The following is a 144,179-nucleotide window of genomic DNA, read 5'->3' on the forward strand; positions in this document are numbered from 1 at the left end:
CCTAATATAATCTCATCTTAATTTTTAAGACAGTTTTAATGAAAAATATAAGTAAATAAAGTTAAAACCCTGAATTAACAGTATTACAAAATACTGGTGACATCTTCTTTTTATTGGTAATGACTCAATTGACGATTCAGAAAATTCTCCCCAAAAAGATAAAATACCATAGGAAGGAAGCAATTCTCTTCTCCAAGATGCAAGAGCAATTATGCTTCTATTGAGTTAAGTCAATCTCTGTAGATGCTGAACTGTAATTTGGCCCGTGAATTGTTGTGAAATCTGTCTGTTGACTTCAGCAAAAGCAGGCCATTTCAGAACAGAAAGGTCCAGATCTAATAAAAAGGTGATTCATGGCTGAACTTTGCCAAGAAGAAAAAAAAAGAAACAAAGTCACCAAAAAAATCTGGCAAAAGAAAGCACAGCCTTGTAAAAATTCTCAGTTGGACAGTGTCTAAGGAGCCTTTGAACTTGACCTTCACTACAGTCTGTCTTGTGTTACTGAAGAACTGCTGCCACCTTATGGAGACCTGAAAGATCTCATTTGGACACATTGATTCTGCAATAACATTTTCATCTTCTTCTGTTTTATTAAAAAAAACTAAAACGAACACAATGACAACATGACTTTCCTTATAAAAGACATATTCTTCCTGATATAAATTATCCTTTAAAATAACTAAATCAAACATTACATAGTCCCTCATTAATAAGTACCCTCTTTGTGTTTTATGCATCAGTTAAAATAAAGTTTAAAATAACTAATCAATATCTTGATAACCATAGTATTATGTTGCACACACATATGAGAGGAATAAAATATAATCTTGTTTTAAGTGATCTAGATACACCTCTGTCAAACTCCGTGGGCCAAACACGACTGTATAGACAAATAAGCTGACATGACAGGCTACAATTCTTCCCGGAGCACACGCTTTACAAAGCTAGTAGCTAAATTTCAAAATTTGGAGAAGAATAAAATTAAAATTGATTTTTATGTTCTTGGTCCATCATCTTACTCACAGTATCCTTACAGAGTCAAATTTCCTTATTTTCTGTGTTGTTGTCTCTCAAATTTCAAGTTCTATTTAAAACCATGTGATGTTAGCATTAGAAATAGGAGCTGAAATATAATGATAAATTCATGTCCAAGGAGCTTTATATCTTATTGATAGAACAAATCGACGTGACTTTCTCTGAAGAAATGCCACATTGTGGGTGGTGTTTCACAAAAAAATGACTTCTAGATATAAGGTGTAAATTTTACAAATAATATCCTTTACTGGAGATTGAAATGAGATTTTTAATAGCTGCACCTTGGTCATTTGGAATTAGGTGGATTTAGACATTTCCACATCCTTCTCTTCGAATGCCTCAGACGTGTGCTATCCCCTCATCAAATTTGTACATGAAAGTGAAGTTTTGGCAATTTTGTTCACCTACCTTTGAATCCACCTAAACTCTGTACACTGTTTGGGCTCCCGCACAAATTTTAGTAAAGTTTGAAAACAAATTGGAATTCCTAATTTTCTATTTTGCATGTCCTTTAAATTTTTCAAAGGTTGGAAGAAAAAAAAATCTATGAATACAGTCTTTTTTGAATTGTGTTACCAATGCTAATTTATGTAGAAATTTAAGAAATCTCCAAAAATAAGCTACACAATCTATATGTATGTAAGTACACATAACGCACGAATGGTAGGACTTCAATGGTTCTTCATCATATTATTCTTCATAATATATCTATATTACCTATACTATTTTATAAAGATAAAAGTGGTATTAAAATAAAATAAAAGCAAAAGAAGACATTGTTGCAATATCATCAAATTAAGCAAAATTCATGACCCAAGCTAATTAAGCAAAAAAGAGAGCATTATGTAATAAGTTAACACAATAAAGAATATATACATTGTGTTTCTTCACAAACTAAATAACATAAAGTTCAAACTTTCAGAGCAACTAGTTCAAATCATCTATCATTATATCTTTAATACAACTGTTTCAGAATTTGTCAATCCAAATACACAAAATGTTATAGATGTTAATGATACATGCTTTGTTTTAGATGTATCTGTGTAAAAGTTTATTCTCTATAATACGAATCGTTTCTCATATCTATGAAGTAGTTTTAAAAAAATCAAGATCTCAACTCTGTCACTTATTGACTGTGTGACCTTGGGAAAGTTTCTTAATCTTTCTGAGTTTCCATTTCCTTCTGTGTACAATAAAAACTGTCACACCTATTCACTGGATTATTGTAAAAGTTCAATGACTAATGAGTAAAAGACTAGCGTAGAAACTGATACACAATAGTAAATAATAGTGTTCTTTCTATAATCATATTTTTTCTTGATCTTTACCTTCTTTACCAACTTTAATACTAAATACTTTTTGCTCCATTTTTACATCACTGCTCTCCAATACTCAGGAAAATTTTAGATCCCTATGCTGGGCTAACCCAACATACTACAGCATCATTAAATCTCAAAGTGAGTCAGGTTGAGCAGCATGCCAGATGAACTGCTCCTGCCCTTGGCTGTCCTATGTTACCCAAAAATAAATCTAAAACAAGTGATGATAAAGTATAAACAAACCAACCAAAAAAATCATCAAATTAAATTCTTGGCCATGAAAACATTAATGGACACCAAAACATAGAGAGATTTATGTTTCATATCTTGCAACTGCAATTGAATTATAAAGCAGAAGTTTACAAAAAGAAAAATAACTTTACAGGGGAATAAAGTCCCTACAATATGAAATTAAGACACACTCTTCAAAAGAGGTTCTACCCAAAGATGAAATTAAAACTGTTACTACAACTAAAAAGGATACAAGATATAAAACTAGAGTAGATTGCAGTGGCATGAGTCTGTAGTCCCAGTACTTGGGAGGCTGACACAGGAAGATCATGTAAGCCCAGGAGTTCAAGGCCAACCTGCGTAACATAGCAAGAATGATCTTAAAAAACAACAACAAAAATAAAAACTGTGTGTATGTATGTAGCATACATAAAATGTCACTTTTATAAATTAACACATAAATTTAATGCAGTTTCTTTAAGAATTCTTTAGGACTTTTCTTTGTACCTGAACAGAATGATAGCCATAAAAGATTATTAAAAACTATTGAGAACTTGCTTTATAAATATACTATAAATTAAAATGGTCATGATTTTGGCATAGGGCTATGTTAGTGAATCAGAATAGATTCTAGAAACAGATTCAACTCTGTATAGGAATGTATACTTTGATTGAAGAAATACCCAGCATCCATCTAGCCCTGGGCCTCTTCCCTTATTACCAAGCATTATCAAGCATATATACATAGCTATAATCTTAACCCACCTCTCCCCAATCTCAAGGTCAAGCATCTCTCTGACATTGCTTGTCTTTCCAGTTCACTTGCCTTGGTATACCCATACCAAAATATTTCAACTAAGAACACCTGTTCTTTGATTCTACCTCTCCTCTACTTCTGTCAACAACTTTTTGTTGACCTCACTTCCCTCTTTATTCAGTTCAGACTCCATAATAAATCATTGTAATATTGTCCCTTGCATTTTTGTTTTCAAATAACTGATGCATCTATTTCCCACTTTACTCCCTTAGAAAAAATCCCAGCCCTGATAAAATTCAACTTCCCACTCACTCAGTGGCCATCACTGAACATACTGAGAAAAGTATAGAAACAGATTAGCCTCCATTTTTTACTGCAAATTTCAATCTTTGCACTGCTTCTTAATTCTACTATGTTTCCCAAATAAAAATTTCTTTCCTATTTTTAGATGATTATTCCCCATCTTCTCTTTCCTGAAACCCTCTCCACTAATTACTTTAATGATGACTTTTTAAAAACATGCATAACACAGAAGCAACTGGAAGAGAAATCTGCCACACTCCTACCCCAAACCTTCATGCCTGTCCACACCTGTGCTCATGTGTTCTTTCACACAGGGCTGCACGCTCTTCTATGAAAAACTACCATCTTCACTCAAGCAGTGGATTTCATCCTTTCTCACCTATTCAAGAACTTTGTTCCTACAAGTTTGCCTGCTCATAACTATTTTCTTACGTTCAAGAAGAGCATTCATTCTGTAACATCTATCCAACCTCTTCCTGGACTCCCTCCTTCTATAATTTCGTTCCAGCAAGGAATCCACTCTCTCTACTTCCACTTTCTCCTTTCCCAATTGTTCTTTAACAACTTCCACCAGGCCCTCATCTCGTCACACCTTTAAAAGCTGCCAAGATCACTCACCCGACCTTTAGATTACCAAATCCAAATGGGAATTTTCTGTCCTTATGTGTCTTGACTCGCAAAAGAATCTAGAAGGCATCTAAAAGCATTTTACCCTCAAGGGCAGCACAGGTTTTGGAGCCAGATGACTGCTCTTGAATCAGCTGTGAATACACAGGCAAGTTCTTTTATCTCCCAGTGCCACAAGTTTCTGCATTTGTGACGATGATACTATTCTAACACTATGTTAAGGGGTTTGGGAAGATTCCATAATTTAATATGTATAAAGTACTTTGGAAATGCCTGGCAAACCATTAGCACTCAGTAATTTCTGAGTATAGTTGGCTATAATTGCTATTGATGGTTCCCTTCTTGAAGTCTTTCCTTCTATTGACTTTCATGATAACATACACTCCTGATTTTTCTGGCAATTCCTCAGTCTCCTTTGCTGAATTCTCCTAGTCTCTAGTAAAAGGTGGTCAGGTTTATTGCTTACCATTTTCTCCTGATTTACACTTTCTTCCTTAGTGATCTATGTATTGCATTTGTGTACTGATCATTCTGTCATGTATATATATAAACACATATATACACAAATCATATATATATATATATAAATTTCTAGCTCTCTTCTCTCCTGAACCCTAGACTTGTATCCAAATTTTATTCAAAATTTCCATTTGTATATCAAAGGCAACTCAAATTTAAGTTCAAATTAATTTTCCTCTCAAGATCTGTTTCTATTTCCCACCTTATAATGGAGTGTCATTACCCTGTTATTAATGCTAAACCCCCAGAAGTCATCCTTTGAGTCCTCTCTTCTTATCTGTTTCTCCATCCAATCGATTAGAAAGTTTTATTGTATCCATTTTTAGAAAATTGTTATGCATCGTTTAATGACAGGGATACATTCTGAGAAATGTGTCATTAAGTGATTTTGTTGGTGTGCAAACATCATGGAGTGTGCTTACACAACCTAAGATGGTAATGTTATCCCTAGGCAATATAATCTTATAGGACCACAGTCACATAAGTGGCTCATTATTGACTGAATTGTTATTATGTGGTACATGACTGCAAATCTTGGATCTGATTACTTCTTACTACCTAATCTACCAGCATCCCTTCTTTAGAACTTTGTAAAATATCTTTACAGAACTATTATGCCACTGAGAATAGCAACCGTCTAACCTATATTTTCTAGATTCCTTTATAGTTAGGAGGCCAGGTGATCACATTGCAGTCAGTGAAATAAACAGGAACAAGAGTATTATGTAAATCTTTAAGAAGTTTCCCTAAAGGGAGCTGGCCCTGAGTATACTCGTTTGTATACTCCTTCCTGCTGCCTGGAATATGGATATGATAAATAGAGCTATTTTCCTCTAGCCAGTTTAAACCATGAGGTAGTTTTGAGGATGGAAACCTTAAGGAGGGATATGGTCAATATGGCCACCACCAATAGTCTTGAATGATCGTTTTTGGGCTTCTTGTGTGTAAGAAAACCTTTTAAACAACTATTATCTTGAATTTTGTTATATAGAGTAGAACCTATCCTAAGTAATACAACTCCTCTTATTTTAAGCTTGTCACTGGCATCCTATCACACTTATCATGAAATTCAAACTTCAGTCAGGTCTACAAGGTCCTATGTGGTCCCACGTTCACTCATGGTCCATAAACATGGCCTTGTTATTCTCTGAGCTCACTAAGCTGGATATGCTCAGGCCCTTTCACATTTGTTAGTCCCTTTGCCAGGAATGCTCTTATCCCAGATTTATGTGTAGCAGGATCTTTTCTTGTTACTAAGGTCTCAGTTCTAACATTACTTGCTTAGAGAGGACTTGATTGAGGCCGACTGCACTTTTTATCCACTTACTGTGGTCATTTCTTCTAGTTCTACTTGTTATTTCAAAATCATGCAATTTATTTAAGTTTTCCACTCTACTAAACTACATGAGGGCATTGTCTTTGATTTATTTACCCCTCTATTTCTAGGACCTAGAACAGTGTCTAGGAAACAGGAAATATGGAATAAATCTTTGCTAAATAAATCAATAAATTATGGCATTTAATTATAGGAAAAAATGGTTTATTTTAATAGATGGTGTTGGTGCATGTTGCTATCAGCTGGAAGAAAATAAACATTATAAAAACACCATAAATAAATTTCAGACAGATTACATACCGTGAAATGTGAAGACAAAAGGAAGCAAACAAAACTGAAATAGCAGGAGAAAACTTAAAAGAATATTTGCATAAATTGAGATGGGATTGTCTTCACAAATAAAAGAGAAATTCAGAAACCATAAAAGGAGAGATGACTAGCTTTGAGCACACAAAAATGAAATAATTAAAAAACAAATGACTACTCTTGACTTGGAAGGGTATACCCAAACACACATTGGTTCTTACACTTTTTCAAGAATGTGTTAAAATATATTAAAGGGGAATTGAAGAACAAATTATAATAGTATAGTCCTTGAAAAATATCATATTGAGATATTTCTGTAGATTTATGCTGAATGAAAAAAAATGGATTAGAAGAGAAAAAGGAAATCTAGAATCACAGTTGGAAACAGTCAACAGTAGCCAATCTGTTTGGGGGTTGCCAAGGAAGCCCTGGTCAGTGAAAAGAGAACCAAACATAATGTTCAAGGGAAGGTTTTGATAACAGGAATGTCATATATCTTGATAGTGATAGTGCTTACACAGTGTACACATTTACTAAAACTCATAAAATGTCTTAAATGGGTGCATTTTATGTAAAATACACCTCAATATTTTGAGAATTGCCTTAGGAACCTATCCTCTGTAGATTCAGGAACAATACATAAGATCATTCACTGTAGCTTAATTTATAATTTAAAAATATTAGAAGCATTATAGGCACCTATTTAAATAAGTTGAACAATCCAGTTTATTTTTCAAGGCAGTTTGTGCAGCCATAAGGAAGAACTCTATGAAATGATGATTTATAGAGTGACTTTTCAGGATACATTCTAAAGTAAAAAAGGAAGATTCAAAAAAGTATATATAGAATGCTACCTTCTGTGAAAAAGTGGGCTGGGGGAAGTTGAATTTTTGCAAAAAGAAACACAGGAAGAAAGGAAGGATAAACCAGAACCTAGTGTTAATGACTCCATCTGGGAAGGATGAGAGAACAGGATGAAATACAGAGGGATGGGAACATGACTTCACCTATATACCTTTTCATACAAAATCTAGTCTTAACCATATCTTTTAATTTTTCAAAAGATTAAAGGATGAAAAGTAACCTTATAATTGAATACAAGCAGAAACAAATCAACTTATATCACACTGATAATAAAACCACACAGAAAAATAATTTATTCAAGTAATGTGAACATCTGACTACATATCCATATTTATAGATAACACCTAAAGACAAAAAGAAAGCAAATTTTTATATTTCATTAGGATTGTGGTAGGTAGTTTCTTGGAACTATAACACTGAAACCATTCCTAAGTGATTTAATCATGCTTCTGTTAATGAACAGTGAACTGTGCTAGAGGTTAAGTATAAGCAGACATGTTTATAAACATACATGATTATGACTCTTATATGGTATGATAAAAATTTATTACTGTTGTTTTAGAGGAAACTTTGGTTGTGCGCTTATCCTTAAAACAGATATGAGCCAGGTGTGGTGGCACACACCTGTAATCCCAGTAGCTCAGGAGGCTGAGGCAGGATGATCCTGAGTTGGAAGCCAGCCTCAGCAACTTGGTGAGGCCCCAGCAACTCAGTGAGACCCTGTCTCTAAATAGAAAAGGGCTGGGGATGTGGCTCAGTGTTTGTGTGCCCCTGAGTTCAATCCCTGGTACCAAAAAAAGAAAAAAAAGGTATGAGTGTTACACACAGGAATATTTAATTAGCTTAAAATTCCTAGTGAAAAAAATATGCCTAAGGGAACACAAATCCAAATATGATGTCTTGTGACCAGGCACCTATACTACTTTGTGACATAGCAAGCTTAATACTTCGAGCTCCTTTTACACATGTTGATTTCACTGTGCTGAGGCACACCAGATGTTGTGTAGTTGCAGGGGAAGCCTGTTGTCAATATTCAGGTCTTCACCAAGAAGGGAGCCTGTTAAGTATTCCCAACAGGTATCTCATTTGCAATTACCTACTCCATCTCTTTACAAATCACTCCTGATTTGACTTGTTGTCTAAAAGTGACAAAAAAAAAACCAAACAAACAAAAAAAAACTGTCAGAAAGACCACAAATTGCTTGCAAAGAAATCAACCAAAACACCATACATATAATGCATACACACACACATACACCAAATAAGGAACTTACTCAGAAAAAAATAAATTTTTGTGGTATTGTTCTGGGACCCATTTGCACTCTATCGCTGGGTACATCCCCCAGTCCTTTTTTTATTTTTTAATTTTAAAAGTGTCTCACTAATCTGCCAAGGCTGGCCTTGAACTTAAGATCCTCTTACCTTAGCCTTCTTAGTTGCTGGGATTATAGGTGTGCACTACCAGTACCAGTAGAAAAATAATTTACAAATTATTTTTAACTGCAATATGTCCAGTTTTGCTCCAGGAAAAATTTGATCCTAGCAAGGCAATAAAGCATTGTTTTCCTATGTGAATTACAAAAATGGACTCAAGACAGAACAGAAAAGCTAAGACCAAAAGACCAATAACCAAGGTAGGTAATAATTTGCCTCTAGTTGAGAGATACTGTGTTTTATGCTTCCTATTGTATTTAATGCTCACAAGAAGCGTGTGATGATTTTGAGACCATTATTATGCTCAGTTTCACTATGAAGAAGCTGAAATCCAAAAAGTTAAAAGGTTAATCAAGCTGGGCTGGGCCATGAGCCCAATTTTATTCCAAAAGGCCACACTATTATGTTCCACTGACTTCTGTGAAACTTGCAATAAACCATTATTTAAACTCATTTTTAAAAATTACACTTTCCAGCATATAGAAAAAGACAGAAATCTTACCAATTTTAAGGATCTAGTCAAACATCGAGTTGGTAACAATAAAAACACTGTGGTTCAGTTTCCCACTGACACGTGAGAAGAAAACCACAAGGGAGAGTCTGGCATGCTAGGAGGACCTGAGGCCCTATTGGCCTAGGAGTTGCACATTTGAGTCTCCTCTATTCAAAGCTGAGCTTTGTATCAGTTGTTTCATAGGAGGTTTCCTCCAAATGCTTGTCAGAGTCCGGCTTCAAAATAATATTAAATTTTTATATGCCTATAATTTCCTCTGCATAAAAATATAAACATTCAAAAACTACCAGTGTTTTTTATTTTTATTTTTTTTTTTGTATTTTACTTAGAAAACTAAAGAAACCCTACTTTAAATAAAGTACGCATGAATCTGGAGACTATAATGCTAAGTGAAAAAAGTCCCAAAACTAAAGGTCAAATGTTTTCTCTGATATGTGGAAGCTCATCCACAATAAGGGTGGGGAGGGGAAGAACAGAAGTTTAGTAGATTAGACAAAGGGGAATAAGGGATGGAAGGGGGAATAAGAAAAGGAAAGACAGTGGAATGAATCTGACACAATTTTCCTATGTACATATATGAATACACCATGGTCAATCTCACCATCATGTACATCTGCAAGAAGGGGGTCCTAATTAGAATAAGATATATTCCATGCGTGTGTAACTATATCAAAATGGATTCTACTGTCAGGTATAAATAAAATGATCCAATTAAAAATGAATAAAGGGTTGGGAATATAGCTCAGTTGGTAGAATGCTGGCCTCGCAAGCACAAGGCCCTGGGTTCAATCTCCAACACTGCAAACAAAATAAATAAAAAATAAAAGCATGTAGGTTTTCATAAAGTTTAACTTCTGCCCTAACATTCTTGTGGCATAACCGATAGATAACATAATTCCAAGTAGCAAATAGTGTTGGGCAGAAAAATAAAATAGGATAAAAACATCAGAGTGTCAGAGGGTATGTGGGAGTGTGGTGTGAAAAAAAGACCACCCTACAGGGCACTAACTCAGAGACCTGAGTGGTATGCAATATTACCCTTGCTTGTACCTGGGAGGCACATCTGAATGGCAGAAAGCACAGGGTGTCCACAAGGAGGGAAAAACCCTGGGATAAAAGTTCTAGAGTCCATGGTAGAAGAGGAAAGGCCATGGTAGAGGGGTCAGGCAGACCTCATAGCCATGGGAGGGCTTTCTTTTACTCAACTTTACAAAGTCAGTGAATGATTCTGAACAAGAGGAGGACCTGATTTAAGAATGCTCTAGTGACTTCCTTCCTTCCTTAGATTACAAAAGATGACTGTACATTTTGGATATTACTTCTTTCATTCCTGTAACTTTATGTGTCTTTTCCCAAGCAGCTATTTTCTTTCCAAAAAGACCTCTGATTCTGTCACCAAACACCATCAAAAGAAACTCATATTTCTGACTGGACTATCACAGTTTCAGCTTCAGTACATCTTTAGATGAAATGGACTTTTTTATAGTTAATTGTGCAATATTGATGCTTTAAAATTAAACCTTTTATTTTAGTTATGCCAATACAAACTTTTTCTAAGTTTTCCCCATATTATCATCAGTGTTTACAATCTTTATCAAACACTCATATGAATGTATTTGATTAGGGTGTTATTGGGAGTTACTTACTTTAACTGGGCATGTAAAATTACGTGCTTTCAAATTAAAGTGCTGCAAATTTATAACTTTTTAACATTAATATTTAAAGAATCATTTTTTAATGTAAAAAAAAAATAAATCAAATACCCAGTTAAAGAAACTGATGAGGTGGCTGGATAGACCTAGAAAAGTCAATAGCTTTTATTAGCGACAACTCCATAGGTTCTGAAATTTAAAAAAACATATGTTCTATTCACTGATGAAAAAAATTCCTAGGAATAACTTTTATAAAGATGCAGAACTTTTGTGAAGAAAACTATAAAATATTATAAAAAGTATAAAATCTGAACCATACAAAAATGTTTCATGTATCCTAATGGCAAGTCTTGTCATTAAATTATTGGTTTTCTCAGATAAACGCAGACTATCAGGTGATTTCAGTTTGAATGCTAATCTTTAAAAACTGATTAAAATCATTACGCTTTTGTTTTTTAAAAACTTTTTAGTATGCAATGTTTCAAACAAATTCTAAGACAAGTCATGGGTGAATATGTGATACATATTAATAAGACTAATATCTATAACACATTTTAGAAAAAACCTCTTTCGTATGAATATCATTTTAAAAAGGGACCATCAATAGGAAAAAAATGAGCACAGATAATCTATAAAATTTATATGTAAAACAAAAATGCCTTATAAGTGACTAAACTTCATAAGGACATTATTAACAACTTTGCTTTATCAGGCCCCTACAGCAGTCTGACAGTGAATGACTTGTGGAGCCATTCTAAAAATGTTATGTAAAGCACAAAACAAAATACACAGAATTAAAGAAAACCAATTATACTGAAATACATGACTTTTCAAAGTTAAGATCTCTTAAAATAGAAGGACAAAGTATAATACACAGTTATGGGAATTTCATTTAGAGAAAAGTAATGTTTCACCTCAGTGAGAAAAGGAAGGCTTATTTAATGTATGGTACTGGCACAACCAACTACCCACATGTGGAAGAATGAGATGGCTCCTTAACTTGTGCTACACACCAACATGAATTCCAAATTACTACAAATATGAGAAAAAAAAGGCTAAAGAGACTGTTTGCATAATCTAAGGGTTGCAGAATCCATATGATATAAAATATATGTATTTTAAATCACAGAGGAAACAGGACAAAACACATTTTTTAAAAAACAGCCAGTTTAGGACAATTTTGCTTATAAGATACACATAAGAATTAATATCTGTACTATTTCAAAAACACATAGCTGATAAAAATTACAAAACACTGAACAGAAAAGCTATCAAAGGATATGAATGATCATTTTAAAAAAGATAACTCCAAATGGATTACAAATGTGAAAAAGTACTCTTTAGAAAATGCAAACTAAAATAGCATTTGTGTTTCACAAAATGTATCTTATAAATATCAAGGTAGCAAAAATTAAAATGTGAATACCTTTTGAGGCTGATGGGGATTGTAGGGAAAACAATGTCACATATTGTGAGAATGTAGATTGTTAACAGATTTTTGAAAAGCTATCAGCAAAATATATCAAATTTTAAAAATAACATGTTCTTTAACCCATGAATCCAAATCTTAGATCTAATAAAAATGTATGTGTACAAGAATATTTACTCTAGTGATACCTGCAGTGGTAGAAAAATGGAAATAGAATAATAACCATTACTAGTGGGATAGTTGAATAAACTGTGGTAGGTATATATCATGCAATATTAATATTGTACAACCACTGAAATGAATGTTACATGTACATAATAAGCTGGCCTGTAGGAATTTTCATATTCTATTGTCAGGAAGAAAAACAACATGCAGAGATGAATATACAGAAGATCTCATTTTTACAATGTTCTTAAAATATAAACAGATTTTAACTTATAAAAAATAAAGCTATATGTGTATGTACATTTATGCATGATTATACAGAGGCATGGAAAAATGCAGAGGGTACATAAACTGACACCTTGGCAAGGAGCGGGGTGAGAGGGAATGCTTGGGAGACTGTCAAGGTTTAGATGTGAGGTGTCCCCCAAAAGCTCAGGTTGAGACAATGTAAGAAGGTTCAGAGAAATGATTGGGTTGTGATAGTCTTAAACCAATAAGTGAATTAATCCCGACAGGGATTACCTGAGTGGTAACTGAAGTGGCAGGGTGTGGCAGGAAGGCAAGAATTGGGGCGTGACTTTTGGATATATATTTGTATCTGCCAAGTGGAGACCTCTCTCTGTTGCTTTCTGATCATCATGTAGTTGGTTCTCTCTGCCACACTCTTCTGCTATGATGTCCTGCCTCACCTTGAGCCCCAAGGAATAGAGTTGAACCTCTATGTCATAACCTCTAGGTCATAACCTCTGAAACTGTGAGCCCTCAAACTTTTCCTCCTCTACAGTTGTTCTGGTCAGGTCTAAAAGTCATAGCAGCAAAAAAGCTGACTAAAACAGAGACATAGAAATTAAACAACAGAACACAAGACCTTAAAAATCAACTGGCCTTAAAACAATGTATGAAGTTAACTAACAGTTTTCTATGTACATATCCATAAAGAAATATATGGAAGTAATCTCACAGAAATGTTAGTAAGTACTTAAGAGTAGTGGCTTTTCGAGTGATCTACTTTTTTCTTCCTAATGCATAGATACATCAGCAAATTGAACCCAATGTACAAAGAACACCTAACAATAAGAAAAACACATGTACTTACATAGTATACATTTAGTTGTCAAAAAAAATCTACATCTAACTGGCTTAAACAAAAAAGTAATTTATTGGCTCACATAAGTCAATGTCCAGAAATATATCTCACTCCACATCTAGGGGTTCCAGATTGCATCAGGGCTCCAACTTCGATGTCCTCTTATTTTCTTGGTATTCCTTCAGGTCAGCTTATTAGAAAAACTAGCTGCAGCAAGAAATGTACTCATCACAGCATACTTTCTGCAAGAAGGTCACTTCAATATCTGAGGAAGCCAAAGCAAATATCTTCTTGCATCTCAATAGTCGGATCAGGGTCAGGTATCTATCCCTAAACCATTTACTACTGGGGAGGGCAACACTGCTTAAAAGGTAACTGGGCCAGTCAAACTAGACAGATAAGCATGTAACAGTGCCATCCAAACCACATATACATGATGTGGAAGGGGTTATCCAAACAAACAGCAGGTTGTGTGGTATTGATGAGAGAAGAAAGTAGATGCTGATAGGTAACCACAACACACATGAACAAGGAATTCAAGTAATCCAAGTATCCAATAAGATATTACAAGGGCTCAATCTCACCAGTAATCAAAGAAATGCAAACAAAACTACATAATTTATTACTTCTCAACTATAAGAGACATCAGAGACAATAAAGAGGCAAAACAGACACACTACTGTTCCAATGTGTTTGTGCATACATTGAAATGTGTGTGCACATATGCACATGTGCATGTATGTATATATGAAACAGCTTTACCTAAGAGGCATGTAAGCCAACTTTACACAAAAACACTACTGATTCTTAAATATGAAACAATAAGCTAGCAATGAAAATATTAAAATTTAAACCCCACAAAAGAAGTTGACTACCTTTTTGTCCTCCAACCTGTTTGATGTTTCCACTAAAAAACCAAAGATTTCTGAGGAATTCTTTACTCCTTATTACCAAGTTTGACTTCATCTATCTATGTGACTAGTTCTTATATTCTCTTCTTTCAACATCTTAGACAAAACCTGGGATGAAGTCTATAGTTGACTATTCATAGAAGAGTTGAAGTCAGAACCAAAAAAAGGTCTTCTGAAAACTGCATGTTTTTATCTCTGTAACTAGGAAAAATACATGGACAAAAAACTTTCTAATATTTATTAGCAAATTGGACCCCATGGGATAGACATATAATGCTTGAATAACTGAAATCTTTAATCTATAATACTTACAGGATTATTGTCCTAGGTCACTTGAAAAACACAGAAAAGAACACCTATCCATACCTAAAAAATACTGTGGATATGAAGTAATTCTGTGCTATCCCACAAGTAAAATAAGTAATGGTGTAAGAACTGCCTTATGAGCCAATCTCACACTTAGAGAATTATGTGTATGTCTTGAGTATGCAAACTACAATACATCAAAATGAAGTCTAATTACACTACACTCAACTAGAAAGGTCAATGAAGTGTGAGTTTATAGATGGATATTAAGTGCTTGAAATAAAACCATCCCAGATTTTGACTTTAAGCAAAAGACTGTTTCCAAACTTAATTGCTTTCTTTCATGTCCAATTATAAATACCAAGGTAAGGTGTCATAGTCCCCTAACATTTTACCTTTAGTAAATCAGGGGTGAGAGACCATATACTCCACTACCTAAATATTTAGGTTAAATGACTTATGGGGTAGCTTTACATCAATGGGATTTATTCTATAGCCAATAAATTTGAAATACTTCACACATAACCAAAGAAAATGATAAAGAAATAGGGGAACTCCTTTAAGTTGGCTATTGTTAAAACAAAGAGCTAGCAACTAGCCATTACAAAAGGAGTAATCAATAAGAGTATGTGGTGAAAAGTGAACAAGCCTTGGAATTCAACTTGCTCAATGATTAGCTATCTGACCTCTGGGAAATAATCTAATATGCCTGTTCCATTATCTTATTCATTAAAATGGACATAACAGGAATACCAATCTCTTAAAGTTGCTGTAAGGTTGTAAACAATTCAGCACTTAGAATAGCACATACCATCAAGGAAGCTTTCAATAAGTGTTAACTATTACTCATAAATTGAAAAGTTAATTTGTTTAGGTCTATGTTAGTATTCCTAGAACTCAAAATACTATATTCTAATTGTTATACTTTATACCATCTGCAAAAAGCTCTTTAAGTCTACTTCAAATTATTATGAAAAGAATCAACAAAATCCTCGGGCTGTAGATATGCCTGATTTTAGATATTATAACTATCTCCTTTGCAAAATCTCCACTACAAAACACTATGCTTACAACACAAAATAGCAAAATGAAAGTCACATAAATAAGAGAATTTGAATAGCACTATATTCAAATGTTCCTCAGCTAATGGGAGTAAAAGGGAAATGTATAAGTTCTGTACAAATGCATCTAGGGAAAGCAGGCTATATTTATTCAAAAACTACAAAAGATTACAATATAAATCTATCAAACAAAATTAATTTTTTAAAGTTATATGAGTGACTCATATGTAACCAAATTCTGAGCAAATCAAGACAACAATCCAATGCACAGAAAGATTATTATGTCACTCAAGGAGCAAAACATAACACACAGAAAAGTTTTGTCAATACAGACTACATAAATACACAAATCTAAAGTTTAATGTAACATGAACAAATCATAAGTACACAGTTAACTACCTTCTTTCTAACATTATAGAAGTAAATGTTTTATATTTAGTGAAATATACAGAATGTATAAAATCTTTAATCACATGTAATGTAGACTAACAAGTGTAAACCAAGTAGAAAGTGAGGTTTTCACATGTGAGAATGTACATTTCAGAAAGAACCCAACTTGAAGTAAATTCATTAACACATATTGCAAAGGTCCACAAAAATGTTTATCATTTATAATTGTACAGAGAATAAATTGCTAAGAAATTAGTATTAGAATCTTACTGAGGGGTATTGTAGTGACTACCCTTAAAGTACATATTATTTGGGGGCTTAAAATAGCAGAGATCAATGTAAATTAAATAACATATGGATGGAAAAAAACATACAATGTACAATACCAGAAGGTTAGAAAACTGAATACTGTGGAAAAGATATACTACTGTGTACAAGTTGGTTTTAATAAACTATTGGTTACTTGTTATAATAAATCATGGGGATTTTCATTGCAATACCATTTTCCCACACAGGTCAGAATCTGGAAGCAGTATGCCTTTCTCAAATTGTCTTTTCTTTTTTTCCTTTTCCACCCCTCAAAGCACAGAAATAGGTTTTTGAATATCAATTAGCTACTTATGGAGGCCATAAGATGTAGATATTCATAAACATTACATAAGCTAAAACCTGGACCAATTCTACCAACATTTATGAAAAAAGATGGTTTTAAAAGTGGTCAGTACTAAAGGAGTTATGATAAACACTATTTATGTCCTTCTGAAGCCCCAGTGAGGGAAACCTTACTGCCATTCTGCCAAATGCAACATAACTAAAAGCACTGCACAAAGGATTATTAATCCAATGTACATAACAGAGGATTAAAAACAACTGAGCTAATCAATGAAGTAAATTAGGAAGTAATATCAAACTTCTTTAATGTATTGGTACTATTTTAGAAGCATCATCAGAATAAACAGATTTAATTATGAATTGACCTGGGCTACATTCTGTACTGATAATTTTGCTTAGTACTATAAGAATCTCAAACATCCTAGAAAAGCTGTGAAATCATGCTCTCTGTTATTCCTCAAAGGAAATTAAACAGGTTTGTTGATACCTGTATACCTCCCATGGTTCTAGAAGTTCTATCTACATAACCAAGTAATTCAGTAATTGACAGGAATATTTAAGCAGGAAAGAAAAACAAAGAAAGGAAAACAAAACAAAAAAGCAGCAGACCCTATATCAACATATACTAGATAGATGGATGTTTAAAAAAATTACATGATAAATGTAAATCATAAAATCAAATGTACTCATAAAGATACACCTATTTTATGTTACATATAAAACTGTAGATTGCAAACTGTGCATGCGTACCATAACATTTTACCTGGGAAAGCCGATGAGTAGGATTTCTTGCAAATATTTTACTGCCATGATACAAAACAATTATGTGCAAACTGCAAGGTGCCTAAAATAGCAGTTAGAGTTTATATACAGAAAGATGTCACTATCTGATCAAATATGCAAGAGATAGAATTTCCCAGAGTTTATAACACAGAACAATAACCACCACAGGCTCCTCCTCCATGGCTTTCTTCCATGTGTGACAATTTGACTCCTTTATTCTGGTTCTCACTTTCCCATAGTCCAGGTGTCTGAATGATCTTTTCAACAAGTTCTTCAAAGGCACATTGTACACCATCACAGGTTTTTGCACTTGCCTCTGAAATTCAAGGAAAAAGGTCGTAATATATCCTTTCTGTCCATATTCCCATGTTTTTCTGGAAAACTCTTATGGCATAAGTATCAGCCTATAATATATTGAGAGTTGAATAAGCAATTTCTCCTCATAGGTTTAATATTAGTGAATTTCAACTCTAAAATTAAGCTACTTAAATTGTATCCATAAGAATATAGGCATATAAGCCCAGAATTCTGTGACTGAATTATAACTTGTAAAGCCCTACTCAAATATTGTGTCCAAGTTTTTTCCTTAGTTTTTCAGTGAACTCTTAAAATGAACCCTAAAGCAGATATTATTCCAATTTTAAAATAAGGAAATTTGTCCCCTGAGTTTAACAATTTCCCTGATGATTCTGTGCATGCAACCAAACAGCTACACGTGCCTACATAAAATGACATACAACCATGAACATTGGTCCCATTTTATTTATGCTCACCAAACTCAAGTGGGCACTTACCTTACCTTTCTCACTGTCTTGAAAAGTGACTAATTTTATTCCTTTTTCTTACTACTCTTCTATCTCAGCTGATGATCTAGCTGAGAACTCAGGGCCTTGTACATGCTAAGTGTATACTCTTACCAGTGGGCTATGCCCTGAGTCCCTCATCATCTAGCTTCATACTGAGGAAAAACAATCTGGCAAAAAGTATTTGATAATTCCACTAATAAATAAATTTACCAAACTAACTACATTTGTATCTTTATTTACTGCCTTCACTCCCTTTACAATGGATGAACCTGCTCCTACCTAAATCCCCTTTACTAGCTCATGAAATCCCATTCTTTCTCATGTAGTGAAGGATCATGCTCTCCCTCTTCTCTAACATACCTAACACCCTAAAGTCTGCAAAATTATTTGCCATAAAAAAACAAATGAGGACTCCCATAGCACAAGAAATAAAAGCAAGAATCAATAACTGGGATAGATTCAAACTAAAAAGCTTTCTCTCAGCAAAGGAAACTATCAGCAATGTGAAGAAAGAGCCTACAGAGTGGGAGAATATCTTTGCCAATCATACTTCAGATACAGCACTAATCTCCAGAATCTATAAAGAACTCAAAAAACTCTACTCCAAGAAGTCAAATAATCCAGTCGACAAATGGGCTAAGGAAATGAATAGACACTTCACAGAAGAAGATCTACAAGCAATCAACAAACATATGGAAAAATGTTCAACATCTCTAGTAATAAGAGAAATGCAAATCAAAACCACCCTAAGATTCCATCTCACCCCAATTAGAATGGTGATTATCAAGAATATGAGCAACAACAGGTGTTGGCGAGGATGTGGGGAGAAAGGTACACTCATACACTGCTGGTGGGGCTGCAAATTAGTGCAGCCACTCTGGAAAGCAGTGTGGAGATTCCTTGGAAAACTTGGAATGGACCCACCATTTGACCCAGCTATTCCACTCCTTGGCCTATACCCAAAGGACTTAAAATCAGCATACTACAGAGATACAGCCACATCAATGTTCATAGCTGCTCAATTCACAATAGCCAGACTGTGGAACCAACCTAGATGCCCTTCAATTGATGAGTGGATAAAGAAACTGTGTTATATATATATACAATGGAATATTACTCAGCCATAAAGAATGATAAAATTATGGCATTTGCAGGCAAATGGATGAAATTGGAGAACATCATGCTAAGTGAGATAAGCCAATCTCAAAAAGCCAAAGGACGAATGATATCGCTAATAAGTGGAGGATGACACATAATGGGGGGGAGGGAAGGGTTAGTGTTAGGGTTGGAGTTAGGGTTAGGGAGGGGGGCAAGTATGGAGGAAGGAAGCACTGTATAGAGGGAAAAGAGGGGTGGGAGGGGTGGGGGGAAGGGAAAAAATAACAATGAATCAACATTACTCTATGTAAATTTATGATTACACAAATGGTATGCCTTTACACCATGTACAAACAGAGAAACAACATGTATCCCATTTGTTTATAATAAAATAAAAAACAAAAAAAAACTATTCCTTCAAAAAAAAAAAAACATAAATGAATTTTCCATATAACCTACACATTCTTCCCGCAACTATCCAGTTTCTCTAGTCTCTTAGGAAATTGTTTAAGCAAAGTTATCTAGAGAAGCAGCTTCCACTTTTTAATCTCATATTATTTTCTTCAAATGATAGCAGTCCTCCCTTATCTAAGGGGACTAAAGTACCAAGACACCCCTATATATGTTTTTTTTCTGTGTGTGTATACCTACGATAAAAGTTTAATTTATAAATGAGGCACAGTAAGAGATTAGCAATGAATAATAAAATAGAATATAACAATATAGTGTGATAAAAGGCATTTGAAATTTTGCACTGTAAATTTCTAAAATCTTATATTTAATATGTTTAGACCAAGGTTGACCATGGTTTACTGAAATGTGAAAATAGGGGATTACTATTCCCTAATTAGGCTCTTGTTCCCCACTGTTACAGTTTGGATGTGAGGTGTCCCCTAAAAGCTCACATGTGAGACAGTGCAAGAAAGTTCAGAGGAGAAATGATTGGATTGTAAGAGTCTTAACCAAATCAGTGATTTAATCCCCTGATAGGGATTAACTGAGTAGTAAGTGAAGTGGTAGTGTGTGGCTGCAGGAGGTGGGAATTGGGGTATGGCTTTGGGTATATATTTCTATGTGGCAAGTGGAGACCTCTCTCTGCTTCCTGATCACAATGTGAGCTGTTTCCCTCTGTCACACACTCTGCCATCATGTTCAATCTCACCTTGAGCCCCAAGAACTGGAACCTGCTGTATACCATGAGCCCTTAAATAAACCTTTCCTCCTTTATGATTGTTCTGGTCAGGTCCTTTAGTCACAGCAGTGAAAATGCTGACTAAAACACCTACCAGGTCCATTAAAAGCATTCTTTTCAAACTCACCAACACCCTTTGTATTGTCAAATCTAACGTCCTATCTTTGACATCTTTCAGCACTTCTAATCACTTACTCATTCTTTAAATACTGTTTACTTGACTTCCAGGACAATAAACATTCCTGGTAATCCTATCTTACTGCTATGTCATTTACAACATTACTTGCTAGCACCTTTTTCTGCTAACTTCTAATTGTTAGAGTGCTTCAAGATTCAAACTTCAGAACTTTTAACCCATATTCTTGAAATGATCGCCCTAATTAGAAGACATTAAACGCAATTTAAATGCCAATGACTAACACATCCACTGGTTATCTGACAAAATACCTTTTTATGTCTAAGCAAAATTCTTGACTTCCTGCTTCTCTGCCCCAACCTGCTCTTTTCTCAATCTACCACATCCCAATTTATGGCAGTATAATCCACCTACTTTCTTATGCCAAAAACATGGACTTGTCTTTGACACTTTTTTCCTTATCTTCCACACCCAATATAGATGTACATTCCTGTCAGTTTTACCTTCAAAGTATTTCCCAGAACTACCAACTTTCCATCCCCCATTATTGCTATGTAGTCCAAGTTACCAGTATTTGTCTGGGCCAATGTAAAAGCAGAACAAGACTCTTGCTTCTGCTTCTCATAGACTATGGTCTACAAAAATAAATTTTAAAAAGAGCATCAGACTCCACGCTTTCTACCATACTTGAAATAAAATCAATCTCTTTACCACAACCCATGATGTACAACATGACCTTTTTAGCCTTATGTGATCACTATCATTGGCCTTCTTCCTCCCCAACATATGCTATACTCTATTCCACAAACTTTATTCCTGTTCCTTAAATACATTAAACTGGTTCTGGACTCAGGAAATATTTGCTCTTCTCTTAGCTGGAGATGACCTCCTCTAAAACTCACATAATGAATTTCTGCTCAAACAACAATATCTCAAAATTTTTTTACTATTTGATCCCTGCCCTAGTCCTTCTATCTGCCCTAACCATGTTTTCTTTGCTTCATTGCACTACTTATCTATTTAAACCTGGTTTTCCTACCAGAATGCAGACTCCACGAGGGCAGTAAGTTTGTTTTGTTCACTGTTACATCCTCCATATTTAATAAATACTGACTAAACTAATGAATGAGGGACATACTGCAAGTAAGGAGTAAAGGTAGTACTCAATTTTTTTTTCCTGAAAAACCTTATACTTTCTACTTATACCACCCTGCTTCTATCTATATATGCTGTTCCCAAATTCCACCTGAAAATTCCTAGTAGCTTCTAACACCATGGGATAATCAAATCAGTAATTGCTAAAGCTGCTTTTGTACCGAAATCACCTTAAGTACTTTTAATAAAATGCCTTTGGTTTTGTGATAAGGGACAGGGACGTGCATTTTAAAATCTCCCCAGGTGATTCTGATGTAGCTGTCACTTTTTAAGATGAGGGGTTGGTAAACTTTATCTGTAAGGGTACAGATAGTAAATATTTTATGGTTTGTGGGCTATATGGTCTCTGTGGTAACTACTGAACTCTGCCATATACAATCTACATAGACAATATGTTAATGAAAGGGCATGGCTATGTTTATTACAAATGAGAGAGCCAGATTTGATCCGTCCTATAATTGGCCACACTCTGCTATACTATGTTCCTCAAATATTAATATGCATATGAACCATCTAAAAATCTTGTTAAAATAAAAATCTCATTAAAATGCAGATTCTAATCCAAAAAATCTGGGGCAGGGTCTGAGATGAAGCATTTCTAACAAGCTCCTAGGTGGTGTTAATACTGAGTGCACATGGACCAGGAAGACGCAACTTTAGTAATGGGTGATAGGCTGAACTGAATTCATTAGGGTTTTAGAGAAAAGATTCAACTGTGTTCTATACAATTTCACATAATGTGATCCTATTTTACTTTATAGAAAGAATCTCATTCTATTGTGAGATTTTTTGTAGCATCATCAACTATAAACTAAATAATACATTTTGTGGTTCATAAGCAAATAAACTTAGCAAAAAACCCACTTTAAGTTTCCTCATTAATCAAAGTATTGATATTCACTCACATACTTACCGATAAATAACATGGAATGCTTTCGTGCAAATTTCAGGCCTTCATTTCTATCAACTTCACGATTTTCCTAAAAGATAAATGCTAAAATTAAGAAAAGCTGCTGAAATGTAGAACCAAAATGCCAAGTATCTGCCTTCTTACCTTATCAATTTTATTTCCAACTAGCATGTTTACTATGTCATTTCTTGTACAGTATGTTTCCAATTCATTTAACCAATTATCCAATTTAACAAAGGTGTCTCTTCTTGTGACATCATAAACTGAAATAAAAGCAGAGTCATTTATTAAATAAGCATTAAAAATAAGAGGCAATGACATATTTTTTATATGTAGCTATAAGCTGACATTACTATATAGGCAAATTTGTATTTTGTTAAGCCTTTAATGCTTAATGAGTGTCTAGTGTCTACTGACCTACATGGAAAAAGTAAGTGTTAAAAAAAATAAATCAAGAGAAGATAGAAAAATTAAACAGGCCAATAAATAACACATAATAAGATACAAGCAGTATTAAAAAGTCTTCCAACAAAGAAAAGCTCAGAACCAGATTCTCAGCTGAATTCTGCCAAATCTTTAAAGAAAAACTAATGCCAATATTCCTCAAATTATTCCATGAAGCCAGTATCACACTCATACCAAAACCAGATAAGGACACATCAAGGAAAGAAAACTACAAACCAATATCCCAATGAACTTAGATGCAAAAATACTTAGTAAAATATTAGCAAATCATGTTTAATAACATATTAAGAAGATTATATACCATGACCATGTTGGTTTTATTCCAGAGATGCAAGGATAGTTTAATATATGCAAATCAATAAATATAATTCATCACATTAACAGAATTAGGGACAAATATCAACTAGTAATTTCAATACATGCAAAGAAGGCCTTGGACAAAATTCAGCACCTATTCATGTTAGAAATACTGAAGAAACTAGGGGTAGAAGGAACCTACCTCAACAGCATAAAGGCTATATGTGAAAAACCCAAAGCCAACCTCATAGTAAATGGGGAAAAACTGAAAGCATTCCCTTTAAAATCTGGGACAAAACAAGGATGTCAACTTTTACCTCTCCTATTTAATATAATACGAGAAATTCTACCAAGAGCAATTAGGCAAGAGAAGGGAATAAAAGGGATAATAGGAAAAGAAGAAATCAAATTATCACTGTTTGCAGATGATAAGACTCTATACCTTGAAGATCAAAAAATTCCACCAAAAGACTGCTAGAGCTAATAAACAATATTGGCAACAGGTTACAAACTCAATATACAAAAATCAATAGCTTTCCTATATACCAACAACAAATTTGCTGAGAAAGAAATCTGGAAAACAACTCCATTCACGATAGCTTCAAAAAATAAAAACAACATAAAACTCCCAAGACCCTAGAAATAAATCTAACAAAGGTGGTGAAAAACCTCTACAATGAAAACTACAGTACACTGAAAAAAGAAACTGAAGAAGACCCAAGAAGATGGAAAGACCTCCCATGTTCATGGATGGACAGAATTAATATTGTTAAAATGACCATACTTCCAAAAGCAACATACAGATTCAATGTAATTCCTATCAAAATACCAATGACATTCTTCACAGAACTAGAAAAAACTGTCCTAAAATTCATTTGGAAGAACAAAAGATCCAGACTAGCCAAAGCAATTTTAAGCCAAAAAGCAATGCCAGAGGCATCACAATACCTGACTTCAAATTATACTACAAAGCGGTAATAAAAACTATAGTAATAAAAACTGCACGGTACTTGCATGAAAACAGACACACAGACCAATGGTACAGAATATAAGTCACACAGACAAACTCACACAGGTATATAGTCATCTGATCCTTGACAAAGATTCCAAAAACATACATAGTGGAAAAGATAGCCTTTTTAACAAATGGTTCCAGCCAACTGGTTATCCACATGTAGAAGAATGAAACTAGACCCATATCTCTCACCATGAACAAAAATCAACTCAAAGTGGATCAAAGACCTAGGAAATAGAACAGAAACTATGCAACTCCTAGAATAAAATGTAGGGTTAACACTCCAATTTTTAGGGATAGACAAAAACTTTCTCAACAGAATCCCTAAAACTCAGGAAATAATGCCTAGAGTTAATAAATAGGATTGCATCAAATTTAAAAGCTTCTGCACAGCAAAGGAAACAATTAGGAATGTGAAGAGACAACCTATAGAATGAGAGAAAATCTTTGCTAGCTACTCTTCTGACAGAGGATTAATATCTACAACACATAAAGAGCTCAAAAAGCTTCACACCAAAAATAAATAAATAAATAAATAGACAAATGAATTAAAAAGACAATTCTCAAAAGAAGAAATACAAATGGCCAACAAATACATGAAAAAATGCTCAATATCATTATCAATTAAGGAAACTGATAATCAAAACTACAATGAGATTTCATTTCACACCAGTCAGAATGGCAGTTATCAAGGATGTGAACAAAAATAAATGCTGGAGATGATGTACAGGAAAAGAAAGACTTTCACACTTTTGGTGGGATTGTAAATTTGTACAACCACATGGAAATCAGTCTGGAGGTTTCTCAAAAGATTAGGCAAGGAACCACCATATGAGCCAGCTATACCATTTCTCAGTATTTACCTTGAAGAATTAGTCATCTTACTACAGTGATATAGGCATATCCATGTTTACAGCAGCACAATTCACAATAGTCAAATTATGGAACCAGTCTAGGTGTCTATCACCAGATGAACGAATACATAAAATATGGTATATATACACAAAGGAATTTTATCTAGCCATAAAGAAAAAAGAAATCATGGTATTTGCAGGAAAATGAATGGAGCTAGAAACCATCATGTTAAGAGAAATAAGTCAAGGATCTTTATGTTTTCTCTCCTATGTGAAAGCTAGAAAGAAAAAAAGAAAATAAAGATGGGGGTGGATCGAAGGGACATCAGTTGAGGAAAGTGACCAAGGGGTGGAAGGTGAGAAGTGCTGGCGAGTGATACTGGTCAAATTATATTTATACTGTGTGCATGTACAAATATGTAACAATAAACATCAATATACACAACTACAATAACACCAATAAAAATGTAGAAAAATATTCAACACACATCTCAGTCTTATTAAAACACATGTTGTTACAGAAATGAAATTATATCTGATGTGATAACGGAAAGCTAATTACAGCAAAACAAAAGCTATTCCCATTCATAATGATACAAGAGATATTTCTAAATACCAAAGAGTGTTTAAATTCAAATCCTGGAAAAATATAAAAAATATTTTATATAAGTTAAAAAGCCTATGACCCTATTAATTTCTTAAATGGGCCAAATATTGCAACTTTGAAAAAATTACAGTATAGTAAGTAGATGGGATCTTAAATGTCTTCCTCTTTTACTACTGTCATCATATATCATCTTACATCATAGTAAGAAGCTTATTAATTGTTTTCTAAAATTACATGTTGAACCAAAATGGTAACAGTCACTATCAAGTCATGATGTAAAAAAAATCTCCCTATGATCAATCAATATTCTATTTTATAGTTTCCCAGAAATATTGAGAAAACTTTTCAACTAACAGCACTTTTCAACAAATTACACTGAAAGTCCACATTTGTTTTTCAAATGTTTGATTATGGATTCATAGTGTTCATTCAGTGCTTTGTGCTACTTTTTATTTATAAAGAGAACTGATAAAACAGATTCTATTAAGCAACAAATACTCTTCTTCCTTTGAAGACTGAAGAAAATATTAATTTAATGATGAATAAAATTTTTGGTAATACTCCAAGACAGGACCACATATATGTGTTTTCAGTTATGTCCTCATCAACATGTGCTTTTAAACCAAAGGAAATAATGTTATCTTTACTTTTTCATTGCCGCACAATGGACTAAACAAAATTTTTAAAGTTTTAATATTAATTAATATTAAATAAAGTTAGTAGAACTTCAAATTACCTAAAAATGGTCCAAGAGAAAAATAAAACCTTTTTAAACTTCCCAGAATAGGAAAATTAGAAATTTTAGTGAATAATATTTTTAAACATTAAAGTAAAGTAAAAACTTACCTAATATAACACCCTGTGCACCTCTATAATAGCTGGGAGTTAATGTTCTAAACCTCTCTTGACCAGCAGTATCCTAAAAGTGAAAATCAATCATTATTAAATAAAACAAACTATAAATAAAAGACCTTCAACATACTTTGTAAGAGTATAAAATCAAATGTCATTATTAAAAATAATATCAATGTAGAAGCTCATTAAAAACCTGGAATTTAAATAAGTTGTATTTTTTTACAGCTATTACATAAAATAAATATTGATTCATCTCTAGAAAAATAGAACCAAGCAAAATTTTTTTCGCTATTTGGGGTTTAAAATTTTTATCACACATGAAACCCATTTCACTGAAAACCATAATTCTCAATCCAGTTGTGTAATCTTTTCTGAGAGTCTTTGTCCAACACCCAAAGATTCTGACTTAATTGGTTGAGGTTAAGGACAGAAATTTAAAAAATCTTCCCAGGTTATTCTAATGTGGAATCAAAGCTGAGAACTACTAACTTAAAGATGGTGTCTTGTTTTAGGTAAGGAATTTTGAGATTGGGCTCTGTTAAGAAATTCTATGTATCTTCTTTTAGGAAAAGGCATAAAACCAAATTACTCTTTTATATGTTTCTGATTCATGTTAGGGTTAATGAACTACCAAAGATGTATACTAAGTATGAAACACAAATTTTGTAAGGGCAGGGACCTCATCTTTCAACTACCAGTTTAATCCCAGCATACAAAGCGTTTGGGGGCACAGAACAGTTGCTCAGACATTTTTAGGGGGAAAAAAAGAACAAACTAATTAACTACTTCCAGACTTGGTTTCTTCTGCCTTTTTTCTATTGCTGACCTTGTATTGTAGCTTCAGGGCAACTATGATCAAATCAGAGGCAACCACTCATTTTATTATATAACATTTATTAAATAAAGTTTGAACAAAGATAGGCCGATTTATTTACATATTACCACATGTCTTGCTTTAGGGTTACACTGAATATTTACTACCTGGCCTTTTAAGAAAAGTTTGAAGTCTGCTGATTAAAAAGTAAACTGAAGAAAAGTAAAAACACATTGAATCTCAATAATGCTATGACAATAGAGAATGTCTGAGGCTATTTATAGGACAAAGAGAAATTTAAGAGGAAAATAATTTTCAATATAAACTACTTTGGACATAAATTATTTGTCCAGATACACTTACATAAATGAGGAATGTCCTTGCTTCCAGATTCTCAGTATTAGAGTAACTAACCACCATCCCTGCCATGTTTAAGTGAAGAAAAAAACACATCTAAAACTCAACTTTCTATACAGATAAATTTATGATTTCTCTCTTTACAAAAATTCTTTCAGCCTCCAAGTTTCTTAAAAAAACCTGCCTCTGATATTTTAAATTTTTCAATTTGCATATTTCAACTCAACTTTTCAAGACTAACAATATAAAAGTTACATAAAGCGAAGTCAACTTACTATCTAAAGCAGATTAAAATTCTGATATCATCTATAGCTTAATATTTTAATTTAATAATCATTAACAAAATACTACATGGATGCCCTCTAGTCATTTTTGATCACAATAATCAAATGATCAACACTTTAGTTTGGAGAAAAAAGAAATCAACTAGAAGCCATGATGATATAACATCACTTCAGAAAGCAAGTGGCAAAAAAAAAAAAAAAAAAAAAAACAACTATATATATATATATATATATATCACACACATATATATATGTGTGTCAAAAAACTAGAAGTGCTCATAGCCTTACACCAGTACTTATCTGAAAAAAACCTGACTCAAAAGCTAAATTAAAAATTCTATTCCAAAAAGACAAATTATGAGAAACATATCCCAGGAATTCACTGACATGCAAACCCCAATTAATTAGCAGCATTCAAATTATTCAGTATTTGGAACTCCAGAGAAGGACAAAAAATAAGACTTAGTTTTGGAACAGAAAATTTGGAAATTTAAAAATTAGCTGTTTTTCCATACATGGTAAACTATTTCACACTTAGAACAAAAATTTGGGGCAAGGACCAAACATGAAACAATTTAGTTCCAAGATATCTTCATTATGGCAAGGAAAAGAGTTGTTCTATTTGCCTAAGGAAACAATATCCATAACTTTAATTAATTTTCAGACCTAACAGAAAGCAAATGAATATGAATTTTGTTTTCTCTACTCCTCACTGAGATTAACTTTAAAAACTGCCTTTGATGAAATACAACATAAAAATACAAACTGTAATTCCAATAAAAATATCTACAAAGCCTAATGTTTTAAAAGTAAAGATGGAAAAAGTATTCACATATTAAAATATTACAAATTATTTTGCACTTAACATGTGGATATTAAAATAGACCAATGTTTAAAATCTTGACATTCTGAATTCACTAATAAAAATGTTTAAATAAGTATAATTTTGAGTGAAAAACACAAAACCCTGTGCCATAGCACTGGACCAGAATTTATAAGAACTATATGCCTAAACAGAAGTTACACTTTTGCTTCTCACTGTTTTCAAAAGCAGGAATATGTGATAAGTGTAATGATATCATTGTGAGATAAAAGAAACGGATCTTTTAGTGTTTATGTTGGGGTTTTATTTTCTGAAATGATAAGGAGAGAAGAGACTATTATTGATATAGATAAACCAAAGGCTAGAAAACATCTAGAAATACCAAATAACAGAATGTGGGAGTAGAAGTGAGGAAAGGATACAGAAAAGGGCAACAGAAGAAAAGACAACTCTCAGATGCTATTTAGGTCATGATGAGTATGTGTTAGAGAAGACAGCAAGGGCAGGGCTAAGTTTAATTATTCTATTTGATCCTAGGAGTCATTCTCATGTGGGAGCGTAAACTCATTATATCAGTATGAACAAAATCATAGCAGTTTCATGTACTTCTAACATTGACTGGAAAGGCCTTCCTAAATACGACATGACATTCTGATGCCAAGAAAAAAATAAATGATCTGACCATATAAATATTAAAAACCCTGGTATGGTAAAATCATCCCCACCAGTCAACTCCCTAGCTCATCTCATCTTTAACAATATTTGAATGTAAATGACAAACTGAAAAAAAAATCTGTAGAATATCAAAGAATTATTATTACATGTATAAGAACATAAACATTCATCTTAAGATTTTAAAGACAGATGACAGAATTAAAAAAAAACCATATGATAAAGAGCTAATATTTTTACTACATAAAGACTAATTGTGGAAAAGATGAATGCTAATATAAAATGGGCAAAGTAAATAAAAATTCATTTTAAAATATGATCAATACATATATGAGAAACACTCAAAGGAAATGTAAGAATAACTAAAAAAGTATTACTCAGAAATGCAAAACTGAGAAAGATTAACAATACTTAGAATAAATTAAGATGTAGAAGAGTGAATACCAAAATACAATTGGTGGAATGTAATTGCTAGCACTAAAAACTGAAAAATAAGACTTTTTTGGTAGTACTGTTAAATCTTCACATTCTTTAAACCAACATTTCTAATTTCAGTTGTACATCCTAAGGTAATCAGACAAGTACACACAGACATATAAATCATGATGCTCATGAAAGCATTGCTTATTTTTGTGAAGAACTGGTATTAAATATATTTCACTGAGGGATGACTGGTTAAATAATAGCCATAAAATGGAATACCAGGTGACCATTTAAACTGACAAACCTCTATACCTACTGACACAGAAAATCTACACATTGTGAGCAGGTCAATGGACAGATGTTAAAAAACATATACATATGTATTTAATACTATGTATACACATTACTAGATATTTTAAAAGATGTTCACTAAAAAGTTATACTGATTAAAGATGAAATTTTTCCTCTATTGATTTTTTGTCTTAATTATACTTTTTAGAATAAGCTTGTATTTTTCTTAGGGGAAAAACTTTCTTCTTTAAAAAATATTTCTAAATCTAAGTTTAACGATGTCTCTTCAAGAATACCTGCCAGCACTTTTCATTGGGCAGGAAGTAGAAAATAAATTTAAAACAAAACAGAAAGAACCTTCTTGTATGAGAGAAAAATCACACAGCAATCATCAAATTTCAGATCCTATTCTAATCTCTGTGCTTCATAAAGCCATAGAAAAGACAGAAAGAAGCAAAAAATTAACCATGGAAAGCATATGAAAAATTAGGTTCTCACTTTAGTACAGAAACCAATATTCTTAAATTGTTCAATATATTTCACTATGGTCTAGTTCAATGTTTCCCAAAATGTTTTCCAAAATGTTTCTGTTAGACATTACTGTTCTGATTCATATTAAATATAGTTGGGGAGGAAGGGCAAATAGGCTAATAATCAAAATATGACATGTTAGGAAAAAAATTAACATGAAAATATTAAACACACTCAGTCATTGTTTTGATGTAAAACGTGTGATAGAAATAGTAAATTCAGAGACTACCAGACAATGAATGACATCATAAAATGCATGAACATCTGCTATTTCAGTCTATGACTGATGAACAGGCAGTATTTAGTATTTAGCCACCCTGTGGAAGCAGGTCACAATTTGATGCTTGCTAATCAGTTTTGGTATCATTTATCAAGTTATAAAATATGCATATATTTAATTATCATAGTATTTGTAGAAAATAGATATAAGTAATATGAATAATACATAATTATATAGTAGCAATAATGCCTCTTGGATGTTTTTGACAGTTAATGGTACCTGACTCAGCACTAGCAAGACAAGGTCTAGTTAGCAGAGCAATGTGGACCAGAATAGTAGGATTCATAGAAATGGAAACAAGCCAGTAAAGAAAGACAAGGTATTAAAAAACAAATACAAAGTGGCAAACTCAAATTTTATAAATATCTATAACAACAGACAGGAAAAAGTATTTTTTTCCCCTAAGTATCACTTCCCTTCCCTTCCTCTCAACAACTGTCTTTAGTGTTGATTTAGTCTAGATGTCTTTTTAAAACTCCAGTGAAACATATCCCATAACAATAACTCTGGCAGACTAGGTAATTTTTTTAAAGTCTTCTGTTTTGAAATATTCTGAAGTGATTATAAATTTAAAAATTTTAAGTGAAACAAGTTTCTTCCTAATTACCCAATTATAAGATGTATTTATTGTGCGTTTTCAAATTAACATCAAATCTCCCAAGTTATTTAAGTTTTCATTTATCTCTACAATACTAATCAATTTTTGCTTCCCTGAAAAGTGTAATTCTAATACTTATTAAAAACATTTAAAAACTCTTACCCAAATTGCAAGTTTAGCCTTATTTCCATCCACTGAAATTGTTTTCACCTTAAAGTCAACACCTTGAAGAAATGAAAAATTTGATAAGTCATCCAGAAATATACTTTTAAAATTCATTACTAAGAAAACCAGAAAATGGAAAAGCCACTTATCAAGTGCTCAACCTCTCATCCCGAATTCTTAGAATTATGGATGTGAGATAAAAGAAAAAATGTCATTAAAGATCAGCAGCTCTGGATTGAATAAGGATAAATGAAAATCAAATTCATTAGAATTCAAACACTCACCAACTTGTACTTCTCCCCAAAAGGAAAAACAAAATTCAAGGTGATTAACCACTTGTATTTAAAATCAAGAGGGAGAATTATAGTACTAAAAGAATGTTAACTGTGGATCATGGCAGTTTTCAGGGGCTCCCTAATGATACACACACAGTAGTTAAAAGTCCTTCATTACCTACCAACCACTAACTCTGATCTTGACTATAAGCAGCTTGCAGGACTGGTAAAAATGTAAGAGGCCCATTTACTCCTTGTCTTACGTATTCTTTAGTTTTGTCCTAAAAAAATACATTAAATTTATATAACCTAATAAATGATCACTTGCTACTACACAATTTCAAAAAGATTTACATACAGAAACATTTGTCCCCGATCTTCTAAGAAACTTCACAATTGACAGAATGGTGCCCAGAATTCTATGAAAAGCTTCTCTAAATACTAATATATGCAAAGAGAAGAAGAGCTTCATAAGTTACCCAAGGGTCTATTACAACAGCACCCTCTCCCACAAATTCCCTCCTTTCCAAGAAAAGGAGTTGACACATGCCATCTGGCTTAAGTAAACAGAAACTTCCCATGTCTTTAGAAGAATATAAAAAATAATGTTCAGTCTAGCTACTGGGCAAGAGGGGAAAACATGAGCTCAAGAAATTTAGAGAAAAACTTACAAAAGATCTTACTAGCTTGTCACAATCAATTCAGAAGCGCTCCAACAAAGATGAACAGCACCCTCATAATGTTACTAAATGCTTAACAGAACGCCTATCACCAATATGGAAATATATTAGTAATTTTGGGATGACTTTTAGTGATTATTACATACACAAATAAGGTAATAAAAATGCATACTCAAAATATGCATTGTGTCTAGTTTTCTTGTATGCCCAAGATATAGTTTAAAAAAAAAAGTTCAGCATTTTGGATTAGGGTGATAAAGGAGCTGATAAAATCCATCCTACAATGACAGGCAACCATTAATGAAAGGACAGCACTGATTACATAGTCCAAGAAAAACCTTAATGTAGCAACCAACCAACCAAAAAAAAATTCACATACTAAATAAGAAAGAAGGAAGAGAGGAAAAAGGAGAAGGAAGAAGGAAGGAAGGAGAAGAGTTAGGGAAGTGAAAGGTTCGGACTCAGTGCAGGTACTTAATTAAGGTCACTGGTAGACACTACATAGAGTCTCTCATGCATATCTTGAGAACTGACAGTTTAAATTCTCAGGGGAGAGTACAAGAGGAACTTTTCCCCCCTTTAACTTCAGAAGAATGTGCAGGGCAAACCAGTCTCTTTCCTAATTAGTTTTCCCAAGGAAAGAAACTCACTGTTCCCAGAATATTTGTGTTTCCTTCCTTCCCCATCACCTTTTTCTCTTTTATTATTTCTTGGTTTTGCATATGTTGATAATAGTCCAATAACCATCTCTGTCATATGAAAAATTTACATGTCAATAACTAACAATATTTCCAAGTTATTCTTTTGACACATTGTGTCTATAATTTACCAATAACACTCAAAGGAGACAATGCCCACTGGAGTCCTGCTACCAAAGCCGACAGATAGTAGTAGCCTGAAGGGGCACCTCATCTGGATCCAGATCCCTAAAGTCTCCATTCTTCTTCCCTTCGTTCCTGGTGAATCTCATGTAGCAACTGAGCTCTTTAGTTTTTACACTGTAAAACTCATTTCTTGCCTGGTTCTTTTTTTGAATCTGACTGATATATTGTCTTTATTGGTAGCAGCAACAGGAGTTTTTTGTCATTAATTTGCTTTTGCCAACTTCTTACCAGATTTAAAAAATCACCTTCAGCTGCTTCATGTGGGTGACAAGGAGCTCATAACAGAAGAGAACTGTTATTTCAGTTTTTCTTTTGTTATCTGTTTGTATTTTCAATATGATGTTTAGTTTAGTTTCTTTGTAGCAATCTATTTTTTTAAGAAAAATATAACTTATTTATTTTTAATATAACATCATAAATAATCATTATTTTTCTGAAACAGAATTTCTTTAAAGTTGAGGAGTTTAATAAGGAAAATATGAGAGGCATAGACACCCCAAGTGACAGAAAGAAAACTCTGAAGATGTCCCTTCAAGCCAAGTGGGGGGCCTACCCTTGAACTCTCCAAAAAAGGAAATCAGTGGGTTAGCAACAACATTCTCTGGCAGTAACTGCCAGGGCACAAGCATCTCAATCAGGACTGCCCTCATCCAAGGTGGGGAGGAGACAAAGACTGTCCACAAAATCAGTGCAGAGGCAAAGAGGAAAGTCTGAGAGAGAAACAATGAGAGGTGGAAGTACCTTAACAATGAAACTCAAACTTTTGGCTTTGAACACCTCAAATACATCCATAAGTAGTTCCATAAAATGTTACTAAAAAGGTTAAATGTCTAATGTTGTTTCCAAGAGTTCCCCTAGACTTCTCCCCCATGCCACATCACTCCCAAGATATACACAGAGTCCAAAGACCACCCTTTTGAAAAAAGGAAAACAAGAAAAAGCCCTGTTGTTCTTTAAGGAAATAAGGAGCTGAAGGCTGCTGGGGCCTTTCCCACGTGGCCTGCGTTCTTTAAGTTCCAGCAGCAGGATGGAATAATTCTAGGTGAGTGTCTCACCTTTTGTCAATGTACTCTATTCTCCTTTCAAGGGCTGTAAATTTCTCATTTAGTGTTGTGAGTCTTGAACAACAAAACATATCAAACGAGTTGGGAAAGTCTGCGATTTTCTTGATGCTACTAGTAATGACTTCAATGTATTCCCGGCTCGCCCAGTCCTGGTGAATCTCCCATTGCACTGGATCCTCCTGTCCTGCCACGGCGGCCATCTGAGGAAGCCACAACTTATCTTTATAGTAACAAGTTAGCAATTCAAAGCTATTTTCAACCACAAGAATTATAATCAGAAATAGAACCATGACTTAGTCCTTTGTTTTCTTATAAAGTTACACAAACCAATGATTCTTTAAAATACAAATCATTCCAAAATCAAACAAGTTCAGGGATAATTAGCTAATAACAGCGTGTGAGCTAATGAAAATAATGTAGAAAGTCCAAATAAAGCAATATTGATAGTATTTATTTTACCACAGTGCATGGAATTTGTGAAGACTTTTTGTCACTTTTAATATTGAGAAGTTGAAGGAGTTTTTCTGAACTGCATTTAGAAACTATAAAATCCTACGACGCATAGTAAAGTAGTGACTGAAAAAGCCCAAATGGGTTCTTAAAAATTACTACTTCTTTGATATTCTATATTGGCAACAAAAAATCCACAGCCTAATGACTAGCTTCTTGGTACTATAACCTGATATGCAAATTCAGGATGTAAAGACTGAATGTTGTGTTCATGTTGCTACTTCCTATGTATGCTCAGGTGCTTCCATTTTGCTACTAAAAACTCTTGCCAACTTTTTATTGGCATTCTTTTATAGGATGAAGTAGCTAATCTTAATTTAGAAGATTATACATTCTTCAACCCTAACTCTAAACTCACCCCTTCATAGGGTCCTATAAAAACAAATTTTTAGAAAGAAATAACGGAATAAGTAGCCTATGAATATTTTTATTTTTCCTGAATTTTCTTGAGATAAAAATGTTTCTAACATTTAACATATATTTCCTAATTGTTTCTTTTTTCTGGTTTTGTTTGTAGTCCTCAGATGCAACTATTTTAGCTATTTGTGTGATTTTTGCATGTTTTAATCTCTTGTCTTGACCTCAGTTTTTCTTCCTATAGTTTGTTTATTTTTTTTATAATTTTCAATTGATATTTGAAGGTATTCCAAAATTTCAATTACTCGGGATAATCTTCCCTGGTTCTTCAGATGAGGGAGATGCTCCCATTATGTTATCTTAAATTATTATAGAGTATTTGTCCAAATTAGGACTCACAAAGTTATGTGACTATTTAATTTATGACAATTTTTTATTCTAATTGTAAGCACTATGGTATGAAGGATCTATTTTTCTAGAAATTAGTACTTCATTCATTAATAAGTTTTTGTTGAATATTTTAAATGGATAATTCAAAATATATGAATGGTCTAGTGATGTCTATGAAGATACTGATATTATCTCTAGTTAGGCTTTAAAAACTATTGACATCACACCTATTAAACAACCTATAACTTATATTTCACAGAACTTTTTGTGAGAGTAGCATGTTGACTTCTGGGCCATTCATGATTTTGAAACTTTAGTAGATAAAAATTTTATATATGAAGATTTACAATAAGCATTTCAGCAATTTTCTAGATCAAACAATTGCAAACAATGGTTTGTATATTCCTCTGTGGGTGGATAAGAGGATAGAATATAGGCATTAGAAGTAGGGAGACTATAGAGTTATCCCAAAACATTTCTCAATTTTCTAAAATCATATCAAGAAGATTAACTTGAGTAAATAATAACTTTGCATATATGCATTAAAACTTTAAACATACAGAGATGCTGGTATGAAAACAAATTTCTTTATCCATAATTATTGGATTTATTGTTTTATTGTAATGCTTTCTATCTATAGACAATAAAAACATTTAATATCAGTTTTGGTCATTCATACAGCTTAAAAAACAACTTCATGACTCAACAGCTTAAAACATAACTCATTTGCATTCACATGTCAGCAAGTCATCTCCTGACTGGATGATGTATACTGGGGTTGTCTGGACTTAGATTTAACTACAGAGTAGGGCAGGTCTGTTGCATGTGTCTCTCTCATCCTCTGAGGTCCCCTGGACTAGTGGAGGTGTATATGTCTATTAGCAATGGCAGTGAAAGAAGATACATAATAGGAAATCTTTGGTATCTGTTAAAGTCTAAGCTCACATCTGACACAAACTTAGTTTTGCCCACTTGTCCTTTGACAAAGAAGACAAGGCAAAATTGAATATCAATCGTTTGGAATAATAGAAGCTACTTTTTAGTGCAGGAAGTACTGAATAATAAGAAAATGGGATGGATGTCAAGGTGACTAAAGGATCAGGAAAAGAACACTCATTTCATCCTACAAAATAATTCTCTTGAGGAACTAAGAAAGTTGATTCTCTAAAATGTATCCCTATTAAGCCACAACAACAGAGGGGTGCTTGTTTGTTTTTTGTTTTTCCAGTACTGGGGATTGAACCCAGGGCTTCACACATACAAGGGAACTGCTCTACCATTGAGCTAAATCTCGAGTCCAAGGGGTACATTTTTTAGCTGCATCACCAATTTGTTTATAATTTGCTTACAATAGAATATATTCTTTCTGCTTGGTGTATGGTTCTCTGCACCTTGATAAATGCATGCTATATTACTTCCACCACACAAGATGCTCTTCAAGGGTGATTACCAACAAGATATATTTACCCTGGAACCCTAGTTACTCTTATTTGGTACTTTGGTTTTTTTCTTCAGAATGTCATATAAATAGAGCCATTCAATAAGTGACTTTTAGATTCTGGCTTCTCTCCCTCGGAATGATGCTTTTGAGAGCCATTCATGCTGTTGTCTATATGAAGAGTGGAGTAGCTTTTTCTCTTTCTCCCTTAATTCTGTCATTTTTCAAGAATTTCACACATAAGGATTTAATATTACTATGATATTTTGCAGAATTGACCTTTGTATCATTACTTGGTGACTCTTTTTCTCCCTGGCTCTTTTTCCTTTTCTGAATTTTACTTTGATGATAATAGTAGTCACTCCAATTTTCATTAGTGCTTGTACCCTGCATCATTTTCCATCCTTTTTTTTTCCCAGTATTATTTTTCTCTTCTGTCTGGTCACAGTGTATTCTTTTCCATTTTTTTTTTTTTTTTTTTTGTTACAGTGAAAGCCTTGGCATAAGTAAAACTTTTCATACATATTCTGGTTTTTGTGAGGTCTTTGGAGTTAAGATGTACCCCTTATGTGACAGAGCTTATTACAAAAGAAAGTACTATAATTTTGCCACTTCTGGGACCTGACTATTTTTATCTTTTAATTTTTTACAGACTGCATTTTGATTCATTGTACACAAATAGGGTACATCGTTTCATTTCTATGGTTGTACACGATGTAGATTCGTGCCATTTGTGTAATCATACATGTACATAGGGTAATGATGTCTCTCATTCTACCATTTTTCATACCCCCCTCTCATTTCCTTCTACATAATTTAAAGTTCCCCATTCTTCTCTCCCTCCCCACCCCACTTATCAGGGAAAACATTCGGCCTTTGGTTTTTCGGGATTGGCTTATTTCCCTTAGCATGATATTCTCCAATTCCATCCATTTATTTGCAAATGCCATAATATTATTCTTCTTTATGGCTGAATAATATTCCATTGTATATATAGACCAATTTCTTTATCCATTCATCTGTTGAAGGGCATCTAGGTTGGTTCCACAAGCTAGCTATTGTGAACTGAGCTGCTATAAACACTGAAGTGGCTGTGTTACTGTAGTATGCTGATTTTAAGTCCTTTGGGTATAAACCAAGGAGTGGGATAACTGGGTCAAAAGGTGGGTCCATTCCAAGTGTTCTGAGGATTTTCAACACTGCGTTACAGAGTGGCTGCACCAATTTGCAACTCCACCAGCAATGTTAAAGTGTGCCTTTTTCCCCACATCCACGCCAACATCTATTATTGTTTGTGTTCTTGATAATAGCCATTCTAATTGGAGTAAGATGAAATCTTAGAGTTGTTTTAATTTGCATTTTTCTAATTACTAGAGATTTTGAACACTTTTTCATATATTTATTAATTGCCTTTACGTCTTCTTCTGTAAAGTGTCTGTCCAGTTCCTTGGCTCATTTATTGATTGGGTTCTTTGTATTTTTGGTGTAAAGTTTTGTAAGTTCTTTATAAATTTTGGAGATAAGTGCTCTATCTGAAGTGCGTGTGGAAAAGATTTTCTCCCACTCTGTACACGCTCTCTTCACATTCTTGATTGTATCCTTTGCTGAGAAAAAGCTTTTTAGTTTGAGTCCATCTCATTTATTGCTTCTTGCTTTGATTTCTTGTGCTTTGGGAGTCTTATTGAGGAAGTCTGATACTAAGCCAACAGGATGAAGATTTGGGCCTACTTTGTCTTCTACTAGGTGCAGGGTCTCTGGTCTAATTCCTAAGTCCTTGATCCATTTTGAGTTGAGTTTTGTGCAGGGTGAGAGACAGAGGGTTAACTTCATTTTACTGCATATGGATTTCCAGTTTTGCCAGCACCATTTGTTGAACAGGCTATCTTTTCTCCATTATATGTTTTTGGCTCCTTTGTCTAGTAAGAGGTGACTGTATTTATGTGGTTTTGTCTCTGTCTTCTATTCTGTACCACTGGTCTGTTTGTCTATTTTGGTGCCAATACCATGCTGTTTTTGTTACTACTGCTCTGTAGTATAATGTCTGGTATTGTTGATACCTCCTGTTTCACTTTTTCTACTCAGGATTGTTTTGGCTGTTCTTGTTCTTTGTCTCTTGTTCTTCCAGATAAAGTTCATGATTGCTTTCTCTATTTCTATGAGGAAAGTCATTGAGATTTTAATTGGAATTGCATTAATCTGTATAGCGCCTTTGGTAGAATGGCCATCTTGACAATGTTAATTCTGCCTATCCAAGAACATGGGAGATCTTTCCATCTTTGAAGGTTTTCTTCAATTTCTTTCTTTTTACCTCTGACCTAATTCAAATATATGCCTATATAGCATTTTATTATGGTGTTATGTTACTATAAACAAAGGTGAATATGAACATTATTTCTGATATTAATGCATTAAGTTAGATGAAACTTACTAGCTTACTCTGTGTCTCATTTATTACGGAACAATGAATTAGGAGAGAATGCTAATAGAACTTTGTGTGTGTATGTGTCTGTATTAAACCAGGTTTTAGCACTGTAGTACATCCCAGTCTTTTATTATTTATTTTGAGTCTTACTCAATTTTGCATGAATTTTTTTCAAGGCCTATTTTATGAAGGGTAGTTTAGTTAAAACTAGGTAATATCCTTAATAAAGCCTTTGAAACAAGTAAGTAGAATATGAAAACTTAACAAAAAAAAATACTTAAAATCAACAAGGTATGTTTGTAAATGGAAGAAAACAAATATCAATGAAGTACCTGCTTGTCAAAGAGGAGAAAAATCAAGCAATAGAAATTGACTTCAAATTGAAACAAATGTTAGACACAGCAAACAAGGAAATTTAAACATGTTTTAAAAGTTAGGAAGACATAAGTGAAACAAAAGAATCAAATTTCTAGATATAAAAATGGCAATATCTGAGATGAAAAACACACAGAATGAAATTATCAGCATATTAAACATTGTAGAAGAATATATCAGTGTATATGAGGACATAACAAAGAAACCATCCACAACAAAAGACAGAAGAGATTCAAGGAAAGTGAGAGAAGTGGGAGCCCAGGGATGTTAGCAAGATGGCTGACTAGAGGTGTCTGTCCTGCTTCCCTCTGCAAAAGAAGACCAAAACAAAGAAAACAAAACAAAATAAAACCCAAACAAACGAACAAAAAAATGCTATTACCTGGCGTGTCTAAGGCACAGTGCCAGAGGTAGTTGGGGACGTAGTAGAGATGTCACAGAACATGGAGACTCATGATGGATTATAAAGAAAGGAACTAAGCCCACAGTCTCTACTATCTTCTCTCCAGCTGAGATGAACTCTGAACTAAAAGGGACTTCACACATAGAGGAATGGGTAAGCAGAAGGTTGAAGTAATCTCTGCTAATATCATGAATGCCTAAAGTATTTGCTGCTGGAGAAGCCTGTAGACCTCATTGGCCCTGATTCTAGTTTAGGAAGCTTCCAGGGAATCAATACCACAGTGCCGCCCCAGAGAAAGAGTCCAGTTCATGCTGTGCCCTCCCTCTACCAGGCTCCTGCTGAATAACACCATCTTAAGATTCTATATCCACCCAGGATTTACAACAGTTTAATATATTTTATAAATATAAAATATTTATAAATAACTAGAACAGAGAAATTCAAAGCTTCCCAGAACAAAGAATAAGTGATTTAAGAAGAAAATGCAGATTACACTGATTTGACCATTATATAACATATATACCTGTAACTGAAATATCACTCTATCCCATAAATATGTATGATTATTATGCATCCAAAAAAAGAAAATAAGACACCATCAATGACCTGTGGGACAATTTCAAATAGCCTAATTTGTAAGCAATTAGAGTTAATAAAAATGAAGAGAGGAAGAGGGATAAAAATACATATGAAAAAATATGGTCAAATGTTTAGAATTTGATGAAAAATAAAAGTCCACAAATTAAAGACACCTAATGAACTCCCAAGTACAGAAACATGAAGAAAATTAAAGTAAGGGACATCATGCGTAAACTGCTCAAAAAAAATTAAATACATTTGAACTGGGTATTTTGAAAAACAACAACAAAAAACATGATATAAAAATTGGTGAATTGGTGAAATGCCATGAAAACAATAATTAACAGGAAATTTATAGCACTAAATTCTCATTTTAGGAAAAAAAAAAATCTCAAACCAATCAGGACAATAGTAAAAGCAGATGACTAGATGTGTAGGTCAGTGGTAGAGTGTATGTGGCATGTTTTTGCTCTGGGTTCAATCTTCAGCATCACCAAAAAGAACAAAGCAAAAATAAAATCCAAAGCAAGAAAAAAGGAATTAAAACTCTTCTTAAAACTCAAAACCAGAAAAAATGACTTTAAAAAAGTTAATAAAACAAAAAGCTGGTTCTCAGAAAAGCAAAAAAGCTGGTAAACTTCTATCTAAACTGATCAGGAAAAAGAGAGCAAACAAATATTTCCATTAAAAAAAGAAATTTCCCATGGTTTATAGATAGTATAGAGGTTAAAAGAATAATATAAAGAATGTTCTGAGCAAGTTATGCCAATAAATTAGGTAATTCAGATGAAATGAACAATTTCCTATTAAAAGCTACCAGAATTGACTCAGAAACAAATTACAAAGAAAATGCCTCCAGAATATATGTAAAAGGAAATGTAAAGGGAATCAAAGCATACCACTCTAAAAAAATTAAGTAATCACAAGGCATAAATGAAGAAAAAAGAAAAACTCTTTAAGAAAACAAACAGCAAAATGGCAGAAGTCTTTCTTCATCAGTAATCACATTAAATGTAAATAGATTAAACGTGAATCAAAAGGCAAAAATTTACAGAATTAAAAAAAATCCAGGGCTGGGGATATAGCTCAGTTGGTAGAGTGCTTGCCTCACAAACACGAGGCTCTGGGTTCAATTCCCAGCACTGCCAAAAAAGAAAAAAAAAAAAAAAAAAAAATCCAACTATATGCTGTATACAAGAAACTTACTTAAAATCTAGAGACTTGTATAGGTTGAAAGTAAAAAAAGATGGAGAGGTATTTCATTTAAATAGTAACAAAGAGAGAAAAGGCTGGTTATGTGAATTAAAACAAAAGAGCTTTTAAATCAAAACTGATGTGAGGAAAAGAAGGACAAAATTGTTGATGAAAAGACCAATTTATCAAGAAGAAATAATAATTATAAACAAGCATGCACTGCAGAATGGAGCCCTAATATATATAAGGAAAACACTGAAAGAAATGAATTTATCAAGAAGAAATAATAATTATAAACAAGCATGCACTGCAGAATAGAGCCCAAATATGTATAAGGAAAACACTGAAAGAAATGAAAGAAAAATTGTTTTACAAAAGGAGTTAGAGATTTCAATACACTACTTTCACTAATGGCTAGAACAACTATATACATCATCAATGGGAAATAAATGATTTGAGTAACACTATAAAACAATTTTACCAAACAAAACACTATTTAACAATAAATTTTTCTCAAAGGTAGACAGAACATTCTCCAAGACAGATCATATGCTAGTTACAAAATAAAGTCTTAATAAGTTTCAAAAGACTGAAATTGTATAAACTACCTTTGTGAATGAAAATGAAATGAAATAAAACCAGAAATAACAGAAAAAAAACTGGAAAATTCACAAACGTGAAGATTAAACATTTTTTAAACAATCAATAGTTTAAAGAAGAAATCATATAGCAAATAGGATAGTATCTTCAGACAAAAACACAATATAGAAAGACTCAAAAAATTCAATGAGAACAATACTAAGAGGTAAATTATTGCTGTAACTATATGCATTATAAAAGAAGGAAGATTTCGAGTAAATAACCTAACTTTATACCTTCAGTAACTAGAAAAGAGCAAACTAAGTGCAAAACTAGTAAGACGAAGAAAAAATGACAGAAAACATGATAGAGAAAATTGAGCTAAAGTTGCTTTTTTCAAAAAAGTCAACCAGTAAACTATATTGACTGAAAAAAAAAAAAGAGTGAACACTAAAATTACAAAAATCAGATATAAAAGAGGGCATTACAGGTTGAGCATCATTTATCTCAATGATTGGAATCAGAAGTATTTCAGATTTGGGGGTTCTTCAAATTTTGGAATATTTGTATAGACTGTAGTATCATACTGGTGCATAAAAAGTTTCAGACTAGGAAACTCGTTTAGTCAGTTTTTTTGTTTTTTTTTTTTTTTTTTTTTTATCAGTGAGACCAAAAGACCTGACAAGAACAAGTAGAGGAGGAAAAGTTTATTTTGGCTCAGGGTTTCAAAGGTTCAGCCCTCAGGTGGATGACTTTATAGCTCTGTTTAAGATGAGGCAGAACATCATAGTGGAAAGGCAAAGCAGAGAGCGAGTTTGGCTCACCAAGGACAAAATATAAACCCTGAAAGTATGCCCCTAGTGACCTACTTCTTCCTGCCACACTCTACTTACCCATAGTTACCATCCAGTTATTCCATGATTAACAGATTAGGCTAAATCTCTTGTAATCTATCATTTCACCTCTGAAAATTCTTTCACTGTCTCACATGTGAACTTTTGGGAGACACCTCGTATCTTCCAATGCATTTCAAGTTTTGGATTTTTGGATTAGGGACACCTAACCTATACTACTAATTTTACAGAGAAGGACTATAAAATAAAATTGGACAACTATATATCAACAAATTAGATAATCTAGGTGAAATGGACACATTCCAAAAAACATACAACTTGTCAAAATTGGCTCATGAAGAACTAGAAAAACTAATTAAGTAGAGAGAATGAATCAGTAATCGATGACATTTCTTCCCAGAATGCAAGAATGGCTAAATATTTACAAAACGAACAAACAAAAGACAAGGATCAAGGTAATATATCACAGTAATAGAAGGGAAAAAGAACACATGATTATCTTGATTCAGAAAAGGCATTTGACAAAATTCAAAACCCTTTCATGATTAAAAAAAAAATCAACAAACTAGGAACAGAAGGTAAGTTCCTTAGCATAATAGAGGCCTTGTATGAAAAACTCATAGTGAACAGCATACTCAATGGTGAAGGATTGAAAGTATTTCTGACCTCCCCTGAGGTCAGAAAAAAGAAGATTAACACTAACTTTTACCACTTCTATTCTACAGAGTATTGAGAGTTCTAGTCAGAGACATTCAGAAGGGGGAAGAAAAAAAAGCATCCAAACTGGAAATACAAAAGTAAAATTATGTCTATTTATAGATGGCATGATCTTACATGCAAACAAACTTTAAAGATTCCACACAAATACACAAACACTGTTACAACTAATAATTGATTTCAGTAAAGCTGCAGGATATAATATCAACAGGCAAAAATCAATTGCATTTCTATACACTAGTAATAAAAAAATCCAACAAGGTAACTTTTAGAAACCACTCCACTTAAAATAGCATCAAAAAGAATAAAATACTTAGGAAAAACTGTAACTAAAGAGGTAAGGACTTGTACACTGAAAACTACAAAAGTTGCTGAAGAAATTAAAGAAGACATAAATATGAAGAAAGACATCCTATATTCACGAATTGGAAAGCATAGTACTGTTAAGATGACAACACTAACCAAGGTAATTTACAAATTTAACACATCCCTATTAAAAATTCCAACGGCTTTTTTGCAGAAATGAAAAAACTGATACTTGAATTCATACAGAATTCCAAGAGGTACTGAATAGCAAAACTTTCTTAAAAAAGAATAAATTGGAGGATTCACACTTTGAAACTGCAAAACTTAATAGGAAGCTAAAATAATTAAAAACTAAATAGTACTGGTATAAACACACGTGTGTAGACCAATGGAATTGAACGCAGAGCCTAGAAATAAACCCTCACATATGTACTTAAGTGATTTCTGACAAAGGAGCTAAGATCCTTGAATGGATAAAGAACAGTCTTTTCAACAAATGGTTCCAGAAAAACTGGATGTTCACATGCAAAGAAATGAAGCTAGACCCTTATCTCATGCCATAAACGAAAGTATTATAAATGAAAGTAATCAGAAAAATGGATCAAAGATCTAAGCATAAAATCGAAGTCTAAAAAACTCTTTGAAGAAAACAAAATCTTTGTGACATGGAATTTGGCAATCATTTTTTGGATATGACACTAGAAACACAGGCAATAAAAAAACAGAAACTGGATTTTATTAGAATTTAGAAATTATCAAAGGACATTATCAAGACAGTGAGAAAACAACCCCTCACAATGGAAGAATATATTTGCAAATCTTTATAACTCAATTACAAAGAACCCAAATTAAAAAGTGGCCAAAGGATTTGAATGAATATTTCTCAAAAAAAAAAATATATATATATAAATGGCCAATAAGCACATAGAAATATACTCATCATCATTTTGCCATTAGGGACATGCATATCAAAACCACAATGAGATACTATTTTATACCCATTAGGATGGCTTCTTTTTTTTTTTAAGGAAAACAAGTATAGACAAGGATTTAGATAAATTGTAACCTTTGTACACTGCTCATAAGAATCTGAAGTATTGCAGCTGTTGTGAAAAAGTGTGGCATTGCCTTCAATTCCACTCCTAAGAATACACCCCAAACGACAGAGGTCAGGGACTCAAACACTTGGACAACAAAGTTCATTGTAGTAGTATTCATCATTGCCAAAAGGTAGAAGCAATAAATGCTTATTGATGATAAGCAAAAAAAGGCATACATACATACAATGGAACATTATTTAGCTGGAACATTATTTAGCTGTAAGAAGAAATGAAATACTGATATATACTACAACATTGATGAACCTTGACAACACTGTGCTAAGTGAAATAAATCAGACAATAAAAGACAAATATTTTATGATTTTTTTTCTGTTAGAGACCTAGAATAGGCAAATTTCATACAGACAGAGAGTAGAATAAAAGTAAACAAGAGCTTTGGAAAAAGTATAGGTAGAATTATTATTTAAGTGGTTCACAGTTTCTGTTTAAGATGATTAAAACGTTCTGGAAATGGACAGTGGTGATAGTTGTACAAAAATGTGAATATACTCAAAGGCAGTGAATTATTCATGTAAAAATGGTTAAAATGGTAAGGTTAATGTTATGTATATTTACCACAACACCAAAAAAAACAGAAAAAAAACCCACCTCAACCCCCAACACTGTAAAATAAGTAAGTAAATAAACAAATAGATAACCTTGGAGAGTTAAAATATGTATTAAAGAAATTGAATCTGTAGTTAAAAACTTACCCATGCTGGAGTGGGGGCACTCCAGGGCCAAAGTGAATTTTAGTAAATATTTAAATAATAATCCATTCTAAAAAGATATTGCAGGAGCTGGAATTGGTGGCACATGCCTATAATCCCAATAGCTCAGGAAGCTGAGACAGGAGGATCACAAGTTCAAAGCCAGCCTCAGCAATTTGGCAAGACCCTGTCCAAATATTTTTTAAAAAGGGGGGTGGGCAAAATGCAGTCTGTAAAAATAAAAATAAACAAATTTTTTTTAAAAAGGGGGGTGGGATAGAGTAGGAATGCGGCTCAGTGGTTAAGCACTACTGTGTATAATTCCCCAGTACAAAAGAAAAGAAAATCTTGCAGGAAATTGAAGAAAAGCAAACACTTCCTTCATTTCCTTGTCTTTCTTTAAGTCCTACATCACCCTAATGCCAAAAAATTACAAAGACTTTACAGAAAACTACTGATCAATATTCCTCACAGACATAAACTGAAATCCTAAACAAAATTTTACATAATGAATCAAAAAATGTATAAAAGAACAACATATCATGATCAAGAAGGGATAATCCCAAAAAATGTAAGGAAGGTATAACACTGAAAAACAAAATCAATGTGTACTTTGCTATATTAAATAAAAAAAGAAATACTACAAGATCATCTCAATAGATGCAGAAAACATATTCAACAAAGCCCCAAATGCATTCCTAATAAAACCTCGCGATGAACTAGTAATAGAAGGGAACTTTCTCAATTGGATAAATGGCATCTATAAAAAACACACAGCTAACTTCATACTTAGTGGTAAAAGACAAAAAGGTTTTACTCTTAACATCAAGAACAAAATAAGAAGATCAACTTTTACCCCTTCTATTTAACACTGTACAGTAACTGAATATTTTTAGCTAGGGTAATAAAAAATGAAGGGTATAAAGACTAGAAAGAAAGAATGTAAAAATATACTAGAATCTTAAAAAAAAAAAAAACAAAACTCCTAGAACTTATAATCAAGTTCAGCAAGATTTAAAAAAAAAAAAATCAAGAATATTTCTTTATTTAGTAATGAACAAAGGAAAAATAAAAGAAACACCATTAACAATGAAAATCCACTGAATATTTAGAATTAAATCTGGTAAAAGTTAGGAAAAGATCTGAACACTGAAAATTACAAAATGTTCAAAGAGAAATTTTGAGGATCTAAATGAATGGAGAGAGAATAAAAATTCTGTTCTATGATTGATTCTCCTCAAAATGATCTATACAGACGATTCCTCTCAAAATCTAGCAGGCTTGTATTTTTAAAACAAGAGGACTCTAAAATTCATCAGGAAATGCAAAGGCCAGAATAACCAAAACAACTCTGAAAAAGAGCAAAACTGACAGATTAACAATATTTGATTTCCAGACTTATTATAAGGCTACAGAAATCAAGACAGTGAGATGATGACATAAAGATAAATAGATGACAGGAATAGAATAAAGTTCAGAAATACATCCACACATATGACAACCAACATTTTTACAGAGGTACAATAGCTATTAAGTATAAAAGGACAGTTTTTTCAATTATCAGAACAACTAGATATCCATATGCAAATAAAAGAAAAACAGAAGAATTTTTACCCATACTTTATGTTATTTTCAAAAATTAATTCAAAAAATTATGCTTAAGGTAATACCTAAAACTGTAAAACTTCTAGAACAGAAAAAAATCATTGCAACCGTCTGCTTGGCAAAAGATACAACACTGAAAAATTGATGAGCTGAATTTCATTGAAATAAAAAACATGTACTTAGAAATATATTGTCACATAAATGAAGACAAGTCAAAGACTAGGAGGAAAACATCTGCAAAGCATATAATATCTAATAAGGGACTTATATGCAGAATATATGAAGAACTCTCAATCAAGAAATAAACCCAATTAAAAACTAACAAAATACTTAGACACTTCATACACACACAAATAAATATATAAGAGTAAACAAGAACTTAAAAAGATGTTCAACACTGTAAGTCATTAGAGAAATGCATACAAAACCACAATGCAATACCAATTTTGAATGGTTAAAATTTAAAAGGCAGCTCATGCTAAATATAAGTGAGGGCTGTGGAAGAACAGGAATTCTCATAAGCTCCTTGTGGGAATGCAAACTGATACACTCATAAAAATATAGCAAAACTGTTTTCAAAAGTTAAATATACATATACCATATGACTCAGCAATCCTACTACTGGATATGTACTATAAAGAAAAAAATTAATATTCATACAAAATCCTGTACATGAATGTTTACAATAGGTCTATTTCAAATTACCAAAACCTAGGAAAACTCAAATGTCCCACAATAGGTGAATGGAGAAACCAAAAGTGGGACATTCATACAATGGAATTAAACTCAGTCGAAACAAAAGGAAACAAATTATTAGCAACAACCTGGATGAACCCCCAAACCATTAAATAATATCACACTAAATTAAAGAAATCAGTCTCAAAAAGTTATATACTATGTGGTTTCATTATAAATAATAGTCTCAAAAGACAAAAATCCAGGACCCATTTGGGGAGAAAATTATATTCATTCTCACCAGCATGCTATACTCTTAGTATTTGTTTCCACAGAACCCAAAGTCCTTTTAGTAGTAAGAACAACCCATGATCTATCATTCAACAACTCTCCATGTTTCATGTGAGTTGGAAATGAAGATACTTTTATATTATATTCAGGTTCATTCCTTCGGTAAAATCTGAACTTTAGGCAAGCTTATTTTTCTACCAGTTACTACTCTTCTACTTCACAATATACATTACCAGCCATCCTCTCAACAAAATTGTTTTACTACTAAATAACTTTTTAAAGGAGCAAAAACGCACAAAGCCAAGTTAAAATGGATTTTGAATTACTAGTGTTTTAAATGATTCCCTTTCTTACGGCACATATAAACCTATAAACACCATTGTCATACAAAAGTTAAGTAATGCCTGATTGCTACTAAAAATTTAGAGGCACTATGAGTTCATATTGAAAGGAAACAAAGAAGGGCTCTTCCTTATAGAATTTCAAATAAGAAATAAAAACAGAATGAAAGCATTTGAAATATCATTTGACAACCACAGCTGGGCTGACAGGATCATGTATTGTCCTTACTACCTGTTTCAGGCAAGAATTGTCTATGCATGCTAAAACAAGAGGGTAAAAAGTGTAAGAATCAGGATGTCTATTCAGTCTCAAATATCTCTCCTCTCCATAAGAAATATATGAGTTACAAAGAGAAAAATATAAACTTTACAGAGGAAAAAAACTGCCACATATCATCCTATGTGACCAAAGTTGTATTCTATTGGGACAAATGAACATGGTGTGCTCCTGACATAATGCTTTGAGCAGCAGTCTTGTGAAATTCCTACCAAAAATACATAGGTAGAATCTAACCCTGAGGATACATTGGACAAGCACAAATTGAGGGATATCCGACAAAGTTCTGTAATCTTCAAAACTGTCATGGATATAAACAAACTGAAGAACCATTTGGATTAAAAGAGACTGAAAAGAACTGACATATAAATTTAATGCTCGACCAGAACATTTCTTTTTCTTTTGCTATACAGGATATTAATGGGACAATTAATGAAATCTGTCTGTAGATAGAATTATATCCACACTCATTTAGGAAATACACATAATACACATTATTCAGATATTAAAAACATGTCTGCAACTTATTCTCAAACAATTCATTAAAAAAGAACACTGCATGTAGGTAGAAAATAAAGCAAATATAATAAATATTAATATTTGGGGGAATTTGAGTAGGATGTGTAGTAAGCACTCTTTACTATTTTCTACAACTTAACTCTAAGTCTGAAATTATTTCACAATAAATAAAAACAAATAAAGCCAATTGAGAGAAAATTTTTCTTTTCCCTGACAGTGCTACTATGGTCATCTTTACCATATTCTAACTCAGTAGATCATGAAATTTAGAATTGGAAGAAAAATGTTTCATCACTCCCTAAAACCTCTTAATTTACAGATGAAAAGAACCAAAAGTCAAATGATTTGCTCAAGATCACACCCAGTTCAATAAGGAATCAAGATAACTACCCAGATCTAACTCAGCTCAATAATCTTTCAACTATCCCAAAATGTCTCCTGATGGCTTTATATGTTGTCTACTCCCAGCACGTGATATCAAAATATTTACCTCTATTTTCTCTAATATTCTAATATGCTAGTGTAATAAACCACTTTCAGGCAATCTAAATTTTATTTCTTAAAAAGCATTTGGGTATCATTGCTTCTAATAATCTTTAATGGCTATTATCAATAAATGAGGGAGTTCAGAATATATATCACTCACTACAGTAAATGTTAAAACTACAAAACTGGCATAATTTAGATTAATAATGATAGAGACCAAATATGTATTATTCACCATTATGGCCCCACCTCTTAGGACAGTGTCTGGTAAATAATAAATACTCAAATTACTGTGTATGCTACAAATTAAAAGAAAAAAACACATACAGATAATCACATTAGCGATATTAACAAAGTGCCATGGACAAATGATAAGGAAGTTGGTTTTGCTGGGTGAGATGGAGAAAGACCACAGACTTAATGACACCAAAGTTAAGTCTTAAAAGACAAATAAAATTTCAACACACGTGGAAGTAATGGGGTGGTGAGAAGAAGATAGGAGGATTTAGACAAAACAACCCTTCTAAAAATTAAAAAATTTCTTCTAAATTTTTAAACTTAGACTTACCTATTGTTGCTGCAAGTTCTGGATCAAAAGTATCATCTGTGAACCTCAAGAGCAGGCTAAAAGAGAGTTAAAAAGACAGATTAGAAATTCAGCTGTTCATCACAGTTATATTTTGACACAATAGATGCGGATAAGAAGAGCTGATGTAGGTCAGCTCCTGGGAATACTGGCACAGGGAAGATAAGTAAGGAGGAATTATTGGAAAGGCAATTCAAAAATTCCAAGAACAGGTGGGGCGAGGCCAAGCTACGCAGTGCGCAGCGAGCCGTGCTGGCAGAGCGAGGTAGGCGCGCAGGTCCTGCCTGTTTTGCGCTGACCGTCCTGTTCCCGCGACGCCTTTAGCTCCGCTGGGATGCTGCGGTCCTGTCAGCTGTCTCATGTGAGCGTCTCTACCCAGGCCTCCTGAGCTGTATCTGAAGAGTAGCACACTGTTTTCTATGATGGCAAGTCAACCAAACCTGCTGTACTCAAGGTGAAGAACCGGGACCCATGGATTCTATAAAGCTGGCATCTGAAGAGGACTCTGTCTTGTGTAATTGCCTTCTGCTGAGACACCTGCTGCCATCTGAAGGAAGTGTTGAATCTTCAACTTTAGAAGGAGCAGAACTCGTCACTGGTAAATGGCGGTATCAGATTTGAGGTCCCACCGAGATTTACGCCAAGGCCCAGAGCGCAATTGCCACCAGTACACCGTGTCCCAGGTCCTGATCTGCCCAGGGTGCGTGGAAGCAGAGGAAGTGTTGGAACAACTGCTGGGTTCTCAGCCCAGTCTACTCTCACGTGGACCCCAAAGGTTCCTTCTCTGGACTCCCCCTCCCGACTGCCCTGAGGGGTATCCAGGGTGATTGGTAGACAAATGGCACTGAGGGAAAGCGCCAATTACCTTTGCCTCTGTATGGGCCATACAGTGCACAACACTCCCACACATCCACTCCTTCCTGGATGCTCCCCTTCCCTTGCCAGTCAGACATTAAGTATTCAGACTATAGGATTAAGGCCTGAGATGATTAGTATGAAAATGCCCAGGTTCCCTTTGTTCGCAGAGTTAGCCTTCACTAGTCTAGACCTCTAGAGTCTCCCCATTACTGTTCCCATGCTTAAATGTGCTCATGGTGTTCTCTTTAAGCTGCAAGAGGGAGGCATTTAAAAACCCCTCCTGTGAGACCCTCCTAGCAAAGGGCGTTATATGCCTAACAACCAATAGATGTGCCCTCACCCTCTGGAGAGTCCTTTAGTCTACAGGGCAAAAAGATAGGCAAAAGGCACACTGTTTACTTTTGTCATCATTTTTCATAATTAGGAGTTTTTAGTGGCAGGGAGGAAAGCGGTAATGCCCTTAAGTCTAAATCCTCCCAGCACAGAGCAAACTAGGACCCTAGCACTTTGCCAAAGAAGGCCAGAAATAACTTTGGCAAAGCCAAGTAGTGAGAGATGGGTTTTTCTGGACCATAAGGAAGCTCAGTTAGGGAGATGTCCGTAATACTTCTAACTCAGAAGGGAGCTTCTCTCTCAACAGTATTGCCAGGTTCACCACTAGCCTGCATACTGCTAAATGGCAACTGAAAAGTGCCTTTCATATGTTACCATGCTTGACATCAATAATCTCTACCATGAGAGGAGAAAGCCTTGAGGAATCGCCCACTAAGGGAGGAAAATCGAGGGGACCCTCCCAACTTAAGACAGACAAAAAAAATTTAAGGAGGCCTTTGGAGGATCCTAATAAATATTGAGATGTTTCAAAACTTATGCCAGGTTTTTGACTTCACCTGGAAAATTATGCTATTAACCATCTAGAGCACAGGCAGTTCCCAGAAACCATCCTAACTGGGATTCGAATAATGAGTAGGATGCCTAAAAAACTATTATGCAGCCTTCAGGAAAGTCCTGCTATTTTCATGCAGAGACTTAAGAAGGCAATAAGAAAACACACCACCCTGAATCCTGAATCCATTTATGGCCACCTACTTTTAAAGTATAAATTTATCAGTCAGCCCCAAACATTTAGAGGAAATTACAAAAATTGGCACGTGGCCCTGATCAGTCCTCAGATGATCTCCAGCTTGCACCTTCCATTTTTAATAGAGATCAGAAAGAAGAAAAAGGGAACATATAGGCAAGAAAAAGGACTTATTAAAGATCATTCGAAATGACAGAAAATTTTAATGCCTTGCAATAGCTCATGCATTTCACCCATTTTAAGAGTTAAAAAGCAAACTTCCTAGTCCAAAACCTTAGAAAAATGAAGCAGTAATTTCCCCCACCCTGTAGTTCTTAATCCATACACTTTTATTTTGGATTCCAATTGCTGCTTGGTTTACTAAGTTCAATTTAAAAGATGGCTTTTCCTGTTTATGCTAGATTCTTAATAGCAATTTCTGTTTGCCTTTGAGGAACCAGATACTGTATCTCAACTAACCTAGACAGTATTGCCTCAGGATTTAGATGGCCCTCACCTGTTCCAGACAAACCTTAGCTAAGGACTTAACAAAATTCAGAGATAAAACATTCTGTGATTGTTCTCCAGTAAGTAAAGGACATCCTTTATGTGCCTCCACCCAGGAGGAATATCAAAAGGCCATTACAGAACTCTTAAACTTCTTAGCCGATAGAAATGATAAGATCTCAAAAAATGAAGCTTAATTATGTCATCAACATGTTCAATACTACAGGAAATAGCCACCATAGGACAATATTCTGCCCCAGGAATATAAAAAAGGGGGCTTACTTCAAGCTCCTGTCCTCAACTTACCTATGAAGCAAGATTTAACCTGTTTGTCACTGAGGGGAAAATAAATCCCAGATAAGCAGCTATAGGCAACTAAATAACCAATGGCATATCTCAGTGAGGAACTTAGCAAAGTAGCTTCATTCTCAAAAGTAATGGAAAATAAGGTCTCATAATTTTCTTTGACATCCAAGCCTGTCCTGATGAGAGATGGCTAAAATGCCCTCGGCATTAAAACCTGTTAGATCCTTCCAGATCTCAGTCAAGGCTTACATTGAAATGTAAATAGAGAAAGCCTAAAGGCTCAGTAGGAGACGGGTCTCAAACCAGAGGAAAAAAAAATGTAAAAAGAGTCTTACCTAAACTCCAGCAAAAGTAAATTTTATGGTGCTTTACTAAAGTAATTAACGGCCGTGTCATTTTTCCAGGACTCTTGTTTTTTTAATTCTACATTTTTTTTGAGCTCATGATTTTTTGATCAGTTCTATTTTTTTATTCAACTAGAGTTTTTGAACATCTGTTACATTGCAATGGAGATTCACCTATAAAGTTACAAGGCCTTTGATTTTGTGTTATTTGTATTTCGTGCTGTCTGATGTCATGTTTTGTCTGTATCAAAACTGAACGCTCCTAAAATTAAAATTTAAAAATGGATCCAGATACTTTTAATTCACGTGATTTAAAAAGGTTAAATTCAAATTGGGTAAACTAATAAAAGTAAAATGTCTTTGAAAAAAAAAAAAATTCCAAGAACAAAGCAGCTTACTAATAAATGCATACCCTATGTTCCCCTACACAACTCCCCAAATGCAAAAAGATGTTTTTTGTTTTTGCTGTTGCTGACATTTAAAAAAAAAAAATCTATACTGGAATGCCCTTCTGAGAAAATGATAGCAACATGTCATGCTTTCATAGATGAAAGGGGGGGGGGGTGGATAAACGAGCCTCTTGGAATGAAATAAAATCACTTAAAAAAATTCTGTTGGGTTATCTATTCTATACTCAAGTAAAAACAAGAAAATATAAAAGCATAGCATTTTGTAACAAGAAGTATGACTTATTCAAGTGAGAAGAAAAGATATGGTTAAAAAGGATGGAGATAAAAGATCAGTGAAAGACAGAATAGGTCTACTCTGGCAAACACTCCTCAGGTTGTGTGAAAGCAAATAAGTATTTTGAACTAGTGAAGGCTTTTAAAGAAAGAAATGACAAAAACTATTTTGAAAAGTTAATTCCAGGGTAAAAAAAGGAGGAAAATCAACAGAAGAAGGATATAACAACCATGATTATATGGTGAAGATGGCGGGAGGAGGATTAAACTTGGAAATGGTAAAGAAATGAGAAAGGAATGAAAATAAGACATCCAATTGGAAGGGTATGCTAAGATTTTATGTTTCCCAGCATTATTTTACTTAATATGAGGCAGAAGGGTCAGTTATTAAAACTTTTTCAAAAATAAATCTATAATCATGCATGGTAGTGCATGCCTGTAATTCCAGCAACTTAGGAAGCTGAGGCAGGAGGATTGGAAGTTCAAGGTCAGCTTCAGCAACTTAGCAAAGCCCTAAACAACTTATAGAGACCTTATCTCAAAATAAAAAAATAAAAAGAACTGGGGATTTGGCTCAGTGGTTAGCCACTCCTGGGTTCAGTTCCAAGTACTAAATAAATAAATAAATCTAAGACTTCGTTAAAGCCCAAGATTTACAAAATTAATCAATCTATTCTCACATAACTCCTAAAGTATAAGATTGTTTTATTAACCTGTTTGCATTAATAAAATCAGGGAAACCATTATTCCATGTCCGAGTTAGAAATTTTATGAAATTTCTTTAGGTTGTGATTACTGCTGCTAGAGATAGTTTTGTTCACAGAATTTATGGACTCCAGCTAGTTTCCAAACCCAATGTCATTAATTGTATGTAAGAGATTTAAATTTGGTTTTGTTGTGTTTTCCATAAGACAGGCACCACAGAAACAAAGTAAAACACAAGAGTCAAATTCTAGATTTTTCTACTTAACATCTTAACTATATTTTTGCTTACCTTCAACATGAGTCAGGTGACAGCACTAATAAGACTCCTAATGACTTTTTAAATTTTTTCTTCCCTCTCACAATTTAAGAATAAAAGATATATATCTACACTTGGTCAACACAGAAAATATTACTACAAAAACAGGTTATCCGGTTACAGTGGCAGACGCCTGTAATCCCAGTGGCTCGGGAGGATGAGGCAGGAAGATAGCAAGTTCTAGGCCAGTCTCAGCAACTTGGTAGACCCTAAGCAACTTAGCGAGGCCTTGCATTAAAATAAAAGATAAAAAGGACTGGGGATGTAGCTTAGTGTTAAAGTACCTCTGGGTTCAATCCTTAGCACCAGACAATAAAAACAACAAAAACAAAAACAAATCTTAGGTTAACATTGTATAGTACAGTAGTAATAACAATATCATAATAATAAAGTGTCAGACACTGGGCCAGAGATTTTCCTTCCACATTGTTAATCCTTACAACAGTCATTAATGTACTTTGTAAGGAAAAGATAGGGAACTGGTATGGTGTAAAGCAATAAACCCAGACTGAGTGTAAATCAGATTTTTGCAGTACAGAGGTAGCCCAAAATGTATTCTCAACTCTATGAATGCATTTTTCTAGGCAGAGAGTCTCTTTTTCTATTAGATTTTTAAAGGAATCCAGAACCCCAAAATGTTAATAATACTCTCTTATGTAGTATAAAAGAGTATACATTTAAGCCTTCATATTTTCAATGTTAAAGGAGTAAAATATTCTCTATGCAGATATAGATGAAGAGTAACTACCATATGCCACTTAAATACATCTAAATTTATAATAAACAGTGTGATTATAACTAATTGGCCTTTCCTAATTTATAATTGGAATTCCCCTAAGGAATGGGAATGGAAGGGGTATGGGGAATAGCAAATTTAGATAACAGAAGAGTTCTGTTCTATAACTCCTTCCTGTTCTTGATACACTTTGCTACATTTCTATTTCATCAGGTCTAGCCATGGAATCAGAATCTTAAATTGTACATTTAACTTTGGATAGTTACTGAGAGGTTTCTATCCCAAACCCTTCACTTTTCCAGTGAAGACCTAGAGTGTTCAAGTATCACACACAAGGTTACACAAGCAGCAGCACTAGTTTCATAATTCTGGTATCACAAAGTTTTTACACTCTTAACAGTATGAAATAAACTAGAAAGAAATTCACTAATTCAGATTAAGACATTGTTTGTCGTGCAATAATTTCTCAACAACACAATGTCATCTCACTTCTGCTTGATCTAGTTCTGTAAAGAAACAGAAGCAAATTACTAGTTAGAACAACACTTCATGAGAACATCTATTATGACAAATGTTTTTGTACTAACTTGCCTTAAAAAGAACATGCTTGAACTTTAGATCAGTCCTTTATTTTCACTTTATCTGTGAAGATAAGTGTTCATGGATGCTATCTATAACACATTACACTGACCAAGAATAGAAAAATAACAGCTACCTCCCTGGATGCAGTTTTTTTCTGAAAGAGATACAACTGTTAAAATTTTGCAGTGAATTCACAGTTCACCATTAAGTACTGAGAAAGTTTAAAATAAGATTGTCAGAGGGAAGTGAATGAGGGAAATTGATAAATCCACATAACAGACCATATTCTAAAATAGAAATTTCAACTATCTCCAGTTCACTGTACCTCCAGTTAACCCTCCAGAAAAAAATTTACACACCTTAATTCATCATCCATTCAATACATGAATGTGTCAACCAATCATATAATGGGCTGAATCACATGAAATGACAACCAACTATTCTTGATTTCAAAAACAGCAATTTCATATCTTAAATGAGGGCCCTATCTCAAGAGGAAAGGAGGAAAGAAAGATCACAAACCTTTGCAATTCTTAGTAAAACACTATATTAACTAATTTTCAAAAACATACAAAAGTAGAGGGTAATCATGAAAATGATTTTGTTCACACACACGCACACCATTCTATTAGGCTAATGCAGTATTTCATTAATCTACTCCTTAGTATGTGCATATTCTGCATTCTAGTATACAAAGTACATTAACTGAGAACTACGAGAATGTATTGTCAAACTTGAAAAAATATAAATTTTCAGATTTTATTACATAAGAAGCTTGCAAATCCTTAAGTACCTAAAAAAAGTAAGACTTCATAATCTTAAAAAAGTATGTGAAAAAAAGGTATATCAGGAAGTATAGCTAAATATGAGATTGCTTACAGCCCCTGGAGTTGAAAGATCAATATGACCTAGAATACAATCCAACCATAATCAGATGGCAAGGCTGACTTCATCTGGAGAATTCTGTTCAGACCTGGATGAAATAACGAACCTCTGTCAACAGCCACCTAGAGCCACACCTTCCCTAGTATGCAACTCTTGTGAATATTATTTACCCTAAAGAGAGAGTCAAAAAAGGAAAAAAAAAATGCTTATTTGTCCTTTTTATCTCCATATGATGTGGCAAAAAGAGAAGGAACCATTTCGGCTTATGTTCAAAGGCGGCCACGGCTTAAGCACTCGCATCTTACATTAAAGTGAAATTTTCAACAGTACAAGGTCAATGGGTTCTTTCGCAGCCCACTAATTTTTTAAAAAATATAATAAGACGCGACAATAGGCTGCGCCAAAATAGGCCAGGAATGTGACCTAAGGCCTCACGAAACTTCCTGTGTAGAAGATTACGTATTTAGCGAAAGCCCGACAGAAATTCCAAAGTGATAAAGTTACAACTCCCGTCTCGGGGGGTGACAGGTACCCTGAACCCCCAAGGCCAAGGCAAGCGTTGTTCTCGACTGGACTCTGGCCCAAACCCCCCGCCACGCCCTGAACTCCGCGGTGGCAAACCCGCGGCCCTGGGAATTGTTTTTTCTCGGTGGACAGGAGGGACAGCAATCCTGAGAACTGGGGCCCGGTCGAGGCCGTGAACCCGGCAGGCGCGGGGTGGGGCGCGGGGAGCAGGGGTCGCAGAAGCGCGAGGCTAGAGGCCGACGAGAGCGCGAGCGAAGAGGGTGCGAGTCAGGCCGCCGTCGCACCAGCGCCGTTTACCGTTCCCGTCACGGCCCAGGAGACAGAGGCCGCGGAGGCAGAAAAATGCCCCGCAGTCCTCATCACTGCCCGCACGCCGGCTCACCTGGACTTGCCCACCCCACTCTCGCCGATGATGAGGATCTTCAGAGTGGTCAATACGTCCTCGTCCATCCTGACCCTGCTCCGCTCCGAGCCCAGCTGGCCAACCCTGTCCGCCTCTCACCCCTTCACCGCGGAGGGCTGCCTGCGCATGCGCACCTCTCGATGGCTGCCACCTTCTTTTCACACCGGGTGTTTGGGTTGCTGAAGCTCGGGACGCCCGTTCCGCCTTGAGGTAGCTTTGCGTCTGCGCACGCCGGCAGTCCGGCGTCTTTCCGGAGAGGTTGTTCTTCCCGTGCGCAAGCGCAGATGGGGAGAGCCGCGTGTGATCATCTCTCTCTTCTGAAGCTTGAACTCCTCCCCAACCCTGAGACAGCCTTCTTAAGTTTGTGCAATTGGGCGATGACTTGAGTCCAAAGAGTAGGTACAAAGCTTCTTTTATTGCAGCAGTCGCTCATGACAGCTGTATTGCGTTGGGAAAATCATAGCGCTTTGAAGATTATCTTAAATGTAGGTTCAACACTACCATATAATCGTTTTCTCATATTACTTTGCCACCTCAGCCTGTTTCCCCATCTCAGGGAGACAATAATTATTCTTATTTGCTTCTTAGAATTGTTATGAAGACTAAATGAGTTAATGAAGTCTATAAAAGATGCGAGCAAGTTTTAACCTCTTAGATTGAAGAGTACTCTTCACATGTTAATTCACCTTGAAAGGGAAATGTAGACTTCATGTAGATCGGGTGCATATAAATCTGGCGCAATTTCAAACCAACTATTCTTGCTTATAAGAACTGCTTCGTCACAACTGCAGGAATTGTGTGTGTTTTTCTTCTCTGCTACTCTTGGAGTACCAAGTCTCTCATATATACCTAACAAAGTGCCTGGTATATGGCAGACACTCTATAAACTTTAGTTCTCATCCCTTATTTCTTTATACTTTCTGCTAATTTCATATGCAGTAGACATTTGATTAAAGAAAATAAGTAAAACTTAGGAATTAATTAAGGAGTTAATTTGTCAAATAATTTTTAGAGCTCTTCTATCAGATATCCAAATGGTTCCTTCACCTTCTTAAGATCTTTGCTCACATTTCCTTAATGAGCCTACTTCCCTATTCATAATACCAAACTTGTAAATCCCTCCAGCATTCCTTCTACCTCTCTGCATTATTTTTCTACATAACACTTACCTTCTTCTGAAAGATATTCTACTACTTTGTTTACCTATCTAATTTTCCTCAAAGAGAAGTCTCATTAGGGCAAAAATTTTTCTTTTTGTCTGTTTTGTTTACCCATATATCCTCAGTGTCTAGAATGCTTTCTGGCACATAGTATGTTCTAAATAAATAACTGCTCAACGAATTAATTGCAGGTTGTTGAGTTCATAACTAAACTTGGAGAATGATGTCAGTGAGACAACCTCAGTCTCTCTCTGCAGTTTTCTTGCTCATCATTTAACCATTCTTGTCGTTTGAGTTTTAGTTTGTTTTTATCTTCTTAATCTACATACCTTGTCGCCTGTTGTCTTCTTGGATTTACATGGTTTCTTATTCCCACGTACTTTGTCCCAGAGTTATTTCTGTGGCCTAGATTTTTCTCAAGTTCAGGCCAGCATACACAACTGCCAAGATATCTCCACATGAATATGCCCAGGTGAAATATGCCAACCTAAACATGACAGACACTAAACTCACTATCTTTTCCTTTACAATAGTTTTTCACCTGACTTCCTTCTTAATGAATGACATTAACACTCATTTAATTTCTTCTCTCTCACTTCCCACATCTGTTTAGTCCTCACAGATTTACTCCTTTAAGCATGTCTGAAATTTGCCCACCATTTTTATCTCTACCATAACTACTGTGTTCATCATCGTCATCTGTTTGCTGGATTACCACGTTGGCTGCACAACGGCCTTCCTGCCTCTTCTCTCCATTTCCCTCATACTGTGGTACTGCAACCAATTTGGTATTTTAAAATGCTAATTTAATTGAGTTATTCTGCCTTATTCAAGCTATCCAGAGGTTCCTCACTGCCTTTACATGTATTTGTTAGCTTATTGTAAATACTGATATCCCTCTAACCCATCTCTTACTATTGCGTGTCTTACATTCTGTATTTCATCCAGACTAAACTTCTTTCATATTTTGAGTGAACAAAGTTTTGCTTGTCTCCAGGACCTTGTGCATATTGTTCCTTCTGCCTGGAGTACTTTTCCTGTCCTCTCCTCTGCACATACTCTTGCACATTTGCTTGGATAACTCCTATTCATTCTTTGGATCCAGCTCTTGGATTCCTTCCCCTGGACAACTTCCATGGCAGTTTTACCTGTTTCTCTTATGTGTTCCACTAATAGCCTATACTTCTACTGTGGTGTATATCCCACAGTATTATATTTTTACCTCTCTGTTCTCCTACCAAAAAGTATGCTCCCGGAAAGAAGAATCGATTAATGTCCTGTCATTGTTTCGGATTCAGCATTGAGTACAATGTCTAATCTTAAGAGTAGTTACTCAAAAAGTGTTGATGTAAAATTCCCAAATCAGCCTTAGGAATTTGGAACAATGTAGTCTACTTGTTTATATAGGCTGAGATGTCTCTTGAATCTCTATCTTGAACATTAGAGCTGGAGGAAAAAATGATCAAATAATTTCTAGTGCACACCCATTATCAGGTCCTGCTAGGCAGAAAGAAAGCACTTATGCACAGATTAACAAGGTAGTTTTACCTACTAAATGAGTTATGTAGACAATAAATTCATCAGAAGTTCAGCCAAGAGTACAGTCTTCCTCAGTATGGGAGATTGGTTCCAGGATCCTCTGTGGACACTAAAATCAGTTCCTTATGTAAAATGGCATAGTATTTGCATATAACCTATGCATTTCTATATGATTAAACATGTCTAGATTACTTATAATGCTTAACACAATGTAAATGCCATGTAAATAGTTATTATACTGTATTTGTTAGGATATAAGAAAAAAAAGTGTACATGTTCAGTACAAATGCAGTTTTTTCTGAATATTTTCAATCTGCAGTTAGTTGAATCCAGAGATATGAAACTCAGAGACCCAGAGAGCTGGCTGTAGTTTGTCACTGAATCTTAGAACAACCAGAAAAGTATTCATGAAGGAAGCAAGACTTAAAAGAAGGGTACAATTTAGACAAGCATGACGGACAGGGGCCTATACTGCTAGAGATGGAATACATGGAATGAAAGGACTCACCTGACAGCCATGGAAATTTTATGGAAACAAATGGGAAACAAATAGAGGTAGACTGGGGACAACTTTGACTGCTAATCTAAGGCGTTTGTGCTTTATTTTAAGGACAGCTGGGTACCAGAATATCTTTGGCAATAGTCTTTCTTTTTGTTTGTTTGGCATTGCTGGTGATCAAGACCAGAGATTCATATATGTTAGGCAAAATGCTCAACTGTTGAAAAGTCTACCTATCATATAATTCCAACTATATGCCATTCTAGAAAAGGTACAACTGTAGAGATATTAAAAAGATCTGATCTTTTTAATTTCTGAATTGTGGGGAGGGAGGAACCAATAGGCATAGCATGAAGATTTTTAAGGTAGTGAAAGTATTTGGCATGATAATATAACAGTAATAACATGTCATATGCGTTTAGCTAAGTCCATAAATTGTACAATCCCAAGAGTGAACCCTAATGTAAACTATGGTCTTTGGAGGATAATGATGTTGCCTCATCAAATGTAACGAATGCAGCACTCTCGTGGCAGATGTTGAGAAGGGGCAGTCTATGCATGTGTGGGGAAGGAGGTATATAAGAAATCTCTGTACTTTTCGATTTTGTTGTGAACCTAAAATTTTTCTGAAAAATAGAACGTATTATTTTTTTAAATGGTAAGATATCCCATTAAGGATACCAAGAAATAAGAATGGTGTAGGAGACTGAGAAAGATTACAAGTTCTGCTAACCAGCAAGGAGAACACAGGGAATATTGAGATTTAGGGTATCAATTTGCATAGTTTGAGCTTGTTTTATTCCAAGGCTAGTGAAGCATTTTGATGGACCAGTTATATCACTAATCCTTCTGTATAGTACTAATAGTCATCATCAAAAGGGCTAACTTTGTGAATTATAAAATGGTTATTTCCCAACAGTTTATAGAAATACATGTTTTTAAATACCCTATTTTATGCTAGTAATTCAGGTTAAAATTTTTACTTAAAGTTATGATGATTTGCTTGCATTTTTGTCTTATTTTTCCCATGTGTTAATATCTAGAACACTAATAAAATACTTTGAAGGTACACAAACAAGAGAAGTACCTACAAAGTATACCTTCATTTTTTAAAAAAGAAATTTGCATTAATTTCCTTAAATTCTTGACTCTCTTCGATATTTTAAAATATTTGACATATTTTGGCATAAATATATTTAAAATTCATAGAGGAAGACTTCTACTTTTTCATCCCAGTCTACTCTGAGAAGTCCATTCTTTGAATACCTTGACCTCCTAAGTTTCAGTCTTTCTTAGTTTAAATTACTTTTCAAATTCTGTTTCTATTAAGTTTCCCAATTTCATCAAGATGATAAAAATAAAAAATTCTCTTATTTATATTTTAATTCTGTAGCTCCTCCAAAGTGTTATCATATCTATAAATTATTGAAAATTATAATAGAAAATATGGTAGTCTTTACTTTAGAATGGTTTTAAACATAGAGACATAGAATGGTTTTAAACCTAGAGACATAGATAAGTACACAAAATAAACATTGCATTGATAGTACACTCCAATACACAATGTGGCCAATGTTTAACAATGCGTAATTCAAGATGATATGTTTTAGATCAGGTTGAGGAAGTTTCCTTGTACTACAGGTTTTTGAGTTTTTATTGTGAGTGGTTGTCGATTTTGGCCAAATACTTTTTCTGCATCAGTTGATAAGAACATGTGGCCTGTTAAGGCAGTGGATTACATTGATGGATTTATATTTATGACTATTGAACCAGGCTTACATTCTAGATAAACCACAGTTAGTGTTGGTATATGATTTTTTAAAAATATTACAGTATTCAATTTGCAAATATTTTCTTGAGGATTTTGAGGTGATATTGGTCTGTAGTTTCTTTGTTTATGCAGTAGTAGTCTAATTTTGGTATCAAGAGTAATGCTGATCTAATAAAATGAATCAGGAAGTGTTTGTTCTCTTTTCTGTTTTCTGGAAGAGATTGTGGAGATTTGACCTAAACTCCATTTTAACTTAACCTCTTCCCTAATTATTTGTAAAATTCACCAGTGAAATAATCTGGGCCTGGAGCTTTGTTTTTGATAGGTTAATATATTAGGAATTGAATAATATTGGTGTTATTCCTTCCTTATATGTTTGGTAGAATTAACCAGGAAAATTAGTCAGTTCTGGAGATTTCTTTTTAGAATGAAATTTAAGTATTTAAGATAGTTTCAGGATTATTTGGGTTATCTATTGCATCTTTAATTAGTTTTGATAGTTTTTTTCCCCAGAATCAGTCCAGTTCATCTTAACTGACAAATTAATGTGAATGGAGTAGGTTATTATCCAAATATATCAGTATATAATGATTTTCCCTTTTTCTTTCCTGATATTGGTAGTGGGTAAGATTAGACATTTTCCTTCCTTCTTTTACCTTTTCTTTTTTGACTAGAAGTTTATCAGTGTTTTTGATCTTTTCAAAAAAATGAGCTTTTTGTTTTTGACTTTCTCTAGATTTTCTGTTTTCAATTTCATTGATATCTATTCTTTTATTATTTCCTTACTTCTGCTTGCTTTAAGTAATTTTGATTTTTCTACTTTCCTATAAGGAAGTTCTAGTTATTGACTTGAGATATTTTTTTTAATATAAGCATTGAAGGCCAGAAAAGTCCCACTGAGTACTGAGTTGGCTACATCCTATAACTACATTCAAATGTGTATTTTTTCATCTTATTTTATTTCAATGCATTTGCTTATTTCTCTTAAGGCTTGATTCTTGACCCATGAATTATGTAAACATGAGTGACTTAATCCCAAGTACTTGGACATTTTTTGTTACCTTTCTGTAACTGATTTCTAGTTTCATTCTATTATGGCTGGAGAACAGTTTCTATGATTTTTATACTTTAAATTGATTAAGATTTGTTTATGAACCAGGATATCAACCTTGGTGAATGTTCATGTGTACTTGAAAGGAATACGTATTCTGCTGTTTGAGGGTGATGTATTCTTTAAATGTATGTCTGATCCAGTTGGTTAATAGTGTTATTCAATTCTTTTACATCCTGGATGATTTTATGTGTTCTATCAGAAAGCAATATTAAAATATTCAACTACAACTATCTATTTCTCTTATCAGATTTTTGTTCAGCTCCATTGGTAGGTGCAAATTTAAGATTGTTTTGTCTTTTTGATTAATTGACCCTTTGTTATTAAGTAGTGTTCTTGCCTATTCCTTTACTCCTTTTCTTTGCTCTGAAGTCTGCTTTGATAAACTGTAATTATTTTAGCTCTCTCTTACATGAAGCTCGCATAATATAGCTTCATATTTAAAATAAGCTTCTTGTAGACAGCATAGAATTAGTTCAAGATATTTTTAATCCATTCTGATAATCTTTGCTTGTAATTGGTATATTTAGACCATTGAATTTGATCTACAATTTTATTATTTAGTTTCTTCTTGTTCCCTGTTTCTCATTCCTCTGTTTCATGTTCCCTGACTTGTTTTGGGTTATTGCACACATTTTAGTATTGCATTTTAATTATATATTTTACCATAGTTTTTAAATATTGCTCTAGGAATTACAATAAACACACTCAACTTTCTACATACTACTTAGAACCAGTTTTACCTCTTCTAGGTGAATGTAGAAATCTTAGAAACTTACATATCTCTGTAATTCCCTCTTACGTTTTAGTTGTCTTACCTCTACCTTCCTTGAAATTCCTGTCACATACTGTTAACATTTTTTGCTTTCAAACATTGAACATATTTAGTGAACAAAAAAGAAAAATAATATTTACCCAGATATTTATCCTTTCTGTTGTGCTTCCTTAATTCCTCATATTATAGATGTATTTAGGGCATTGTTTCTCTTCTGTCTGAAAAATTTACTTTAGTAGTCCTTATTAGGTCTATTGGCAATGAATACTGTTTTTCTAATCTAAGAATGTCTTCCTTTTTCCTTCATTTTATATATATATACATACATATATATATATATATATTTTTTTTTTTTTTTTAACCAGATATAGGATGAACCTTTTCTTTCAGCACTTGAAACACATCTTATTTCTGACCTCCATGATTTCTGAGGACATAGTCATTTGAATCTTTGTTTCTTTATAGGTAACAAGGCATTTTTCTGACTACTTTCAAGATTTTTTTGTCTTTAGTTTACAGTATACATACATACACACATTGTAGTTTATAATAGTTATTCATTATAGTTCATATGATATCTATACTATATATACTCACATATACATATATATTAAATATGTATGCATATGTATATACACACATACATACATATGGGAGACAGAGAAAGTGAGTAATGGATTTCCTTGGGTTTATTTCAGTCAAGGCTTGCTGATTTTTAAAAATCTGTAGGTTTATGTCTTCTGCCAAATTTCAGAATTTTTAACCATTTTGTCTTTATATAGTGTTTGGCACTTTATGTAGTTTTTTTTTCTCTTCTCCTTCTGGGACTTTTGATAACCTGAATGTTAGAACTTTTACTATTGTCCCATAGGTCCCTGAGTCTATGTTATTTTTTTATCTTTTTTTTCCTGTTCAGATTGGATTATTTGAACTGTCTTTATATATATTGGATTTTTGCTCTGACAGCTCTATTTTTTCTATTGAAGTCAATCAATGAGTTTTTAATTTAAGTTATTTTGTATATCAATTCTAAAATTTTTATCTGGTTCTTTCTTAATGTGTTTATTTTCTGAGACTATTTTTTCATTCATTTTAAGAGTATTTCTAATTGCTTGCCAGAGCATTTTTAAATAGCTACTTTAAAGTGTTTGAAAATAACTTCAAAATCTGTATCATCTCAGCATTGGAACATATTCAGTGTCGTTTGAGTTGACAGTTTTGGATTGTATTCCAGACTAATTAGATATTGTTATAAAATATCTAAAATCTTATTTAAATCCTATGAAAAATGTTGGTATTTTCTTTAATCAAGGAGTCTACCTGATTAGGTTGAGGAAACAAATTCCAACCCACTTTCTGTTGGCTGTGGTTCCCCGATCACCACAGTTTTCAGAACCCTTGAAGGGCTATTTAGATCTATACAGTGTATATACCACCCAGTGGCCAATCTAGTATATGGGCTGTGATAAATCTATTCTCCAAGTTTTTGGTATGCTGAACAGGATCAGACTCAATCATATGATCTTGGTGATTATCCCAGGAGTTCATAATCAACTATAAGGAGACACTCCCTTAATCTGCCTAATTGTTTATTTTCTGTAGAAACTCATATCGGACTTCTAGGAAGAAAGCTAGCGGTGCTGTGGACTTATCATAACTAAGCCCATGTCTGTTGTGGGAGGACTGAGAGAGAAAACCAAAACCAAAGGTCTACTGAACAGAGAGGACATTTTTTTAACTCCCTGATATTTTTGCTGGCTGTAGACTCCTATTGCCACTGGCTGCTTTTAATGCTATAGGATTACTTGGAAGCTGGGACACAAGAGAACAAAGAAAATTTTGAAAAAAAGAGGAAACATAGGAGGAGGAGAAGAAAATGGAGATGGTGAGCTCCATACTCTGAGCTCAGAAGTTACTTTCCCACTTCTCAAGTCATTACCAGAGAACTTCTGAGGCTCCATTGCCCGCTTCCAGAGCATTAAGCTTAGACCATTAATGGAGGGAAAGGGAGAAAAGGTAAACTCATTGCTGATTTAGATGTATGACAAATTCTACTCTTCTTTCCAATACCATATGCTACTATTTACTTTTTAAAGTTTTCAAATAGGACTCCTTACATTCTTTCCAGGTTCTATAGCTTAAATTAGTGAGAGAGAGAGGGTGGAGTGTATTTATTCCTTCTTACTTAAAACTGGACCCTTTTTACCAGTTGCTTTTAAGTTTTAGAATTTCATCATAGAATTCCATCATAGGGTTATATCTACTGAGTAACAAAGAATAATCTACCATGACAACAGCTCAAACAGAATACCTGTCAATCATGCATTTAAAACATAATTATTTATTTTCTAGATCTTTCACAATCTTTGATAAACGTGGAAGTCACTGTCAGAGCCTATTTCATAGTATTCTCAACCCAGTTATATTATCAAAGGAATATCCATTTAGGAATAGACTGCCTCCCCTCTGCCTCCAGTGAAGTAGTATTAAGCTGGCCCACCACACATCAAAATCTCTTGCCGTGCTGCTCTTACCTAAGGCTACTTATGTCAGGCATGTAGCCTGACATATAGCTTCAGTGTAGCAAGAGGTGTCGACAAATACACATCATAACAAAGTCTTCAATTCAGAGACTCTGGTTTTTCCCACTCCTGGTGCTATGGTGTCAGTGTCCTATGGATCAAGCCAGCAGGCTGCAACCTGCTTCCGGATTCATTCCTGCAAGTCCTATTGCCTGGGGACTATGTTCTATTCTTCTTCTCTAGCTCTGAGATAATTCTCAGAATGACCTGGCTCTGTAATTAATACTCTTACTTCCCTGTTCCAAAGAAAGCTTGTGTCCTTGTTCATTGTCAAGTTCTCATGTGGCTAAACTGGACTAAATCTGTCAATCTCTGTTAATTTGGTATTTTGATGGTAGAACAATTCTCCTACCTTCTATTTGTGATAATTTCATACCCCTTTTTTATATAAAGGATTTATATAAAAATCCTCTAAATGCATTTGTATCTTAATGTTTTTCCCCTTAATGCATTTACTACCATTTTGGAAAAAAAATTACTGGTGACCAGAACAAGCTTCATTTTTTTCTTGTTCCTAATTCTTTTATTTTAAAATAATTTTAGGTGTCAGGGGTCTTTCCTGGTTCTCCAGACTAACCTGAACTTCTGGGTTCAAGGGATCCTCCTTCCTCAACCTGCTGAAATTGGGACCTGAGGTGCATGCCACCAGGCACAACTTTCTTGCTCCTAATTTTAATGAGAGTAGCTATAAAGTTTCAACTACTGTTTGTTATATGTTATAATTTATTAAAACGGTATATGATCTGTAGGTTTTGTTACATTTTTCTATCCTTAGATATTAATTGATCTTGGTAATTTTTGCTACTGTTCAGCAATATTTTCTGGCATTTTATTTGTGAGTTTGCATATATATATATATATATATATATATATATATATAATCCTGAGACTGATTCATATTTTCCTGTATGTCACTGTCACTTAGAGATGGTGAAGCAAAGCAGGCATTGTTCTATACAACCACAGATATTGTATATAGGCAAATCTTTGTGGAGGATTCATAATGCTAGATTATCAACTCTTTCTTATTAATTTAAATGTGTTTTCCCCCTTCTGCAGTTAGCACTGTCTATATTCCTTGAGAAATCTTTCTCTAAATGTCATTTGCAGGAATTTTATCTCCTATCTCACCAATTCCAGGGGATGGCACATAACTAAGGCACAATTAATCAGCTCACTCCCCTAGTAAAAATGATTTTAATCTAAGGATGGGACATGATTCAACAGGATGAAATTCTAGGATTCTTACTGAAACTGTTAGAAGTGAGAAGTGCATTTTGCAACAGGTGACCAAACATTAAGACTCAGGCCTAGAGGTACTAGGTGCCCTCATGCTATGGTAAATAAAGGACCTAAATAGGCATAATACTCAAAGAGATAAAAGCCAGCTAAGAGATGAAGAGAGAGAGCCCTGGAAATACCAAAATGACCCTCTAGATTGAGTCAGACACACACTTATACACTTGCATGAACTTTCTGTGACATGACTCCTCTTTTAAGGTTGATATTTTTAAGCATACACCTCTGAGCAGAGAATGATATGAGGAACACTCCTTTTATCAAATATGTTAAACATCATACATGAGGTGTTTTTAATATGACATGTTCAAAGACAGGTTTAAGACGCCTTATTGCTCCTCCCTGATTCTTTTCCTCCCACCCAGACATAATTGCTGTCATAAATTCAGTCTTTATTATGCCCACACATGGTGTTATATCGCTACTTCCTGTTTATGTATCACACAGTTTTAAACTGTATAATTTTGTCAACTTATACAGACACTTCTGCAACTTGCCTTTTTCATCCAGTGTTAAGTTTGGGAGATTTAACTATGTTGAGAGATGTAGCTGTTAGTTCATTTCAAGTGCTATATTCTACATTCCATACAATTATGTATTCATCTGTTCTCTCTTTGATGTTTCTGTAGGGGATCAAAATATGCCATCCTAAAATATGTCACATTGGCATGAATGTTAGTTTGAGCTGAAGGCATTTGGGATTCAACAGATGCAGAAAGAATCCTTCCCAGAGCTTCTCTATTAGACCCAAAGCAGAAACCTCTGAGAAATAAGGGCTGAGAATTAAGGACTGCCATAAATCTCCTGGAGATGGTCTATGGCCAGGAAGAGATGGAAAGTTGGTGCTGAGACCTGAACAAATCAACCCCATTCCATTTTTTTACCCCATAAGCATAAGGCATAAGCCCTTGAAAGCCCAAGCATCTTCTCCGTCTTGTCACTTCTTTGTAAGTTTATTGTTCTTTGCTAAGCTGCTCTTTAAATCCAGTTTCTAACCTCCCCTGTGAATTATTTATCACTGCATTTGTCTTGCAAATACGCCCACTGCATATGCTCATAAACTGTTATCCTCTTGTTAACCTGTATATTATCAGTCTAAATCACAGTTCCTCACAGCCAGAGAAACTGGGAGAGTGGAGACTTTTCCAAAGTTTTGATATTTACCCTAAATCAGGTTGAGTGTGAGTGCCCATTACTCTCCAAACAAAAATTCTTCATTGACCCATTCATAACATCTCTAAAAGTTCCCTGTATCTCTGTCTCTTCAAGTTGCCTAAAATCCACAGCATCAAAGTCAATTATGGAAGGCTCTCATAAAGTTATTAGGAAGAGCCAAAGGTGAACTCATCATGTGTTCCACAGAGTGTAGAATTGTTACTACTTTGGGTAGAAGTCTCCTAAAGAGAGGGTCCTGGGTGGAAATAGTGAATAATTCTCTTCATGTGAGACTGTGAAGAAATACAGCAAGCCTGAGCTAGGGGTATTTGGAGAAGACTCTCAGTGTAAGAGCACTAGGCACCTGAGAAGGGTTAGCAGCTTTGCCTTAAGGTGAAACACAAACTATTGACCTTACTAAACTAGTCAGGGCTAATCAGACAGACCTGATTTCAAAGCTTCACTCAATAATTTACTGTGTGATCTGAGGAAAGCTGTTCAAATATTTCAGCCTTGATCATTTGTGGAATGAAATGAATTATACCTACCTTTAAGTGTTGATTGTATTATGTAACATGGTGAATATATGGTGTTGGGTGAATATCAGATCCTCAGGAGGTGGTGTTATTAATTTAGCTATTCCCATTGTTTGAGATTGCCATCAGTGTTGGTGATTTCTCTGGGGGTTTTATTGTATACTGTTTGGTTTGAGCCCAATTTCAAAGATGGGTCTTAAATGTAAGAAGTTTATTGGAATCAGGGAGTATTTTTTCCTTCTGGCAAAGACACTTCTTGGAAGTCTGGAGTAACATCCAATGTGATATTCTCAATGCAGGGAAATATTGGGTTAAAATGAACATGAAAAGCAACTGAAAGGGGAGAATTAAAAAAAAAAATCAAAACAGAAGGAGGCAGAAAGAAAAGGCATAATTCCCAAAAACTTTCTTTGATACTATAGAGAAGGGTTGGATTAGTCAGCTGTGCTTCACTATAATGAAATACCTGACACAGGCTACTTATAAAGAAGAGATTTATTAAACTTCCATTTTTGGAGATTGAAAGTTGAAACAGCATAGCACAAGCTCTATGGCTGCATCACTTCATGGTACAGGCAGCAATAATGGAATCATAGGCAGGAGCAAACATGATTACATCTCAGATCAAGAACAGAGAGATAACAGGAAGGGACAGGCTTGCTCCTTTTATAACAAGTCTCTTGAAAGAATTGCGAAAGAGAGAGAGAGAGAGAGAGAGAGAGAGAGAGAGAGAGAGAGAGAGAGAGAGAGAGAAAGAAAGAGAGAAAGAAAGAAAGAATTACCAAAGGCATCACATGAAAGCTGCCTGGAGGTTGCATGAGAAATACCTCATGCCCCATGACCTAAGCAACTCCCACTGGCCCCACCCCTCAAAGGTTCCACCACCTCCCAATTGTGCTACCCTGGTACCTAGCTTGGGTGGACACCCAAGCCATATTCAAACCATAGCTGGCTTTCAGTAGGGACTGGAGATGTTGGGAGCTGATTTCATATCTGTTTATGAACTCCAGGTTTGTTGACACATCTCCTGTCATGCTTTCTTAAGTCATTGCCCTCCTTTAGTATCTACATCATGCAGGTAGTGGGGCAGGATACAATTTCACAGAAGGTCTTTTGGCTACCACCCTTCCCAGTGATAAAGAGCCAGAGAAAGCAGGCATATGATCAGATTAAAGGAAACAAATATTGATTTTTCTTCTGTCTTTTAATTGTGGGAAGAACACTCAGCACGAGATCTGACCTCTCAACAAAATTTTAAGTGTGCAGTATACTACTGTTAATTATAGAGATGTGTTATGTAGTGGAGCTCTAGAATTTATTCATCTAGCATAACTGAGACTCATTTTTCTTTGTAAGGCAAGCCCTCCCAACAATGCTGACAATGCTGACACATCTCTTAGAACTCATTGCAAATTGAACTTCTAGGATACTCCCTTTCCTTGCCAACCACTTTGAGCAAACAATCTTCTCAATTCATTTTCCTCTCTTAGGACACCACAGCAGATTCAAAGTAAAAGATGTAGCCAGTGAGTGACTGATGATTGTTGGTGGTAAAACTGTCTCCCAAGACAAAAGGGAGCCTCTTGCTTATGTGGCTGTACTTAGGGGTAGCCCTCCAGTCCTGAATCGAATCTACCAAATGAAGGTAGAAGAAGACTTGGCTTCCCTTGAGGATGGATTCTAATGAACAGATCTTCATGGCAGGAATTCTGGGTCATCTGATCATTCCTACCCAGTGTACAATGAAATATTAGAAATAATGGAGGTAGTCTGTCAGTTTCTGATAACCTTAAGGGTAATCCTTTAACTAAATGCAAAAAGTCCTACCTTGTGTTCAAAGGGTAACTGGAGATTCCAATTTGGGCTGAAATTTTAGTTATCTTCTGGTATTGCTGATATGCTTAAAATTGAGATTGAAGGGAGCTCCAGGAGAGGTTGAGAAGTTGTAATGCTTTCCAACACGAGTTATACTTTAGAGATACCCAGTACTTTAAGACAATTGATACTGGATGCCATTTCTCAAAATATTCTGATGTCTTGATCTAGTGTGGGTCCTGAGGGATATTTTGCTTTTGTTTTATTTAATTCTATGGGTAATTTTATGTAGTTCCAGAGGTAAGATCCACCAGGGTAGAGAATTCCCCCAAACTTCAGGGGCAACATGTGCAGAGATGATTACAGTATAAAATAATGGTGGTGGTGATTCTGAGAACAATAAACTTCACACACAGTGTAAGATCTGATGGCAGAGCTGTAACCACTAATTAAAATATATCATGTCCATTGAAACTGCCATTGTTCTGAATAAGTGCCCCTGGAAGGCCCATGTTTGATCACCTTGCCTATAGTGCTATTGGGAAGTGGTGGAACCTTAAGTGGCCTGGTGGGAGGAAGTTAGGTCACAAGGAGCGTGCCCTTGAGGTGAGGATATTGGAACCCTGATCCCTTTTCCTCCGTTTCTCTTACTGGATGTCATGAGGTGAGTAGCTTTTTTTCTACCATGTGCTCCTTGTCATGATAGGCTGCCTTGCCAATGCTGCCTTGCCATAAGCTCAAAATCAAAGGAAAAAACCAACCATACAATGAGACCTCTGAAACTATAAGACAAGATAAATATTTCCTTCTCCTAAGTTGATTATCTCAGGTATTTTGTCACAGTGATAGAAAGTTAACTAACATAAAACCCAAAGAAAATTGAGGGTTCTTAGGTAACTAGAAGAGAACCTCACCTAAGAAAGATTGATGTACTCTGAAAAACACCAAGACAGGGATCTATGATGTTTCTGTTTACTTCTTGAAACCCTAAACCACAATATGAATATGATATATTTTTCAATAACTTGATAACAAACTAAGCAATTGTGTCTCATGGATGAATGTATGATTGAATGCAGTAATAAAAGCACGTTATTCATTGCAAATCTCTTGGTTAGAGAGTATATTCTTGCATATGCAAACTGTCACTAAAAATATTTAACTGATTGGTAAAGGGAATAAGTAGGCTTCTGGAATGCTTGTAATATTGTTTGTTGTTCTGGATGCTGGTTACACGAGTTTTTCCAGTTAATAAAAATTAATAGAGATGTATGCTTACAAACTGTACACTTTTCAGTATGTAATTTACTTCAATATAAAGTATTTAAAAATTAAACACAGGGGAAAAACTTGAAAAAATGAATAAAAACCTCTTCTTTTCAAGGTGTCTGTGGGAGGTTGGCTAGGTAATTCTTATCATTGGGAGAAGAAATGTCAAAATTGAATTCTTCCACCTAACAGAGCTTCAGAGAAGTTAGATGGGGATGGGTTACAGAAGAAAGAAATTGTAAAGTCTTTGTCAGTTCTTCAGTGCTATACAGGGTGAGCGAGTGACCTTTTGGAGAAGTGATGAATGTGTCTTTAAACATGCAGAGATAAACCCCAGCATGAGGAGGACAAGCTAACAGCTTTACTCTGTAAATAAAGGGAAACTAATTTAGGAGAGAGCAAAAGAAGGAGGGACATAGGGAATCAGTGATGAAGAGAGTACTTAAGGGAAAGCTTGAGCTGTGTGATGGCAGATTAGATAGTTCCTGAGAACAAGACACCTGAAAGAATTGGAAATGCATCCTTGAAGATGCAGTGACCAAAGGACTTTTAAGAAAATGTGTATCTAATATTTAATTTCAAATTTATTTATGTGATTGCATACCCTTCATTGCTGAAAATCCTCAGTAATATTTGCTACTGTACCTATCCTGATACTTAGAATATTCTTCTGTATATTCCTACTTTTACCTAATGATACTTTTAATCCCAAACCAGAAAGATAGATGAGCCTATAACTGAATGACTTACAGCAATTGTGTCTGATAGTACCTATCAAACTAATCACTAATTGTGATAGTGCCTCTTATAGAATATTGAACTATATTTAAATGCTGATACATGCTGTATTGATCTGTTTTCCATTGCTATAAACACCTGAGGTTTGACACTTCGTAAGAGTTTTGTTTAACTCACAGTTCAGAAAGTTCAAGGCATGGTGCTAATACTGGCTCAGCTCTGGTGAGGACTTCATGGTGGATGGCATCATGGTGGAAGCATGTACCAGGAGAGATCACATGGCAAGATGGGATTTCACAGACAGACCAGGGTAGGGCCAGGCTTCCTCTTTTATAAAAGCCTCTCATAAGAACTAACCAGGGTCCATGCAAACTATATCAGTTCCTTCCTAGTGAAGCACGCTCAACAACCTAACTACTTCCCACTAGGTTCCACCTCTTAAAGGTTCCACACCAGATTTCAAAATTGCCTCACTGAGGAGCATACAAGAATCCTTTGGAAAGACAAACCATATTCAAACCATATCATAGGCCTGAAACTTGGTGATTTTGAACCAGACTCTTAAACTGTAAAATGGAAAAGTATGACAGTACCATGAAAAAATGACTGGGGCCCTTATGATATAGCTAGTTCTCACACATAGATTATAATTGCTACTCTTAGCTTCAAGTATAAATGATCAGTGTTTCACAGGGAGCTGTGATGTGGGATGGATAGAGTAGTAAAACCTGAAGTCAGATGGTCAACTGTATTCCTTGGGAAAGTTGCTTAACATTTCTAAACTTGTTTCCTCCCCTGTAAAATGGTGGAAAATAACTCCCAGGTAAAGATTCTGTGAGTTATAAATGAAAGAATATATTTAAAGTAAGTCATTTAGCAGACAGCATATAGTAAATACTTAGTATTTACTTCCTTCCTTCTCTGTCTTACATAATATTGTATGAATATGTTATAAATTGCAAAGTGTCAAAAAGAATTGTTAGAAAACTATTGAATTTTTTGACCATTTACTCACAAACTATTTCTTCTTAACAACAAATTTCAAGAAGCAGAAAGAGTATTTTTGTATAGTAAATTAGTGTTTTTAATGCAGTGATTTTCAACCAGGATTAGTTTTGCCTTCCAAGAATCATTTGGTGAAGTCTGCAGACATTCATTTTTTACAGTTTGGGGATTGTACTGACATCTAGTCAGTAGAGACAAGGGATGCTGCTAAATATCCTACAATGTACAGGACAGCCTCCTACAACAAAGGACTATCCTAACTCAGAATGTCAATAGCACCACTGTTGAGAAATCCTGTTTTGGCAGAAAGACTAGTTAGTCTGGTAGGCTTTGGTTTCAATTTTGTCAAGTTCCTATGCACATATATACATTCCTTAGCCTTAACAACATTCACTCTTTAGCCTGTGAACTTTCAAAAAGAAAAGTGAGAAGATTCATTTCTAAGGTGATCCTGTGCTTACATGTTCATGAGTGCCTGTTACATCAATGCAAAACTTGTGTTCTGCCCCAGAGAAGTCTAGAGAACTCTCTCATTAGACATTCTTCTCCATACCCCATTAGAAGATGTATTACATTTTGTAAATGTTACCATTTTGAAGACCTGTACAGTCCTGCCTGTCTCAAGCAATACTTAGTAAAGCAAATTCCACCTTTTTCAATTCATTCCATGACTCAACATTGTGGATGAAGCACTTTCCAGTAGAGAAAATGATTGTTTCAGAGTAAGAGCCCTTTTCCTTACCAATCCTAAATCTTTTTTTTTTTCCTAAATCTTAATTTTAAAAATCAGAATGAAAGAAAAGAGTGAAAAGATTGCTCAGATACATTTCTGTTAACCGTAATTTTCAGAAATATTCTTCCCAGCTATAAATCTAAAAGAGGGTGTAGCTAGCATTTTGAGTCAACAGCTTGTGTTCAGCTTCTTCATCTCCTATAGTTCCTGCTGTTACTGCTGTCATCCTGTCACTGCTCCATGACAGGGTCCTGAGGTCCAATAAGAAGGTCAGAGCCAGGTTGGCCAAAGATGCTGGGAAAACAGGGTACAACAAGCAGCACAGAGTCCTGTTTGTTATTTACTTTGAACTTTCATAACACATTATTTATTTTATCTTTCCAACAACCAACTGGTGTAGACAAGATAAATATCATCATCCCCAGTTTATACATGAAAAATCTATAAAGTGTGTTTTGCTCTAAATCATGCAACTAAGCGTCGGGAATCCAGGTCTTCCAACTCTTGAGTTTTTTACACTATAGTAAACAAAATTATAAAGTTTACCGTGTGCTTTTTTCTTTCCAGTTCTAAATTTGATTCATTTGTCTCAACTGCAGAATTAGAGAGAATTGGACATATTGACCTGGTGTAGTGTGGACCCACAGAAAAGGGCAGAACTCTTCCAGAACAAATATATCTTAGCTTGCAGGTGTTCTCCAAACCAAAGATTATCTGTCCTACAAAAGTGTCTTTGGGAAATTACTCATTTCCTATAAAGTCATTTCATAACATAATTAATCATTTTGGATGGATTTTTCAAAATTAGTCTTTATTTATTTGCTTAATTTCACCCATTACTCTAAACCATATTACTATGATTTAATGTACTAGTCAAGATGATTATTTCAAACATTTGAAAATTAGCAATGTCATGATCTGAATGTATATGTGTATTTCCTCCATCAACTCTAAGAGAGCTATTCACTCTTCCTTGGTCTTTTAATTCCCCTAACTACTTCTTACTTGAACATTCATTGTAAGTTTATGCAGAACATAAAGATCTTTTTTCTTTCTGAGAATGTAGAGTCATGCTTGTGCCAGTTGTAGGAAGTAATTTTGATGGTAGCTTTATGTGTGCACAGGTAATTTTAGTTGTACTTTTGTTTGTTTGGGGAGGAGTTAAAAGTTTCAGAACTAATTTAGTACTATTTAAAGTTAGGATTCTTTTAATATATAAAATTGTAACTTGTCTATAACTATGATGGACAAAACCAATAATGTAATATTCCTATAGCAGTGTGTAACTTCTGAATTAGGAATATATATACCTTCTAACTTCTACAAATATAACCCAGTTATATTGTTATTATTCATTTTTGCTGTTGTGGTTTATAATTTCATAACTTCAAAGACATAGCAAAACTCTGAGTGAATAGATGTGATTCATTCTCTTCTCCACAATAAAGGAGGCTTCAGCTTAGAAAAAAAAAATATTCTGTTCTGGAATCTTCTAGGAGAAAACAGGAACATAGTTATTTTAGGAGTCACTATAAACCTAAAAGAATTCAGCAAAAAGGGGATCAAATATGTCACTGGATGAAGCTCACTTGCTTGAGCTCACCAGCTCTTTTGTATTTCAATTCTTGCCTATCTTTGAACTATAAAGACTTTCCTTCTTGTACCTGAATACTTATTTTCTCTTTTTCATTTTTTAAGATAGTAAAATTTTTATTATTGCTAATAAATTTCTGCTTTGTTGTACAAGTTTTTGGGACCACACAAACCAAACCAAAAATCAGTTCTTTCTCACACATGTGCAAATATACATCTGTGTTTTGAGCTGTTACCCATATAGAAAATGTACATGCATATTAACAAATAGTTTAAAAATTAAACCCCATTGCAACCATCATGTAGGTTACAAAACAGAAATTTTGATCACTGTAGCAACTGCCCCAGCAGTCCTTCCTACTCCCAACCCCTGCCTCTTCCATAGAGGCCACTGCTATTCCAACTTTTATGCTAATCATTTCCTGCTTTTCTTTATAGTTTGAATAAATATTTGTAATATGCATCTATATCGTGTGTAGCTTTAATTTAATTTCATTGCTGTGTAAGATTTATCTTATAAAATGACTACACTTTGTCCTTTCTGCTGATGATAAACATCTGTTTCCAGTTTTGATCAATTTTATCAATAAAAGTACTGTGACCATGTATCTAGACTGTACATGTATCTAGCATATGGCTAGGAGTGAAGCTTCTGAGTCACAAGGTAGGCATAACACTACATACAGTGTTAAAATATTTTCCAAAGTAGTTGCGCCAGTTTAATTCTTGTCTGTTGTACTCGTTAGGGCTTGCAGTTCCACTTCCTTGCCAACTCTTGGTATTGTGAGACCTTACACTTTCTGTTAATCATGTAGCAACTTAGATAACTAAATGGTTCTAGGAAAACAAAGTTCTGGGTATCATTCTTGTAACTTTTCAGTACATTCAAAACTATTTACTAGGAAGATCTCAGTGCTCAATCTGGGCTAACATTCTCAACAAGTGGAGTTCTGCTTACCACATGTCTAGATATTTGAAAATATGAGTCAAGTGAATGAACAGTGAAGTCCAAAAAAACCTATTTGATGATATTGTAGTTGTATCTCATTATAACATTACCTACATTTCCTTGATCCCTAATGAGATTGAGATATTTTTCCTATCTCTTGGCCATTTTGATTTCCCCTTTTGTGAAGGACCTAAGTGCCTGTTTGGAGTCTTTTGCCCATTTTTAGCATTCTTTATGATTTCTCAAAGAAGAAATTCTCAAAATGTTCTGAATACTAGCCCTCTGTCAGTTCTACACAGTTAAAAATATTTACTCCTATACTAAGCTATACTTATTACTGCTTTTATGGTTTTAAAAATGATACCCTTAATTTCAATATAATTGAGTTTTTATATCTTTTCCTTTTTGTGTTTTTAGGTTTTGGGATCATGTTTAAGAAGTTCTTCCTTTCTCTTAAGCAATAAAGGTAGTTACCTTTATTATCTTCTAAAATTTTATAAATTTGTCTTTTCCATTTTGGCCTTAATCTGATTAGATTCAATTGATATATATATATATAAATATATATAAAATTGATATATATATATATATATATAAATATATATAAAATAGAGATTTAATTTCATTTTATTCCATGTGGACATCCAATTATTTCAGAAATTTTATGGAAAGAATCTTCTTTCTCATTCCATCACTTCTGTCAATATAGTAAGGTCCATATATGTGGAGGATCATTTGTGATCTTTCTACTTCGATCCGTTTACAAGTCATCTAACTATTAGAGCTTTAAAATTATCTTAATATCTAATAGAGGAAAACCTCCTACCATGCATTTCTTTTTTCAGAACACCTTGGCTACTTTTGTCTTTAAAAGTTTTCATAGACATTTTAAATTTAGGCTTATTTTTTTTTCTTTATTTTTCTGGTACAGAGGATTGAATGGAGGAATGCTTAACCACACAGGCCTTTTTTTTTTTTTTTTTTTTTGAGACAGGGCCTTGCTAAGTTGCCAAGGCTGACTTTGAACTCATAGTCCACCTGCCTCAGCATCCTGAGCCACTGGAATTACAGGCAAGGCCACTGTGCCCGGTTTCCTTTTTTCTTTTGTATACATTTTACCATCAATTTTTCAAATTTCACAAGTATGCACATACATCAGTTGGAATTGTTCCTGAGATTTTACTGAAAAATATGTTATTGATATCATTTTGAATGTATGAATCAGTTTTGTAAAAATTTAGTCTTTGCATTATTGAATCTTTTAATCTATGAAGTTTTTTTTCAATTATTTATTTATAAATGTCTCAATTAAGTTTTTCAATTTATCCCATGAAGATTTTATATATATTTAGTCATATTTATTTCTAGATAATTATTTCTGTTTGATGCTATCACCTGGTTTGCAGAAATGCAATTGAAGTTTATGTACTGATTTTTATATAGGGTTATCTTGCTAAACTCTCATTAACTCTAATATTTTATCTGTGTGTCATGTCATTTCATCTATGAACAACATATCCAAGAAAATGACTTCTGGAAGTTTTATTTCTTTCCAGTCACTAAAACTGAACTTTATCTTGTTTTGTTGCTCAGCTTAGCGTCAATACTAATTTGTTGAATCAAAGAGATGATAATGAATAGTCTGTCTTTCCTTGAACTCAAGGAAAACTCTTAATGATTCACCATCAATATGATGATTCTGGAAGATTTTTTTGTTGTTGTGGGGGGTAGGCTACAAATATTTTTTTTCTGTTCCACAATTACTGAGAGTTTTTAATTAGTGAATGTTAATGAATTTCATCAAATACTTTTTTCTGAATATTTTCCAAATTTGCAATTATTATAAGATTTATATCCTTTGTCAATAAATTACACGTATTGGTTTACTAATATTAAATTTGCATTTTTCATATGAACCCATGTAGTGAGGGATTTTCCTGTATATGTAGTACTCATTTTGGTTTGTTGGGATCTTTTCTTTTCTGTATGTCCTTGTCAGGTTTTAGTATCAAAGTTATGCTGGTTTCACAACAGAAATCTTCCCCCTTCTTTTTCCTATTGTCTGAGAGATTTTATGCAAGATAGTTTTGACTTTCTAAACCATAAGAATGTCCCTCTGCTTGTAATCTCTGTATTAGCTTTCCATCTCTGTGACAAAAATACCTGACAAGAACAATTGAGAAGAGGAAAAGTTCATTTTGGGCTCACAGCTGCAGAAACCATTTAGTCCATGGTCATCTGACTCCATTGTTCCAGGCTTGAGTAAAGCAGAACATCATGTTGGAAGGGAATGGCAGAGGAAAGCTATTCTAGTGGCATACCACTACCTGCTACAGTGTGGCTAGAATTTTAGGAATTTTTCTGTTTGAATAGACAGGAAAAAAGCAGTTGTGGCAGGGCTGGAAGTGGGTAGGTGGAGGGGGCATCTGACCAGTTTAAAACAGAGCCTGTGTGCAGAAAGTAGAGTACTGGGTACATGTACAGTATTGAACCCATGAGAACACCTTGTTCGGGGAAGGCAGTAGAGGTGAGTCAAAGTCTTTTCCTTTATTGCCGTTACCCTGCTGCTCAGGTTAGAATTCAGAGCACACATAGTGTGCCTCTGCCCATGCCCCAGTGATATGATAGTGGGAATTGTGGAATTTGTGCTCAATTTTTGTAGTCTTTTCTCCTTCCTCCTGTATTTTCCAGTATTGTTTCTAATTTTATCTTTCTGAATTTTCTTTGGTATTTTAATGGGAGAGTTGGAAAGTTCATATCAGGCAAATAAAATCTGGATTTTTTTTTTCATACAGGGAATAAAGGAAAGTTGGAAAAATTTTACAGAGGATAGCCATATACCCACCAACCAGATTCTACTTAAAGTATTGTTTTTACTTATTAATGATACATTTTTAGATGTTCATTATGACATATTGACATATTTCAGTTTAATTCAAGCACGTTGTCATTAAGCATATTCTCAGCATAAGCATTAGGTGTGCTCTAAAATATTAATAATAAAATAATTAACCAGAGAGATAAAAATAGGAGTATATATCAGCAGGCTGTAAATATGGCTATATTATATTAATAAATGGAGGACCAAAGTGGTTGTTTTAATAACTCATGTTTTAAAAAACTGTGATAGTGTGTTGAATGATTTTTAAGATTATCTACTTCATTCCATAGATAAAAGTAGGCTATACAAAGTGGAAAAGAGAAATAACATGACCTGGAAGTCCACTGGGGGGAGCTATATTGTCCCACATAAAAATTTACCTAAAACAATTCATTCTTGAAAAGCAAAGAATCTCCTTTAGTAGATTTTTTTTTCTTTTTCAGTGCCAGGGATTGAACCCAAGGTCTGGCACATGCTAAGCAAATGTTCTTCAATCCAGGTACAGCCTTCCAGTCCCCTTGTAGATCATTTTTTAAGAATATCATGTAGTCATATCATCTCATGCCAGGTGATATGAAAACAAGATTCTTCTTGTCTTGTGATTTATTATTTTTTCAATATTTCCATGATCTAGGAGGAAACAATAACAGCAACAGCAGCAAATGGATTTATTTCTTGAAAAACCACAGATTTTGGCTGCTTCAAAGATCTTTAAATGGAATACTTAAATTCCAATTGCCTTAATAACAGTGTGTTTTGTATGCAAACCTTGGTTGTCTTGTCTCTTCACTTTATAGTTTTTCCCCTTGTAATATAGCCTTTCAAACAGGCCATCCAAGGGACCACGAAGAAATCTTATCCTTACATAACAATTCCCTGCACATTGTTACTTTTAAAATTGCATTTCCCTGGCACACATTATAAAGGCATTTTCCTACAGATCAAAACCAAAAGCTTGGACAGAGCCAAAGTTACTTTCAACTTGAATCACCACCCACCTGGGCCTGCCTCAGACTGGCAGTCCAAAGGGAAAATGCTGCCTAAGTGCATTTCCAACCTTGGGTCTGTCCCCTGCTCAGGTGTAGAGAAACGAGATTAATCAGGAGAGGTGACAAGGTATACTTGACAGTAAAGGAATTCTGGGAGGCAGCAGGGTTTAGAGGCCCATACATGGCAAGGAGTAAATAGGAATGACTGTTGAGTGGAACAATTTGAGAAAGAACAAGGTTGTTTGTGATTCCAAACTGTTGCCTGAGCTTGCAGAAGTTTTTAGCTAGAAACACTTTCAAGACAGGACTTTTCCTACTGGAGAAGTTTAGACCTGAAAACCTGCTGTGTCTGTCTATTATAGCAATGAACAATATGTAAAAATGTTAAAACAAAGACTAATATTCAAGAAATTACTTGAAACAAAAAGAAACCAGGATTGATCCATTGTTTGCTTCTGGAGATTTCTTTCAACTGTAGATTTTTAGATACCAAAAGTTCAACCCCTTTTCAAATTGACTTTCAGGTAAAGTTTTTATTTGACAGATTTTTTTTTTTTCCTGATTTCCCATTAACCAGATTTTACTGGATGAGTAGACAATGTTATTTGGCTGAGTCTTTCTGAGTATCTTTAGCTCTCCAGGATCTAGGACACTGTTTATTAAGGGCATATGTTAAAAACTACCCAAAGGCCTCACAGTGTGGGCAGTCTTCTCCAGAAGTGGTGAACAGGAAGTGTTATACACCTTATCTAGGCTTAAGCATGAACCCGAAAGCCTGGGAGAACATGCTGGGTGCTCTTGAGAGATTTTATAGACATGACTGCTTGGAGAACCAGCACAGGGTTTCCAGCTGCTCCACTCAGTGGCTGGATAGATTAGGACAAGTTACTTAATCCCCCAGCCCAATTTCCTCATCCGTAAAATGGGGCTAATAGTAATCGCCACATCACAGTGCTGTATTTAGGACTAAATGGTACATCAAGAAAAAGAGTGCAAAGTAAATGCTAAACACATTAGCTGTTGTTATCACATTTGTGTGTGTGTGTGTGTGTGTGTGTGTGTGTGTGATTCATGTAATTGCACCAAGATCAATTTTTATTTGTGTCAGCAGGATTTTGTCAGCAGTTTCACTCAGAAATACCTTGCTTTTAATTCTATCTCATAATTTGGAAAAGATTTTTAAAAAATAAAAAAAAAAAAAAAAGCAGAGAACTGTTAGCTGAGGCAGAGGGAGAACAGGAATCCCCTGAAATTGTTGCTCCCAACACTATGGACAGCTATTTTATTGATCCAGGAGGAAGCACTCTTGGTTTTCAAAGGCCTCTATGGTAAAATCTTTTTGTGTTTTTCCGAAGTTCCTCAACAAATACGTTGTGTCATGTTTGGGGAATAATTCCGTGATCTATAAAGAAATCAGTGGAAAAAAACATCATTAACCTGAAAAACATTCCAGGGACTTCACAGATGCTTGGCTACTTACTTTTTTTTTTATGTTTGATGAAGAGACTCTTAAGATTACTCAAAATGGCTCAACCTGCACAGACTTTTAATCTCACTGGTGTCCATGTGGCATCTGGCTATAATTTAATTTCAAATCAGCAATAAATTAAATTGCAAAATGTGATTCCTTCCCCACAGGAGCAGTTTTTAACCGAATACATTTTTCAATGTAAAGACATATAATTAGTGATAATAATACCATTGGATATTAAGGAATGAATTTCATTAAAAGTTGTCCAGAGTCTTGGAAATTTTAATGTTAGTTTCTTATTTCCTATTTTCTTTTTTTTACCCTCCCTATGGAAAAAAGGTAACTTGTTTTTTGCTCCTATTGCCAGAGAAGTATGGAAGGAATCTTACTCCCATTTGAAACACGTTGCAATACACACTCTGAATTCCAATGCCTATGCATCCATTCTGTGCCACCAGGAAAATCTACTTGCAAACATTAAAGTTCATGATATAGCTGTTGACATCATCAGGAAGTATTTGTTCCATTGGTCAAGTAAAATGAAAAATATCTGACATTCAACATGACTCTGCTAAATATTAATATCTATATATCTATGTGTGTAACGCATTATATTCTGACATCACAAATGGGGCTGAAAGAAAATTTTTGTCTGGTTCGTATAAATTCTTGATGTTCTTCTGAGATGTTGCTGTGAATACAGATGTCTCATAATATCATAGATATCGTAATAGGTAATATGGCATGAAGCTGAAAGGATTTGGTCCAGCCACTGTGATGAATATATTTTGGTATAAATCCCTCAAATCTATTATTGGACTAATGTTTAAATCTACTGTAATGTAGCTACTTTAGGAAATTCTAAGAGAGAACACTTGATTTCAGTAGCCAAGTTGGAGTAAGATCTTTAATTTCTTAAAACTATTGATGCTCCAATTTATAGACATGTTTTACTGAGATATATTTATAAGCAGTAATACATTTCCTAATCATGATTTTTAGTATAAAAAGTCACTACTTTAAAATATTTACAGATGCTGGTAGCTTAGTAGTATACTGAGAGCTCAGCATGCCTGACGCTCTGGGTTCCATCTCCAACATCAAATAAATTTTTTAAAAAACATCAAATTAAGGAGCCAGCATTGTCAGCTGTTTGAGGATATTTTCAATACCAAAACTTACTCCAACATCATTTCACCGCAAACATTAACATTCCCGAAAACAACACTCTTGATTCCATCCTGCCAAGATAAATTTGTCTGGTGTCATTCAAGTTAGTAAATGGCACCACCATTCACCCAAAACTGTTTGTTCAAGCCAAAGCCTTGGGCATCATCCCTGACTTCTTTATTTCTCTCACATCCAGCATTCAATTTAAGAGCAAATTCCTTTGGCTGCACCTTCTCCAGTTATCTCTGATCCAACCTCTTCCCATCACTTTGGTCAGCTAATAGTATCTGAGTCTAAACCACCATTCTTTCTAGCTTGATTGACTTTAGTAGTTTCCTAACTGCTCCCCTTCTTCTACTCTTGCACCAGATATTTGGTCTGTACACCATTCCAGAGTAATCCATTAAAATATAGAGATTAGATTATTTTATCTCCCTGCTCAAAATTCACCTGTGGCTTCTCATCATCCCTTCCATGCCTCACTAGACTCTGAGCAATCTGACTATTCAAGCTATTTTGCTTTTGCCCTTATTCCACTCCACCTAAATTTAACTCCTTCCTGTGTTCAGGGCAACCCAGGCATCCACTCATCTTAGGACTTGCCCTGTATGGTCCATCTACCTGGAAGGCACTTCAGATATGCTCTTGGCTCACTGTCTTCATTCAGGTATTTCTTCATGCTACCTAATGAAAAGGCATTCTTACCATCTATGTAAAATAGCATCCACTGTCACTCTAACCTAGTGGTTCCTGAATTTAGCTGCATATTATACTCAACCAAGGTCTTAAAAATCCAGATACTTGATTCAGCTGAAATAGAATTATCCAGATAAGATCAAAGATTCAGTAATTTTTTTAAAGCTCTCTGGTATTTGTAATGTTGAGACAAGATAGCTTGAACTTCTGAGCCTACTTCATTTCTGCTCATAGAACTTATTACTGTTGGCATGGTATTACATATTAATTTGACCTCTAGAATTTGCCGTGTGTGCTTAGAAACTTCCTGTGTTTGGTTCACCTCTTTTAAGACCTAGAATAGTTCTTTGCAAATTGTAGGGGTTCTTAATTTCATAAGAGAAAGGTTTTCCTCGCCTCAACATGGAAAGCACATCTGAGAAAAAAAGGACAGTCCATTCCAAGAAAGAAAAGGTGGAGACTTTATGCTAATTCCTTTTTAACAGTGTTTTCAGAAAATAAAATACTGTATGTTATGGCATTGTGGGTTTTGTGATCATTTTTCTCCTAGATATACACTACAAAATCAGGAGTCTATTCAGCATTTCAAGAAAAGTAGAACTCACTTGTCCAGCTTGTTCATTTTTAATGCTGTACACAAAAAGGAAGCAATAATTCAACAAAACACCAAGCAAATATCCAGCAGAGCACAGAAAGACCAGCCCTCACTACCTGCTTGATGTTAAAAAAAATCAACCTTTTTTCACCAATTTTTTAAAAATCCTGAAATATGATCAAGACTGTTTTCACATTGAACATAACTGTTAAAAATGAAGGTCTTAAAGAGTTGACTTAACTCCAAAGATATAATCAGACAGACCATTTCAGAATATTCTTTACTGGTTACTTAAAACATTTGAGTTAATGATAAATGGTTACCATCTTTTAGAGGTGACTTTTTAAATTATAAGATATAGGCTACTTGTTAGATACTAAATATATATGGAAATGTAGTGTAATGATCCAAGAAATCAGAATCAAATCCCTGTCATTTATTTCTGTATGGCCTTTAAAACTGCTGTGTAGCTTAAGATCCAACACATTTATTTTTGTTAAAGTCTACTTCATTTCACATCAATAGTTCACTATCTTATGAACATTTTCTTTACTGTGATTTAGTACAATGTGTGTATTTATATATATGTTTGTATGTACATCTACATATAATTTGGGTAATGATTACAAAACATATTTGACAAGTACAGAAAATAGTGGTTAATATTTTCCATCTGCTATGTGATACATTACCAAAAGAACAACTGGCCCCACAAAATAAGGCAACACCTAGGTAAGTACATGACAGAAATACACATGTCCAATGAGTTAATTTGGATCTACTTACACACTTTTGTAAATGCTACCATATGTTGTTTAACTGCCCATTGTCAAAATTAGTGTCCAAATGTTGTTACTTCCAGAGCTTTACTCTGGAATGTTTAAAAATGGAATTATTTTAATTTCTTTGTTTAAAATAAATTTTGCCATTGGAAAAAATGAAACCTACTGCCTTACCAAATGGAATACTTCTAAATATCTAATTTAAAAAATTAAGTCTAGAGTTCTCAAGTCTTTTTCTTTTATTAGCTTTAATGATGTTTTGTTTGTTTGATAGACAAGTTCTCTAAAGAGTTAAAATCAAGAAATATGTCTAAGGGCTCACATGCAGAATATAAATTGCAGAAAGAAATGGAGAATCCTTCCCCATTTTAATCTACAGGCTTGAAAATCATTGCAGATTGTTTGTGTACGGGGAAGTTGCCATAGCATGGCTCTATGCTGGGGCCCATCTGTCCCCCACCCCACCCCTTCCTTCTCAGAAATTGTGCTGGAGGAAGATCAGGATCAGGCAGAAGAGCCTCAGAAACTTCCTAGTTGAGCCCATATTACCAGCCCAGCATAAAGATAAGAAAGCCTTCCTATGATTGAAACCACCATTCTAAATATTATAAATACTGACATGATTATTTCAATTTTTAGGAAAGCATTTATTGAGTTTTTACAATATAACAGCACTATCCTATGCTCCTTGAGATGCTCAATTCTCTCTAGGTAACTTGTCCAAGTTTACACACCCAAGCTGCTGCCAACTCAGGATGTGAACACAGGTGCCGGACTACAGAGCCTGTGCACTAACCAGTGCACAATGCAACTTCTGAATGATTAAATGTGAAAGGCTAGATTTATTAGTAAAAATGCCACAACAATAACTTCTTGTGTTCTTGCCCTATACTACATTATCAGGGATGTAACTAAATAGTCATTCTGACCTGAGATTATTTTAGTTCTATTAAAGCTGACAGACTGGGCTTACTTCAATTATTATTGTGCATATGAACTGCACACAGTGAAAATTTAAAGAAAAAAACAAAACAAAACAGGGTTTATATCATGTAACTCTCCTACATGTAATACTGGCAGAATAGGCCTCAAAGAATGTTTTGCTCACCCCTAAGTCAAAGATGGGCAACAGAAGGTCCATGCACTTCGGAAAACAGACATAATGATCATACACAGATAGACATTTTGCCTGAAGAGTGATCACAGTGCTTTTATCATCTATTTACATCTCAAAACATGAAGAATCACTGCATTAAAGTCTCTAAAATATAAAATTGTGACTTCCCACATAGGTTTATTATATAGGAAGAATTTTAATCCATAAAAGAGAATCTAGTCTGCTTGATGTATTTCTCATGGCAATAAATTGGTAATGTGAAATCTTCTAAAGCAAAGTTAGAGAAAATAAAAAAATGTTTGCACTAAGCTTTAAAACGCATATATAATATTGCTAGAGCAATATTAAAATGATGCAAAAATTGTTTTGTCAATATATGTGTAGAATGTCTCAGAAATCTTTCCTTCATTCATTCCTCAAAGCAAAATCAAATGACTCCTTTTCTGTATGAAAACCTCTACAAGATTCAAGCAATGAGTCAAGGTCCTTGTTTAGTCTCCACATTGGAGTTCATCAATTGCATGTTGCAGCATTTTAAACACTTCACTTGTATGTTAATAATATACTATTACTTGATTTTTTATTAAATCACTTAATGTGCATTTGATTGCTTAAAATAGCAAATATTCAGAGATCCAACTACAATTACTTGAATTCTCAGTACCATATCAGAGTGGAGCAGGACAGTTAAGAAATTGTTCATATAGACTGTGATCATTTGAGGAAAACCAAAGGTTATCCACATATTTCCCCTCATTAGCATGAAAATACATCACAGCAAAATATAATCCCCTTACATTTCACCAATCATGATTTTTCACATAGCAAATGAGTATGCCTCATGTATAGCGTAACATGAAAACTGCCTTTGAGCCACAGAATATGTGCCCTCATTGATTTTTGTATTAAAGAGAGTAAAAATTTAATCTTGTTCTGAGTTAACAAATATAAAGATTCCATCTTTCAGGATACAGGAAACAAAACAGTATATTCTTGTTATATTATCAGTGTACAAGTGAAGTGATTGAATCTAAACTTGTCAAAATACTTGAGTGTATAGAATAATATTTATATCATATATAGTAATTGTTGGGTTTACTTCTGTTAAGTGTTCTTTAATCTTACAAATGGTTGGCAGAAAAAAAGAAATGAAGTCCAAAGCAGCCCATACAAGAAAAGTTTTTTCCAAGTACATATTCAGTATGTTGTTTATAAACATAAAAATAAAAGTACCTCTTGAGACATCACTGGTGCGACCTTCTTTTGGACACTTAATTGCAGATGTCCAGAAACATTCTTAGGGAATCCGAAAATGATATTTGTGAATAACCTAAGATTTTTATTTTTCTTTATTGCACTATTTTCTCAATAGTACTAAGTTCACAGATTTCAGGCCTCAGGTAAAGTGAAGCCAAGTGACCAGAAAATCAAGAAAGTTAATATCACAGTGCAACAATAAAAAAAAAAAAAATTACAGTGAACATATGCAAAGCCAAAAGGAAAGCATGGGAAGACAGAGAGAGAGAGAGAGAGAGAGAGAGAGAGAGAGAGAGAGAGAGAGAGAGAGAGAGAGAATATGAATATCTACAGAAGTGGCCAAGAGGAAAAACATGCTGACCATCAAAAAGAACTTAGAGACAATGAAATCATGGGTCAACTATCTATCAAGGCTCAAATCAAAGAACCCAAAGCCTTATTTTTATCCTTCTTGTAGAAAAAAATGCTGCTAATTTGAAGTCCCCTGACCTAAGAAAACATGTTCACTTATCTTCTTTTAAGAATTTAAGCCCAGTAGATATGTATGGTCTTTAAATATAGATTATTATCAACTGAAATTGCAATTGAAATATACTTGCTATTCTCAATTCCCAAGCTATATTTCCTTTACTAATAAATGCTTCAGAGTTTTTACACTCTGCTTTCTCAGATGGTGATTTTGCATTTTTTTTTCAATGCTGGGGACCATCCAGGGCCTCACTCATGCTAAGCAAGCTCTCTACCAATGACGCTACACTCCCGGTCCAATGATTTTGCATTCTTAATTCCACCTTTCTACAAATGGTATTTCTCATGATTAGATATCCTAATAAAGGTGTATAAACACATATAAATACATACCTCATTTTCCTTAGTCTTTCTCTCAGTTTCTAATCCCATAAATGATGAGGCATTTCCTTTAAGTTTTCTTTTATTACTTTCCCCATAAGAACAAGATACCAAATACTCTTTTCCTTCAGATCTCCTTTCAGCAAATTTAATGGCATTATGTGTAAACTTCAGTTAGAGTTAGTTGACAAAAAGAGGATTAGGTACTATAAAACTTTTAGCTATGTATATCTCTTGCTAACAAGTGGTATATAATGACATCAAAACATTAGTAATAAGCCTGTAGATAAATAATAAGCATAATCCACCAATTTCAATATGATCAAATTCTGTAATATCTTTAGGCTTTCAAATGAATGAATTCCTTCCTGCCCAACAGGGAGAATAATTTGTCCTCCGTACAATTAAAATGGCTGAAACTATTCCATTTTTAACCTTTTTTTTTCATGAGTTATCTATTGAAATACAACTAAATGCATATTGCTTAGGGTTAATTCCAGGTAATCTACAGAAAGCTAGAAAAATCATCTTTATTTGTCAATACTATAAGGAAAATCTCCATGTTTCCCTCATACTGATTTTACTTGTACTGCATCCATCCTTGGAACAGCAAACTGAAAACTTTTTGGTAGATTGTTTTTCCAGTCTTCTTCCACTGAGTAAAAGGAGAGAAGGAATGTCAGTAATAACTGGTGAAAAAGTGACTCTCCCACAAACATTTCACCCTCAAGTGGAACTGCTAATGGCTTAAATGTTTGTCCCCTCCCAAATTCATGTTGAAATTTAATTGCCTCTGTAACAGTAGTAAGAGGTGAGACCTATAAGGGGTGATCAAGCCATTGAGGGCTCTGCCCTCACAAATGGATTAATGCTTTTATCTCAGGGGTGGCTTCCTTTAAGAGGATGAGTGGAGTGCACCATCCAGCCCACACCTTCCCATCCTTCGGCACTTCTGCCATGAGATAACATGGCAAGCAGGCCTTTACCAGATCCCGATCCCTCAATTTTGGACCTCCCAGCTTCTAGTACCATAAAGCAATAAATTTCTGTTCAGTAATGCTGGCTGTATTCTGTTACAACAGCCCCCAAAGGACTAAGATAGGAGTGAACTACAATGCTGACCTTAGCATCAAACTCCACAGGTTTTAGGGCTCAGCCCTTCACAAAGCCACCCAAGCAGGGTCCGCTGTCATCTGCCCTCTGATCAACTGCCTACAAATTAAGGGATTCTCATCATCCACTCTGATTTGATAATTCACTCGAATGACTCTGCAAGCTCAAGAATGTGTCTTACATATAATTAAAGATCTATTATAAAGGATAATGTGTCCAGATATGAAAATGATAAGTACTTACTCCTCATCGACATTCGCAAAGAAACTACTGAAGCATGGACATCAGCAACAAAACTGATTCAAGGAGGAAGGAGGGACGTGATGGTGAGCCAATCAATTTGGAAAATATATTGCTAAATTCAAGTATTGGCTATAGGGGAAAAACACAGTAACTTTCATGAATGTATTTAAAAATCAAAATGAGGTGATCCAAGATGGCGGACTAGAGGGTGACTGCATCTCCAGTCGCTCCAGAACCCAGGATTCAAGAAGGGGAGGCATTGAGAGACTGGTACTAAAATAGAGCCTTCGGGTAAGTCTTCCCCACCCAGTGAAGATCAGCCCAGGCGGCAGGCCTGGATTCGGGCGGCTTATTAGAATAGGGCAGGGCAGTTAGAGTCTTCTCCAGGCAGCCCTGCGCACTCCGGCAGTGGGCTCCTCCCACACGGCCAGCTTCTCAGAGCAGGCCCCCCAGTGAGAGCCTTTCCACACAGAGCCAGCTCCAAGTCCTGGAACCAGTAGTGGGCTAGGGGCAGCTTTCTTTGGAAGCACTGCATTATCAAGGTACTCCAAGACTTCAGGCTACTGAAGGCAGGAAGGTGATACACTGGAAATCTACAGGGACACTATAAGCCAATAGAAGAATTCTGCAATATCACAAAGTCCCACTGACATCTGACTGATATGAGAAAACAAGGGAAGAAAATGTCCCAAACAAACCTAGATACTATATCAATAAAACCCAATGACAGCACAGCAGAAGAAATGTCAGAAAGGGAGTTCAGAATGTACATAATTAAAACATCAGGGAAGCAAACGAGGAAATGAAAGAGCAAATGCAGGCATTGAAGGAGGAGATGAAAGAGCAAATGCAGGCATTAAATGATCACACCAATCAACAGTTAAAAGAGCAAATACGGGAAGCAAGAGATCATTTCAATAAAGAGTTAGAGATATTGAAAAAAAAACCAAACAGAAATCCTTGAAATGAAGGAAACAATAAACCAAGTTAAAAACTCCATAGAAAGCATAACCAATAGGCTAGAACACCTGGAAGACAGAACCTCAGATATTGAAGACACCATATTTAATCTTGAAAACAAAGTTGACCAAACAGAGAAGATGGTAAGAAATCATGAACAGAATCTACAAGAATTATGGGATATCATGAAAAGGCCAAATTTAAGAATTATTGGGATTGAGGAAGGCTTAGAGAAACCAAAGGAATGAACAATCTATTCAATGAAATAATATCAGAAAATTTCCCCAATCTGAAGAATGAAATGGAAAACCAAGTACAAGAGGCTAATAGGACTCCAAATATACAAAATTACAACAGACCCACACCAAGGCACATTATTATGAAAATACCCAACATACAAAATAAAGACAGAATTTTAAAGGCTGTGTGAGAAAAGAATCAAATTACATTCAGGGGGAAACTGATAAAAATATCAGCAGATTTTTCAATCCAGACTCTAAAAGCTAGAAGGGCCTGGAACAACATTTACCAAGCCCTGAAAGAAAATGGGTGCCAACCAAGAATCTTATACCCAGCAAAACTTACTTTCAGATTTGACGATGAAATAAGTTCCTTCCATGATAAACAAAAGCTAAAGGAATTTACAAAAAGAAAGCCAGCATTACAGAACATTCTCAGCAAAATATTCCATGAGGAAGAGATGAAAAACAACAATGCAAATCAGCAATGGGAGGAACTAGCCTAAAGGAATAACCAAATAAAGGGGAAACCAAATCATGTCAAAAAACAAAATGAGTCAAATGACTGGGAATACAAATCATATCACAATAATAACCCTGAATGTTAATGGCCTGAATTCATCAATCAAAAGACATAGACTGGCAGAATGGATTAAAAAGAAAAATCCAACAATTTGCTGCCTGCAAGAGACTCATCTCATAGAAAGAGATACCCATAGACTAAAGGTGAAAGGATGGGAAAAAACATACCATGCACGGACACAGCAAAAAAGCTGGAGTATCCATCCTCATTTCAGATAATGTGGACTTCAAGCCAAAACTAGTCAGAAGGGATAAAGAAGGACATTACATACTGCTTAAGGGAAGCATAAATCAGCAAGACATAACAATCATAAATATGCCCAGAACATTGGCTCATCCATGTACGTCAAACAAATCCTTCTCAATTCCAGAAATCAAATACACCACAACACAATAATACTAGGCGATTTTAACACACCTCTCTCACTGCTGGATAGATCGTCCCAACAAAAATTGAATAAAGAAACCATAGATCTCAATAACACAATCAACAATTTAGACTTAACCGACTTATATAGAATATACCATCCAACAAAGAACGAATACACTTTCTTCTCAGCAGCACATGGATCCTTCTCTAAAATAGACCATGTTTTATGCCACAAAGCTACTGTTAGCAAATACAAGAAGATAGAGATACTACCTTGTACTCTATCAGATCATAATGGATTGAAATTAGAAATAAATGACAGAATAAAAAACAGAAACTTCTCCAATACCTGGAAACTAAATAATACACTATTATATGATGAATGGGTAACAGAAGACATCAGGAGGGAAATAAAAAAATTCTTAGAAGTAAAGGAGAACAAAGACACATCGTATCAAAATCTCTGGGACACTATGAAAGCAGTACTTAGAGGAAGATTTATTTCATGGGGTGCATTCAACAAAAGAAGTAGAAATCAACAAATAAATGACTTAACACTACAGCTCAAAGCCCTAGAAAAAGAAGAGCAAACCAACACCAAAAGTAGTAGAAGACAGGAAATAGTTAAAATCAGAGTTGAAATCAACGAAATTGAAACAAAAGAAACAATCGGAAAAATTAACAAAATAAATAGTTGGTTCCTTGAAAAAATAAACAAAATTGATAAAACCTTAGCCACACTAACAAAGAGAAAGAGGGAGAAAACTCAAATTACTCAAATTTGGAATGAACAAGGAACTATCACAACAGACACGAGTGAAATACAAAACATAATTAGAAGCTATTTTGAAAATCTATACTCCAACAAAACAGAAAACCTCGAAGACATCAACAAGTTTCTAGAGACATATGAATTACCTAAACTGAACAAGGAGGATATACACAATTTAAATAGACCAATTTCAAGCAATGAAATAGAAGAGGTCATCAAAAGCCTACCAACAAAGAAAAGTCCGGGACCAGATGGGTTCTCAGCTAAGTTATGGAAAACCTTTAAAGAAGAGCTCATTCCAATACTCCTCAAAGTATTCCATGAAATAGAAGAGGAGGGAACCCTCCCAAATTCATTCTATGAAGCCAATATCACCCTGATACCTAAACCAGACAGAGACACATCGAGGAAAGAAAATTTCAGACCAATATCCTTAATGAACATTGACGCAAAAATTCTCAACAAAATTTTAGCAAATCACATACAAAAATATATTAAAAAGATAGTGTACCACGATCAAGTGGGTTTTATCCCAGGGATGCAAGGTTGGTTCAACATTAGGAAATCAATAAATGTCATTCACCATATCAACAGACTAAAAGTTAAGAATCACATGATTATTTCAATAGATGCAGAAAAAGCATTTGATAAAATACAGCATCCCTTCATGCTCAAAACACTAGAGAAAATTGGGGTTGTGGGAACAATCCTTAACATTGTAAAGGCCACCTATGCTAAGCCCATGGCCAATATCATTCTAAATGGTGAAAAACTGAAAGCATTCCCCCTAAAAACTGGAACAAGACAGGGATGCCTTCTTCCACCACTTCTATTCAACACCGTTCTTGAGACTCTAGCCAGAGCAATTAGACAAACCAAAGAAATTAAAGGGATATGAATTGGAAAAGAGGAATTCAAACTATCCCTGTTCGCTGATGATATGATTATATATTTAGAGGAACCTGGAAATTCCACCAGAAAACTCTTAGAACTCATAAATGAATTCAGTAAAGTAGCAGGTTACAAGATCAATGCTCATAAATCCAATGCATTTTTATATGTAAGTGATGAATCTTCAGAACGAGAAATTAGGAAAACTACCCCGTTCACAATAGCATCAAAAAAAATAAAACACTTGGGAATCAATCTCACAAAAGAGGTGAAAGACCTCTACAATGAGAACTACAGAACACTAAAGAAAGAAAGAAAGAAAACCGTAGAAGATGGAAAGATCTCCCATGTTCTTGGATAGGCAGAATTAATATTGTCAAAATGGCCATACTACCAAAAGTGCTATATAGATTCAATGCAATTCTAATTAAAATCCCAATGATGTATCTTACAGAAATAGAGCAAGCAATTATGATATTCATCTGGAACAATAAAAAACCCATAATAGCTAAAGCAATCCTCAGTAGAAAGAGCGAAGCAGGGGGTATTGCAATACCAGATCTTCAGTTCTATCACAAAGCAATAGTAACAAAAACGGCATGGTATTGGTACCAAAATAGACAGGTAGATCAGTGGTACAGAATAGAGGACACAGACACAAACTCAAAGAAATACAATTTTCTCATACTAGACAAAGGTGCCAAAAATATGCAATGGAGAAAAGATAGCCTCTTCAACAAATGGTGCTGGGAAAACTGGAAATCCATATGCAACAGAATGAAATTAAACCCCTATCTCTCACCCTGCACAAAAATCAACTCACAATGGATCAAGGACCTCAGAATCAGACCAGAGACCCTGCATCTTATAGAAGAAAAAGTAGGTCCACACCTTCAACTTGTTGGCTTAGGATCAGACTTCCTTAACAGGACTCCCATAGCAGAAGAAATAAAAGCTAGAATCAACAACTGGGATAGATTCAAACTAAAAAGCTTTCTCTCAGCAAAGGAAACTATCAGTAATGTGAAGAGAGAGCCTACAGAGTGGGAGAATATCTTTGCCACTCATACTTCAGATAGAGCGCTAATTTCCAGAATCTATAAAGAACTCAAAAAAGTCTACACCAAGAATACAAATAATCCAATCAACAAATGGGCTAAGGAAATGAACAGACACTTCACAGAAGATGTACAAGCAATCAACAGATATATGAAAAAATGTTCAACATCTCTAGTAATAAGAGAAATGCAAATCAAAACTACCCTAAGATTTCATCTCACCCCAATTAGAATGGCGATTATCAAGAACACAAGCAACAATAGGTGGTGGGGAGGATGTGGGGAAAAAGGTACACTCATACATAGCTGGTAAGGTTGCAAATTAGTGCAGCCACTCTGGAAAGCAGTATGGAGATTCCTCAGAAAGCTTAGAATGGAACCACCATTTACCCAGCTATCCCACTCCTTGGCCTATACCCAAAGGACTTAAAATCAGCATACTACAGAGATACAGCCACATCAATGTTCATAGCTGCTCAATTCACCAGAGCCAGATTGTGGAATCAACCTAGATGCCCTTCAGTTGATGAATGGATAAAGAAACTGTGGCATATATATACAATGGAAAATTACTCCGCCATGAAGAATGATAAAATTATGGCATTTGCAGGCAAATGGATGAAATTGGAGAATATCATGCTAAGTGAGATAAGTAAATCTCAAAAAACTAAAGGACGAATGATCTCGCTGAGAAGCGGATGAGGACATATAATGGGGGGTAGGAGGGGTTAGCATTAGGGTTAGGGTTCGGTTTGGGGTAGGGATAAGGAGGGTGGTAAGAATGGAGGAAGGAAGGACTGTATAGAGGGAAAAGAGTGGTGGGAGGGGTGGGGAAGGGAAAAAGTAACAGAATGAATCAATCAATATTGCCCTATGTAAATTTATGATTTTTAATTAAAAAAATCAAAATGAAATTAAAATTCCAGATAACAACATGGATGTTGAGGCAGGATGTTTCAACAAGAAACTTAAAAATACTATAAACAGTTTTGTTCCTTTTAGAAGAAAATAGTTACTAGTTAACTTCAGAACTTATAAGAGACATACAAAACTGAGGTATATATTCAAACATCAAGAGTAACTTTTTAAAAGTAAATCATGGGAATAAAAACCATACTAATCCAATCAAAGGAGCAAAGCATAAAATATAAAAGCAAGTGGGGATAATAGATGGCAACCAATACAAAATAGGATACTAGACATCAATCCCAAAATAAATCAGAAAGGTCAAAACACTTGAGATAAATCTTCAGCTCCATTAAAAAATCCTGCTGTATGTTGTTTATAAGAGATATATTTACAACAAACCATAAAAGTCTAAAAATTAAAGCTTGGAAAAAACACACCCTCCAAAAAGAGGCTGCTATACTGACATTTTTTAGTAACAAATGTTTAAGATATATTTGATATGGATGAAGAAATATCCAAGGAGATCATCAACAAAATAGTGAACATATAAAGGATATAGATTTACAAGGATAAATGGACAAATTGACATGATGGTGAGATGATACATCACTTATCTTCTCTTAGAAATCAGGAAAATCAGACAAAGGTTACTAAGATACAGAAATGTACAGTACATTTGTGGTGAAGGAATCTCATCAAAGGAATAACTATTATTTTCAAAACATAGAGAAATTTACCAAAAATGATGACATATGAGACCAGAAAAGATGTCTCGGGTAAGTTACAAAGAACTGACATTATGTTGACAATTCTCTGACTCTAAAATTGTAAATAGAAATAAAATATAACCAAGACAACCAATTAGTTTTAGAAATGATTCCACTTTAAAATAACTTATGGGTTAAGCAAGGAACTTCTAGGAAATTAAATTAAATTTTGAAACTATCATTAGAACACTACACATCCAAAACCTGTAGAACAGAATTAGGCTAATACTTATGTGAAAATTTTAAATTTTAAATGCATTTGTTACAAAACAAGAAAGCAGTCACCTTAGAAATCATCTAAAGAACAAAGAAAACTGCAGGAAGGAAATCAAGCAAAGATAAAAATTAAAGAAACAGATGACAGAATTTTAGAATAGAATAAAACTACAAAATCAAAACCTGATTCTCTTTTTAAAAAGTAGCAAACACAAAGACCTTTGAAAGTTTGATTAAGGAAAAAAGTAGACACAAATTAATACTAAGAATGGAAACAGTTTTTTTAATCTTAAAAATAATATGAAAATATAGCTACTATTTTTAAAATGACATCAACATGCTTTTAGAAAAACAAATTACTGAAGCTTACTGAATAAATCTTTTGTAGTTTCACTTTTTAATTTTTTTATTTGATCTTTTTAGTTATACATAGTAGTAGACTCTATTTGGATATATTTATAAAAACATGGAATATGCCCTGTAATCCCAGAGGCTCTGGAGACAGGAGGATCTCAAGTTCAAAGCCAGTCTCAGCAAAAGTGAGGCACTAAGCAACTCAGTGAGACCCTGTCTCTAAATAAAATACAAATAGAACAAACAATAAAAAAATATATATATACAAATAGGGCTTGGGATGTAGATCAGTGTTTGAGCGCTCCTGAGTTCAACCCCCAGTACCCCCCTGTGGGGGAGAAAAAAAAAAAAAAAACATGGAATATATCTTATTCTAATTAGGATCCCAGTCTCATGGATGTACATGATGTTCAGCTTCACTATGGTGTTAAAACCCGATTCATTCTACTCTGAAAGAAATTGGTTGTTTAGAATTTTCATTCCTTAAAGACACTATACCCAGATAATTCATAGAAGAGATTTAACAAATTTTAATTATCTGGTTATCCTTATTTTCAAGTAACAAATTATCCTTATTTTGTAAACATTCTTGCAGAAAATAGAAAAAGAGAGCCCTGCATGGTGGTGTACACCTGTAATCCCAGTAGCTCAGGAGGCTCAGGAGAATTGAGAAATCAAAGCCAGCCTCAACAATTTAATAAGGCCTCAACAATTTAATAAGCAACTTAGTGAGACTCTGTCTCTAAAGAAAATATAAAAAGGGGTGGGGATGTGGCTCAGTGGTTAAGTGCCCCTTGGTTCTTGATAAGATCTTACTAATACATTCATACACATGGTTTGACAAAATCTAACTCATTTATGATTAAAAGAAAGGAAAAATAAGATAGCAAATTTTCCTTATATTGACAAAAGAAACCCTTACATAATGGTGAAAATTATATTTCAAATTACAACAGCTAACAACCAATTCTCCCTTATCAAATTTCATGTGTCTTAAATAATTTCAGTTTATATAATTTAATCTTCACAAGAACCCCGTGAGCTAGGTATTATAATCTTCATTTGCTAGAGGAAGAGAGTGTAGCAGAGAGATGTCCACTAACTTGCACAAAATCACACAGACGGTAAGAGGCGTGAACCCAGACATTTTGGCCTCCAAGTTCATGCCTTTACCCAGGATGCCATAATGCCTTTGAAGCACACCCAGCACCTTTCAATTTCCATTGTCTATGTATAACTTGGTTTTCTCCTGGATTTGGATCCTCTCTGAATCACTCAGGTTTCCTCTGTAAGACTTCTTTAGATTCTAGTCACTCTCTCAGAGCTAACTAATTATCCAAGTATTCTTTTTTTATATATCTATCTCAAAGAGCAGTTGGGTCTACTTATTCTCTTTTCCTTTTTGCATATTGAATGTGGCTTCAAGAGCTCTTTTTCCTTTTCTGTCAAGTATAATCTCCAAAATTCTATCAATTCTTTGAAAGAAACCTGTTTTTCTCTTCCTTAAGCAATCTCCAATTTGTCTTCTGCTGTTTCCTGAGCCATCTCTTTTGGCATCACTACACGACAGGAAATGAAAAATTCACTTTATTGGAGAAAAGGAATTTAAAGAAAGTCAAGAACAAAGAAATGCTTCTAAGAGTTTTACTATCACTGTTGTGAGCTTGACCCCAGGTCAGTAGAAACCTGTTCTCTCTTGCTTCCAAGCAAGGAAGCCCAAAATGCTTGTGTCACACTTGTCAATGCCCCAGGAGACCAAATAATTTCCATAGCCAAGCCAGACTCAGTGTGGGAGGGAACCACAGAAGGTCATAAATTTGAAAAGCCATGATTCATTTAAAATCATGAATATGAGCCTTCTACCCCACTGTAGCATTTATGTGCATTTTAGCAATCGGTTTTCCCCTTTATTCATAGAATATATTCACTTGTCAGTTCCCGCTGCTGTCAATTTGAGACCTGACCTTAGCTTCTTTTTAAATTATTCATGATTCCATTTTAGAACCTCAATGACTGATACAATATATTAAATCTTTATATTTTTAACTCAGAAAAAGAGAACAGAGTGACTTCACAATTTCCTGTGGCAAGTTAAAAGAAACACATGTATATTCTTTTAATTCTCAATAAGGAAGAAAGGGAAGGAGGGAAAGCTGAAGGTGGGAAAGAGAAAAGATTTTGAAAAACACTTTCCTCATAACTCGGACAGAGGCATCTGAACAGACCCTAGAGGAGCTACTTACTTACAGAATTCATTGCAGCCATTACGCCTGCCATATTTGAATTACATAATTTCAAGAACTATGGAAAGGCAGTCTAACCACCTTGGTTGTGAAAATAGATACATGATTGAAAGATTCTTATCTCTGCCACAGATGCTTTTCCTCTCTCCCCATTTTGGGTAACATAAGAGTGTCCTTTGAGTACCAAACACAGGGATTAATAAGATATAGTCCTTGCCTCTGAGTAACTCAAGGTCAAGTTAGAAAATTCATTCAATCCTGTAAAGGATCCCATCCTGAAATGTAGTCATTTTTCCCAAATTGAAGGCCAGAAGTGTTGGCTAAAGTTGAAAGGAAAAACCCAGAAGATTTGCTTAAAACAGAAGTTATGTCAATTCTGGGGGGTTGTGGTACGGTTACTCCTGAAGCAGGATCTAGAGCCTTGAAATCAACATGAAAGGGTTTCACAATTCAAAGGCAGCAGAGCAGTTCATAAAACATTTGGCATGATTTTATTTCCTAGACATTTTAAGAAAGTCAAATTTCTCAGACGAGAGTAATTAAGGGAAATCTCTTTTAATTGGCATTCTAAATTCATAGAAACATTGGTAATCTGGATATCTGGATTACTAACATAAAACAAACTAGAATAGATCTAGAATCAGAAGACTAGATAAAATCAGATCCTGAAACACATACATGATTTTCTATGGAATGTGGTGATTTGTGACCCATTATAGATATTTTAGTGGTTGTTTTTAGAAGGAATATAAAATATTCTGATGTTATGCTAAAGAAATACAACAAATATGGGCAGTGAGAGGCCCCAGCCTTGGATTTGCTGTTTGTATAGCACAGTGCATCCCTCACTCTGACACTTCATCTTAAATGTTTAGGAGAATGGTAGTGCCATTCTTTCCTTAATTGAATGTGGTTCAACAAATGGAATTCCCAAATGGGTCACTTCATCTGTCGACTTTAAATGTGACACTTGGGCTAGTAAATTTATAGTTCATGAATGATAAACTCAAGAAGTAGTGATAGCTAGGCTTAGGGGCCTGCAAAGATGGAAAAACAAAAACAAAACCCTCAAAATTATGGAACACTGGTGACATCTTGTGGCCATCTTTAGTAAGTTCACTCTCAATGACTAAAATTCTGGAAAGCCAAAATGCAAAATTTTCCTCCCGCCCTCCCTTCCTTCCAAATATTGTTAAAGATATTTTTCCCTACACTTTTAGATTCACTGCTCTTATCACCTGGAGATTTCATGAAATTCTACATCTACTCACATGTAAGCTCAATTACTATTAAACTAATAATACCATATGATTGCTTACCACCAAAAAGCACCAAGCAATTATTATAGTACTAGGAACTGCACAAAACCTGTCTTTCAAGGACACGTTAACAGGTAGGCTTTTCATAAAAGGGGTAACATGGACACAGGGGGTCCCTCTATCCTGGGAACTTCAGAATAGACCAAAGACATTTAATGAAGCAGATACTTCCCAAAACACTAACACTGAAGATGTTACTATAATGTCTCATGAATTTGAAGAATTTCTTAGAGATAGAATGCAAAGGAAGCCAGATTAAAAAATGATACCATTCTTGGGGAAAATGGTACAGGCAAGTTATCTAAACATGGCTAGATCTATGCATTTGCTTTATTCATAGATTCCCAATAACAGTATACGAATGTATATATTAGCACTCTAAGAATGATCTCTTAGCTAAAATTAACATTGTGACATGATAGATTACATATGCAAATACAAAATATATAAAAGTCAAAAAGGAAATTCTTTTAACTAATATGATTCCTCCGAAATGAGAAAGAAAACAATATATCCACATGACACTTTTACACATATTTGTGGCTTCCATGTGGGAGTTGTGGATGGAGGTGGATAGAAAATAACTTGGGTACAAAATTTTCCAAATTTGGTCTGACTAAATGAGACAACTCAGCTCCACTTCCATGGAACCCAGAAACTGAAATGGCCTTTAGTAATCTCATAATGTCACTTAGCCATCCTATTATAGTCTCCTAGATTATCACAAACTTACCTTTGTACATTCATGAAAAATAAAACATACTATAAGATTAATAACACAAGTTGGTACACATCAGAGACCTGTTGCTAACTATCACCAATCTCTTGACTTGTTCTTCTTGCCTCAGGTCACTTATAGCTTCAACTACATTAGTCAAAGCATCTTCAGGTTTTGTATGAAGAAGGATCACCTTCAAATTTGAAGATAGCACATGCAGTTCAACCTGTACTGATAACTAAAAGCATTCCAACTCCAGCTACTTGATTATTTAAACAGGAAATATTCTTTTCTCCTGGCGTTTCTATTCACTTACCTAATGATCTCAACCCAGCTACCTCGTGATTGCATTTCTATAGTTTGAGAAATATCTAAATTCAGAACAGATATATGGATACTCCTATACTAAATTCTGAATTAGTATTGTTTGTTTATGAAAAAAGACTATGCACTATCTTTACTTTAGATTTCCATGTGGAATCCACTCTTTCCCCCCAACCCAAAGGAATGTTTATTATAGCATTTATGGGCCTACCTCCTCCATTGGGATCCAGAAGCAAGACAGCTTCATAGGACCAAATTTTGGGTCTTCTTTAACACATGCCAAATTACTGAAAGTTAAAAGGTAAGCATGTACACTGACAGGCTAAATATGTGTTTGAAATAATCCATGATATTGTAATACTATGAAAACAAAGAACTTTATCTTCCTTACATACCCCATGCATAAGGGTCACACAAAATATGAAATATTGAATACTTTGATGCTAAGAAAGCACTGTGTCTGAAAGGTAGAAGCTCACTAGAGCAGAGAAGACATACTGAGACATATCCTAAGGAAAGAACAAATCCTAGGAACTTCCAGAAGAGGGGAGAGAGTGATGAGAAAGATATTATCAGAAGGAAGTAAAATGAGAATTACATCAGACTTCTCATCAACAACACTGTTGGAAAACAATGCGAAAAGGCAAATGTCTTTAAATTTTCAAGGACAAAAGGTTTGAGCCTGAACTGTAATAACTGCCAATCATTCAAGTGAGGTACAAACTACTATGGCAGGCCAAGAGACCAGGAAATATTTTATTGCCAACTTTTTTTTTTAATATCAAACCTAGAAACTCATGTCATTGGGTAATGGTCATAAAGGAAGAATATGCTGGGGAATGCAGAGGAGGAGTAAAGGAACTGCAAATATATAGTAGTGCCCTCTTATTTGCAGGAGGTACTTTCCAATAACTCCAGTGGATACCTGATACAATGGATAGTACTGAACCCTAGATATACCACGTTTTTCCTATATATACATACCTGTGGTACAGTTTAATTTATAAATTAGACCCATTAAGAGATTAACAATAATAATAAAATTGAACATTACATACTGTAATAAGAGTTATGTGACTGTGCTCCATCTCTTTTTCTCTGTCTCAAAATATCATTTCGTACTGTGATCTCATATCATTTCTGTGATATGAGATGATCCAATGCCTGTAGGATGAGATGCAGTGAGGTGAACAATGTATGCATTGTCAGAGAGTATGAGGCTACTATTGATCTTCTCACCAACATCAGAAGAAAGATAATCTGCTTTAGGTGACCCTGGATCACCTAAAGCCAAGGCATTGTTGATAGCTGGATGTCAGAAGCAGATGATGTCCATGATTGAGGATCTTTGATAGTTGAAGTGTTATGTGCTAAAACTTTTTGGAAGAACATTATAATTAGAAGTTGTTTTCTCTTCTTCTTAATTCACCAAAGTTTTGTGGCAGAGGTTGTAATTCCTTAGGTGATCATTCAGGTGAATTCAGTGCTGTCTTCCATCTGAGGATTGTATTCCATAATTTTCCCTTCAGTGTTTGTGGAATTTGAAACACTTGAGCACATATTGGTAATGTCCACATTCCTGGTTCTGCTTTAGTTTCTTCTTCATCTTTTCTTTCTCTGTAGATGACTGGTATGGTTTAGATAATAGTAGTCTCACAAAAGTTCTTCACCAAACATGTCAGCAAGTCCTTCTCTACCAAATTGTCTAGCTGTGTGAATGATTTTCCTAACTCTTCCAGTGATGCTCAGGTAATCTTTTAAATCATTTGCAACTTAATAAGTTCTTCCAGCAGGCACAATTTCTGGTTTTAATTCAACCACTGAATATTTGGTGAATGTTATTGTGTCAGCAGTAGTGAATAATTTTCAGTCGGTCATTATGTCCTGATTAGGGTCTTCATCAAATACTGATTGAATGTGGTCAAACATCAGGTGTGTACAGTCCCAAGAAATCAAATAATGTCCTGACCGGGGCATTGTATTTGGAGGTAAAATACAGCCTCGTCATTTTTATTTCCTAGCAAACAGAACCAGGGTGACCAGGTACACTATTATTCATAAGACTTTAACTTCCAACACTTTCTCATGTAAGAATCTTTTTCATTTCTGGAATGAAGCATTGAAGGAACAATTCTATAAACATGGTGGCTATAACTAACACTTTCTGATTATGTTTCAAGAACACAGGTGAGTTTTGATTTTGTTTTTGTGAAAACAGCAGTTCTTCCCTCTGTACACTGTGTCTGTCTTTATCATACGCTCTGCAGTATTGCTACATGGTAGCTGAATTAATCTGTCCTTCCATGTTTTATGCTCTGGTGCCTCCTTTCACTTTTACAAATGTAGGTTCTATCAGGCAACTTCTTCAAAGAAAGCCTGATTTCATTGCAACTGAAGACTTTTTGGATAGTATTGTTGCCCTTTAATCAACCTCTATTCTGCTGGAAATGTGACAGAAGCTTCTTTATTGGCAGGCTCTCCTATAATTTTTACATTTTTTAGTCGCAACCTATTTCTGAATTTGTGTAACCATTCCTTACTTACAGTAAATGGCATGATATCACTTGTTGCAGGGAACCCTGAAGACTTCCTATGGGCTCCAAGCTTTAGATGCAATATGTTGCCATTAATTAGAATACATTTTCTCCCACAAATTTAATGCCTTTTCCATCCTAACTACAGACATATCATATACTGTGGCCATACTTTTTGCAGCATGAGGTATAACAGTAAAACTAGTGTGAATTCCTTTTTCTTCTTCACAATTTTGGGAATAGAAGATTCATTCTTATTGTCAATCTTAGCAAGCTCAGATATGATATTTTTTTCTTTCCTAAGAATTTTCACATTTTCACTTAAAGGAAACACTTTAAGCCTCTTTTTGAATTCATATTTGAATTTCCATCATCACTTTTATTTGGGGGAGAGAATTAAGTAAAATAAGGGTTACTTGAATGCAAGCACTATGATTCTTAACAGTCTAATAATGGGATGGCTACTAAGTGAATAAGAGTGGGAAGCACAGGCTGTGAGTGAGGATATGCTGGACAAAGCAATGATTCATAGCAGTGCGGGACAAAGTGGCAAAGTGTGAGATACACAATTAAAAATTGATGGCTTGTTTATTTCCTGAATTTTCCATTTAATATTTTCATACTCTGGTTGATAATGTGTAGCTAAAACCACAGAAGGCAAAACTGCAGATAAGTAGGGGCTACTGGTATTGAACTTCTTGTCTTATTGAGGATAGCTTGTAGATTATTGACTCCTGTTACTGTTTCAGAAAGATAATCTGAGGGATGTTTGTGAAAACCACAAGAGTTATAACTAGAATGATAGAAGCAGAATGTGTAATTTATAAAACACTGAAAGGAAACAAAGGGAACAAAGAAAACTGGCAATCCGATCCTCTTGCCTTCTCCCAGGTCTAGCACTCCTGAGCTCTTGCATTCTTCATCCAGCTGCTCCAGAGATTTAGATGCTGTATTATACTGGGATGGGGGAGAGCAGTCATCTCATAATAGGTTCTGGATCATTAATCTGCTGGTTTATCCCTTATACCAGCTTGCAATCAATTCTACTTTTAGCTCCACCTGGCAATCTCTCTTTCAAAATTAACTGGTTCTTTCCATTCTTCAACTTTAGCAGTTACATTTTTAAAAGAAAGGGACCAAAGGAGTTTCTCAAGATGGTGGATAAAAGAAGTTGCTTTCCTCCTTGCTCTGTGGTGTGAAATCAAGAAAACAGAAAGGTAGCTTCTCGGCAAGTTGGGTGAAAAAAGAGTGTGGCGGGGAGTACTTTACTGGGAATTAACACTGGACATTCAAAGCAGATTCAGGACTCAAGAGGTTGGATATAATAAAATAAGGAAGAAATCCTCAGCACTGCTGCCCCTGCTGCCACCAACACTGCCAGCTAGAGTGGTCCCCATGAACAAAGTGGAGGGATAAGAAGATTAAAAGATCCTTCATATTTAGGAGGACTGAGGCATGTCTGGGTACAGAGAGATCAGAGATCAAAGACACTGCTCGACTAGCCTGAAAGGCATGCTGCATGATAACCTTGTGTGGGAAAGAAGTTGCATCTCTCCTGGCTGCTGAGGATAAGGGATGGAACCATTTCACAGCTGCAGTGTGGGGGCTGGCAACCAGGGGAGCTGTCATGGCAAATCCAAGCTTGGCTAGAAATAGAGACCTGGCAAATCCACACCACATGTAATCAAGTGGGCCTAAGCGACCAGGAGAAAATCAAATGTAGAGAGAGGTTTACACAGGGGAATACAGGTTATGGAAACCCACCAGGCTCCCCTACCCACCTCCAATCTGGCAAGACTGGCTGGGAGAGGTGAGCCCAGCTGGGAATGTGAAAGGAAAAGGGTGGGGACATGTGGCTGGCAGGGAGCCAAAGGGCATGCTTGGTATGCCTGGAGAAAAACAGGAAGCTATTACAATTGGCTACATGTATGCTTGAGCTCGTGATTGCTTGGCCTTTAACAGGATTGGATGGACATATCTGATCATTGCTTATGCATGAGACTGCTTATATATAGAGGGTGTTATCCGAATAAAAAAAAAAAAAAAAGCTCCTTCATGACAATCTGAGGTGTACGTGTCTTTATGTCCTGCTGGACGGCAACATTTGGTGGCCTGTACAGGGAACGGTGAGCGCTCAGATAAGTAATAAAGGAGAAAATTTTTCATAGCACAGTCAACTAGCAGGTTTCCCTATTTGAGGAAACAGTGGCCTTAAGGTAATAACGGAAGGCTCCCCAAGTGAGGAAACTTAACAGAAGGCTGTCCCAAGAGACAGCAAAGGATGTCCTGTAGTAAATGAATGTGTGTAAGGTGTTAGTTGTGTTAATATTTTTGTTACTTTTTCTTGTTTGGTTTCTGTTTGTTGTGGTGGTGGTGATCAGAGAGGCCATATTATATATAGCCATGGGATCGGAAATTTCACAGATTCGCATGGAAGGCTCTCTTAAGGCATTGTTAAGAGAAAATGGAACTCCATTAAAGTCTAAAACTGCGCAGACGTTCCTTAAAACTATAGAAGAAGGGCTCCTTACTGTCCCTCAGTGGGAGTGTTTGGGAAAGGACCTCCGTAAACAAAATGAAAAATCACCTCTCCCTCTTGGTACTTTGCCTATATGGACATTAGTTTGTTTCTGTCTGACTTCCAAAAAACCAAAATTTCAAGAACAGCTAAGAGAAGGGGACGAGATATTAGAAACTGTAAAAGAAGAACAATCAAGTTGAGCTTCTGAAAGAGAAAGTAGACATTCAGACTCAGAACAGGGATGTGACTCTGAAGAACAGGAACTATCTGAGACAGAGCTAGAAAAGAAGTTCTCTCAGTGGCATTTAACCCCTACTGCACTGCGCCCTCTGGTGTATAATCCAGGTCACCACTCTTTTCCAAGTTGTAGGGGCTGCACAGGGGTGGCCCCCAGACAATGGGCTGATGTAGAATCTCAATCAGTGTTCCCAATATTCCTGGTACTTGAAGATCAAAACAATCAGAGATATCATCAAATATTAGATATAAAATTAGTGAAACAGTTAAAACAGGAGTACAAGCTGCATTTACCATTTCTTTATTAGAGAATGTTGCAAGTCAAAATCTTACTCCGACTGATTGGGGTAATTTAGCAAAAGCATGTTTATCTGGGGGACAATATCTTATGTGGAAGGTGGCCAACCAGGAGTTACGTTCTGATACTGCCTGACGTAATGCAGTTGCGGGCAATCCTCAATGGAATCTAGACACGCTGACAGGCCAAGGACCATATGAAGGGCAAGGTCATCAGATTAATTTCCACCCTGGTGTGTATCAACAAATTAGTGCTGCTGCCACTAAAGCTTGGAAAATGCTTTTAGGTGCTGGCGATCTTCAAGGACAGTTATCTAAGGTTATTCAAGGCAACAATGAACCCTTTGCCGATTTTGTAGACAGGTTAATTCAAACAGCAGGACGTATATTTGGAGATGTAGTCCAGGCTATGCCTTTAGTCAAACAGCTTGCATATGAGCAAGCAAATAAATGGTGTAAAGAAGCAATAAGACCTTGGAAAAACAAAGACCTTGGACCCTATTTAAAGGCTTGTAGGGATATTAATGAGGCTTTTATTCAAGGTCAGGTGATGGCTGCAGTGCTTGCACAAGGTCTTAGAGGCAATGCCAACTCCCGCCCAGGCCAACAGTGTTATCGGTGTAAACAATACGGACACATAAAAAAGGATTGCCCCCAGGGTCCTGTGCCAAAATTATGTCCCTGATGTACAAAAGGGAAATGCTGGGCAAGTGACTGTAAATCAACTAGAGACAAAGATGGTAACCCCTTACCTCCAAAAAATGAGAATCAGGGCCCCCGGCCTCGGGGCCCACAAATATACAGGGCTATTCAGTCTGTACCTCAGACCCATTACCCCTTGACTCCCCAACTAGACAAACAAGAGGAAGCACAGGATTGGACCTCTGTGCCTCCGCCAGAGCAGTATTAACTCCAGAGATGGGAGTACAACCAATACCAACTTCGGTTGTTAGCCCATTACATAAAGGAACAGTGGGACTAGTTCTGGGGAGGAGTTCTTCTGCTTTAAAAGGATTAAATATTGTCCCTTGAGTTATAGACCCTGATTTTACAGGAGAAATAATAATCCTTGCTTCTTCACCAAGAGGTGTAGAAATAATAGCTCAGGGTGATCGCACAACACAATTGTTGGTCTTACCCAGCTGCCATGATCAATATCCATCAAAGAATATTATTAGGGGAAATAAAAGATTAAGTTCTACCGGCCAAAATATGGTCATGTTAACATTGGATTTAAAAGATAGACCTATGACAAAGTTAATGATAGAAGGCAAAAGTTTTGAGGGCTTATTAGATACTGGGGCTGACAAAAGTATTATCAAAATTACAGAATGGCCCAAAGCCTGGCTGCTTCAACAGGCAGATCAGACTTTAAGGGGATTGGGTATAGCTTCCAATCCTAACAAAAGCACAGCCATATTAAAATGGAAGGATGAAGAAGGTCATAGTGGTATCATCCAACCTTACGTCCTTGAACATCTCCCAGTAAACTTGTTGGGGAGAGATATCATGGAACAGATGGATTTACATCTCACATCTGAGATTCCATACAGTAAACTAAAAGCTAATCAAATGATGTTAGCCCAAGGACACATATGGGGAAAAGGTCTTGGGAAAAATAGTCAAGGACCTACTTCACCCATTTTAGTTACTCCAAAACAAGATAGAAAGGGTTTGGATTTTCATTAGGGGCCACTGAAGCAATTAAAATAACAAGGAAATCTGATAAATCTGTCTGGGTCCCTCAGTGGCCCCTCTCAAAAGACAAATTAGAAGCGGCCCAACAATTGGTTAAAGAACAACTAGAGGCTGGACATATCAAACCATCCACCTTCCTTTCAACACACCAATATTCATAATAAAAAAGAAATCAGGAAAATGGAGGCTATTACATGACCTAAGAGCAGTAAATTCTATAATGGAGCCCATGGGACCTATTCAATTAGGATTACCACTTTATTGACTGTTCCAGTTAATTGGCCCTCCATTGTAATTGACAAAAAAGATTGCTTCTTTTCCATTCCGTTACATCCCTCAGACACCAAAAGTTTTGCATTTACTGTGCCCTCACTTAATAACAGTTCTCCTAATAAAAGATATGAATGGATAGTTCTCCCACAAGGCATGGCCAATAGCCCCACTATGTGTCAAATATATGTAAACAAGGCCATTGAACCCATACGCCTAGTAAACCCTCAACTTTTAATCTATCATTATATGGATGATATTTTGTTAGCTCATAAAGAAAAAACTGTCTTGGAAAATTGTTATAGTTCCTTAATAAAGTCACTAAAAACGTGGGGCTTACATATTGCCATTGATAAGGCACAAATGACAGACACCAAAAACTTCCTGGGATCTATCATAAATGCAACTATAGTTAAACCCACAAAAATTAGTATTCGAGTAGACCAACTTAAGACTTTGAATGACTTTCAAAAGCTATTAGGTGACATTAACTGGATTAGACCTTACCTTCACTTACCCACCTCAAGTTTGGGCCCCCTGTTTGACACTCTTAAAGGTGATTCTGATCCCCTTTCTAAGTGGGTGCTTACCCCTAAGGCTCGAACAGCTCTCAAGCTTGTTGAAACAGCTATGGAAAAGGTTCATCTTGATCGTATTGACCTAGCTAAGCCTTTATCATTCATTGTCTTGGCCATAAATAAGTTACCCACAGGAGTGTTTTGGCAAAAGGGTCCTATTCTATGGGTTCACATGAATTATGCCCCTAACAAGGTCTTATCCTTGTTTACTGAATCTGTGGCAGAATTAATCCTTAGGGCATTAAAAGTATCCCTTTCCACCTTTGGGTCACATCCCTCGACAATAACTACTCCTTATACTACTGATCAGATACAATATCTTATTAATAATTCAAATTCTTGGGCTATAGTCTTTACTAGTACTTCTGCTGTGTTTGACAGTCATTTGCCATCTGATCCTCTTCTCCAATTTTGGAGTCAACATCCTATAATTTTCCCCAAAGTCACCCAAAAAGAACCTATTATAGGAGCTACCCTTATATTTACTGATGGATCAAAAAATGGTATGGGTGCTATTACTGTATAATGTTACAGAAACATTGCTGTTTAATGCTCTATCTGCACAACAAACAGGACTATTAGTAGCTATAGAAGTATTCAGAACCCACCATGAGCCCTTTAACCTATTCTCTGGTAGCAAATATGTTGTTAATGCTATTCAAAATTTAGAATTAACTGGTCTGCTCTCCCTCATTTCCACCAACACTAAGTATTTATGATCTTTACAAAAACTTATTTGGGATAGAAAAAGCCCTTTTTTAATTGGACACGTTCGGGCTCATAGTGGCCTTCCAGGTCCTCTAAGTTTACACAATGATTTAACAGACATGGCCACCAGAGACCCACATATCTTTGATGCACTTGAAAATGCAAAAAATTTTCATTCCAAATTTCATGTAAATGCTTCTACTCTACGTTTACGCTATCAGATTACTAAGGCAACAGCTCAGGACATAGTCAAGTCTTGTGCTAAATGTGCTACACTTATTCCTAACCCCTCATTAGGAATAAATCCAAAAGGGCTTCAGCCCAATCATATTTGGCAAATGGATGTAACTCATTATTCAGAATTTGAAAAACTACAATTCATCCATGTGTCAGTAGATGCCTTTTCAGGATTTATTATGGCCTCTGCTCACACTGGAGAAAAAAACCAAAGATGTAATAACACACTGTTTACATTCTTTCTCCATACTAGGGGTCCCCAAACAAATTAAAACAGATAATGGTCCTGGATATATGTCCCAGGCCTTTAAACAATTTTGTTCCACATGTCACAGGAATTCCCTATAATCCTACTGGACAAAGCATTGTTGAGTGTGCCCATTTAACACATAGAAACATGCTTTATAAACAAAAAGGGGGAATAGGGGCATCATACAGATCCCCAAAAGACAAATTATCTGTTGCCTTGTTCATTTTAAATTTTTTAAATCTCGATTCTGAGGGCCGACCAGCTGCTGACCGTCATTCAGAGCCTAATAAAAAACATCTACCTCAAGTGCTCTGGAAGGACATTGTATCGGGACAATGGAAAGGCCCGGATCCGGTATTAATCTGGACCAGAGGATCTGTTTGTGTTTTCCCGCAGGACACACAATCGCCAATTTGGGTGCCTGAAAGATTGGTCAAGCCTTCCTCAATAGAAAATCAAGAACAAGAAGAAGATGTGGAAGTTCCTCCAACTGTTGTTGTTGATGATCCCTCACCATGTTAATGGAGGAGCCGTGCCTTACCTTTGGGGGATAGTAAAGGCGTGGCCTTGCCCTTTACCCCTTACTAACTCTTCCAATCTATATCCTCCTATTCTTACCACTAATTCCACATTAGGGTTACCTACTGTACCCTTTTCTCCTGACTTAGCACCCTTCCCAAATGGCTCCTACGACTTAGCAGGTTATGTGGGAACCTCCCCCCAAGTTTGGCTATGCTAGACCGGTAATCAGAGACGGGTAAGATTCTTGAAGAGCTCATACCAACCTAATACAGGGAATGAAGACATAAACTTCATTTTCTGATGACGGGTAAGGATGTTGCTCTGTCATGGACAACCTAAGACAGGCATGGTCTTTTTATAAACAAACAGGGGGAGATGTGGGCTGGCAGGGAACCAAAGGGTGTAATGGTATGCCTGGAGAAAAATAGGAAGCTGTTACAATTGGCTACATGTATGCTTGAGCTCGTGATTGCTTGACCTTTAACAGGACTGGGTGGACATATCTGATCGAAATTGCTTATGCATGAGACTGTATACAGAGGATGTTATCCAAATAAAAAAAAAGCTCATTCATGACAATCTGAGGTGTACGTGTCTTTATGTCCCGCTGGACGGTGACAGGGACAGGAGTGATTGAGTTTGGAGACAGAACCCAAGAGACTAGGTAATGTGGGGTTCATGGGTGACAGGGTTAAGGATTGGTTCTTCCACCACAGGAGTGGAACCAAGGGGACATCCCTGAATACACTTTCTTCTCAGCAGCACACAGATCCTTCTCTAAAATAGACCATATCTTAGGCCACAAAGCAATTCTTAGTAAATACAAAAAAATAGAGTTGCATTCTATCAGATCATAATGGAATGAAGTCAGAAATCAACAATAAAAAAAATAGAAGATACTCTATTACCTGGAGACTAAATAATATACTACCGAATGGTCAATGGATAGCCAAAGAAATAAGTAATGAAATAAAAAAAATACTTAGAGGTAAATGAGAGTAGTAACACAACATATCAAAATCTCTGGGCCCCTATGAAGGTGGTTCTAAAAGACAAGTTCATTGCATTGAGTTCATTCATGTAAAAGGACTACGAAGTCACCAAATAAATAACCTAACATTACACCTCAAAGCCCTAGGAAACAGAGAACAAATCAATACCAAAGCAGTAGAAGACAGGAAGTAATCAGAGCTTAAATCAATGAAATTGAAACAAACTAACAAATTTTCAAAAAATAAATGAAACGAACAGTTGGGTCTATGAAAATAAATAAAATCAATAAACCAAACTAGCCAAGAAAAAGAGGGAAAGACTCAATTACTGACATTCATGAGAAAAGAAAATATCACCACAGATACTACTGAATACAAATGATAATTTGAAAATTTATAATCCAATAAAATAGAAAATCTTGAAGACATCAGCAAATTTCTAGAGAACTATGACCTACCCAAATTGAATCAGAAGACTATATAAAACTTAAACAGATCAATTTCAAGAAATGAAATTGAAGATGCCATCAAAAGCCAACCAACCACGAAAAGCCCAGGAGCAGATAAATTCTCAGCTGAGTTCTCACAGACCTTCCAAGAAGGACTAACACCAATTCTCCTCAAATTATTCCATAAAATAGGAAAGGAGGGAACACTTTCAAATCCATTCTATGAAGCTAGTAACACCCTGATACCAAAACCAAAGATACATCAAGGAAAAATATTTCAGACCAACATCCCTGATGAACTTAAATGCAAAAATTCTTAATAAAATACTGACAAATTGCATGCAAACACATATTAAAAATATAGTGCACCATGACCAAGTGGGGGTCATCCCAGGGATGTAAAGTTGGTTCAACATATAGAAATCAATAAATGTAATTCATCAGATCAATAGACTTAAAGAATCACAGGTTTATCTCAATAGATGCGGAAAAAGCATTTGACAAAATACAGCACCCATTCAGTGTTCAAGACACTATTAAAACTAGGGGTAGCAGGAACATACCTCAACATTGTAAAAACTATATATGTTAAACCCAAGGCCAACATCATTCTAAATGGGGAAAAATTAACAGAATTTTCTCTAAAAACTGGAACAAGATAGGAACACCCTCCTTCACCACTTATATTCAGTATAGTCCTTGAAACTCTAACCAGAGCAATTAGGCAAAATAAAGAAATTAAAAGGGCTACAAATATAAAAGAAGAGCTCAAACTATCCCTATTTTCCTATGACACAATTCTATATTTAGAAATACCCCCCCCCAAAAAAAAAACTCCACAAGAAAACTTCTAGAACTCATAAAAAAAATTCAGTAAAGTAGCAGGATATAAAATTAGCACCCATAAATCAATTGCATTCCTATATATCAGTGATGAATCTACTGAAAGAGAAATTAGGAAAACTACCCCATTCACAATAGCCTCAAAAATAGAGAGAGAGAGAGAGAGAGAGAGAGAGAGAGAGAGAGAGAGAGAGAGAGAGAAGAGAGGAGAGACCTCTACAATGAAAACTACAGAACATCAAAGAAAGAAATTGAAGAAGACCTTAGAAGATGGAAAGGTCTCCCATGTTCTTGGATAGACAGAATTAATATTGTCAAAATGGCCATACTACCAAAAGTTCTATACAGATTTAATGCAATTCCTATTAAAACTCTGATGAAGTTCTTCACAGAAATAGAAAAAGCAGTCATGAAATTCATTTGGAAAAATAAGAGGCCCAGAATATTGAAAACAATACTTAGAAATGGGAAGCAGGAGGCATCACAATACCAGACCTTAAATTATACTACAGAGCTATGGTAACAAAAATGGCATGGTATTCATACCAGACATGAAGACCAATAGAACAGAATAGAAGACACAGAGACAAATCCACACAAATACGTTATCTCATACAAAGGTACCATAAAAATACATTGCACAAAAGATAGCTTCTTCAAAAAATGGTGCTAGGCAAATTGGAAATTCATATGTAGTAGAATGATATTTAATCCCTATCTCTCACCCTGTACAAAAATCAACTCAAAGTGGATCAAGGGCCTAGACATTAGATCAGAGATCCTGTGCCTACTAGACGAATACTCCATCATTTGGCTTAGGAACCAACTTCCTCAACAAGATTCCTAAAGCACAAGAAATAAAATCAAGAATCAATAAATGGGATGAATTCAAACTAAAAAGTTTCTTCACAGCAAGGGATCAATCAAGAATGTGAAGAAAGAGCCTAAAGGATGTGAGAAAAATCATTGCCACCTGCACCTCAGATAGAGCATTTATCTCCAAGATATATAGAGAACTCAAAAAACTTAACACCAAAAAACAAAAACCCAATCAATAAATGGGCAAAGGAAATGAACAGGTACTTCACAGAAGAAATACAAATGGCCAACAAATATATGAAAAAATGTTCAACATCTCTAGCAATTAGAGAAATGCAAATTAAAACTACACTGAGATTCCAGTTCACTCCAATCAGAATGGCAATAATCAAGAATACAAGTAACAATAAATATTGACAAGGATGTGGGGGAAAAGGTACACCCACATATTGCTGGTGGGACTGCAAATTGGTGTAATCACTCTGGCAAGCAGTATGGAAATTCCTTAGAAAAGTTGGAATGGAACTCCATTTGACCCAGTTATCCCACTCCTTGCTATATACCCAAAGGACTTAAAATCAGTATACTACAATGATGAAGCCACATCAATGTTTATAGCAGTTCAATTCACAATAGCTATGCTATGAAATCAACCTAGGTGCCCTTAAATAGATGAATGAATAAAGAAAATGTGGTATATACGCACAATGGAATATTACTTAGTCATAAAAAAGAATGATTTATGACTTTTGCTGGTAAATGGATGTATCTAAAGATTATCATGCTGAGTGAAATAAGCCAATCCCCAAAATCCAAAGGCCAAATGTCCTTTCTATTATGTGGATGCTAACACAAAATAAGGGGTTGGGGAGGAAAGAATAGAATTTCAGTGGATTAGAAAAAAGGGAATGAAGAGAAGGGACAGGGGATGGAAATAGGAAAGATAGTAGAATATAACATAACTTTCCTACATTCATATATGAATATACCACCAGTGAAACTCCACATCATGTACAACCATAAGAATAGAATCCTAATTAGAACAAGTTATACTCCATGTACATATAATATGTCAAAATACACACTTTACTGTCAGGTATATCTAAAAGAACAAATTTTAAAAAGAAAAGGCAACTTTCACACTTTCAGGATGTATGAATTACTTGCTTATTATTACTTGCCTTCCCCTGAAGATAGGTTTTATCTTTATCTGCCCTTAAAGGTCAGTTATTACTGTTTGCATCTGTGTTGTCCCATTCCCTTATTCTCCTGGGTTTACATTTACAGAGCTCCTGAAAGAAGATTAGAAACCTAGAATACAAAACCTAAGAAAACCAAGGCAACAGATGATAGTACAAATATTAATTTGTAAGCATAACTAAAGATTAGTATGGACAATCATCCAGGAAATGGGGGGAGCAGTCACACAGGCTTGAGTTTTCTCTTTCATCAAAGAAAACTCCCCATGAGACCATAAGCTTGGGCTGGGACAGAGAAGGTAATACAGCAGGAAAAGTGCCCTGGGTATTTGAGCCACTTCTTCATGTAACTCCTTGTGCCTCAGAGGTACTCAAACCAGTCCGTGTATATATCACTTTTAGGTGACGATGGATTGTGGCTATGCACATCCATGTTTATGGCTTACTGAACCAAACAACATCTAGGTGCGGCGGGTCCACTCATGTCACATGGCAACTTGGTCATCATTTTGATTTCCAGGATCCCTTTGCTTCCCAATCAATGTTCTCACTTTAAAAGATGCTTGCAAGATTGGAAATTCGATTTGCATTGTAATTCAGTCACTCATAGAGTGATACTCTGGGTTTGTTTTCAGAAATCTCAGTCCTATGAATACTGGAAATGAGGATTTCCTTAAGGTCAGATATTGGAACTTTCAGTTAATTCATGCAAAGCTTGAGATGAGAATTTGATGGTCTGAGCTCATTCTTTTCTTTCTCCTCTCTCCAGAGCAATTAGGAACCAGTCAACCTTATTATAATAGTTATTTTGACTACTATATCTTAAGGCATCAAATACATGGTCATACAGAAGCATGCCTTTTATAATCACTGGATTAAGAATAGCCAATAACATTGTTTAAAACACCTACTACGGAGCTGGGTCCAGTACAGAGCCACTGGGTGAGACTTCCCCACCAGAGAGGTAGGCCCAGAGACCCAGGCCCAGACCAGCGGGGCCCCAGCCCACAGTCTAGTGCCCAGGCAGTTGACCATCTGTCAACACATGGAGGTTCCTCTGCCCACTAGCAGGGAATATACCCCACCTGGAGGCCACCACCCCTAGAGGGGCAGCACCCTTTTTGGGTCACTGCATTATCAAGTTCCTCCAGGACTTCAGGCTACTGAAGACTAGGAGATGAGTTATTGGAAACCTCCAGAGACACTATAGGTCTATGGGGGGAAATGCAATACCTCAAGATTTACACTCCTAGAGGGGAAGATACATAAGCAATATGGAAAACAATGGAAGAAAGTGTCCCAAACAAACCTAGATGCTACAGCACTAAAATCCAATGATAGCATGGCAGAAGAAATGTCTGAAAGGGAGTTCACTGTAATAATTAAAATGATCAGAGAAGCAAACAATGACATAAGAGAGCAAATGCAGGTATTGAATGATCACACCAATTAACAGTTAAAAGACCACATGCAGGAAGCAAAGGATCATTTCAATAAAGAGAGATTCTGAAGAAAAAAAACCCCAGAAATTCTGGAAATGAAGGAAACAATAAACCAAATTAAAAACTCCACAGAAGGCATAACCAATAGGATAGAACACCTAGAAGATAGAACCTCAGATATTGAAGACAAAATATTTAACCTCGAAAATAAAGTTGATCAAACAGAGAAGATAGTAACAAACCATGAACAGAATCTCCAAGAATTATGGGATAGTGTGAAAAGACCATATTTAAGAATTATTGGGATTGAGGAAGGCACAGAGAAACAAACCAAAGGAATGAACAACCTATTCAATGAAATAATATCAGAAAATTTCCCAAATCTGAAGAATGAAATGGAAAATCAAATACAAGGGGCTTACAGAACACCAAATGCACAATATAACAACAGATCCACACCAAGACACATTGTAATGAAAATGCCAATATATAAAATAAAGATATATTTTAAAGGCTGTGAGAGAAAAGCATCAGATTATGTATAGGGGGAAACCAATATGGATATAAGCAGATTTCTCAACCCATACCCTATAAGCTAGAAGGGCCTGGAATAACATTTTTCAAACTCTGAAAGAAAATGGATGCCAACCAAGAATCTTATACCCAGCAAAACAAACCTTCAGATTTGAAGACAAAATTAAATCCTTCCATGATAAACAAAAGCTAAAAGAATTTACAAATAGAAAGCCAGCACTACAGAATATTCTCAGCAAAATATTCCATGAGAAAGAAATAAAAAACAACGATGTAAGTCAGCAAAGGGAGGAACTACCCTAAAGGAATACCAAACAAAGGAGAAGCCAAGTCAAGTTACAAACCAAAAATAAGCCAAAATGACCAGGAATACAAATCATATCTCAATAATAACCCTGAATATTAATGGCCTGAACTCATCAATCAAAAGACACAGACTGGCAGATTAGATTAAAAAGAAAGACCCAACAATATGCTGCCTTCAAGAGACTCATCTCATAGAAAAATATACCCACAGACTAAAGGTGAAAGAATGGGAAAAAATATAACATACACATGGACTCATTAAAAATTGGGGGTATCCATTCTCATATCAGATAAAGTGGACATCAAGTCAAAGTTAGTCAGAAGGGATAAAGAAGGACATTTCATACTGCTTAAGGGAAGCATAAATCAGCAAGACATAACAATCATAAATATTTATGCCCCAAACCATGGCTGATTCATGTACGTCAAACAAATTTTTCTCAATTCCAGGAACCAAGTAGGCCACAACACAATAATACTCAGTGACTTTAACACACCTCTCTCACCACTGGACAGATCTTCCAAACAAAAATTGAACAAAGAAACCATAGATCTCAATAACCCAATCGATAATTTAGACTTAACAGACATATATAGACTATTCCATTCATCAATGAGTGAATACACTTTCTTATCAGCAGCACACGGATCTTTCTCTAAAATAGACCATATTTTATGCCACAAAGCTATTCTTAGAAATACAAAAAGATAGAGATACTACCTTGTATTCTATCAGATCATAATAGATTGAAATTAGAAATCAATGACAAAATAAAGAAACAGAAACTACTCCAACACCTGGAGATTAAATAATACACTATTGAATGATGCATGGATAACAGAAGACATCAGGGGGAAATTTAAAAATTCTTAGAGATAAACAAGAAGAAAAATACAACATATCAAAATCTCTGGGACACTATGAAAGCAGTACTAAGAGGAAAATTCATTTCATGGAGCACATTCAATAAAAGAAGTAAAGGTCAGCAAATATATGACCTAACACTACAGCTCAAAGCCCTAGAAAAAGAAGAACAGATCAACACCAAAAGTAGTAGAGAACAGGAAATAGTAAAAATCAGAGCTGAAATCAACGAAATTGAAAAAAAAAAAAAAACAATTGGAAAAATTGACAAAATAAAAAGTTGGTTCTTTGAAAAAATAAACAAAATTGATAAACCCTTAGCCACACTAACAAAGAGAAGGAGAGAGAAAATTCAAATTATTAAAATTCAATTTCAAGCAATGAAATAAAAGAAGGCATCAAAGGCCTGCCAACAAAAAAAAAAAAAAAAAGTGCAGGACCAGATGGGTTCTTAGCCAAGTTCTAAAGCCTTCAAAGAAGAGCTCATTCCAATACTCCTCAAAGTATTCCATGAAATAGAAGAGGAGGGAACCCTTCCAAACTCCCTTCATGCTCAAAATACTAGAAAAAAATAGGAATAGTAGGAACATTCCTCAACATCATAAAGGCTATCTATGCTAAGCCCATGGCCAATATCTTTCTAAATGTAGAAAAGCTGAAAGCATTCCCCCTAAAAACTGGAACAAGGCAGAGATGCCCTCTTTCACCACTTCTATTCAACATCATCCTTGAAACTCTAGCCAGAGCAATTAGACAGACCAAAGAAATTAAAGGGATATGAATAGGAAAAGAAGAACTCAAACTATCCCTATTTGCTGATGACATGATTCTATACTTAGAGGAGCTGAAAAATTTCACCAGAAAACTTCTAGAACTTATAAATGAATTCAGTAAAGTAGCAGGATATAAAATCAATGCTCATAAATCTAATGCACTTTTATTCATAAGTGATGAGTCCTCTGAAAGAGAGTCTAGGAAAACTACCCCATTCACAATAGCCTTGAAAAAAATAAAATACTTGGGAATCAAACTCACAAAAGAGGTGAAAGACTTCTACAACGAGAGCTACAGAACACTAAAGAAATTAAAGAAAACCTTAGAAGATGGAAAGATCTCCCACGTTCTTGGATAGGCAGAACTAATATTGTCAAAATGGTCATACTACCAAAAATACTATAAAAATTCAATGCAATTCCAATTAAAATCCCAATGATGTACCTCACAGAAATAGAGCAAGCAATCATGAAATTCATCTGGAAGAATAAAAAACCCAGAATAGCTAAAGCAATCCTTAGCAGGAAGAGCGAAACAGGGGGTATTGCAATACCAGAACTTCAACTATACGACAAAGCAATAGTAACAAAAACGGCATGATATTGGCACCAAAATAGACAGGTAGATCAATAGTACAGAATAGAGAACCCAGACACAAATTCAAATAAATTCAATTTCCTCATACTAGACAAAGGGGCCAAAAATATGACATGGGGAAAAGATATCCTCTTCAACAAATAGTGCTGGGAAAACTGAAAATCCATATGCAGCAAAATGAAACTAAGCCCCTATCTCTCATCCTGCACAAAATTCAACTCAAAAGGGATCAAGGACCTTGGAATCATACCAGAGACCCTGCACCTTATAGGAGGAAAAAGTAGATCCAAATCTTCATCACATTGACTTAGGATCAGACTTCCTTAACGTGACTCCCAAAGCACAAGAAATAAAAGCAAGAATCAATAATTGGGATAGATTCAAACTAAAAAGCTTTCTCTCAGCACAGGATACTATCAGCAATGTGAAGAGAGAGCCTACAGAGTGGGAAAAAATCTTTGCCACACATACTTCAGATACAGCACTAATATCCAGAATCTATAAAGAACTCAAAAAACTTTACACCAAGAATACAAATAACCCAATCAATAAATGGGCTAAGGAAATGAGCAGACACTTCACAGAAGAAGATCTCCAAGCAATCAAGAGATATATGAAAAAATGTTCAACATCTCTACTAATAAGAAAAATGCAAATCAAAACTACACTAAAATTCCATCTCACTCCAATTAGAATGCCTATTATCAAGAATACAAGCAACAATAGGTGTTGGAGAGGATGTGGGGAAAGTACACTCATACATTGCTGGTGGGGTTGCAAATTAGTGTAGCCACTCTGGAAAGCAGTGTGGAGATTCCTTAGAAAACTTGGAATGGAACCACCATTTGACCCAGCTATCCCACTCCTTGGCCTATACCCAAAGGACTTAAAATCAGCATACTACAGTGATGCAGCCACATCAATTTTCATAGCTGCTCAATTTACAATAGCCAGACTGTGGAACCAACCTAGACGCCCTTCAATTGATGAGTGGATAAAGAAACTGTAATACACACACACACACACACACACACACACACACACACACACACACACACACACACACAATGTAATATTACTCAGCCATAAAGAAGAATAAAATTATGGCATTTGCAGGCAAATGGATGAAGCTGGAGAATATCATGCTAAGTGAGATAAGCCAATCCCAAAAAACCAAAGGCCGAATGCTCTCTCTGATAAGCAGATGATGATACATAATAGGGGTGGGAGGGAGGCAAGAATGGAGGAAGAATGGATTGTATAGAGGAAAAAGAGGAGGGGGTGGGGAGAAGGAAAAAAAAAACAGAATGAGGCAAACATCATTACCCTATGTACATGTATGATTACACAAATGGTACTACTCTACTTCATGTACAACCAGAGAAACAAGTTGCACCCCATTTGTTTGCAATGAATCAAAATAAATAAATTACTTAAAAATAAATAAATAAATAATTTTAAAAAAATACCTACTGCAACATTATGACATAATCTTAACTCTCTCTGCCCTCTTTACCACTGGAAACAGAATCATTAGTACCTTTAAATAAATCAGATTAAAGAAACCACTCCAGAAAACTCATATTCTATTCATAAAACTTGACCTTAGAGGATCAAAAATTGTGAACTAGAGGGAGGCTGCACTCCTTGTCACTCCGTAACTTGGGTTTCAAGAGGAAAATCTATTTCTCTGTTAGGCAGTCTTTGCTGCTCATCCATCCCCTGCTGTTTACCCCATTTTTCCACCTCAATCACCTGCAGTCTGCCAGCATATTGACTACTTCTGGAGTGTAGATCACTCACTGACTGTCAGCTATCATCTGGCATTTGTCTATTTGCCTGCCTCTTGCTTGCCCCTTTCCTGCCTTTCATCTACCCATCACCACCACCTGATGTCCACCTGCCAATTATCTACTGGTAACCTGCAGACCACCTGCAGACCACTAGCGGATTGACAGCTGCCTGCTGTTTCCTAGAAGTCCACTGTCACAGTACCTGCAGGTTTGGTTATATGTGGTTGCTGCCATTTTGGGACAACAGCCAGGACCTGCAGGATCCCTGGCCCAACTGACTGCATCCCGCCTCCAGGAATCCTTAACCTGACCAGTTGCACCCCACATGGACTTGGTGGCCACGCTCCGAGCTGCAGCTCCCCATTTGCCAACATGTTTGGAAGCCAGTGCAGCTGTCTTGGATTATCCTGGAAGCAGAAGCTACCATCTTTAGGTGAAGCCAATCCCATCCTGAGATGCCTGCTGGAGACTGGAAGCTCATTGTCAGGTACCTCATATGCATCAGGCTACTGAAGACTGGGAGGTTTGAATAGTATATGACTGTCATACTGTAGATATTTTTTTCTCCTTTTTGAAAAATTTTGTTTTTATTTCTTTATTTTTCTTGCTCTATTTTCCTTTTGTTTACCTGTTTCTTCAAAGTCTCTTTCTCCTTTTTCTCATGCTAACAACCAACTTCTTTTGATTACACTTTCACTCTTCCTACAATCTAGTACTACTACATACTCTTTTCTTATTCCTTAAACAGTTATATTCTACACTCCTCCCCACCTCTTTGTCCGCTGTTAGAAACTATAGACCTCATTGCAAATCTACTTGTTCTACTGTGAAAATAATTGAACTTATTCTATTTATTATGACAATATCGTTAATGTTTTCATAGGGTCTATTTGGTTTAGGGCTGCATATTGTCTGTACTGGGTGCTGCTAATATTGATCTCCCCCTTAAAGAAGAGATTCTGGAAGTCTGCAGGGTCACTACAAGCCTAGCGGGGAAACTGCAATACACCAGAGCTGCACTGCTAGAGGGGAAGATACGTGAATAACAAAAAAAAAGGGGGGGGCGGGAAGAAAGTGTTTCAAACAAACCAAGATTCTATATTAATAGAATCCAGTGACAACATGGTAGAAGAAATGTCAGACAAAGAGTTCAGAATATACTTATTTAAAATGATTCATAAGGCAAAGGATGATATAAGAGAGCAAATGCAGGCAATGAACAATCACTCCAATAAACAGTTGAAAGAACAACTGCAGGAAGCAAAAGATCATTTCGACAAAGACAGATTTTTTAAAAAAACAAAACAAACAGAAATTCTTGAAATGAAGGAAACAATAAACCAAATAAAAAACTCAGTGGAAAGCATTACCAACAGACTAAATCACTTGGAAGACAGAACCTTAGACAATCAAGACAAAATATTTAATCTTGAAAATAAAGTTGACCAACTGGAGAAGATGGTAAGAAATCATGAATGAAACCTCTGAGAACTATGGGATATCATGAAAAGACCATATTTAAGAATTATTGGGATTGAGGAAGGCACAGAGAAACAAACCTAAGGAATGAACAACCTATTCGATGAAATAATATCAGAAAATTTCCCAAACCTGAAGAATGAAATGGAAAATCAAATACAAGAGGCTTACAGAACACCAAATGCACAAAATAACAACAGATCCACACCAAGGCACATTATAATGAAAATGCCAACACACAAAATAAAGATATATTTTAGAGGCTGTGAGAGAAAAGCATTAGATTACATATAGGGGGAAACCAATACAGATATCAGCATATTTCTCAGCCTAGACCCTAAAAGTTAGAAGGACCTGGAATGACATATTTCAAGCTCTGAAAGAACATGGTTGCCAATCAAGAATCTTATACCCAGCAAAACAAACCTTCAGATTTGAAGACAAAATTAAATCCTTCCATTATAAACAAAGGTTAAAAGAATTTATAAGTAGAAAGCCAACACTACAGAACAATCTCAGCAAAATATTCCATGAGGAGGAAATGAAAAACAACAATGCAGGTCAGTAAAGAGAGGAACTACACTAAAGGAAAAGTCAATCAAAGGAGAAACCAAGTCAAGTTAAAAACCAAAAATAAGTCAAAATGACTGGGAATACAAATAACATCTCAATAATAACCCTGAATGTTAATAGCCTAAAATCATCATTCGAAAGACAGACTGGCAGATCAGATTAAAAATAAAGACCCAAAATATGCTGTCTTCAAGAGACTCATCTCATAGAAAAAGACATCCACAGACTGAAGGTGAAAGGATGGGAAAAAAATACCACACACATGGACTCAGTAAAAAAGTGGAGGTTTCCATCCTTATATCAGATAAAGTGGACTTCAAGCCAAAGTTAGTCAAAAGGGATAAATAAGGACATTTCATATTGCCTAAGGGAACCATGAATCAGGAAGACATAATAATAGTAAATATTTATGCCACAAACAATGGTGCATCCATGTACATCAAACAAATCCTTCACAATTCCAGGAGTCAAATAGACCACAACACAATATTTCTGGGTGACTTTAACATACTGCTGTCAGAATGCATGAGAAAATGCTTCCCCTCCAGAGTCCTATCAATAGAGTATGTTAGCTAACTTTGAATTTTTGCCAATGGAGAGAGAGAAAACAGTCTTCCATCTGCAGTTTTAATTTACATTTCTCTTTTTAAATAAGTGAAGTTAATTATCTTGTCAAATTTTATTTCCTTTTTCTATGTTTCTAAAGGTTTATGATTTTGTCAATTTACATGTTAGGAAGGATAGCTCTTTGTGATATGAGCTGTAAATATCTCCCTTAGTTGTCTTTTTTAAAAGTTTGTTTATGATGCTTCTTTCCATAATAATATTGATTTTTATGTGACAAAAAGTACCAGTGAAATAACTTATGACTTGGGAATTTTGAGTCATGAAAGATTAGATAGTTCTTGCTAACTCCAGATTTGTAAAGAAAAAATTTTCAAGTTTTCTTCTTATTATTGAATGGTTGTGTTATTTAAAAAGTATCTTTGGTACATATGGAATTTATCATGGTATATGAGGTAAGGGAGAGATAATACTTTACTTATCCTTATAACATTTATTGACTACTTCTTTTTCCCAGCGATTTGAGATGATGTCCTATTATACATTCAATTTCTATACGTACCTGTGTGTACTTACTTCTGGGCATTCTGTTTTGCTAATAGACCAGTATGATACTCTTAAATTATTTAGGCTTTTAAAAATGCCTTCATGTGTTTTAGTGCTGGTCCTACTTCTATGTTTATTTTTTTTCCCACTAAATTTAGCATCAGGTGATATAGCTCAAAACTTTTAAGTTTTCATTGAGATTTTATTAAATTTACAAATTAATTTACACAATAATATGGTCCTTCTATTTGTAGAAAGGCTATTTTTTCCTTCAGTGTTATTTTAATTTTAATTTTGAATAGGTCTCACATTTTTATTGACAAACATATTAATATATACTTTGTTAGTGTTATATTTGAAATCTTTTCTTCCATTAAATCTTCTGAAAGATGGTTTGAATATATGGAAACTACTGATTTTTCTATGTTGATTTTGTACTTGGTAATCCAATTGAGCTATCTTACTGTTTGTAGTAGCTGTTAATAAAATATCTTGAATCTTCAAAAAAAAAAAAAAAAAAAGAAAGAAAGAAAAGGTTATGGCAATTTAACAATAATATTTTGTGTGTTGAATCAAATAAAGTATTGGGGACTATATTAAAAACAAAACAAAACAACTTGACCTTAAGATTCCACTCCTCTAACTGAGTGTGGTGATGCACACCTGTAACCCCAGGAACTCGGGAGGCTGAGAAAGGAGCATTGCAAGTTCCAGGACAGCCTCAGCAACTTAATGAGACTCTGTATCAAAATAAAAATTTTTTTACAAAGGGCTGGGGATGTGGCTCAGTGGAAAGTGCCCTTCAATTAAAGCTCCAGTATCTGCCACATCCCCACCCCCCCCCCAAAAAAAAAAAGAAAAAGAAAAAGATTTCATTCTTCTAGAATAACTCTTGACACTAAAATACGTTAGTCAGGATCCTGCAAAAAACTAAAACCAGTAGGATGCCTCTATGAAGGTAGGTAAGTAAATAGATAAGACATATATGACACACAGTTCAAGGAATTTGCCTAGACAATTGTGGGGACTGACAAAACCAAAGCCAATATTCATATGGCAGGCCAATAGGATAGAAATCGTTGGGTAGGAGCTGATGTTGCAATTGAGGTAGAAATTTTTTTCCTCCAAGAAACCTTGTGTATGTTCTTAAGGCTTCCCAACTGATCGGATGAAGTCCATCCACATTATGGAGGGCAACTACTTACTTAAAGTCAACTGATTACAGAAGTTAGTAAGATTACAAGATACCTTCATAGGCATAACCACCCAGATGAACATTTGATTAAATGACTGGTTACTGTAGCCTAGTCAAATTGACCCTACCAAGTAACCAGCATATGTGGGGACTATTTTTCTTACTTCATTCAGTTTTATTTTTAGAGTAATATTTTATAAGACACATAAAATAAGTGACCTCATTATGATTATCTTAAATATTTTGCCAAATTAAATGAGATGTTGCAGAATAATAGGGCTTTCCATTATTCTATACATCACAGAATATAAATTTGTCTGAATAATTCCTTTACAAGACTAAAAATTTGATGAAATTTCAAATTTAAATATTGTACAGTGATTGACCCTCTTTGTTTAATTTTCTCAGGTTCTGCCTCACTTTTGTAGTGGTAATTTCAATAGTTTCTCACCCAAACTTTGGTTTCAGTAATTTCTTTTGGCTGAAAATTTTAAAACTTTGGTTGATGTTCCACTCATTGAACACTTTGATTAAAGACAACTGGTTTTGAAGAAATTACAACAAAAATAAACAGGGCACTCATTCACAAACTAGTTCAATACCTTTGTAGGGCACTACACTGATTTTTGAAGTGCTTCTTCAAAGACTTAAACATTTGTAAAATAGAACTAATGTTGGGCAACACAAAAATACATATTAATCATGCTTAAACATTTTAAAATTCAAGGTTGGTTAATCACCAAATATTTGGAATTCAGTTACTTTATCCATTAGCTCACCTTGCTCCTTCTTCATGTATTCCTCAGATGTTGGTTATTCATTCATATTTATAAGTGAAGGACAATTTTGGTGATTATGTAGATCATTGATAAATGTCCTATGCAATTATTAACTCTCTCTCCAACAGCCAATACTGATTTCTTCTGCTATCCTGGTAAATTGTGTAATTTAAATTTGTTCTTGATGCCTTATTTTAAGTGAACTGTTGTTGATAGTTGAACTAAAACAAACATGGATTGGTTTGCTATACCTTTCTTTTTTACTTTTAGATTCCACCAGGATCTGGTTTACTGATATGGATGACACAAGAGCACTGAATTAAATTCTCATTTTAACATCTGGTTAAACCTGAAAGTCATCAAATGATAACCCACCTTTTTCCTCTGATCCTTTACATGTACTATGTGACTAACACCTCCCTCTCAATGTCAGTGGGCAGAGTACTCACTGAATAAAATGAAGTGCAGTCAGACACAAGTGGTTAGGAACAGCTCTTTGGAGGCTGGAAATCCATGATCAAGACACTGGCATGTTTAGTGTCTGGTCCTGGTCTTTGTTTTCAAGATGGCACCATGTTGTTACATCCTACGAGGGGACAAAAGCTGTGTCTTCACATGGTGGAAGATAATGGTCAAATGGCATTGCTAGTTCCCTCTAGACTTTTTATAAGGTTGATAATCTCACTCATGAGAGTTTAGCCTTACCAGCTATCAAAATGGGGTTTAAGTTCCAACATATGAGTTTTGCAGGAATAAGTACAGTCAAACCAGAGCAATTAGAATTATAAAAGGGAGAGAGAGAGGTATGTCTACTATGATACAAAATTTAGAACTCATAATAGAAAAACATTAGCTAATTCATATACAAAAATAAGACATGGCAACCAGCAAAATGAGGGAGCGGGGAGTAGTGAGGACATGTAACTATAATCACAGGAAGAGCAGTCATGTCTTCAATACATGAGTGGTTCCTATAAATCAAGAAGAAAATCTCAGCATTCCAACAGGAAAATAAGCCAAAAGGAAATATAATGACACTAAACAATAAATGCAAAATTAACGACACCAATAGCACAAATCATTTTGCTGACATTGTGGCAACACAACAATGCAGACATTGCTTATGAGGATATAAGATGATACAGCTTCTTTGCATATTAATTTCTGAATAGCTGTAAAAAATTTAAAGGACTTATCTTTTAGCCTAGTATATCTACTCTAAAAATTATTTCACAGATGTGGTTGCTGTATATAAGTTAAATAAAAAACATTCATTCCATGAGTCATGAGTACTGTTTGTAAGAGCGAATAACTCGAAATCTATGGGTCCATCAAAATGATTCTGGCTAGCTTGGGCTTCATCCATACATTGAAAAGCAATGGGAGAGCAGTTGAAGAAAACTGGTGACTCTAGATATACTGAAACGTTAAGATCCCCTGACATACTGGATGAAAAATATAATTTGCATAACAAATACTATTAATGAAAAGGGTAAATTTTTAAATGTCTTTGATGTCTATGGAAAAGCACGACTATAAAGATTTCCATTTGACGCTTCCTTTGAGAAGAGGAATGGGATAGAAAGGTTTAGACCTTTGCACTTCCATTCTAGGTAGTCACTTCTAATTTTTGCAAGGGCAATGCATATACCCATTACATTCGAAGCCAGAGAATAGCAATAGTAACTAAATCAAGGATATGAGGTTCACAGAAACCTTATCCAAAAGCTGCTACTAGATGAGTCCCTGAGTACAGGCCACTAACGCATAATGTATCTTTTCCATTCGTGTGCCTATAAATGGTCATTGAGGACCAATATGAGTCCTTTAGGCCAGGCGCGCATTTGATCACCGTGGAAAAGTGCTTCTTGTGTTCATGAAGGATTGACAAGCAGAGAACAAATCTCGAGCCAATTAAGGGTGGGGCCAAACCACGTGCTCCGGAAGGATGGCTCCAGCTTCCGGCGCGAGCAGCCCAAGCTCAAAGACTTCCTAGAATTTCTCCAGGAAACCGTCGGGTGGGAGGCGACGGGAGCGATTCTTTAACCCGCTGTCCCGCCTGAAGACATTCACTGGGCCTCCCGGAAATGAGCTTTAGTTCCTCTAAGGTGGCGCCACAGGCGGAGATTGAGACTCAGGCGGACCTAGAGTCAGAGGGGCTCCAAACTGAGACCCCGTGGGAGTCGCAGTCGGAGGGGGAGTCCAAGGCGGAGCCGGTGGAGGGGCCTGAACCCGACTCCCTGGAGGCGCCCAAGAGCCAGCCGTCGCTGCTCGACGTCAGGAAGCCGGAGTCCGAGGAGATTAGGGCGTCCGATGAGGGACTCGAATCAGACCCCAGCTGGTCTTCAGGGCCGCGCTTAGAGTGGCTACCGCCGTTGAGGCAAGAATCGAAGCCGCTCCAGGAACCGGAGCCCTCCCAGGAGCCCGAGCCCTCCCAGGAGCCCAAGCCCTTCCAGGAGTCGAAGCCCTTCCAGGAGCCGAAGCCCTTCCAGGAACCGAAGCCCTTCCAGGAGTCGAGGCCCTTCCAGGAGCCCAAGCCCTTCCAGGAGCCCAAGCCCTTCCAGGAGTCGAAGCCGCTACCGGAGCCGCACCCGCAGTCACTGAGGACCACTGCGCGAGAGTCACAGAGGGCTATTCAAGAGACTGAGGCTGTCCACAGATCTCGCTGCCACACCAACTGCCTGGAGGGGCCGCTCTCCCGCGCCTTCGAACGACTGGGATGGTTGGTGGGTATGCACCCCTGGATCTTCCTGCTGGTACCCATCCTACTGACGGCCGCCCTTGGCATCGGCTTTATTTACCTGCCCAAGGATGAAGAAGAAGATCTCGAGGAGCAGTACACTCCGATTGGGAGCCCAGCCAAAGCCGAGCGGCGATTTGTGCAGGGACATTTCACTACTAATGACTCATATCGCTTCTCTGCTTCCAGAAGCAGCAGTGAGACCAATTTCGCTTCAATTCTGGTGGTCTCCAACAGCCGAACACTGCTGGACTCAGAGGTCTTTGAGGAAGTTAGTAGATTGGACCAAGAGGTGCAGACTCTGACTTTGACAAAGGAAAACGGAGACCAGATCCCCTACAAAGAGGTGTGTGCCAAGTTCAGGACTCTCTGCGTGCCCTCCAACCCACTCCTATACACCTGGCAGAGGAACAAATCCCTCGAACTGAACAAATTCACCTTCCCCCTCCATAACCTTAACAACCATTTCATCTACCTGGCTGGCTTCTTTGGTGGAAATGTTTTAGGTGATGCCATAGGAACGAACCAGTTACTTCTGGAGAGCAAATCCATGAGGTTGTTGTACTTCCTAAAGACAGAAATCAAGGAGGACAGCGATCGGAGCAAGGAGTGGCTAGTTCATTTTCTGAATGAATTTTACAACCTTAAGGAGAGGCTGGCTTTTAAAAATATCCAGGTACAGGGAGGTGGAGAGAAGGTGGGAGGTATGAGGAAGGCTTATTGAAGGACGGTAACAATAGCACTTCCTATTTGAGGAGGACTGTGACTTAAAGCTGGGTGTGCCCTGCAGCATTTGGCACTTAATCCTACTTTCTTAAAACACTGATGGATACCATTCATCATAAATTCTTGGTAACATTCTGGTCCATAACACAAATCCTGTTTAGGATTCACATTTAATTTTGGGTTTTGTTTTTCTAATCAAATTATTGTGAAAATATTACCTTCAGTCAGTCTTTTCTGATTTCTGGGATCCCCCTAAAACTTGTTTGGAGCTCATTGGGATTAAAAGACAAATGAGCCTTTGAGGGAAGTTCCATGGTCTTAAGAAGATAACTAGCTCAGCATTTTTCAAGTTAGGATAGAGCACCTAGTTTAGTGTAAGGCACATGGTAGGTGTTCCGTAATTTTGGCACCAGCAACACTGGTGAAAGCGGGACACCTACTGAAAAGAGACTTTGAAGACCAAGCCTTCTTGAAATAATGCTTTTGCAAGTAAAATAATAAACCTAGTAAAATTTTAGAAAAAGCCACAAATTTCAAATAAAGACAAGATTTCACAACTTATATAACATTAGTTTGGGTATATTCCGTTTTAAAAGTTAGAGTTTGGAAAGCATAACAGATTTTGTGGGAAGAAGCAAATCTATATTACCTATTCTAAAATTATAAACCATGTATTTTTATATTTGTTGAATTTTACATGTTTCTATCAATAAGCTAAGGCATTTTAATAGTGTTTGTAACTCATACACAAATATTGAAATTGAAAGTTATTTACCTGAGTATATTTTTGTGGCAGGTGGTCCACTTTACATCGATTTCCAGACAACTGGAATTTGAGGCAACTTCTATGACAGTGGTCCCTTTGTTTCACTTGGCCTACCTTCTAATCATAATATTTGCAATTATATCATGCTACAGGTAAAACACTTTTATTAGTTTTGTATTTCTTACTTTGGGAAAAATTGTGATAAATATATATAATATATAACATAAAATATGCCATCTTAATGATTTTAGAAGTACAATTAATGACATTAATTACATCCACACTGTCTTGCAACCATCTGTTTCCAAATTTCTCCATTACTTCAAATAAACTCTGTGCTCATTATGCAATTATGCACTGTAGCTCCTTCCTCACAGTCCCAGTTAACTTTTAATCTCAATTCTATCTCTATGAATTTGCCTATTCTAGAGACTTATCCTTTTCTGACTGGCTCATTTCATTTAACAATGTTTTCATCTGTCTTATAGCATGTATCAGAACATTCCTTTATATGGCTGAATAATATTGAGTCCTCCAACTTTGTTCTTTTTCAAGATTATTTTGGTCATCTGGGGCTCCTTGAAATTGCATAGAAATTTGAGAACTGTTTTCTCCATTTCTCAGGAATAAAGGAATTATAGGAATTGTGTTGAAAGGTAGATTGTTTGTGGTAGGATTGACATTTTAGCAATAAATGTCATGAACTAGCCATCCTGTCCATTTATTTATGTCTTTAGATTGTTTTCACTAATGTTTGGTACTTTCAGTGTACAAGTCTTTTACTTGCTTGGATAAATTTATTCCTGGCATTGTATTCTTTTAGAGCTATTTAAACGTAATTATTTTCTTTTTTGGATTTTTCATTGCACATGTATAGAAACACAACTGGGTTGTGTGTTGATCTTGTATCTTGCAGCTTTGCTGATTTGTTTATTAACCCTGGTAGTTGTCCTGTAGATTCTTTGGAATGTTTGTATATGGGATCATATATTCTGTGAAAATGGATATTAATATTTCTTTCTAATTTAAAAACATTTTTTCTATTTCTTATCTAATTACTCTGGCTGGAACTTCCAGTACAGTGTTAAATATCAGTGATGAAAGCAAGCATCCTTGCCTTATCCTTAATCTTAAATGAAAATCTTCCCATCTTTCAGTCTTGAATACGATGTTAACTTTGAAATTTTCATAAATGCCCTTCTCATTTGGAGAAATTCCCCTTCTATTCCTAGTCTTTGATTGTTTTTTTATCATGAAAGAGTGTGGGATTTAGTCAAATGCTTTTCCAGCATCTATTGAGAAGATTATATATTTTCTTTGTTCTATAAATGTGATGTTTTATGTTGATTGGTTTTCTTCTGTTGAATCACCCTTGTTTTCTGGTATAAGTCCCATTTGACTATGCTATATAATTATTCTATTATGTTGTTAACTTGTGTCTGCTAGAATTTGTTGAAGACTTTTGTATCTGTATAAATAAGAGATAGTAGTTTAATTTCCTTGTTATGTGTTTGGTTCTGATATCAGTGCAATGATGGTGTCCTAGTGTAAGTGGGGAAGTGTTCCCTCTTCTTCAACTTTCTGGAAGCATTTGAGAAGAATTAGTGTTAATTCTCTTTGGATGTTTGGTCGAATTCACCAGTGAAACTATTTGGTCCTGGATTTTTCTTTTTTTCCCCAGGGCAGGGGTACCAGGGATTGATCTCAGGGGCACTCGACCACTGAGCCACATCCCCAGCCCTATTTTGTATTTTATTTAGAGACAGGTTCTCACTGAATTGCTTAGCACCTTGCTTTTGCTGAGTCTGGCTTTGAATTCTCGATCCCCCTGCCTCAGCCTCCCGAACTGCTGGGAGGCGTGCACCACCGCGCCTGTCTGTCCTGGACTTTTTTTTGGGTGTTTTTTGATTATTGGTTCAATTTTAATTGTTGTGTCTCTTGAGAGTTTCTGTTTCATTTTGAGTCAGTTTAGGTTGTTTGCATGTTTGTAGGAATTTGTGCATTTTGTTTAAGGTACCTGATTGGTTTGCATACAGTTGTTCTTAGTATTCTCTTATAAAATTTTTTATATTTCTTTAAGGGCAGTAGTAATGTCTCTACTTTTCTACTGATTTAGCTACTTTTATCTTCTTATATTTTCTTTGTTGTCCAAAGTGAAGTTTAATCAAGTTTATTGATCTTTTCAAAGAACCAACTTTTGATGTTATTGATTCTATTGTGTTTGTATTCTCTATTTTACCTTTTTTCTAAATCTTTCCATCTTTTTTACTATGGTTTGAATAGTTGTGTCTTCCCAAAATTCTTATGCTGAAAGTTCCCCTTAGTGATGGTATGAAAAGTTGAAGCCTTTGGGAGATGATTAGACAGATTAGTTCTGGTGGAGCTTGTTAGCCCCATTAATGATGTGAAGACAGAGTGAGACAGTGCTTGTTTTATTCAGATTTTTCACTGCTGTGACTAAAAGACCTGACAAGAACAATTTTAGAGGAGAAAAATTTATTTCGGGGTTCATGGTTTCAAAAGTGTCAGTTGTCAGTGTCAGTCCATAGACAGTTGGTTCCATTCATTAGGGCTCAAGGTGAGGTAGAACAGCATAGTGGAAGAGTGTGGTGGAGGGAAGTGGCTCAAGACATAGCACCAGGAAGCAGAGAGAGAGAGAGAGAGAGACAGAGACAGAGACAGAGAGACTCACCAGATACGAAATATGTACCCCAAAGGCATGCCCCCCGTGACCTACCTTTTCTAGCCATACCCTGCCTACCTTCACTTACCACTCAGTTGATCTCAATATTTCAATTAGGGAATTAATTCACTGATTGGTTTAAGGCTCTCATAACCTGATCATTTCACCTCTAAGTCTGCTTGCATTGTCTCACACATGAGCTTTTGGGGGACACCTAATATCTAAACCATAATACTAACATATAATCTTAGGGAATGCATATTCTCCTGTTGTTAGGTTGAATTTTCTACATATCTCTGCAGATTCTAATTGGTTTGTAATGTTCTTCATTTTCTCTATGTCCTTATTGGTCTTCTGCCTAGATGTTTTATTCATTATTAAAATTGGTATATTGAATTTCTCAACTATTAGTGTGGAACTCTCTCTCAGTTACTATGTATCTCTGTACTTTCACTTTCATTCTATTTGTGTCTTTAAAGTGAGTGTTATAGACAGCATGTAGTTGGATCTCATGTTTTATCCATTCTGGGAATGTATGTCTTTTGATTAGAGAATTTAATCCATTTACATTTAAAGAAATTGCTTCCCCCCATTATGCTTTTTTTCATGTTTATTTTATATTCTGCTAGGGAGCTGTTTTGATTCCCTTCTCATTTCCTTTTATGATGTTTCTTAGAGTTTTTTTTAGTGTGTGTGTGGCCATGGGGATTAGATATAACATCCTAAATTTAAAACAATCATACCACTTGATGGGTGAAAAATGTGTTATTAGGCAATTTGATTGTTGTGCAAACATTACAGAGCATCCTTATACAAACTTACATGGTATAGCCTATTGCTTCTTGGCTATAAACCTAAATAGTGTATTACTACACTGAATACTATAGGCAATTATTACACAATGGTTAGTATTTGTGCATTCAAACAAACCTTAACATGGAAGAGGTACAGTTGAAATGTGATATAAAAGATAAAAATATTATACTTGTATAGGGCACTTGCCATAAATAGAGCTTTCAGGTCTGGAAGTTGCTGTGGGGGAGTCAGTGTGTGAATGGTGAGTGAATGTGAAGGCCTAAAATATTACTACATTACTATTAATGTTTAAAACTCAGTTCACTTATCTTATGGTAAATTTACAAAAATAAAACAAAACAAAAAACCAGTACAGTACTGGATTAATCTTAGCTAACTGTAATGTTTTACTTCATAAACTTTTATTATTTTAAAACTTTTTGACAATACTTAACCAAAAACAGATTGTACAGGTGTACAAAAATATTTTCTTCATTTATATCCATATTTTAAAATCTCTTCTATTAAAATTTATTTTGTATTTTTAAACTATTTATCTAAAAAACGAATACATACACACTAACCTCGGTCTACACAGGGTCAGGATTATAAATATAATCCTCCTCTTCTCCTCTTCCTCCTCTACATCTTGTCCTACTGGAAGATCTTCAGGGGCAATTACGTCCAGGGAGCCGTCACCTCCTATGATAACATGCCTTTTTCTGGAACATCTGAAGAGTTTGCCAAAATCTTTTCTTGAGGCAGTATCTTTTTTTCAGAAATATATGCACAGCGGTTTGCTTGGTTTGTTTCTTTTTTTCACCATCATAAATTGCTTATAAGCAGATAATGCACCATGAACATTCTTCTCTATTAACAAAACCTTTTGGTATTGGGATCCAAATTTTCTAACTTTTTAAGGAGTTCGTTGAGGTCTGTAGAGCTTCTTCTGAACTCTTCATTAGGTGTTTTTTTTGGAGGTTCTTTCTCTTTTCCTGAAGTTTTCTTGTGTCTTCTTCAGCTAATGTATCCACTAGGTGACAGGAATTTTTAGCTGTTTTCATCTTGTGGAACCACCATTATATGTGCAATTTCTCATTGACTAAAATATTTTAGCCAAAACATCTGGGGCACATGACTGCATATTGAATTGTTACTAGTTTAACCTCACAAACACAAAAACTCTGCTCTTATACATCTCTGTCCTCTCCCCTTTTTTTGCTCTCAAATTTGTCTTTATATATTGTATGCCCAGTAACATAAACTACTGATTGTTTTTATTTGTTTGTCTAATAAACTCTATAGGAAATGTGGAGGTATACCCCAAACACAGTAGTACTTGTTTTTTATATTTATCAATGAATTTATCTCTATTGGGGATTTTTATCTCTTCGTTGAACTTAAGGGTTGCTGTTTATTGTGACTTTCTAAATTCTCCAGTGAATAAGATTGTTTTCAAATGTCCTAAATTCCCAGAGAAATGCATTCTTTTTCTTCAGATAGCCTTTTGTATGTTTGAGCTCCAATATTTTGCCCCTGGCATCTGAGGGGTGTGGATCAGCTTGCATGGTTTTCTAGCTCTTTCAACCTGAGTTATAAGTCAGGCAGAACATAGAGGGATGGCTTGTATCCAGGTAGCCCCAGACAGGTTAGAACAGACATAGGTAACATTTTGTGAGTAAGTCAGCTCAGCTCCATCAAGGTCTATGGGAAATAGTTCTACCTTGGTAACCTGGGATGTCACCACTTTAATACTGCTATTTGAGACTACTGCCACTTGAAGACCATGTCCATTTTTATACCCTTGACACTTTAAGACTGCCACCACACCAGGGAGAGGGTAAGTATAGGCAGGTGAAATTACTACAAAATCTGTTTTGAAGTGCCATTTTTTGGATTCTGTACTCACTTGGTGATCTCTTTTGACTATTTTCCAGAGTTCACAAAATTGGTTCTAACAGCTTCTGCTTATTTTTTGATGCTTCTGTGAGATGAGAATTCCTTCTCTACCATTTTGCTGATGACTTTTGAAATTTTGCCCTTCAGCAATAGTGGAATAGAAAAAAATTATAGCTAGTTTTGTTTGATTTAGTGTATCTTTTTTGACTTATGTATTGCATCAATTATGACTAATTACTTCATTTGAAAGGCAGATACGTTGATAGGACTGAGAAGCAAGTCCTATTTCTACTATAAGCCTGAAATAGTAATTTTTACTACATAAAAACAAAGCTCTTATTTAATTGATGGGTGTTTCTATTGTTCTTATGTGAGCACTTCGTTAAGCACTTAAAAATTGAACTGGACATGGTTTGACTTCTTGTGATTAGAAAGCTAAAATTTAAAAAATAGCAGCAAGCAGAATTTTTAGAAGGAAGCTTACAGATTATATGATCCCAGTTATTCTCATATTAGAGTCCTCCAAAGAGATTTAATCCATATCCTCTCATAAATTTGACCTTACCTTACTGAATAAAAATATCTCAGGGTTTAATCTGATAATTGATATTTTAAAATTTTCCTGTTTCTCATGTAGAGGTAGGTCTAGAAACAAATCATATGATTTAGCTGTCTAGATTTAAGTAAGAGAAATATGAGGCCACATTAGTCAAAGGGACTTGACCACAGTGGGATCTCTTCAGAAGCAATAAAATACTTCATTAAGTTTGTAATTCTGGAAAGTAAGATGACATCCATTAGAAAGCAAAGAAACCAGAAAAGAAAAAAATCAGTCTTGTTAAAGTTAAGAGCACAAAGTGTATTTAAAATACAAGGTACTGATCATTGGTTTAGCAAAACTTTTCTACTAGATAGCTGGTTTTGAAGATACAAACTAAATAAATTTTTGCTTATCTTTACAAATGATTGCAGACAACAATGCAGATATGAATGTAGAGATTTCTATCTCTCTGAAAACTTTTTATGCTTATGGAACCAACATCTGGAACACACAGGACTCATGAACTGTAAAAATTCAACTTTACATTTGTCTCCCCATGTTTTCTTTAAGTTTTGTAGGTAAACTGAGTCTTTCCTCTGCCCCATGAAAACTCAGGCTGGCCCTGTGACTTTTCTGGTAATATTTAGAAAAGAGAAAGTCCTCTGGTCAGAATTAAAATGTTTACATCCATGGAATAAACACAAGTGATAACTTAATTTGATGCTAAGGTTTTTCCACCTCTCCTGACTGGAGCTTGCTACTTGGGATTGCCCTTAATGGGGAAGAGGGACTTGCCAGCCCTCCCCTACCACTTCTTTTTTTCTCTGTCTTGCTGATCTGGGTTGTGAGTTGGAGCATGCTCAAAGAGTAGAAGAAACGTAATGAAAAAATTCTTAAGACATGGATGCTGCATGATATGCTTTCTCTGAGCTTGAATAAAAAATGATCCTTCTGTGAATGATTCTGTAAGTTCCTTAACATGTCTGGTTTCTCTTCTTTTGGAACACTGAGGGTCTCTTATCTATGTTCTGAGTAGAGCCTCCTAGATAGTCCCTGAGACATATTCCATTCTACCTGTCTCAACCCACATATATGAAGGTTACACCTTGCATATATGCATTTACTTGATAACAGGCCCTTATTCCAACACATTTCAGGGATCTATATTTATTATATTGCATTGAAGTCACTTGAATAAGAAAACTTTTTCAGAAGTTTATGATGATCCAAATTGAACTTCATTATAGTTCACACTGTAGCAGGTAGTGGAACATTGCGCTTCCAGAGTATTTCAACATTGTGTGATTTTCTGGAAATGATAAAACCTGCACCAGATATTAGATCAACTTTTGATGAAAACTGAAAACCCTTCTCAACACTCTATAAGCTTTCCTTTTCTTGTTATAAACACCACTACCTTTCAAGTGAGATGCAGATGCTTTGCCAAGCATAAACATGATTTTCTAAATCTAATAAATTCTAGTTTGGACTATTCCTACTAAGTAAATACAAAATTTGGAAATTGCCTATTCTGCTGGATTTTATGCACAGATCTGCCTGTGCTTTGGAATCATATGAGCACAATTTTAGACACAAAGATTTTGCAGCTTCACTATAAATATACTGAATTTGAATCTAGAGTTGGTTCCTGGAAGCTTAACATTCTAATACTTCTCCTTGGTGGTTCTGATGAACTTTTTAAACCAGGATCCTTCTTGGGGACTAGGATATCTGCAAGCATATTCATCAAATGCCTTTAGTGTTCTACTTTGAAAACTTTCCTTCCATCATCTATTGAACTTTAAAAGAAAGGTCACATAGAAACTAAGTCAACATATTAACGCAACAACTAGTCAAAGTCACTACAACCAACAATATACTTCACTTCCTTCTTTCCTGAAAATTTTACACCAAAAAAATTTTTTTTTCCAAGAAATCAGGAGGAAGAAAGGGAATGAGCATGATATATATAACTTCTATTTTTACTGGTCTTTCTGATTTATTCATCTTTGGTCTTAAACACCTATAAACGAATATTGATTTTTTAGGAACTACTCATTCCAATAAAATTTTATTTGGAATTTGTATGTATATGTTTATGTGAGTTGATTTGAGACTCTGAATTGAATTCATAGCAACAGCAGATTGGGAGAAAGTGAAATACAGCCTCAATGTAGGAATTTTATGTGTAATAAGAAATTTTATCTATTTAAATGTGATCTTGCCTGAAGAAGGTCGGCAGTCATAATCCTGCTGTTTTGGAATCACTGGCTCCAGTTCCTTAGTTGTCCCTCTTAGATTTCCAATACAAACTTGGTTTGTCTCCCTTACTAAAATATCTGGAGGCAGATATTCACTATTTATTTTGAATCAATTTTCAGCAAGTAAAATCTAAAAAAGTTATTGACAATATTTCATAATGTAATGTTGTGGCTATAGGGGAGAAAAAGCACTGAATCATACCTTAAAATGTCTTATATACATCCTTACTTCTGGTCTGACAAGGAAGTAGGCACTGGTTGAGTCATTTAGAATATGGTATGTTTTAACCTTTTTTCTCTAAATTAGTAGCAACTTTTCCATAGACCCCATGTCACCAGTAGAGGAGAATCCTGAAAATGATTTAAAGCAATGCCTTCATACATTTTGTTTACCACAATATGCACTGAACTGGTTTTGAAATGCAGGAGCTATTTAGTATTGCGTTATGGCTTCCTGGAGTTCAGGGGTGAGTGAAAACATAAATGGATATGTGTTCTGTCTCTGGTATAGCTTGCCCTCTGTCATAGTCAGGATATGATTTGAGTGTGTTCCTCCAAAGGTTTATGTACTGGAAGGTTGGTCCCAAGGTGGCAGTGTTAAGAGGTGGTAAGACCTTTAAGAAGTGGGTTTAGCTAGGCACACCTGTAATCCCATCTATTTGGGATGCTGAGGTAAGAGAATCTCAAGTTTGAGGCCAGTCTGGGCAACTAACCCCCCAAAATAAAAATAAAAAGCACTGGATTGTAGCTCAGTGTTAGAGGACTTGCCTAGCATGCATAAGGTCTTGGGTTCAATCCCCAATACAACAAAATGATAGATAGATAGATAGATAGATAGATAGATAGATAGATAGATAGATAGATAGATAAAAGGAGTGGGGTCTAGTGGAAAGTGATTAGGTGATGCCTAATCTGATGGGTGCCACCCTCAGAAGTAGTTTTCATTGGACTCTTCTA

General features: G+C 35.3%; 2 protein-coding genes and 1 long non-coding RNA gene across 4 annotated transcripts in view; 2 read left to right on the forward strand and 1 right to left on the reverse strand.

Moving 5' to 3' along the window:
• Nucleotides 1-15,982: 15,982 nt before the first annotated feature.
• On the reverse strand, nt 15,983-59,980 carry RAB18 (RAB18, member RAS oncogene family). Of its 2 annotated transcripts, XM_079106927.1 has the most exons (7): nt 59,776-59,980; nt 51,869-51,924; nt 32,267-32,328; nt 27,023-27,095; nt 23,083-23,201; nt 22,942-23,008; nt 15,983-17,957 (listed from the first exon to the last, which is right to left on the reverse strand). In XM_079106927.1, the coding sequence occupies exons 1-7, from the start codon at nt 59,841-59,843 to the stop codon at nt 17,782-17,784; spliced, it is 621 nt and encodes a 206-aa protein (XP_078963053.1). In that variant the 5' UTR covers nt 59,844-59,980; the 3' UTR covers nt 15,983-17,781. The 2 variants fall into 2 exon arrangements, with proteins under 2 accessions (XP_078963053.1, XP_078963054.1); XM_079106928.1 differs by lacking the exon at nt 22,942-23,008.
• Nucleotides 59,981-60,103: 123 nt separating this feature from the next.
• On the forward strand, nt 60,104-88,585 carry LOC306641704. Its single transcript, XR_013758248.1, has 4 exons — nt 60,104-60,191; nt 83,121-83,189; nt 83,650-83,705; nt 83,841-88,585. It is a non-coding gene; the product is annotated as an uncharacterized lncRNA (long non-coding RNA).
• Nucleotides 88,586-132,898: 44,313 nt separating this feature from the next.
• PTCHD3 (patched domain containing 3) overlaps nt 132,899-144,179 on the forward strand; it is a gene marked incomplete at both ends in the record, with an annotated part of 16,012 nt that continues 4,731 nt past the window's right edge. The window contains 2 exons of the mRNA XM_079107275.1: nt 132,899-134,227; nt 135,074-135,195. Coding sequence (XP_078963401.1) covers nt 132,899-134,227; nt 135,074-135,195 — 1,451 coding nt within the window. The remainder of the gene's footprint in view (nt 134,228-135,073; nt 135,196-144,179) is intronic.

This window comes from Sciurus vulgaris, assembly GCF_902686455.1.
Source record: "Sciurus vulgaris genome assembly, chromosome: 12".
Lineage (NCBI taxonomy): Eukaryota > Metazoa > Chordata > Mammalia > Rodentia > Sciuridae > Sciurus > Sciurus vulgaris.

Excerpts from the sequence above, each read along its gene's own strand:
- RAB18 (XM_079106927.1), bottom strand. The coding sequence starts at position 59,843 with ATGGACGAGGACGTATTGACCACTCTGAAGATCCTCATCATCGGCGAG. Across the intron at positions 51,925-59,775 it reads AGTGGGGTGGGCAAGTCCAG|CCTGCTCTTGAGGTTCACAG; the intron begins GTGAGCCGGCGT and ends ACTCTCTTTTAG. Across the intron at positions 32,329-51,868 it reads AGAACTTGCAGCAACAATAG|GTGTTGACTTTAAGGTGAAA; the intron begins GTAAGTCTAAGT and ends CATTTCTTCAAG.